Here is a 126,437-nt window from a genome sequence, read left to right on the forward strand (position 1 = left end):
CATGACCCCCAGAGATACATCGCTCCATCCTGCGTGATCACACATGCTGCTGTATTTCTTGGTTGATGAACACAGGCTCAAGCAGCGGCACGCATGTTGCATGACCCGTGATGCACCCAAGCACCGGCGTGGAGCAGCGTGGCCGGGGAGGCAAAAACCAACTGGGGGCGCAGGAGACGTATCTAAGCAGGCGGCGAGACGAGATTTGCAGAAAAGCTCCGAGATACATGATTGATCTGTTTGATGAAATCAGTAATGTCACCTAAAAAGGAGGGGGGTGTGGCCAGATGGAACACGGGAGGACCAATACAGACTGGCGGTGTCGCCAGACTGATGGCCTTGGTGAGCTGGCCATGCGTGCCAATCCTCGACGACAGGTGCTTTGCTATAGGTCACGGTCGACGTTGTAACAGCTGTGGGCGCGATGTCGAGGAGAGTTCGTCGCCATCAGCCTTCCGAAATGACGGACGGCGGTGACAGGTGAGCAAGCATATGGCTTGTTTGCTCAGAACCAGTCGACATCAACAACGGACGCGGAAAATACCGCGGAAGCGCCGTCACCGGTGGCCTTCGTCAAACCGCATGCCGCCAATCTCGGTCGAATTGTGGTGACAAGGTGTTGGGCACATAGGCCAGCATGAGCAACGGCGACTTGACACCGCACGTCATTCTCGACAGAATACCTTAGCAGGACGGAGTAAGGTCGAGAAAGGTGCATAGGGCCACCGGCATCGACGTGGTCTTCCTGCTCGACTTGGTCGATGCTCTGGATCGCAATCACTGCGTCCCAGTAGCTGCGAAGCGCGGTCGGGCATCCAGGGTCTAAGCAACATGGCGCAGACGGCGCAAGAGAAAGCCGCATCAGCAACTCGTCATCGCGAGCAGGCGTGAAAACAAAACAGATATCCAGACATCAACCTCGTCAGGGGCGGAAGGAGGGATGGGCGGATTAACAAGCTGGCGTTAAGACGGTCTCAAGCACGGAGGGTGGGTATGAAACCGGAGGAGCTCTAGGGTGTATCCCAGCGAATTTTGCCTCCTCCAGGCCTGACGAAGTTGAAAAGTGTGTCGATCTTGAGCGTTGTTCGGTCGCAGACTAGGTCGATTGCGCTCCAGCTTTCATCCGAAGTCGTGCTTTTTCTCGAAGGGGTTTAAGAATCAAGTCAAAATAAGTGTTCGCGGCGTGTCAACAGTTCCCACCCCTTTTGATTGACAGTTGACAATGACCAGCATCAAGCAAAATGTGATAGTGGTGCTCTCTCGCTCGTGTCGATTCGCGACTTCTTCCAAGTGCTCAGGGGGGCAATTCGACGGCTAAGGTCGTTATCGAAAGGACGGCTCGTACGAGCACGAAAAGACGCACCCAGAGCGAAGATAAGGTAGAAGCATGGACACGAAGCAACAGGCGCGCAGACGGTAGCGGCGATGTTGGGCTGGGCAGGGTTGTAGTGTAAGGTGAAGCTACCCAGTCAGGCAGGAAGATCATCGCGACTGTCGCATTCACGGGCTTGCGTTTTTTGAGGACGGTGGGGGGGAAGGTTGTTTCCCCATCATGGTGTGACTCTAGTCTAGTGAGGACAGAGAATGTGGACCGAACCTGTGTTGGGGAAGACACACACAAACGACACCGAGTTCTCTCACTCACTGCGGTGGTTGCTTCCAAACTAGCAAGACGTGAGTGTCACAAGCGCTGGAGTGTGGACACGCACCGGCATGAAAGACACACACACACGACAGGCAGGGGGAGGCATGGAAGCCACGACTTATTTGCCCCGTGTTGTCGGATTCCTCGATGTCAGACATGAGTGTTAAACTCTCTTGTCTTCGTCGAGGCGTGGTGTTTTGGACGCCGAAATTGAGACATACTACTAGAATCCGTAGCGAGAATTCCAGCTGATTGATGCAGGTCGCCCGTCATACTTCAGCAACGCCGCGCTTTACCCTAGACGGGAGCTCGTACATGACTACATGGTGTGGAAGGTATTCTTGGAGTACCGTACATGACGGGCACCACGGGAAACCTTCAAGGACTGCAGGTAAGTCCCTGTTTCCCCAAAGCTTTGTAAGCTGTGCAGATGCATGCAACCTTGGTTGCGGTAAACTACGCGGTACGTCTGCTTTCAACCGAGGTCCATCGCCGTATAGTTGCTCCAAATATCGCGTTGAAGACTTTTCATTGACTGATACAACATATTTGGCCGACATGAGGTGAACTGTTACGACAGAACTGTTACGAGTACGAGCATGGCGGATAAGCAAACAAAGGACCGGAAATACCATGCAAATGTCAGTTAGCCACGATGGCTGAGCACGAACGACGTACTAGACTGAGCCCAATTGACGGGCACAGGCAGAGACACGGACAAGACAGTTCGGTCATCTCCCCATCTTTCTTTCTTGCAGCAAGACCGTTCCTGGCATAGGCACGGTTCTAGGCTTGGGGTTCCTGAGGTCGTGTCTCGTGGGTGACGGAACGCTCGAACGCGTCCGGGCTGGTCTCATTGTCAAGATTGTCAGGTCTGGTGGCTGGAGTGTGGAGTCGCAGGTGTCCCCGCCAGAGCTCTCCAACACAGACAAGTGCCAGTCCTCGTCTCCACGTCGTCTAGATGCTGCCCCGCCGGATGGACGGCGCCAGGTTCAGGGTCAGGGCTCAGGCACCAGGCAAGGCTCTTGATGTTGTTGATCATTCACTGATCGTGTGGCTCATGGATGCCTTCATACTAGATGTAGCTATTAGCTGCTTAGTGATCCTCAGGTGTCGGTCTGGACGGATAGCACTCCGTAGAGGAACGTTACTCTTGATATGGACAAAGTTGCCTGCACATAGTTTCTGCGGCTATCCAGTCTCCGAGCACGAGCCAAGCTGAAATCGTGATCAATGAGGCTACGAGCTACGGTGAAGCTAACGCAGTTGCGGCTCTGGCCCTAGGGTATGTTTTGAACATCAATCGCCCTCAAAGCTCAGGTGAGATGCTTGTGACTCGGTGCAAAACTTTGACGACGGCAATCTTCAGAATCAACTCCAAACGCAAGTCACGGGCTAAATGGGAGGACCTCTGCAGTTCGTGCTTGTGTTCGATCTTGTCCTCAGCTTCTTCACCAAGCGCTTTGCAGCAGTGCAGCAGCACCGAGTGCACCGGTGCGTGAGCTCCACTTCCAGGACCCACGTCCTTCACCACGCCCCACTTGGCGTCTTTACATAATCACTAATAATCTCCAAACCGCCAAACCTTAACACCGATGCTGGTCCTGGAAACCCGCCTCCTCCACACTGCACATCGCCGCCCTCGCGCAGCTTGCAGCACCCTCCACATCACGCTCATCCTATCATCGCTCAGACATATCGCGATCTGCCATCCCCTCCTTCTTATTTCCCCTACCTACAGCTCGTCAACCCCGAACTTCGACCGCTCGAGACGGTCCGCCACTCGTCATGGAACCGGCACCCTCGTTCCCCGGCCGCCGCGGCACCGACGTCCACTCTATTCGTTCTTCACTGGTCCAAGACACCGCTACTGAATCGTCAATAAGGACCAAGCCATCTCTACGGCAAGCAACCTGATCCCTGGCCGAACCCAATGACGTCCACCACAGCGAGCTAGCCTCACCTCTCTACCCTCCGAAAGATCGACCTGCGTTCCCACCTGGAGCAAAGCAATCCAACCCAACATTGCGCGCAGTGCACCAGGTTTATCGACGAAAAAAAAGAACCAGCAGCCAAGGCACGGATACGTTCCTAGATTGCAATATGCCATTTTGCCTTGGCTCCCACAGTCCAGCTTCGGTCAAATAAAGCGCCAAGCCTACATATACACCCCGTCTCATTGGCGCCGCTGAAACCTGAGCTAGCATCAACTTCGACAAACTTCATCTGCTATACTCAAAGCTTGCCCGTCTTCAAAAGTTTTAGTCTATACATCGGACACGTTCTGCATGGGTCACAGTCGGGGCGCCATCCCGTACAGATCCGGTCGGCGTCGATGTGCTCGAGAACCCACCACACCGAACAACCAGTCTGCAGTAACGACGGCATCCGGACAGCAAGGTGGTCTGGGCCAGCCCGGGCAAACACGGATCATGCCCAAACCGACGCGAACCTGCAGCTCTCCCTCCTGGCCATGCCCCGGGGTCCCTTGGCCGCTGCCGCCCCGTTGCGACCGTCTCAGTGGAAGTTGCCGCCGCCCGGTGGCATGGCGGGTTCAATGGCACGTCGTTCAGAAATGTCGCTGTGCAGTCACTTGCTGGCATCGCGTATTTGGGCCCCAAACTTGAGCGGTAAAGAAGCCAGGGGTCATGCACTGGGCTCCAGCCAACCAGCTTGTTGGATCCCGCATGGCCAGCGCCATTCCCGTGGATGCACATGGCCGACAGGTCACCTGCGAGGCTTGATCAAGTTGGTTCCCGTCGTGATGGACGATAATAGCACGGCGAAGCTGTTTCCGCTCATTGCGCGAATGAATATCTGCCATAGCGGACTGCAAGAGAGACTCAAAACAATCGCGGCGGCACCATGGTTCGCGAGGTCTCTGAATAGCGACGGCAAAGATGAGAATGCAACGACAATGATCTCTCCGTCCCGTCTGTTTGGACATTCACAGCGGTCAGAGTCTGAATACTGGCTGTCCCCAGCTTCGTCCTCCGTATGCTATCTGCACCTCACACACAGATTATCCGCACCACGCCGTACCGCACTCAACCGCACGGCTGGGCTCTCTTGGAAGCCAATTCCAAGCTCGGAGGTATACGTGAAGTTCTGCAGGATTATCACGAGCTCGTCAGGAATATACCATCGTTTCCGCTGACCGCATGGCACCTCATCTGCAAGCGGCGGCGCATATACCCACCCGCACCGGGACAGTCTCGGAAGTCACCTCTGGCTGGGGGGTCCACCAGACTTCCGGCCCTCCCACTTCCTTTCCCCCCGATCCATCCCTGATTTGGCGCGCCGACCTGAGGCCCCTCAGCCCCCTGTTCCCTATCATGCCCACTTTCGCGTCTCCACATCTGTTCGCACTGCCATCGCATCGTGGGTCTTGGGCCGGGACGCCTGGAGAATATCTCATCTGCATCGACCTCCAGATTCAAGGGGGGTTGACGTTTGCGAGAAGGAGGATGCAACATGGTCTGCGTCGCAAACTTTCAGGAACGACCATGCAGACCCTATCAAGAGGTGCACATTTCCAACGCATGTTCAATTCTCGTGTGTACTGGTACACTTTCAGAACCTTTCCAGGTCATGCCGATTGCTATTGATGTTCCACAGCCAGAAGAACTTGCGTTGGTTGCAAAGTGGAATACGCAGACGCATGAGCTGCAGACCCCTGTTCTCGGGCATCTAAATGTCACGCTCAGATCGACGTCTGTAGGGAGAGAGGCCTCATCATTTCCTCCGCCTTGCTCTGTAGATGTACTTGGGCGTCTGTGCGAGGAGCTGGGTTGTGCCTTTCTTTTTCTCACCACGTCACTTACTTCATATCAGATACTCAGCATGCCAATGAAGCGCTTTTTTATTGCATTTCTTCGTCGGTCCTGGATTGCCTTGGCGGGCCACCTCCGGCCTGTGGGATGGGCGGTACTCTGCCCGGGCTTATCTTATTAGGACGTCTGTATTTACAGACATGTACGCAACGTGAACGGCAGGGACCAGGCGACATGTCGTTCGTTGCGGCTTAGGGGTTGCACTTGAAGAGATGTGCAAGCCCCCCCTAAAGGTACAGGAGAAGGTCGTTGTCGTCGCCATGGTTGGGCATTATGATTGATGCCCCCCTTTCTGTCCCGATCATCCCCATCCATCTTGTCTATTCTTATAAAACCCCACGCCCCTCTCTCGTGCTTCTGCGCCTCGAGGGGAAAGCTTGGCAGATCTTCGATGCATCAGCTGCAAGTGTCGTCCCGGACGTCACAATTCTAGGCCATTGTTGTTCGCTACCACTAGCTCCCTCTTCAAGTCTTCCCAAACCAGCATAGAGTCTCGGCCTGAAAGGGAAGGGGCCTAAGAGGGTCTCGCGCCGCGTCAAATCTACCACCAGCGCTAGCAGTTCCGACTGCGTACAGCACAGCACAGCACACACGTCCACGTCGTCGAAAGCCTTTCAGCCCACCACCTACACCTGGGGTCCTTCATTTTGCGGTGTTTATATTGCCGGTGGGAGAGGGCCCTCCACCACCCATTCAGTATCGGGTCCCCGTCACTTTGAGCCACAGAGCCGTGCAGCCAGCCAACAAGCCAACAAGCCGCTACACCACAAGCACGAGAGCCACGAGCGCAGCATCTTTACCCCGCGGTGAAACCACCTGTCAGGTGGTGGTGGTGGTGTTTTGGTGGTTTCTGTTGCTGTTCCTCTGCAGCCAAGCGGGATATATAAGGTTCTTCCCCAGTTTCCGTCTCCGTCCGAAAGAGCCCGCGGGGAGGACGACTTCGAGACCTTTTCTGGAGAAACAAGGCCCACTAAGACGGGCGAGGCACAGCCATAAACGCAGCAAAGACAAGACGACGCCAGGTTTCTGCCTTCAGCGCCAGCGCCTGCGCCAGCCTCATTCACATAGGTTGCCAGTGCTGAGGAGGTGCTGAGCTGCGTTGCCTGCCCTACCTTACCCGTACCAAGTACCTTGCCCAGGTACTCCCCCTTGGCGACCTGACGTTCCAGCAGCCAGCAGCAGTACCCCACAATTGGACCGCCGAAAACGCCTTTTGGCCCTGCCCGGGCTTCTGGAGTCCCTTGGTGCTAGCAGTCTCTCTCACCTGCAACTGCACCTGGGGCCTGCACACTCACGCTGCAAGCCTGCACCTGGCACACACCCGCTCTTGGAGCAAGAGAGGTGCAGCGCCCACTTCTTTTTTGTCCACTCAGAGGGCCAGGCCAGGAATCCACGCAATCAGAGCCATCATATTACCACACGCCCCCCTCACTCCTCACGCTCCCCACGCTCCTCGTCCTCATCCTCCCGCGACTCCTCACTCACAGCACGAACACCACCTACCTTACCTAGGTACTGCGTAGAAGGTACCTAGCACCGATACCAGCATCAGTAGCAGCCAGCACCAGCAAAACACAGCACCAGGGCTGCCAGCACTGCGAGGCGTGAGGTGTGAGGTGTGTGGTGTGGACCCCCCTCCCCCTCCCCGGCCGTCGACAGTGACCAGCCAGTGCGGTGTCTTCTACCCAACCCCAGTTTTTACTCCAAGCCGGCGACGTTCCCCATCTCCTCCCAAAATCGCAAATCTGCTCCGCTGCTCTGGTTTCCTCTGCTTTGCTTTGCTTTACTTTTGACCTGGGTCCTGTCTCTGAGAGTCTTAGTCTCTCTCGCTCCTCTTTTTTCGTCCTTCTCGCTCCTCGAGGACGCCGAGTCAGAATTTCTTCTCCCCGACAATTCTCGACACTGCGTCTTTCTCCTCTCCGTCTCTTCCCCGCCCCCAGACACAAGAGAGTGAGAGAAATAGAGACTTTGTGTGTGTGAGTAAGAGCTTTGTTCCAGCTCTTTCACACAATTCCAGTTCCTTTTTTTTGTTTTTTGTTCCCAATTCAAACCAGCCAACCAACAACCTCTCAATTCCCCGACTCAACAACACCACAGCCGCAGACACGGGCACGCGACTCGGATTGCCCCGGGCCAAGACGAGTCTTTTCCCGCCGTATCATGGTCCATCTTGCGACCGCTGTGACCCCCACAACTCACACTTACACCCGCGGTCTGAAGGCATAAACAGGGACAGGGACGAACGCCGTTCTCTGCGCCGGCGCGTGCGGGGACTTAGAACCAGAGCCAGAGCCAGAGCCAGTGCCCCGAGTAGGATTACCAGCAGAGGTGCAGCTGCAGGTGCCAGAGCAAGACCCAGCTCGCTCGGAACCGCCTTCTTCCACCGTCGCCTCCTCGTTGATCTTTCCTTGTTCCCCCCAGATGACAAAGGACAATGTCATCTAGTCTGCAGCAGCTCCAAAGTCACCAACTCAGAGCTGTCAGTCTCGAATACTCGCAGCACGGTCTAGACTCTCCCGGCGCCCATTCGCACCATTCCCATATAACAACTTCCTCGGCTTCCCACCAACCCTTTTCCTCAGGAACCCCAAATGACGGAATGCGGTCCAACAGCGCCTCTCAAAGCTTGGTCGATGCCTCCCGTTTTGCCGAGGACTTTTCCTTCCCGACTCACGACCTTCAGGACCAGAATGCAATCATGTTTCTCGGCGACCCGGACCACGCTACCGACATGTTCTCGACCTCGCACCGCCATTCCGTCTCTTCTGTGAGCGGCGGCGGTCGTCAAAACTCCATCACCGTCATGTCCGTCCCCTACGGCAGGGCCGTCGACCAGCGCAGGCACAGCGTCATCACCTCGGAAGACGGCAGCCAGGACGACCAGGCGGAACCCAATCCTCTCGAGGACAACGGTGCCGACGAATTCGGCTTGCCTACCCAGGCCGGCAATGCATCTGACTTGTCAAAATCCAAGGACGACAAATCCGACCAGACGCCCGCCTGGAGTGAGCTGAAGACGAAGGCCGGCAAGGAGAGGAAACGGCTCCCATTGGCGTGCATTGCCTGCCGCCGCAAGAAGATTCGATGTTCGGGAGAGAAACCTGCGTGCAAGCACTGCCTGCGATCGCGCATCCCCTGTGTTTACAAAGTCACGACGAGAAAAGCCGCCCCCCGTACCGACTACATGGCCATGCTGGACAAGCGACTGAAGCGCATGGAGGAGCGCATCATCAAGATTGTTCCAAAGAGCGAGCAAGACGCGAGCGTCGCCTCTCTGACCCGGGCTGTTGTCAAGCCGGCGATCCCAGGCTCACTTTCGGCTTCAAAAGCCAACGCAAAGAAGCGACCCGCAGACGAAGCCTTTGGCCAGGACCTTGACCACTGGGCAAAAGCTCCAGCCAAGACAAGAATCGAACCGCCAAACAAATCCAACACCCTCCAGGCCCAGGAAGCGGAAGAAAACAAGCTATTCCTCGAAGGCCTCGACGCGCTTCCGCCCAAGGAGCTCCAGGAACATCTAGCCGAAGTCTTTTTCGAGAATATCTACGGCCAAGCGTACCATCTCCTCCACAAGCCAAGCTACATGAGGAAGCTCAGGTATGCCCATCGTGGTCATTGAGAAGCTGAGTTTGCTAAACTGTTCTGCAGAGCCGGCACGTTGCCACCCGTACTTGTCCTATCTGTCTGCGCCATTGCAGCCCGTTTCTCCAGCCACCCGAAACTCAACAGCTCGTCGCCAAACTTCTTGCGTGGCGAAGAGTGGGCTTCGCACGCACGAGACATCTGCACCAGGCGGTATGAGTGGCCCAACATCACGATATTGACATGCCTTTTGATTCTAGGCCTGCACGAGTTTGGCACCTGCCACGGCGGTAGGAGCTGGGCCCTCGGCGGGCAAGCGATCCGCATGGCTTTTGCCTTGCAACTCCACAGGGATCTGGATCACGACCCCTTGAACCGAAATGGGGCGTCGCAACTAAGCTTTATCGACCGGGAGATTCGACGGAGAACAATGTGGGCCTGCTTCCTTATGGACCGTTTCAACTCGTCTGGAACAGAACGACCGACTTTTGTAAGGGAGGAGACGATTGAGATCCCGTTGCCCATCAAGGAAAAGTACTTTCAGCTCGACATGCCAGCCCCGACCGAAACTCTGCGAGGCAAGGTTCCTCATCCGGTATCCGCAGAAGACGGACAGCTCGCCGACGTGAAGGAGAACATGGGCGTCGCTGCCCACATGATCAAGACGATCGCCATCTGGGGTAAGATCATCACGTACCTGAACCAGGGGGGAAAGGAACTCGACCCTCATCCGATTTGGAGCCCCGAGTCTCAGTACGCGACCCTGATGCGGGAGGCGGAGGAGCAGCTGAACAGCATCCCCGACTTCCTGAAGTACTCTCCCGAAAACCTGCAGCTGCACGACACGGAAAGGATGGCGAATCAGTATCTGTTCCTTCACATAGCCATGCAGCAGAACATCCTGTTTCTTAACAGGGTGGCCGTCGCGTCGCCAAACAGCCCGGTTGCTCAAGACGTTCCCCGAGAATTTGTCACAAAGGCCGGGGACAATACATTTGCCGCCGCGAATCGCATTTCAGAAGTCCTCAAAGACGCCGAGTCGTACATGGTCACCGCGCCATTTGTTGGTTACTGTGCCTTCTCGTCGGGCACCGTCCACATCCTGGGAATCTTCTCTGGCAATCCTGCCGTGGAGGCGGCGTCCAAGCGGAACTTGGCAACCAACGTCAAGTTCCTGTCTAAGATGAAGAGGTACTGGGGCATGTTCCACTACATGTCGGAGAACCTGCGCGAGCAGTACCGGACCTGTGCAGACGCTGCCAGAGGAGGATCCCAGACCAAGGAGAGTTCGACGGCGTCGCCTATCTTCCAGTATGGCGACTGGTTCGATCGTTACCCCCATGGCGTCTCCCAGTCTGACTTTTCAGACCCAGCGACGGCCAAGAAGAAGGAGAAGGGCGACGATGCAGTGTTAGAACAGAAGCCGGAGTTACACACCGTCGAGGAGTTCTTCACGACCTTGTCCCCACCGCGCAGCACCGAAGGCAACACATCGAGACCCAACCCTCTAAAGCGAAAGTCGTTCGCCGGGAAGAAGCTGGGAACGTCGGGCATGCGCTCAGACGGAAGTCAATTGGAACCACTGTCCACTGAAAACATCGCTGCATCGGCTCAGGAGCAACTGAGTGCTCGCATGCAACAGCAGCGGGGCATGTCTGGCGCTCTTGGCGGGCAGACCAGCGGCCCCACCAGCTTCAACCCCCTCACCGTGCCACATTCCCAGGGCTCAAACTACCACGCCTTGTCCCCGATCAGCCCCATTGCTGTCAGTCAGTTCGGGCATCATCACCAAGGGCCCGCACCGTTCTACCCGCCTGATCTGCTCAGCATGTCTCTGAACCAGCAGAACGGGATACTGCAACCCCTCGATCGACAACTCGTGTTTGGTGCGTACTCGATGGAACCGGGCAACATGGGCCACTTTGACGGCCTCGACTGGGATGGCATGCCATCCAGTGCGCACGGCACTTCCGGGACACACCGGGAGGGTTCCCGCCCACGTCCGAAACGAAACGCCAGCGGTATGGGCGGACACGGCCACCAGACAGACGGCATGGGCTTTGTCGGCCAAGAGGCGTCGTCCGCTTGGTTCATGCCGTTCAACATGGAGCCACCCGAGATTGGGCAGGACATGGGCATGAACCTCGATGGCTTCGGCAACATGTTCAGCAACGGCTTGCACCACGGCGCGAGATGAGCTGGGGAGCGCACATTCAATCATATTGTCTTGTTTAATATCGTGATACGACGGCTTCCGCAAGGAAATATCTAGGGCGCCGGGTGTGCCTTTGGGCTCTGTATTATCTGTATATGTCTTGGACTTTTCATGTTTCCCTTGCTTATGACTATATGACGGAAAAGACGGGACGGAGCAGGACTGGGGACTTCATTGGGCGGGTCACAAAAAATCTACTTGGGTAGCGTAGCGATTCCGATATACTTGTGTGTGAGATACCAACCCACGATAATGCAGCATGAAGACCACTACGTTACCATTCGAATGTTCGTGATTATATGGAGAGAGAACCTTTGCATGGTATCGTTGTGTCTAAAAAAGAATATGACTACTTTTCTAACCCCGTTCCCCAAAAGAGTTATTTACGCAATAGACAAATAAGAACAGCTGACAGTTTTGTCAGAACACGCAGTTTTACACTACTCCGCAGCTGCACCTGCCTCCTCCGCCTTCTTCTTTCCCCTGGACCTCTTGCGCTTCTTGCTCAAGCTGGCGCCTCCGTCCTCGACATTCTCCTGCGTCGTCGTCGTCGTCTCGTCGGAAGCTTTCTTGTCGCTCTTCCTCTTCTTCTTGCTGTCCTTGAACGTCGCGCCCTCAAAGTCGAACGTCGGCCCCGTGCGCTCGTACTCGTTGCCAAAGTGCTCGCGGCGCCACTGCCTGAGGCGCGCCTTCTTGCCAAACTTCTTCTTGTCCTTGCGCTTCTTGTCGTCGTCGCGGTAGGGGGCCAGCTTCTTCAGGCCGGCGAACTGATTCAGCGCGGCGTCGGAGGGCGCGAGGAGGATGTCGCGTGCCGTCATGCCGAAGGAGGTCGGGGACGTCTCGCGGTAGCGGAAGCCGAACATCTCTGGCGTCTTGGAGGACGACGATGACGCCTCGGGGATGTCGAGGTCCATCTTGGCGTCGACGAGGGCCTCGAGCTTGGCGCGCTCGGCCTTGGCCGCCTTCTTGGAGGCCAGACGCTCCTTCTTGATGTCCTTGGAGGTCTTGCGCTTCTTTGACGGACGGCCGTCCTCGTCTTCCTCCTCCTCCTCATCGCCCTCTGCCTCCGCCTCGTCATCTGTGAGTGTGATTTGCGGGTGCTGCGTGTCGTCCTTGAAGTCGGGCACAATGTCCTTGATGTCAATGTCGTCGTCCCACGTGGGCTTCTTTGGCCTCTTCTTCTTGCTCTTCTTCTCTCCGTCCTCCTCCTCCTCGTCTCCCGAGCTCGCGCCGCCCTCGATCTGGGCGTAGTACTCCTCGCCGAACTGGCGCTTCATCTCGTCCTCCCACTTGTCGTCCTCCCACGCGTCGTTGAGGAAGCGCAGCCACTCGTCCTCGCTGAGCTGCTTGCCACTCAGGCCCGCCGCCTGCTTGATCTTCTTGAGCTTCTCCTCGGCCTCCTCGAGCTTGAGCTTGCGCAGACGCGCCTTCTCCGCCTTGCGCTCCGCCTTCTCCGCCTCCTTGCGCTCCTTCTCCAGCTCACGCGCCCGCTTGCGCGAGCTCGCGGCCTCCTTGCGCACGGTGCGCGCGTTGGTGATCTCACGCGAGTACGTCTTCAGGGCCTGGTTTGACTTTTCCGGGTCCTCGAAGCGGAGGTTGTACGCCTCCTCGAACTTGTCGGCCAGCTCGCCGTCGTCGCCCTCGCCGTCGTCCGACTCGAACGCCTTCCAGTTGTGCTCCCCGCCCTCGGTCCACGCGCGCGCGGCCATGAAGTTGGACAGGAAGAGCTCCGGGTCCTTGTCGGCGTTGGCGATGTCGTCCTCCGTGATCGCCTTCTTCTGCTTCTTAGACACCTTGCGGGCGCGGGAGGGGTGGACGCCGTCTTCGGTGGCGGCGGGCAGCTCGACTTCTTGTCCAGGCTTCCGCGTGACAAAGTCCCCGCCCTCCTCCTCCTCTTCTGACTCCTCAGCCGCCTTGTTGATCTCGGAGATGATGGACTTCTTGAGGGCGTCCTGCTCCTGCGCATAGGTCTGGGGAGGCGGCGCGTCGTCCTCGTCGTCGGACTCGCCGACGCCGCCGGCCAAGATCTTTTCACGGTGATAGTCTTTGAGGAAGAGCGGCTTCTCCTTCTTCTTGGAGGGCGTGGGCTCGGCGTTAGGGGTGTCCTTGAAGAAGGTGAAGTTCTTGTCCTTGAAGCGGGGGTCCTTGTTCTTGATGGCGGAGAGGGTGGCAGAGATTTGGGCGTCGAGATCTTCGGTGGCCAGGAAGCCTTCCTCGTCTTCGGTCTCGTCCGAGGATGAAGAGTCGTCGTCTTCGTCGTCGTCGTTGTCGTCATCCCGCTTGCCCGTCTTTTTGTACTTTTCCTCCACTGGTCATGGTTAGAGAAGCGTCAGAAACCAGTTCAATTCAAGGTGAACTTACGCCTGTGCAACTCCTCGCGCTTCTTGTTGTGCTCGAACCGCTTCGCGTACTCCTCGTTGACCTTCAACTGCGGCGCCGCGATGTCTGCCCCTCCATCTTCGTCGTCTGAGTCGCTGTCGTCCAATAGGTTGACCTTCTTGGGCACCGACTCTTTTGTCGGTGCAGGCGCCATGTTTTCGGTAGTCTCCCTGCTGAGGCTCGGCCGCGTCGTTGCAGAATCCCAATGGGCGGACGTTTTGGTGGGAACTCCAAGGAACAATGCAAAAAGCCTTTGGAAGGTCCTCAGAATCAATGTCCCGGAAGGTGGTCAAGCAACTTTTTTTTTTTCTGCCGCCCAGCGACGCCTGGAGCTGCACTGCGACCCTGTTCGGCAGCACTGGGTACGGAGGTACGTGCCTGGGATGGAATTTTTGGCGGGGCCCGGCCTCCATCAGTTCATCGGGGTCCGCAGCGGAATCGCGGCAGATTGATTCTCCGCTGCCCCTCTAAGGATTGGAGCTCCGAGCAAGAGCATTGGCCAACCTTGGTCGCTGCCTTCCGCCGGCTGGGGCCCCTTTGGCCCTTTGGGGGCGGTGCTTCGTCATTGTTGCGCCTCACCACCCTCGTCGTTTCAGTGGCCGAGCTGTGGTCCTACGTATCACCTCTACCACCAACCCATTTACCTACCACCTATCAACCCATCGCGCAAAAGGCAGCAAACCCATCCCAAAAATCCGCTGTCTGATTCCATCCGAACCGATCCTAATCCCGCATCCCCCGCAATCAAAGAGACCCTCCGAATCAAGGGCATTCGTTTGTCGACTTTCAATAACCGATAAAAAAGATGGACGGATCCGGCGGTGCCCCGAAGCCGAGCAGCAGCGTCAAGCTGGTCCTGCTCGGTGAAGCTGCTGTTGGAAAGGTACGCCCACCACGCCTACGGCAGGCACCACGATGAGACATGCTAAGGAATCAATCTTCGCAGTCATCCCTCGTCTTGCGCTTCGTCAACAACGACTTTCAAGAGAACAAGGAGCCCACCATCGGAGGTACGTAGAGAAAAGTCGCCGCCCGCCGCCTGTCGTTCGGGCCCTCGTCGCGAGACATGAACCTGTATGGCTAATCCGCAACCACTTGGTCTGCAGCCGCCTTCCTGACACAAAAGTGCAACCTGCCGACCCGGACGATCAAGTTCGAGATCTGGGATACCGCCGGCCAGGAGCGCTTCGCTTCGCTGGCGCCCATGTACTACCGCAACGCCCAAGCCGCCCTCGTCGTCTACGACCTCACGAAGCCCACCTCACTCATCAAGGCCAAGCACTGGGTCGCCGAGCTGCAGAGACAAGCGTCGCCAGGCATCGTTATCGCCCTCGTCGGCAACAAGCTCGATCTCACCAACGGCGCAGGAGAGAGCGCCGGGTCTGCCGGTGGCGACGCCGGCGATGATGCCGACGGGGAGGACGGCTCCGGCGACGCCCGCAAGGTGTCCACCGAGGAGGCCAAGACGTACGCCGAGGAGGAGAGCCTGCTCTTCTTCGAGACGAGTGCCAAGACGGGCCACAACGTCACCGAGGTCTTTACGGCGATCGCCAATGCCATCCCCGAGACGTCGCTGAAGAGCGCGAGAGGAGCCGGCGCGTCGCATGCCGTGAGCCGGGGCGGAGAGGAGCAACGGGTCAACCTCACCGGACCGAGAGATGCGGCGGCGAAGGAGGGATGTGCTTGCTGATTATGACGACAAACCGAGGACCTTGGCGAAGAAGGGAATTGCTGAACTTTTCACGTTTATTTTTTGGAGTCTCTAGTCTTTATGCGCTGCATTTCTGCTATAGGGTTCATGTTCTTTTTTTTTATGGGAAGCGTCCATCCGGCAGCAACTGGGAAAGCTCGTCGTGGGGAGAGCCACTTTGGGCGCGTGGACGATAATGGTGGTCACGTTTTGCTCCAGATAGTGCACACTATCCTTCCCGCTCCCAACCCTCGCATGCTTGCTATCCGTTCGGTGTGTAACATTGGTGGTTTTGTGTGTTTGCAACGGCGGCGGGAAGAAGACGGACATTGGGATGGATCTTGCAGGTCAGCTTGGAACTGATAGCAGTCGTCAGTGCATTAGGTAGACGGAAGTATCATACACTCAAAGACAAGTTTGATAGCCTTTTGTCTTTGGTCGCACTCCATTTGATGTCACTGCCGCCTGTGGGACGACGTCGTTGAGCGAGTAATTGCACCATGGTCTGTCCTGACCGGTGCCTGTGGCAGTGGTCGGTGGTCGGCGGTTGGTTAAAAAAAAAAACCCAAACGGGTGACAGGGTGGCCGAGGCATGCGCACAGGGCCACACGTGCGACTTCCAGTGGGTGGCCGTACGAATACAGACGGCGGCCTGTCAAAATCAGCCAAGTCTGAAGCAAGCACTGTAAAACAGGCAGGTCGGGGTGGTGAAGGAGATGCCTGGTTGGTCAGTCACCGCCCACGCGTCCCACCTTTTTTTCTTAGTCTTCCCGCGCCTTCGTCCACCTCACCTCGTCACCACAGAATCTTTTATTACGACGGGTTCTGCGCAAGAGGGTACGGGAGAAAAAAAAACTGTCCGCCAACAACACGCTCGTCGACATGACCGTGTCCCGCGCGACACGCTGAGCCGTCAATTCTCTTTCCATAATAGTACCTTGCTGGTGCGAAGACCCCGGCAGTCGGCCTATTATTCTACTGTACTTTTTCGGCCCCTCCACGTTACCCATGTATCCCTCGTCCTGATTTTACTTCTCGACCGACGACAATATGGCTTCGTCAATTACACCTGCTCAGGCTGAGCTCATCAGGTGCGTTTATTGACTGCGCAGGACGACGGTGCCGCGTGCTGACAGCAGTGATTCGGCAGCTCTCTCGCGCCTGAAGACATTCCCGTTAAGCTGCGATGCGCCATATGTAGCGAATTGGCTGTGAATGCCTTCCGCCTGCCTTGCTGCGAGCAGGCCATTTGCGAGACATGTCAGTACCACGCTCTTCCCCATCACGACGTCGACGTCGGTTTTAATCCCCCGTTAGGCCAGTCTTCACTACCAGCGTCATGCCCCGTCTGCGAGCACTCGCCAGTCTCCGCCGACGACTGTACGCCTCACAAGTCTCTGCGAACGACGATCAAGGTCTTTCTTCGAACTCAAGAAAAGAAGCGTGAGGAGGCGCGCGCCAAGGAGAAGGAATCTGCGCCTCCGACGCCCGTCGATGCGAAGCCGAGCGCGTCGCTACCTGCCCCGAACGAATCCCCGGCTGTGCACGCAGAGGCGTCTCCGCGACCTGCTGAAAAGGCGCATGCCGACGAGAAGACGGACGCGGAAGCCGCGCCAGCTTCGGCGACAGAGGCGAACGCTCAGAACGAAGCCGATGCGGCTGATGCCCCAAATAATGTTTGTGCTCTCCGCCTGACACGGGATGCTGAGCTCCGCTTACACGTTCACCAGGACGCGCAGGACCACGACGAGGAGCCCGGCCTCTCCAAGGGAGATGATGATGATAACGAGACCGTCATCATTACCGGCGACGAAGACGCGGCGACCGCACCCAGGCGAGGGTCTCAACAGGACGATGACACCGCAGAGAACGGCGACGACCAAGGCGACGACGCGAGCACGAACCCGAATATGAGCTTTAACTCGATGAACGGCGGAAGCTTCCCGAACATGAGCTTCAATGGGTCTGGCGACTTTAGCCAGATGCAGATGATGATGGCTATGCAGAACGGCATGGGCGCCAACTCTTTTGGCAACTTTCCTATGATGGGTACGTTTCCACTCACATTTTGCCTGCCGACTGCAGCGGCTAACACATCACCAGGTATGCCAGGTATGGGTATGGACCCAATGGCGATGCAGAACATGTACATGAACGGCGGCTATGGTCCTCAAGGCATGGGCATGGGAGGCTTCGGCGGTGGTTTCGGCTCAGGCTCCAATAACTGGAACGGGCAACAATCATGGAATTTCGGCCAAGATAATTTCAATTCTGCTAATGCTGCTGGCATGGGATCTGGTGACTTTGGCAACTATAACTCAGGATTCCAGTCAGGGTACAATCAAGGTAATTTCGGTCACCAATTCAATGATTACCGCCGCAACAACTACGGCAACCGTGGACGTGGAAGGGGACGCGGCTACTACGGCGGAGGCTACGGTCGGGGCGGATACCAACAGTATGGCGGCTACGGGGACCACGGTCAGATGCAACAGCAGTACAGTTCCAACTACGGCCAGGGCGCCGGTGACGCGAGCCACACCGACAGCAATGTGGACGAGTTTGGCCGCGAACGAAACACTGATCAGGACGAGAAATCAAACGCGGGGGGAGACAATGCAGATGGCGGAGACGGCTCTAAACCCGTGAACGAGGGCGGGAACGAGTCTGGCCCTATTGATGCATCCGCGCAAGACGCAGACAACGCAAACATGGCACAGGATGGTGACTATTCTGCCTACAGTGGTAACAACATGAATGGAGGTTATGGGCCGCCAGGATTCTCAAACCAGAACCAGGGATTTGCACAACCCGATGTTCCTTTGAATGCTCCCACGGGACCCAAGGCCATGCGTCAAGGCCTACCGAACACTAGCCTGCATACCCTACGGGCTCGAGGATACGTCGTCGCCGATGAACAGGCCCAAGAGTCGCCAGTAGATGGCCCTGACCAACAACAACAACAACCACAACAAGAGCCCAACGTGGAGCAGCCCCGATCTAGGAGTAACTCTTCAACGCGCACCAAAGATAAGGACAGGAGCCGTCGTCGTGACGCTAGCAGAGATCGTGAGAGGGAGCCCGACAGCCGGTCTGAAAGGGAATACAGCGCCCGAGACCGCGAGTACTCTAGATCACGCTCACGCACCAGGGAACCTAGCAGAGAACGCAAGAGCGATCGCAGTGATCGTGATCGCGACCGCGACCGCCACAGGCGTAGACGCAGACGCTCCGAGTCTAGATCTGTAGCCGGAGATCGTGACCGAGGTGACCGGGACGATGAGTACCGTCGCAAGAAGCACAAGAGCAGAAAGCACAACGCGTACGGCGATGAGGACGACACCAAGTCCCGTTCTAGAGATGATGGGTACGAGGAGAGATCAAGGTCTGCTTCCCCTAGCGACTCAAAGAGATCCAGTCACCGAAGCCACAGGGACCGTGACGAGAAGCGGCGAGACCGCGAGAAGGACAAGAATCGGGACGACGACTATGACCGCCATCGCAAGTCGAGTCACCGCTCCCACCGGGACAGAGACCGCGACAGGGACCGTGACTATGACCGGGACCGCAAGAACCGGGATCGCGATAGGGACCGCGAGAAGGACCGCAAGCGTGACAAGCACAGGGATCGCGACCACCGGCACCGCGGCAGCCGCAAGCACTCGCCGGAGCCGTCGCCTTTAGGGAAGGATTTCAACCCGCCCGCCGGGCCACGCGGCAACGCTTCGGGACTCGAAATCAGAGGGGCAAGCTCGAAGCCTGGCAAGTCGTCGGAACGACAAGACTCTGGCAGACGGGGTTCACAAGCCTCGGTCAACAGCAAGTCTGCGCCTGCAGCCACCAAAGACCCGCACGCCCTCGAGCGCGAAGCGAGAGACCGTGAGCGTCTGCTCAAAGAGACGCAACGTATGGCAGGCCTTGCCGGTCTTGCGGGCATCAAGCGCAGCAGAGACGACGGGGGCGGCGATGACGGGAAGCGAAGTCGCCGGAAGGGACGGCGTAGTGAGGCCATCAGTATGGACGACGAGGAAGAGCGTATGCAGAGGATGGAGGCCGAGAGGGAAGGCTCCCGCTTCCGTTAGCAGCAGAACCAAGCCGCGACGGGGGAGAAGGGTCGGAAGCAAGCGGACGATGCGGTCAAGAGGATCCTCAGTAGCTTGCGCAGTCACATGGCGTGCAATAGCAAGAGGAGCAGAGAGAACAACCGTGCCGACCACTAGTAGGTGAAGTCCGGCTTACTGTGGCTTGGTGGGATGCATTCCAGCTGTCCGGCTCCCTCCCCGTCAGTTATCTCTCGTGCCGCAGGCCCCCGGGACGGGACGAGAGCGAGCGACAGCGAGAAAATACTTGTATGTTTAGGGGCTGGCACGTTACATTATCCAAAAACCCCTGACGAGAGCGACTGCAAACGTTATTCAGCGGGTGCGGGCGGCTTGTGGGATTATAGTAGACTTACAAAGCTTCAGTGGCCGGTACGGGCTATATAGAGTTTATTTAATTGGACTCTTTGAGATCAGATTTGGTTATCATGACGTATTTTCGCGCTTGTCTGGCTTTGGTCTTTCGCTACTGTGCTCGTCTTGTCACAATCAGATTGCGTAAGACAGGTAGAAGTGGATGGGCAAACTGACGTGTGTCCCACATTGATGAGGAATTCCCTTGCCGCGGCTATGTCTCAATGAACATGAGAGGAAACATGCTCGTTGTCTGTGTTTTAAGCCTCACAGGATTAAGCCATGGTGTGGCCTTGGTGGCTCCGGAGAATCTCTCCTGTCAATGGTCCTCATGGCAACAGGTCAGAACCCCAACGCGATGTCGACGAATTCATACCAAATTGGTCGGGGTCGGGGTGCTTGCGTCACGAGCAAGCAGTAGTTTAAATCCAATACACTTGATTGACCGTCCACGGCTCTGTTCTCTCAATTCCAAGCGGGCTGGGATTCTTCAAGCACAAGCTTTTGAAGCTCTGAACTATAGAGAATTCTTCTGCGTCCGACCCGTCACAGATGTGTCTACTAAGCACTGAGACATCACCCAAATGGGCGCTTCATGTGATTTACGTGAATGACGGGAACCCAGTCCAGGCCATCATGCAAGATGAGGTTTTGTTAAAGTTGTCAACCGGATTAAACTTAACTTGGCAGTGATTGGGAGTTTGTTGCTGAGCATCTGCCGAAGAATGAGCTGATCAGATAGCGCCTCGCAGGTCGATTTGATGAGCTCTCAATGCCACTAGGAACTTCTTCGGAAATGCCCCTAGACGTCAAAATTCGTCCAATGTGCCCTCGCCGAAAGAGGACAAATGTGCGAAGTCGTCCACTTTGAAGAGTACTAGCTTGTCGATGATGGCGTAGATCACACCGAGTCTGTCCTGTTTCGCACGGTTCTCAGGGCCGGCTTCCAGTGTTGGGCCGAAGCCGGACCTGGGCCGCCGCCTCCTATGCCTGGTACGGGCCAATGTATTGTCTCCCTCGGGAAACCGTAGTGATTAGTAGATACGTCGAGATCCCGTTTGAGCTACTCGACGGCTGGTCCAGCCGCACGGCAATGCTTTTCTAGCTCTGCCGGCAGGCAAATGTCTCCGGGGGCACGTTGCCAAGTTTGCCTTTTAGGGCTGACTTGGGCCGATGATGTTAGGTTGGCCAAACAAGAGACTTACTCACGCTTAGAAGAGACCTTGCTGCCTTTAATCTCAGACCCCTATCATCGGCCTAGACAGCAGCTGGCGGTTCTGCTCCAACGAAGCTCCTCGAGGTCAAAGTAAACGGCGGGTCTAGACCCATCATCAAAAAGACCGTACCGCCAAGCGATCACCACCGATGAGACCCTGGCCAACATCATGCCAGTCTGAACCAGCCAACGGCGCAACATTGTCGACTCGAAAAGCGCCACCTCTTGCGGCGGCTGGGACGGCTCACTGCTGACACGCATGGCTTTCCAGCGCCACCGCACGACAGAGTCAAGTCAAGCTCACAACCCAAGCCCCAAGCCAACCGCCCATCCATGGTTCAGAGCCACACCAGACACCTCATTGGTCAAATGGAGCACTCCCTTGCATCCTGGGAAGGTCGCTGGGCTTTCGGGAACCTCTTCTTCAACTTATCGCCGTCCTCGCTAGGATGCAGCTCTCCACTACCGTCGCAACGCTGACCTGTCTAATCTGGGAAGGGGCATGGAAGAAGGAGAAGCTTCTCACGACTCCACAGGACACGAAGGCGTATGAAGTTGGCATGTTTCCTGCCTTTGCTGTCGACGACTGAATTGTCTTTCCTGCGGCCTCCCCCAGCATCGGTGGTCCTCAGGCTAATTAACCCCCCTGCCGCTATCTGGTCCGTGGGGGAACCTTACAAGGTTTGGGGCCATGGATGCTAGCTCAGTAAGGCAGACAGGAAAGAAGATGAACAGCACTTTCGACCACGGGCTGCGTAAATTTAGCAGCGGAGGAGCCCTCTCTAATGAGCGAATGAAGACACAAGCATTCTCACTTGCTCGGCGTCCCGGGTAGTCTGCAAGGTGGGTGCTTCAATGAAACCCCTCGCCCAGTGTTCCAGAAGAAGCAAGATACGAGAGACGGAAACATGCACATCTGCGGCACAACCTCACTCATTCTCAAGGCAAAAAGTCATATAATGGTGGCGATCACTGCCCCCCCGTGTTTTAAGAGGGGATACCCTTTTACAGTATCATTGCCTAATAGCGCTGGCTGGTGCTTTTTCCCTCCCCCCGACGCCAAGCTATCCCGAATGAGGCGCGACCCCCCTGGGAGCTGACAGACTGAACACACCAAAATGTCGTATTAACAAACACTAGCTTGCTCGCTCCTCCGTCGTGTTTCTTCGCTTCTTAACTTTTCTCTTCTGCCCCCCCTCCCCTACAAGCTCAATTTCAATATCCGTCCTGCAGGTGCTCATAAGCTCCGTCCCCCTGTCAAAAACTCTTTCGTTTACTGTTTAGTGGCTTCTCTTGTTCCACTGCCGTACCCGTCCCCTCCCCAGATTTGAGGGGTGTTGTTGTCTGCTTCAACACTAAAAAAAAGGAAGAACAGAGTACTAGCCGACACCCACTTACCTCACATTTCGGCTCCTTTTCTACATTTGTGTCGCTTGGCAGGAAGTGAAGTCTGGCCCCATTTCCGTTTCCCCGTCTCTCGCATCTGCCGGACCAACCTTACCCAGGAAGGCGATTAGAACGAGGAGGACTGATTCTTATCTGATCTGGGGCGGATCCTTCGTGAGAGAAAGTGTCTGTTAGGAGACCAAAAGAGTCCTTTGGGACCAAGAAATCATGGAAAATGGAGAGGAGAACCTAAAGTCCCGCCCCTCGGTGAAAGAGAAGGTCCTGGGCATCTTCAGACCGAAACCCGAAGACTCGAATTCGCTTCAGGATCAACAGCAACAACAACAGCAACAGCAGCAGCAACGTCTGCCCCCGCAAGAATACGAATCAGGGCTGGAAGTCGTCCAGCCTCTCCCGTGGAACCCCAACGACGTCCCCTTGCCGGAGGTCGCGCCGTACAACCACCTAGACGCCAAGACGTTGTCGACACCGCAGGTCGCCAACGACCCGGCGTCATGGCATCACTACCACTTGAAGAAGAATCCAGGTCTCGAGGTGGCGGCGGCGCCGGCATCTTCGCCGGACGCGTCCTCGGTGATGAGCCCCGGCGGGTACAGCAGCACGCTCTACGGCGGCAGCCAGGACTCGACGCACGCATACTACCAGCAACATCCGCCGGGGTACCACCGGCCGTCGTCCAAGAAGGGATCCTCCGTCGACGGGCTCGGTATGGGGCCGAGGGTGTGCGGGATGCGGCGCAAGGTGTTTTACATCGCGATGGCGGTCGCGATCGTCTTCGTCATCGCGGCCATCGCCATCGGTCTCGGGGCAGGCTTGGCGTTCGGGCGGAAGTCGAGCGGCCAATCCGGCGGCTCCGGTTCAGGGTGAGTTTGACGGTGCTTCCCTCACACCGTCATAATACTGATATTAGCTTGTAGCAACCTCCCGACAGGCGTGGAATCGACAAAAGCGGCCAACATCACCTGTCCGGCGTCGGACAACTCGACCTTTTCCGCGCAGGATGAGCCGGACCGCCTGTTCAGGCTAGTATGTGGCCACGACTACAACAGCGCAGACGGCGCCATCGACCTGACAGCGGAGAACGCGACGACCATGGCCAACTGCATCGACAGGTGTGCCAACCGGACGGAGTGTGTCGGGGCCGGTTGGGGCGACTACTACGGTAATCACGTATGCTGGATGAAAAGTCGCCTGGGGAAGCCCAATGTTTCCGGGAACTGGTTATTTGCGGTCGATCTCAACGGCACTGACGCGTCTTCATTACCGTGAGGAGACAATGACGACAAGCAAAAGGCGGCATGAGCTGCGGCACGGAACCACCCTACGTGTCCACGAGTGGTGGGTGGCACGGCAGGAGAGGCGAGACTGTTTCTCAACAATGCAATGTGGGCTTGACGGCAAACCTTGGCCGTCGGGACGAGGGCATCGAGATGGAGTTCAGGCGTTTTGGGATACGACCATATTGGCGATGTCAGGGGCATGTGTGATACCACTTCCATTTGGGCGCTCATAAAATATCATCAGACGTAAATTTTCATTCGCTGTCATAAAGCCGTCCTTTTTATCCTCCTCCTCACTTGCAGCTCTTCGTCACACGCCATGCGACGAGGCCACGCCGACCAATCACTCTCGCGAGTGTGTTCCATACACCGTCATCGCCGAAATCGAGGTCGTCCAAGTTCAGGTGTTGTCTGTACCGCCACACCTCGCGGAATCGTAAGCCCTTCAGGCCCTTGTTGGTCAGATAGGGGTCTATCCACGTTGCTGAAGCAGGTGCAATGAGGTAGGTGCCGTTCTTCTCCTTCAGATACTCCGAATTGCGTCTGTCTGCGGGCGTGTCGCACGTCGCAAGGCTATCCAGCTCCTCCAACAAGGCCTCGCCCTTCATGCCCATGACATCGCGGGTAGTGAGGACTTCGTTCTTGCCGTTGAGAAGCCAGATTGGCGGGGTGTACGTCTTCCACCAAACGGCCTGGGTCGCGTCGGGCTGCTTGCTAAGAAACACCTGTCCAGGCACGATTCCTCCTTGGTGGTAAACGCCCATGAGGATGCCAAAGACCAGGTTGAAGCCAATCCAGGTAGCAATCCAGGCTCGAAGGACGGCGCGGCTCTTCGGCACATTGACCGACGACAGGATCAGTGGTACTGTTGGCAGCAGGAAACGGGCTTCCTGGTGCTGGAAAATAGACAGCACAAAGACGCCGGAAATGGCCGAGTAGAGTCGCAATGAGACATGCGGCTGCGTGAACAAAAGCAAAGCAGCTGGTCCGATCAACATGGGGATATTGACCAGCAGGTGTTGGTACCAGGGGTGCAGTCCATGCTGAGCCAGGTTGTCGGGGTTGATGTTGTACATGAGGTTGTTGAGTGGCGTGATGACGGGGCGAGAAATTAGATCTGCCCACTTGATGGGCTCGGGAAGGTAAAATGCCGTATCTAGAGTGATGGCAACGAGGGTGGTGGTGAGCGCAGCCAACACCATGACGGTAAGGGAGAGAGGTCTATGAGGTTGTCAGTGTCGCTCACTGTGGCGCATATCAAATCTTCTTACCTATTGACAAAATGGGGTATCAAACGAAGTCCCGGAATCAGCAAAAAGGCCGGGAAAGTAATCCTATTAAACAATCCAAAGACAGCCACGATTCCAAGGATCGTGGAAGCAAGGAGCGACGATTGTTGCTGTCACAAACGTCAATATCCCGTTGGCCTCAAAGGTTGAGGGCAGCTCACTGGGCTTTCAACAATGCGCTGAATCAAAACCAAGCACCATGCGACCACCAAACACTCCACCGAGTTCGAAAAGGTGTGGGTTTGGTAAGTCCATGTCACATATGACGAGGCAACGAGAAGCACAGCGACGCGCCGGTGGCGCGGGGAGCTGATGAGCTCGTGGATGGCCCAGTCCTCCAAGACGAAGCTGGTGACGAACATGAGGACGCGCAGGGTCCAGAAGACGGCGATCGGAGGGATCTCTCCGTCGTGGCCGTTACCGATCCATAGCCATCGTAGGAGCAGCATGGGCAAGCCGTAAACGGGCCATAACGGGAAAACGCTCCGGATCGGGTGTTCGTTTGTGAACTCCCATGTGTGTCGAACGGGGTAGCTAAAGATTTGGCCTGCGCCACGCGTTAGCTCAGGTACTCCAAAAAGCGAGAACGAGCGCGAAAGTCAATGCGAGCTCCCGGAAGCTCAGGGGGAGCTCCAAGGCGCAGCAAAGAACTGCGCGCGCCTGGCGCAAACGACGCGGGTTGTGGCAGCGACCAAGCCGATCCACATACCAGCGATGACCTCTGGGCCTTGGAAGTTCTCGTCCGGGTGTAGATAGCTGGGGGACAGCGCAAACCACAGCCGGACCAGGACGAGGAACAGGTATAACCGCCGCCACATGGCTTAGGCTCTTGATTATCTGGTCGTCGCAGGGCGGCCTGCAGCTGGGGATTCGGTTCGTGGTCTGAAGCAAAAGCTTGCAAGTAGGGCACAGTATTAGCCCGGGCAAGGTCGAGGGATCGTTTGGGTGGAACAGGAGTGGTCGCAAAGTCGCATTATCGAGGGGGAGGGGGCATGTATTGAACAAGTATGCGACTGTTCGCCCGGAGCCAGGAGGATTCGAGAATGAGCAAGAAGTAGGATGGAGAAAGACAAGCAAGAAGAGAAGCTTGGAAGATTAAGGCGAGATAGGTAAGGTGAAGCAAGCCAGGTGAAGGTGAGGGAGGGAAGAGAGGAAAGAAAAGAAGAACCGGGTAAGGTAGAGCAAGGCACAGGCTATTGCGTAGGGTGATGGTCAGGATATTTTGGAGCAGCTCTCAGTCGCAGCTGCACGGAGGGCCCTCCTTAGGCGCTCCTTGGGTGCGGTGCGAATAGGTGGTGGGTGGATGCTAAGGGCAAGGTTCGGACGGGACGGGATGACTGATAGGTGGCCCACGCCGGGATGGTGATTTTGTTCTATTGCAAGGGATCCGCAATCTCTGATTAAGGTGGGAGGCACATGGCCCTGGCTCCTGCTGTTTGATGATGCTTCTCGAATCACCAGAGCTAGTGACGGACCACCTGGCAGTCGACAGGTCGGGTGAGGTTGACTTAGGTAGAGAAAGTGGGTGTCGAGGTCGCGGATTGTCATTTTAGCAAGGACGGCTTCGCTGCGTGTCCTGTATCCAAGCTGGCAGTTGGCTGCTCAAGGAAATGCTTATTCGACGGCTCACAGGGGTCGCCAGCCCAGCGAACCCAGCGAACCCAGCAGTGCCGTCCCACGGTGCAGCGTGACGCGACGTGGTTGCTGCCAAAGAGTGAGACTTTGGGAAGTGTGCCCTCCGATGGCCCCTGTTGCAATGCAGAACCCTGCCAATGTTGCCTCGCCGGGGCCTCCTTCTGGAAGCACTAATCCCCGAACGGGTAAGGCGGAGCCTGGAATGCCACCAGCGAGCAACTGCAGCTGGGAGTCTGGGACGTGGACTCACTGCTGGCTGTGGATGCCGGTGGCTCCTTCTTCTTCTTCCCGGTCTTCCAGTCCAGTCGTTGTTGATGCTCTCCCTCCTCTCCCAACGTCAAGGAACCCCCTTTCCCTTGCGAGGCCAACCAAATACTTTCGATCCAGTCAGCAGCTTTTTCGAACCATTGCCATCTCATTGTCTTGCTGTCATTATGCATTGCGCATCATGGTTGCTCCCCATCAGCCAGGGACTCGCTTTGTTTCTTGGGGTCGCTTGTCTCTCGAGCAACACGCGCACCAGACCAAGACCAGCCTTGTCCGATTGTCCCAGAGAGTCTGATATCAGACGAACAGACATAATAACATCCTTTAGCCTCTGCGGGTATCAATTCCGGCTCCTCGGGCCTTGTCATAGTCCGAAGCGCCATGTGTTATCACCTCGGTGCCACGGACAGAGGCGCGCCGCCTACGTCTATTTGCGCGACTCTCGAAATGGGCCTCCTATCGGGACACTATTGGACAGGATTTGAGGATCGGTAATGATGCAACAAGCAGCACACAATGTCTCGCCGTCGGAATGTGGTTTGCAGGGCCAGCGCCTCCCTGCCCACGCTGTGGCGTCGTGGAGTTGACAGGCTTCTTAAGTGCCTGCAGCTCGCTTTCGCCTTCAAACCCCGCCAGCCTGGAATTATCGTTCTTGTATAGATCTCCGTCTGATTCTTGCATCAGCACCGAATCATGTATGTTCAACCTGCAGGTGATGATCTGCCTTTACACAGACTCTGCGCTTATTCGGGCGGTGAGTTTGACGCGGGCCTGGCGGTGAGGCTTGCATTCACCGCTCAGGGTTAAGTATTGAATAATTCATGATCAACTCGGGCGCAAGAAAGACCTCTGCTGATACTCTGTTGGGGCGGAGCTTTACTACTACGGCCCGAACGCAGCTCCGGACCCGCCGTCCCGATCCCGTCTCTCCGTCCGAGAGTGCAACGCTGTTTGACCACATTTCCTATTTCCAGAACTCGGAAATGGGGGGCACGCAGGTTTACAGCAAGGTATGGAGGTTTGTTCTTACGTCAAGCCAACATCTTTACACTTTCTGAGTCACACTTGGCTGAAGGCGTCCAGGTCCCCCCATCAACCACAAACCTAACGGAACATTCGTAGACTGGAGATGGCACCGAGTTCAAGCCCCACGACTAGAAGAAATTATTGAACGCTGAGAAATGTAGCACCATCTCCAATCTGCAGAATCAGCACCATGGGTGGTCCAGATGCATTTTCTCCGAGCCCTCTCTCAATGCAAGTCTTCAGTGGAGATCGTGGCTGGTGGTAACATCAGATGTGGCTGACATTTGATGTGGCTTAACCTTTGGAGCATTTGCACCTGGGAGACTCAGGTGAGATGCATGACATAGTGTAGCCATACCGCTTCCACGCCGGTATATTGAACCCCATTTCCCAAGAAGACCCAAGCAGAACTTAAACAGGAAAGGCCTGCTACAGTGTACCCTTCGAACCTGATGATGATAGAGACCAGGAAAGATACCCATGACAACCCCGCCGTTCTGTGGCCGCCAGGCTGCCATGGCTGGACAATGCAGTGTGTGTAGAGGCATCTGCGATCGGGGAGGACTCACAAAAACTGCCAGCAATACTTCTGCCTGAAAACCCTTGCTTGAGGTGAAGTCAAAGACACAGCGACCGTCTCCCCTCAGGGATTCCTGCTTCCAGATGCTGCGGCGTAGCGGGCTCCTTTGAGGCCTCAGTGCTGAGCCGAATAAAGGTTCGTCGTGGACAAGGCGCCATTCACCTTGCTGCTCCAGGCATCAGAGCGGTTCCGGCCCGCAAATATGTTACCCCAGCCAATGGAAAGCCGAGCAGCCTCCTTTCTTGCTCGGGTACCCTACGATTCTGAAGGCAACCACGCGCCCCTCCGACCCTTCCTGTGTGCTGTCCCCACAAAGAGAAGGTACCTACCTACCGTACCAACCGCTTTGCCCCCCAATACCTTGCCGACCAACGTCAGACTGTGAATCAGCACAAAAGCATCTCCATCCGCAACCCGTAGCCGCCATTGTTTGCTACCAACACCACTTCGTCCAAACCACCTCTCTGTCGCGCCCACTCCAGTTTCCGTTTCCATTCTCCGATTAGCTTTCTGTAGGTATATCTACTGCGCTGATTTCCCTCTTCGTCGATCAATCCAAATCCTCACACTTCCCTCATCAACCCCACCTCGCTACAATACAGCTGCACGCATTCCGCTGCTTCAACCAACTAACATCGTCGAGATTACTCGCAGACACACATACATCAATCAAGATGGCCACCGAAAAGAAGGAGCAGAAGATCTGGGTGCAGTCCAACGACAGCATCACCCTCCCAGTCGGTACGTCACATCTTTTCCTCTCCAAGGCCTGCTCCTTCCTCCGTTGTCGCATCCTGCTAACCGTTGGGTTCTAGACCGCGTTGTTGCTGAGCGCTCCATGCTCATCAAGAACATGCTTGAGGACGTCGGTGATGATGCCATCAGCCAGGAGAACCCCATTCCCATTCCCAACGTCAACGAGGCCGTCCTCAGAAAGGTCATCGAGTGGTGTGAGCACCACCGCAACGACCCCCCCGTTAACGCCGACGAGGAGAACGACGCTCGCAAGAAGACTACCGAGATCGAGGAGTGGGACCAAAAGTTCATGCAGGTTGACCAGGAGATGCTCTTTGAGATCATCCTCGTATGTGACACCCTTTTCTTGTTTCTTCTTCCAGCTCATGCTAACCTTTTCCCAGGCCTCCAACTACCTCGACATCAAGCCCCTCCTTGACGTTGGCTGCAAGACCGTCGCCAACATGATCAAGGGCAAGTCCCCCGAGGAGATCCGCAAGACCTTCAACATCACCAACGACTTCACCCCCGAGGAGGAGGAGCAGATCCGTCGCGAGAACGAGTGGGCCGAGGACCGTTAAGCAAATCCTGGGAGCGGTGGGATCATCTAGATAGGATATCCCGTGCCCGCCATTTATGTGTTATGCATCGTTTTCTGGCGTTTTCGACGATTCCATGGGCACCCAAGGGTCACGGTTTGCTTAGGGCGGGAATTGGTGAAGGAAGGGCTCACCGCAGTGCGCATTCGAAGACCGCAAGGTAGTGTGGGTTGTCTTTTTAGTTTGCTTCACCGGTAGCATTTCAAGGCAGACCGTCTCTTCACCATTGCTATTGACTCATCTCGTGCAGTGATGTATGTACCCTTGTGGGAAAGTGTGGCTTTTCCATGGACCACTATGTCTGGATCGTTGTTCGTGCGTGCCTCAACATTTCAAGAGTTTTCGCAAGGAGATGGGCATTGTAGAACAGCCGACACATGTTGTTGCTCAGCGGTCACTAAATCCTGCAGAGGCCCAGACTGAGGAGCGAACCTGGCTGCTGGATTTCACGGCAGTAGGGAGATTCATCACATTGTAACGCATCTATATTGGCATCGGCACATGAAGAAACGGGTAAGTGGATAGCGGGTCGCCGTTGAGAATACCATCCGGCCATCTACATATAACGAGGCTCACACGTTCATGTGACACCGTTGTGGCCTACGACACAGCCAAGATAGAGAGGCACAATTGAGATCTGCAGAATCTAGACAAGCTTGGATCTAGGGATCTTAATTGGGCCAGTCTACCCAGTGTTGCTTGGTCGCTCACGGTAGATGTACGCTCGTGTAGGACCAAGCCCATCCATAGCTGATAGCCAAGCAAACCCATCAAGGCGTGGGACCTAAAGGACTCGACGGCCAATTCGCCCCAGCCCACATCACACGACTGACACCATGAAGCGGGAGAAGCAGGCGTGGGACCTCGTTATCTTCATTCAGAGGCATCAAATGATTTGGCATTCCTTTCCCTATGACCGTAACATGCAATGCGTGGTGTCTAGCCGGAGCCGGGCATCCATTTTCCCTCCATAATTTTCCACCCCGAAGACTCCCACGATCAGACTCTTGCCGATGAAATTTAGAGTCCGTCTTAACTCCTCCCAGAAATTCCAAGTAGAAGTTCCATGTCGGTCGGCGGTGCCATCGAGATGAGACACACTGGTTCGGATTTTTGGGAAATCGAGATTTGGTGCGAGGTGTTTAGATGCCGAGGCGGGTCTTGCGCCAGTGGCGTCTCTTCGCGTTGTAGCTGTAGGAATCAGTGTCAGTAAAGATCGTTTCCGTCGTATCGTGGGAGCGGGCGCGCCCTGGGATCTCGTCGTGTCGACTCCAGAGACGGCGGCAGAGGGTGTATCGTACCGAATGGTGTTACCAGTGCGGAGACGGATCCATTGGGGGATAGGGCGGTTCTGCTTCTGCGCCTTGGCGAGCTTCTGCTTCGTGCGGAAAGACTTGTGGCTCTGTAATGGTTCCCAACTGTCAGCGCTCTGCTTCCCTTCGTGGTGTTTGAGGACCCCCGGGTCGTGGTGATGATATTTGCCCCTCCTCGATCCGTCCGCCAGCGCCGCGCGCCCGCGACCTGCGCGAACCACGCATTTCTCCGGTGAAATCGATCGGGCACAATATCATCATCGTCGTCGTCGCGGGGAGGGAGTAGGCGTCATCACGTACCGGCATTTTGACGGCTGTTGGCTGATCAAGGTAGTCGAGTCCTTTGGGTGCAGTTGGTTCTCCGATGGGTTTGATGGTTCGAAAAATCATAAATTCTGTGTGAGAAGGCACACTAGGTTAGGCGAGCCCGCAAATACCCTGATTGGCGGGGAGGGCAGTGGGTGGAGACGGTCACGCTTTTTCGGAAGGAGTCACTGCACGACGTGAGGCTTGCGCGCGCAGCTCAGCCTCAGCGGCTGCAGCTTGATTAGATAAGGATTGCTTGCAGTGACGCCTTCTCGACAGGTGCAAGGTCGTTCTGCTTGCCTCAGGCAGCATCAGCAGAATTCGGCTTATGTGATAATCCCTGACGTGCCGATAGGCTCGAGCGGCCGACGATCCCAGAAGTGGCAGGCCCGCGGACCCGTTGGAACGCCCAGAATTAACCATCCATGCAGGGCATGTCTTAAAAACTGTCAATTAGGGGGCCCTTTCCGTACCTTCAGGGGCCATCGAGATTCTTTTGCAACGGTCCTTTGTCTCCCATCTCTCAAAGCCGCGGAGTTGCGAAGAAACCAGAACCAAGTTTTTGCCTTTTACTTGACGAGACGACGAAACGGACGACGGACGCCGAAACCAAACCGGAAGAGGGAGTGTGTGTGCCTGAGTTGTCCTTTCAGGTTGTCGTTGTTTCCTGCTTCTTTGTACATAACCCGGACGACCGTCTTGTTACCTGTCGCCCCCCTGGATCGGAAGAAACAAGCCACCTTTTAGCTTGTCAAGCCTCGCCTTGCCTACCTACCTGCCTCTCCTACCACGACCCGAGGCCAACCGCGCACCTTTTTGAAGACTGCGACATTCTGCAGTCGCAGCGGCGAAACGCAACATCAACCCTAGCAACCGACGAAGTAACGACACTTACACATCCAACAAACCGTCAAGATGGGCGCGAGCATGTCATGGCTGTCCGGCCTCTTGTGGTCGAAGAAGGAGATCCGGATATTGATCCTGGGTTTGGTATGCATGCACCGCACCCGCGCCGCTGCTGCTGATGCTGCTGTTGGCCGGCACCCCTGGAGCCAGCGACCTCCGAAACGCAAGAGATGCAAGGCTGACAAACCGCGGGCGACTTGCACAGGATAACGCAGGAAAGACGACACTGTTGTACAGGCTGAAGGTGAGCTCCTGTCAGCCCATCCACATGCGCGCGCGCAAGGGGAAAGAAGCTCGGCACTAACTTTATGCTTGTTTAGATTGGCGAGGTGGTCACCACGATCCCCACGATAGGATTCAACGTCGAGTCCGTCACATATAAGAACCTCAATTTCAACGTCTGGGTATGCGAGAGGAACCCTCTGATTTCCTGGCATAGACCGAACGTCGAGGCTGACATGGTATGCGTGCGCCTGTAGGATCTAGGCGGTCAGACTAGCATCCGTCCGTACTGGCGGTGTTACTACGCCAACACGGCCGCAGTCATATTCGTCGTCGACTCGACCGATATCGAGCGTCTGCAGACCGCCGCCGAGGAGTTGGGCGCCATGCTCAATGAGGAGGAGCTCAAGGACGCGGCCCTGCTCGTGTTTGCCAACAAGCAGGACCAGCCCGGCGCCAAGGGTGCGGGTGAGATCTCGGAGGCCCTGCGACTGGGCGAGCTGCGCGACCGCAACTGGAGCATCATGGCATGCTCTGCCGTCGACGGCAGCGGTGTGACAGAGGGCATGGATTGGCTTGTCGTACGTTGTCACCCCTCAGCGCCGCGTTGGTTCAGATGACCACGGGTGCTCTTTCGCCCGACATGGACTAACTCCTCGTAGCAAACCGTCAACCAAGAGTCATAGAGGTCTGGCCTCGACCCTTGGACGCTGTTGAACAAGCCCTCCAACCCCTCATACATAACGCCCCCTCATGATTTATAATACACGCCCCGCTGGGTTGGGTAGACCTACGCATTGTAGTATGTTGTACGTTTGCGAGCAATGAACGCACAAGGTGTGACTTCAAAGCATCACGCTCGCCTTGAACTTTCGGCGTTCCTGTTTTTTTGGGACAGCGTAGGCGGAGCGAGAGGGCACACTCAACGGCCGTTTCCACTCGTCACAGGCGTCTTGGACGGACTGTCGTATGAAGGTGCCGCGCAGATAAATTTGACGAGGCGATCAGAGGGCCAGAGGCGGGGCAGATGTGAAGACAATTCCGAGTCGGTTCGTTGTTTTATTTATACGTTCTAATACCAGCACGGGGACGTCGTACTGCGTCCCTGGTTCTGTTCTGATCCTGCCAGTCCTACCGAAGCGTTCTGTCTGATATCTATGCCATGCCGTGCAGACGACTGCAACGGCTCCCTCTCAACAGCACCCACTACCCATCAAGCCCAAAGAGATGATTCCGTCATAGTTTTCTCATCATGGTGGTGGGTACGGACTGACCGCCGTCAAACATGCTGAAATCCGGTTGGTCAGACAACAGCGCGTTCTGAATTATCTGGTCCAAATCCTGCGTATCCATCGTTGGCACGGAGCTGCCTCTCAAGACATTTGCCGATTTTGGTGGGTTGCCTTTTGACAGCCTAGGAAGAAAATTGACGTCGCTCTCGCTGCTGAAGTGTCCAACAAGCCTCCGCCGTTTGTTGGGCCCCTGGGGGTCGTTTCTGGTGTCGTTTCTGTTGTCGTTTCTGGTGCCGCTTCTGGTGACTCTTTTGGCTGTGGTGCTGCCTTTGGCTTTGGGTGTGGCCTTGGCGTTGGCTTTGCTGCCTCCACCACTGCCTCCGTTGCCTCCGTTGCTTCTATCGTCTCTTTCGTCTCCGGATCCCTCGTCATTGCCTCCATCATTGCCTCCATCGTTGCCCCCGTCGTCACCCCCGTCGTCACCCCCGTCGTTGCCTCCATTACCTCCATCGTTGCCTCCGTTGCCCCCGTCGTTGCCCCCGTCGTTGTCCCCGTCGTTGCCCTCGTCGTTGCCCTCGTCGTTGCCCTCGTCGTTGCCTCCATTGCCCCCATCGTCTCCATCGTCTCCAGGGTTTTCATCGGTTCCGCCCCCAAGACCTGTGGGGCTCTCGGGGCCTTTGCCTGGGCGTCCTCTGCGGCCTCTGCGTCCTTTGGGGCCTGGGGGGCCTGGGGGGCCTTGGGGACCTTGGGGACCTGTATTGACGATGACTCCGGGACCTCCCCCATTCGAAGCAAGGTAAGCCTGGTCCGCCTGAATGACTCGATGAAGATAGTTGATTTCTATCTTTGCTTTGTGCGTCGGGCTCATTGTCATATAGGCGTTTGGCATGCCAGTGTTGCTGAAACCATCAGTACGTATAAAATCCACGGCTGAGGGCAATGCTCACGTAGCTTGCTGCCTCTCTTGCGCCATCCATCCTTCGTTGCGATTCAGTCGTCGCAAGAATTCGTTGGCTTTGACTTGCATTGCTTGGGAGCGAGCTCGGCTCATGTTCTCGGACCTGTCGCGCAGCAAAACATCTGTGCAGGCTTGGAAAAGATCAACGGCCAAGTTTTTCGCTTCTTCTCGAAGCATGGAGTTGTGGAAATGCAACGCGGCCGCCCCTGCATACCTAGTAAGCATCATTTGACGACTCGGAATGTGGACTCTAAACTCACACTGTTGGATGTCCTCCGAACTGTACTCAGCTGTCCCGTAATTCGTCGTCGGGATTTGGTTAGGGTGGACTCTGTACATGATACCACTTCGGACTCTAGGAGGTTGGTTGGCCATGCTTTCTGCGTTTGCTGTGCCTGCAATGTCGGTGTGGAGGGACGTTATATCTTGTACTGGAATTGATGTAGCCAAGAAGTTGTTGGGATGAAGATGGGAAGATTGTGTACTTGAATTGGATGAAGCCAAGAAGTTGTCGGGATGAAGATGGGAAGATGAGCAGATGACTGACGTTGCCATGGGCTTATAAGGAAGACCTTCGGGGAGCTTCAGGCGGTGGAAGGTGAACACAACGACTGGTCACTCCTGCATGATTGAGGTTGAGACCAAAGCACCTGCCCGTTGGCTGGCTTTGAGTCGTGGCCGAGGGCAAGTACCTCTCGAAATGCCCGAGGTAGAGGGATCAGCTTGGCCAAACAGGGAGGCGATTCCTACTTCAACCTAACCTTCACTGTCGATCCCGTCACCCGCCTGCCCCGTTGCTATCTTCAATGCCCTCTTCTTTTCGCTTTCGGCGAGGCAATAACCTCGAGCTGCACTTTACCTAGCGTCTTCTCCTCCGGCCAAACTCTCATAACAGAAGGACCGCGGCGGATGCAGTGGCTACGCCATGGAACGAAGGCAACTTGGAAGGTAGTGGGAGGGATGCTGATAACGGCGATAGACGACGACGATAGTGAGGACCAGAGTAGGTATACAGGAAACGTAGTCGCTTTAGTATAGGGAAACTAGGGGGTCTCAATAGGATATACGGATTGCACGCGTGTGGTAGACACTGCCTGGATAGCCAACTGGCACTGTCCGGCTAGCGAGACTCTCCCTATTCCCAAATTCATAACCCGTCATGTCTTTCTTCTCATCCTCCACTCTGCCGCGGACCGTCCCTACGACACTATGCAACTCAAGCCAAACCCCCCACCAACGCGACCACTGCAGCTCCCATCGCCGCCATAATGAACAAGGACTCGACTCTGACAGCTGCCCCTGAGGCGCCGTAGTCGGCAGCAGATGTAAGAGCACCTGGGCAGCCCTCCTCCGGCGTGTGGGTACTAGAGCTGGCGTACAGTCCGACCGCCATCTCAAAGGAGCACGTCTGGCGTGTTGGTGACGAGGCTACAGAGGTCGATCCCGGCATCTTGTTTCTCCCGTTTGATGTCGTCTGCGGCGGGTAGAACGGGATTGAGACAGTGAGAGACGGGTTTAGGTCCGGATCTCCGGGGCTCAAGGCGGAGGTCGCAGTGGCTGAAAGGGTCAAAGACGCCGTGGTTGTTCTGGGTTTTGAGCAACCGAATTTAGGAGAGGTGCCGCAAATCTCGCCGACTTTGCAGCTCCAAGGCTCGTCTCTCTCAGGATCGGCGCAACATATCTCGGTCTTGGTGATGCATCCTCTCATGCACGGTTTGAGCCCGTCCTCACATTTCTCGTCGTCCTGGCGTTTGGCGATCTGGGAAGCGGGCAGAACCTCGGCACCTGGTGCTGCCGCTGCCGCTAGGAAGAATGAAGCGCTGATAAGAGCTGTGATGAGGAGCATTTTAGAATTGCAGAGCTTCACAAAGCTGAAGGCGCCGTGGTAGTAACCGAAGTGTACAAAACACTTCAAGAAACCCTGGGAGTAGTCTTCAACATGGCCTCTTATATTCTCGGTCAGCCTTTGCAGTGATTCACCCCTTTAGCCAAATGCGATGAACTCATGTTTGCTCGGGTATCCTCCCTTCAACGTACACATCGAAGCCGGGTCGGATGCGGGTGTCACGTTTCTTCTCGGGCGCGGAGAGTTTGCCATGTTTGCCAAATCCCACCTGCCCACCTCGTGTCAACTCAAGCTTGTCCTTCTTTTGGTATCATGCTCAGCATCTGGGGTAGTGCCGTTGGACAGTTGTTCCCGACAAGCATGATCTTGAAGGACAAAGCCTGCCCGTGGCACCTCAGAGCCAAGTTTGCCAAGAGGGGAGGCAGGTCGGGACTTGTCTGAAGTAACCGATAGGCTTGATTAATTGCCTAATGTTGAAAATGCAAAACCAACTACTGCAATCGACCTTCCGGGGCCGTGGGCTGCGTCGTTCCCAGGACCCATGGATTGCCAAATCCAGTATCGACTGTCCACTCAAGGGACGCAATGCGGATCTGTCACCGGTTGTCTGCAGAGTGTTGCGCGGCATTTCCTATCATTCCATGGGTAAGTATGTTCGAGCTCCTGCCTGTATTGTCTGCGGCAAAAAACGGTGTATGCGTCCTTTGGGGTGACGTTGGGGCTCAACGACAGCATCTCCCATTTTCAGGCCATTTTGACTGACTGATTGACTGACGCATGGTCGGTGGAATATCACTGATCACTCTCAGTTCGAGGGCCAGTCCGACCAGAATGACACATGTACGAAAGATAGAGGAGATGCCCTCACGATAGAATGCGGAGGCAATAACAACCTTTTTAGAACGTCTAAGAGACCGCCTGTTGCATGAGTTACAAGCCTTAGGGTATTCGTCATTTGGAGTAACTACTGGGGACGTGTCAGCCTTTTGAGTCACCGTGGAAGGGTATACGGGCATCTCTGAACTCGTTCGTCTCTTGAAGCCTAGTCTGTGATAAAACAAACCACTTAGTCGTTTGTGGCTGTCAAATGAGATTATGTGACGTTCAGGCCCGGCGATTCGCTATGGGATCGCTTGTGGAATAATGTAAAATTCTCTGGACTTCACCTGCGCAGCGAAGCGTATCCCTCCTACCAAGCTCTGACGTAGCAGGAGCGGCTTCCGCGTATGTAATGGAAAAGCACCTTCCATCTTGTCCAATACAAACTCTCGAACAACATAATCTTGTGAAGGCCACCATTGGCAACTCTCCACTTGCCGCCATCTTCTTCACTTTTCACAATGGCAGCTCCAAGGGTTTCCGACGCGGACTACGAGGAGATCTCGGAAAACTGAGCAACCTCAGCCGTGAGTCGCATATTCCGCAGTAACAAGTCGCATGAACATATTGTTGACCGAACCAACAGGAGTCTTCGAGATGCGCTACAGAGAAGCCTGGACTCTGGCTAGCAAGGGCAAGCGGGAGGAAGCCGAAAAGCTCGCTACAGAGCTCCTCATAAAGCCGCGCCTTGGTCCCATCCACAAGGCCGGCATGCACATGCTGATGGCGACGTCATCTCAGGATGACTTCTTGGACCACGCGCGAAAGTCTGCGGAGATTTACGAGGCTATCCTCACCAACGATCTCACGGCTGTACAGCGAGCTCAGATGGAAGAGGTTCTTCCCGACGCCAAGGTTGTTCTGGAGCGAGCGCACGGCGACCAGAGTGCCATCGATCGTGAGATCAGCAAGAAATTGTGTGTACACATGACCTCGACTTTGCGTGTCACTCAACTAATGCTCTGTAGGACAACCATGACGATGAGCCAGAAGCTGAACAGACGAATGTGAGGTTCCTAGCCCGCCTGACTCTGACTGATCTCTTTGGCGAATCTCGGTCTTGGGCCACGGCCGTCGCTGCGCGGTGTCGAGATAAACACCAACCTCGGAAGCCAGCTTCTGCCTGACAATGTCTCAGGAGTCTGGCAGAAGCAGACTTGACGCAGAGAACGAGGTGCAAGATGGGCGGATAGAGACAGACGGAGGAAATGGTAGTCATCGACGGTAGATACCAGTCGATCTGCCAACTCCTATGCTCCATTTGAAGAGGAAGACTTCCGCAAAGGAGTGAAAACACGGTGACTTTGACAAATGCAAAACTCATCTTTGGTAAGAAATGCTGCATCCCCAGGCCCTCTATCTGTGATTGCTTCGCCGCGGAAGGCTCTCATATGCGATGGAGACGAAGCTGGCGCTCCCCGAGTCAACAAGAAAGAGGGACAACAGACAGCGATTGACAATTGTTACAGATTCTAATGTGCTGAGTTTCTTCATGTTGACATCCCTTGACTGACTGGCAGCTTCGGAACGCCACACATACAGGGCTCGGCATCTTTCCGCGTTCGACCGACCCCATTCCGTAGCTTCTCCGCCAACGATGGTGGAGTGCCCCCGGAACAAGCCATCTCTCCATCAAAAGTCGGGTTCTCCCGAAATGCTCTGACTAGATAACTTGATTCCTTGGGCTCTTTAATATTTTAACTTTGGTTTAGTTTTACGATTCGCATGTGAGGCTTTCAATCCAAAAGTCGCACATCAAAGGTTATGCCAAAGTCCGGATACCTCCGGGATATCACCGAGATGCGAGCCAAAATCTCGGCGGTCTCGGCGCAGCAGCGGTCGGAACGCCAGCCGGCCGTAGCGGAATGCGAACCGAAGGCCGATCATGTGAGGACGCGAGCTGCCACTTTCTCCCTTTCCGGCAATGGAAAAACGTCGAGGCTGGACGCGACTCTGTTGCGTGGTAAGCCATCCAGACATGTCGCGAGCTCGGCGGTGTGCGCAGGATTGCCGTCTCCCGCTCCACTCCGGGGACAGGGAAGGCCATCGCGATAGGACGCTTCCCGGCGAGGCCTGCCTGTCTTTGACCAATGATGTCATTTGCTCTCCTGCATTTTTCCCGATTTAGGTAAAATACACGATGTGGGAATCCCGCTGTCTCTGGCTCGCGTCTGGAACAGAAACAGAAATTCGCACATAGCATGAACGACGGTCGACTTGTCGGGCAATGGAGAGATTCACTCGCATTGGATGTCGTCCGCGTGGTTCATCCAAAGGCCGATGGTGTTTGAATGTCGAGTGTAGTCTGGAGGCATACAGGCATGAACCTCGTCGCGCACAGCCGATTGGCGCGCTGCTCGACTTGCAACATCTTTTCCTCTTCAGACGTCTACTGGCCGGGAATTCTGGACAGTCGCAAAGCTAGCCTAACCGTCGAGGTGCATAGGGGTGGTCTGATGGATCCATAGGACCAGAGTCGTTGGTCACAGGCGACATGCTGTACCGGCCAAATCCATGTTGGCTGTCATCCGTCTCAGCGAGTTTTCTCCGCATCGCTCAAGAGGCTGGAACCTCTCCAACTTGACGACAACCGTCCCGGCGCAGAGCGTCTCCCCCGCAACATCTGGGGAGGTCAGTAGCACCGGGACATGACTGGTGTACCCGGCAGCAGAAGACAACTTGGCAGAGGTTGCTGTGGGACCATGCCGTTGTCGGAGGGGCCAGGCGACGTGTGTGAGCCGAGGATGAGCGCATGTCCCGTCTCACAAGCATACATCACTGCTGACCCTTGCCGGATGTGCTGGTGTCTCCCGACGGCACAGCGTTGCCTGTGAGCTCTTTAACGCAACAGACGCGGCTACGTGCGTCTAAAGACGTTGCCCGGCGGGCAAGAGGTGAGCCGAGGTTGAGTTCTACCTTAAGTTGGGCAACAGACAGAAGGATAGCCGATCGTCTTGCTGCTGAATCGTTTAGACACAACTCAGTGAAAAGCCACGGGTGGAGCGACAAGGGGGCTGAAGAGCGCTAGGAAACCTCGAAATGGAGCTTCGTGTGGATCTCAACACCCCAAGCTTGCATTTATGTGACATTCCATTGGCCGTGTCGTGCCGGAGCTTCTCAAATCTGATGGCATCCCTGCCGGTCGACGCATGTCGTGCCCTGGCTTCTGCTTCGTAACTTGAGCGCCCTGAGTGGGAGAAGGTCCCCAAAACCCGAAAGAAATGGGGGGAGAGAAGGAGAGAAACTGGAGCACGATGGGGAGGGGCCGAGGTGAGGGCCCCATCGCAAGCTGGATGGATTGCCCGGGGGCATTTCTTTTTCTCTGCGCGCAGCTTTGCAAGTATTTATGTTTCCCCTTCCCTCCCGCTGGACCCCTGGAGATCCTCTTTGATCTTCTTTTGATCTGAATTGCCAATTGCCGCTTCTGTTTCTTGATATCCAACTTGGACTCAAGCAGCTAAGCAACAACACTCTAGCAGTGTAACCCTCCAACCCGCCCTCCCACATCCGAACCCCCGTAGTCTCATCCTCGACTCGAGAGACAGCCGACACGATGGGATCCGACGAGAAGCCCCCTTCCACCTACCGGTACAACGAGAAGCCGACTTACACCACCTCCAATGGCGCGCCGGTCCAGAACCCCCAGCACTGGCAGCGTCCCGGGCCCAACGGACCTCTCCTGCTCCAGGACTTCCACCTGATCGATCTGCTTGCTCACTTTGACCGCGAGCGCATTCCCGAGCGTGTCGTGCACGCCAAGGGTGCCGGTGCTTATGGCGAGGTATGGCGGAACAGCGGGCGGTCTCTGAAGGCGAGACACTGACATGCGACAACAGTTCGAGGTCACCCACGACATCAGCGACATCACCTCGATCAACATGCTCAACCAGGTCGGCAAGAAGACCAAGGCCGTCGTTCGTTTCTCTACCGTCGGCGGAGAGAAGGGTTCCGCCGACTCTGCGCGCGACCCCCGCGGTTTCGCCATCAAGTTCTACACCGAGGAGGGCAACTGGGACTGGGTCTACAACAACACTCCCGTCTTTTTCATTAGAGATCCCAGTCTTTTCCCGGTACGTTCCTTTCGATAGTACAAGTTGCTGTTCCGAGCTTAGACTGACGTGGTGTTGCAGGTCTTCATCCACACCCAAAAGCGTCACCCCCAAACCAACCTTACAGATGCCAACATGGTTCGTAAACCTCAATTCCAGTTCACAAGATTAATTCTAAATGATTCAGGCTTTCGATTACTGGTCGACTCACCATGAATGCGTTCATCAATTGATGCATTTGTTCTCTGATCGTGGAACTCCTTACTCTTACAGACACATGAACGGTTATTCCGGCCACACGCACAAGTGGACCAAGCCCGACGGCTCTTTCCTCTACGTTCAGATCCACTTGAAGACCGATCAGGGAAACAAGACTTTCACTGCTGAAGAGGCTGGCAAGATGGCTTCTGAGAACCCCGACTGGCACACCAAGGACCTGTTCGACTCTATCCAGAAGGGCGACCACCCCAGCTGGACCGTCTACGTCCAGACCCTGACTCCTGAGCAGGCTGAGAAGTTCAAGTGGAACGTCTTTGACTTGACGAAGGTCTGGCCTCAGAGCGAGGTGCCTCTGAGGCCCTTCGGCAAGCTCACTCTCAACAAAAACCCTGAGAACTACTTCGCCGAGATCGAGCAGGTTGCCTTCTCGCCCTCCCACTTGGTTCCCGGTGTTGAGCCCTCAGCCGACCCCGTCCTCCAGGGCCGTCTGTTCTCTTACCCTGATACCCATCGTCACCGTCTGGGTGTCAACTACCAGCAGATCCCCGTCAACCAGCCCCTCAATGCCTTCAACCCCTTCCAAAGAGATGGTGCCATGGCCGTCAACGGCAACTACGGTGCTAACCCCGTGAGTTGAAATTCTGTCAGCGTTGTTCATGCCAGTTTTGTTGACCTCCTTCAGAACTACCCTTCAAGTTTCCGCCCTATCAACTACGTCCCTGTCAAGGCTGCCAGCTCTCACGAGCAGTGGACTGGCAAGGTCGTCGAGGATCTCTTCGGACCCATCACCGCAGATGACTACGAGCAGGCCAACGGTCTGTGGAAGGTCCTCGGTCGCACGCCCGGCCAACAGGAGAACTTTGTCAAGAACATCTCTGGCGCTCTCTCCGGCGCTGTCCCCGAGGTCCGCTCGCGCACCTACGAGATGTTCTCCAAGGTCAACACCGAGCTTGGCGGTGCCATCATGAAGGCTACCGAGAAGCTTGCTGCGTAAGTCTTCTTCTTAAAGGTTTCCAACGATACACTAACACAGGTGACAGTCCTGAGGAGCCTCGCGCCAAGTTGTAAAAAGCTACGAAGTCAAGATGCAAACAAAAGATGACGATAGACAAACGACCTAAACGAGAGTCTCATTACCTAGAGTCAAGCATGCGTTTGACAGGATAGACGCCGTGTACAACCACCACCTCCGCGCCGAGGTTCGAGAAGACACAAGAAGCCGAGCGGGCAGCCGTGGATGATGCGCGCGCCGCGAAGAAAGCTTGAAATACCCAAATACAATTGTTTAGAAACTGTTCTAAAGATTTATACATGATCTTGGTGGCGCATGAAAAATCTCATGGCCTTGGTATATGTGCAAATGCGCCCGTCCCTTTCCGTCCGTGAAATTCATAAGTCCTCATACAAGTCGCCCGCCGCTTGCGCGGATTGGGGTTCAGAGCGGTCGCTTCGTATTCGTCGACGCCGACTCGGGAATTCGATCTACAAGAATGAAGAATGAGGAGCAACCGGTCGGTGCCTCGTTGTGACATCTGATCGGGCCGCCGCCGAGATCGACTAACAGCAGCAGCAGCAACATTCGAGGCATTCGAAGCAGCAGAGGCCAGCGCAGATACCGCAGCAGATGGCCTGCAGCAGGTGAGAGTTGTTTGTTAGCTGTTTGAAATTCCAATGGTGAGTCTCGAGCATCAACCTCCCCGAACCTACGTGCGACTTGAGCGCGTCGATGTGGTTTGCGAAAACGACAGGACTTTTACAAGACGTGGTCAAGTTTGGGGAAGTTGACGAGGAGAATCATGGGTTGGGAGCTGGAGGGCTTTGCTTACTCCGCCGTCTGCTTTACCTCCTCGAAGGGACGTTGACTGTTCCATCTTCATGGGCTCTACCGCGCGCTGGTGAAAACTGTCAGCGTGAGATCACGCGTGTCATCTCGATTATGGGGCGAAGAGCTGCTGTTCGAGTCCAGAGACCGAAAATCGTGGGTGACGGCGGAACTCACGGGTTGTTCGGAATGATTCGGCTCCACAATCATCGCCGGCGCAGGCTCCCTTGGCATCTGGTTGTATTCGACCGGACCCGACATTTTGAATATTACGTATTACAGGGGGTGAGACTAATTCGTCCTCGAATAGCCAAGTTCTTCGATGGATGGGAGCCGCCGGGTATTGTATGTCGTCGCGTCGACTCGGACAGAAGAGGGCCGGTGATTCTTTCAGCTTCGAAACCAAAGGTGTCGATGTAACGTTGGAAACACGGGTCGAAGGTTCAGGCACAACAAGGAAAAAAGGGAAGAGAAAGCCACAGACCAAACACGAGGACGTGCGGGAAATCCTTTTTATTAATGAGCAGAAGATTCGAAGACCAGCCCGTAGAACAATCAGAAACCGTGGACCGCGCGCCGCCCTCGCCAGGTCCGGGGGTCTCTCTGGGCCCCCATCTGCATAACGGAAGGCAGACTGGCTGCAGCTGGAAGAAAGCCTTGGCCTGGAAAAAGAGAATTAAAGCTCAGGGCAACTTAATCCGAGCCAGACGAGTGGTCCGAAAAAGAGTGCCAGACCGGGGTGTTGGTACGACGTCCGTTGTGTGAATACACGGATTTCAAAGGAAAAGCTGCAAGGATGGACCGGGCTTGCATCAGGCGGCACTTGCAGGTCGTGCTGCGCGTTCCGGTGTTTGCTGCGGGTTTGAGGATTACCACAGAAGCTGTTCGGCCGCCAGCCGAGGGCTGTTCACCTTGGGATAGGAAGGTGAAGCGGCTGGCAGCGTGACGCGAGCTCGGGATATCCCTTCATCGAGTCGCGGGCGGCGGTGCGAGACAAGGCTCCTTCGCCTGACCTCGTGGTGTGCCTGCTGTCGTGGATGGTGGGGGATCCTTGAGGTGGTGTTCGTGGTGGGGGGGAATGACCTCAGCGAGGGGTGACGCCAAACGCGGGCATGCGGTCGGCACTGAGGAGCGACAGACTGTGGGAAGGTTGCGTCGGAAGGAAAGTCTGTTCCTGCCTTGACATTACCTCTTGGGACGAAGATGCCTTTCAGTGCCTGTCCTGAATGGATTCATGCGAGAGTGAGGGATGACGGAGAGCGGAAGATGAGACGGCGGATGTTGGCTGCAGGAGGGGTTTGTGAGAATGCGACTACGGGCTATTTTGAGGCTTGCTAGTTTACGTTCATTGGCATGCTAATATGTGACGCGGCATTTTTAGTTGACGGATATGCTAAGAAAGGGTGCTGTTCGGTGGCAGTTAAAGTAAAGAGATCCCGGGAACCCGCCATGGGCTGACTCGGGCTGCCAACCAATGATCGGGTTATTGATGGGTTCTTTTTTCCTTCTTCTGGGCCCGAATCCGAGCGATCGCCGCTTACAATGGTGGGCGATCTGACGTGGTACTACGGGCTGCAGGGTTGCGGCGCCCAGAATATTCTTCAGCCCTTGGTGGACGATTCAAGAGAGACAATCTGTTGCTTGACTTGGAAGCGGCGTGTTTGGAGTTCGAGCGGGTTTCGTCGGGGTTAAGGGAAGGATTCATTGCGAAACCGCCGACTTCAGATGGAGGATCCAATGGAGTCGAGGTTGGAAATGATGCGGTTTGATGTAGCGGTTTGATGTAGTTCAAGCCAGAATAGTATCGAGATTGTAAGACATCACTTTTCCAAAATTGCTTGCCAGATGTCGTATGTAGATTGCCGGGACTTGCAAAGTTGAGCGAGCAAGCCGGGTCTAATCAAGACTGGCGGATCGCCCACGTGAAGAGACATACGAAATGCAGCATCCTAACTGATTGATGCATGCACAAGACTCCATCTCGGCCACCAGCGTTCCCTGCGTGCTGCAGTGTCATGAGCCAGTGCCGTATAACACGGACTGAGTGGGCCCGAAACCGGAGTCGGACCCGGTGGACTCGGTGATATCTCCGGTCAGGTGCACCGGCAGGACACTGCTTACATGCAATTCGAACAAACCTCCCCGAGAGAGCACAGAGTGACCAGAGAAAGACCTGAAAATGTTGGCCCCATCTAACCTTAGCACCAACAAGACCCCTAAAATCTGATGCAGTGCGATTAGCGCGCGCCCTCGGTTGGCCGAACCCCAGTCAAGGGATCAACAGCCGTCAAGCGGAGGGCGCAGTGTGGGCACTCAATCCGAGCCGATCCCCGCTACCTCTGCAACCCTTCAGACTTTAAAGCTCCCACCGGAACGGCTCCCGATCAACTCTGCAGCACTTTTTCACATCGTCGATTGACAACAAAGTGTTTGCAATTGACGCCGCCAGAAGAGTCGGAAGCAATGTCAACCTCAGAAACCGAGCTGAGACACCTCCGCGCCGGGGCTGGCCCGGCCCCAATGGCACCTCCCCCCGCGGCGACCCCGCCTCTTCGGGATCCGTACGCCACAGAGACCCCCGAGTCTGCCTCCGGCGTCGACGACAACGTCCAGGACAACCATCACTCCAGCCAGGAATTCGATTCGCTCCCTCCCGTCGACGGCGGCAAGCAGGCATGGCTCTACCTCGCCGCGTGCTTCGCCATCGAGGTGCTCGTATGGGGCTTCCCCTTCGCCTTTGGTGTCTTCCAAAACTACTATTCCACCAACGCCCCCTTCGCCGGGCAACCAAACATCGCAGTCATCGGTACCTGCGCCATGGTATGAATCCGACGAGCCCCAGATGCCCCGGATACTAACCTCCTCAGGGAATCATGTACCTCTCGGGCTTCCTCGTAATCGGCCTCCTCCGCCTCTTCCCCCACCAGAGCCGCCACGCACCCATCTTGGGCCTCTTCATCATGTGCATCGCCCTCGCCATGTCCTCCTTCTCCCAGACCGTGCCCCACCTCATCGTGACCCAGGGCATCTTCTACGCCGTCGGCGGCTCCATCGCCTACCTGCCCTGCATCCTCTACATGGACCAGTGGTTCGTCCGCCGCAAGGGCTTCGCCTACGGCGTCATGTGGTCTGGCACCGGCCTCGGCGGCGTCATCATCCCCCTCCTGCTGGAGTACCTCCTCGGCACCGTGGGCTTCCGCACGACGCTGCGCATCTGGTCCGGCGTCCTCTTCGGCCTCACCGCGCCCCTCGCCTTCTTCATCAAGCCGCGCCTGCCCGTCTCGCAGATGTCGCTCTCGCCCATCCACGCCGCGCCCTTCAAAAACCTCAAGTTCATGCTGAGCCGCCCCTTTGTGCTGCACCAGCTCGCCAACATCGTCGAGGCGCTGGGCTTCTTCCTCCCGGGCATCTACCTGCCCATGTACGCCCAGAGCTCGCTCGGCGCCTCGGCCTTCCCATCCGCGCTGACGCTCCTCCTTGTCAACGTCGCCTCCGTGTTCGGCTGCATCGGCATGGGCTCGCTCGTCGACCGCTTCTCGGCCCCGTCGTGCATCATGCTCGCCAGCGTCGGCGCCGCGCTCGGCACGTTCCTCATCTGGGGCTTCTCGTCCAGCCTGGGCGTGCTGTACCTCTTCTGCGTCGTGTACGGGCTCTTTGCTGGCGCGTATACTTCGGCGTGGCCCGGTATCATGAAGCAGGTCACCGACCACGAGCGTGAAAAGGAGCGCGGCGTCGACTCGAGCATGGTCTTTGGCATGTTGGCTGCCGGGCGTGGCATCGGCAACGTTATCTCGGGACCGCTGAGCGAGGCCTTGATCAGCGGTTCCCCGTGGAAGGGCGAGTTGGCACATGGGTACGGCAGCGGGTATGGCACCTTGATCATCTTCACGGGCGTGACTGCTCTCATGGGCGGAGCGAGCTTCTTCTGGAAGAGGATTGGGTGGTTGTAGAAGAAATGGATGAGTATGCAAGCTGAATTCAATTCTTTTCTAGAGCAGTCATCAGATGATCTATGTCAAATGATCTACCTCTGCGGACCTGTCCCGTTTTATTTTCCAGATGTGATGACCGTTTTTATTGCGCCGACTGTAACCCCACAATGCAAGATTTCTTTTGTAAAATGATTGCCCCCTTTTCCTTTTCAAAATGCGCCAAAATTACTTCCGTATATGCAGTACTTTAACAACAATTAAACATCAGGCATGTGCCTCGTCTAGGGGTATGACGAGTCACCACGCGCGAGGAGCGGTCGCTGATCCCAGCGATCCTCGTCGATGCTCTCGTCATCTTCCTCCTCAATGTCGCTGAGCTCGCCGTCGGTGCGGTACATGAAGTACTGCGCGAAGATGCCCATGTCGAGGAACAGAGTACCCAAGCTGCCGGCCAACCAGCTGAGGTTGACCAGCATGTAGCGGCCGTAGATGCGGTTCGCCTCGGACGGGGAGCACTCATTCTTGCAGCGGGGCTCAAAGGCAAAGATGCTCAGCACGTAGGTCAAGTTGCCGAGGCAGGCGAACAGGAAGAAGAGCATGCTGACGCCCTCGGTGGACTTGCGGCGGTAGTTTAGAAGGAGCTGAGGCAAACGGGAGCCGAGGTACAGGACGGCGCAGAGCCAGCCAAAGATCTGGCCGAGGGTGTTGAACTCCAGGGAGTCTTCGTCGCTGTTGCTGTGGTCGGGCTCCTTGTCGGAGTACCCGCGGCTGAGGAACCAGCCGAGGACACCGGCAGCGCAAACCATGATGATGGCGGTGGTGTTCCAGGCAATCGCCTGCAGGACGGTCGAGGGCCTCGGCGGGGGAGCGGGCGCGGATTCGGGGCGCATTGGCACGGCAGGGGAGAGATGGGACCAGTCGGAGCCTCGGCGCTCACGCTCGATCGCCGACGCGGGCAGGAGGCCGGTCCGCTCGTTCGGCTCGCCGGTGCGGTTGCGCGGCTTCGGGGTCGGGGGAACCACCTCGTCCTTCCAGGTGAAGCCGCGGTAGTAGAAGCATTGTCCCAGCAGAACCATGTCGGCAATCGTGTAGTAGATGGCGAGGATGATCTGGGCAAGAAGTCATAGCGTTAGCCAGGGTCATCGATGCTTGGGGCATGCATGGGTCGTGACTCACCATGGTCGGGAGAACGCCCTGAAGGACGGCGCCCAAGATATTGAAGACATCGCCAGCCAGCCAGACAATGATGAACTGCAGTGACAGACCGTCGGCACTGCCGCGACGGAAGTTTTCGAGTATCTGGGGGGAGAAGACCACAACCCAGCAAGCAATTGAGATGGAGCTAGACGCAATTAGGTCAGAGGCTGTAGATTTTGCAGGTGGGCGTGGTCAAACTTACCCGCAAATGCCAGAAATGGCCTCAACGTCGAGGTTGAGTGGCTCGGTAGGGGGAGCCATGATGATGCGCAGGTCGGAGGCGTGATGCGACAAAGTGGTACCACAAAGGAGACAACGATACGAGGAAACAAAGGAGAAGAAGAAAAGATCCTGGAGAAGGAAGGGAAACGATCAATTAGTCTAGTGAAGGAATTGCCGACTCGATATTAGCAACGGCAATAGCAAAAAAGGGGTGTCCTACAAATCCTGGCGATGTCGAGAGGAAAGACTTTTCCATGGACAAGACATTTGCGAAAATGAGTCGAAAAATTGGAAAGCTGCTCCCTCCCACTTCCGCTTCGGCGCTCGCTCGCGCCATCGGCGGACACGTGCGCCAGCAGGTATTTCGCCAGCTGCAGCTTACCTTAGCGAGGTGCCACGACGTCACCGCTATTGCCCGCTGTCGCCGGAAAGGGTCGCCAAAATGCGGGGGAAGAGACGCTAAGACGCGCTGAAACGCCCACTTTTACCAGGTGCTGCTGTGCAGGATTAGTGCACTCAGCTCGTCCTCCAGTGCTGGACTGGGAACGCCCTGGGCAGTGGGTGGTGGGCGATGACTAAGAAATCGGAATTTTCGCCTCGGCAAGATCCCCCAATCCACTGGACCTCGATGTTCTGGGCGATTTCGGGGGCCAAGTCGGAGTGGAGATAAGCTTAAGCACCTCATCTCACTTGACATCTGACTTGTCGCGGGCTGCCATTGGAGTACCGTCCCTCTGTCACCAGCTCATCCCGGGGTCTCCTTCGCTGGAAAAAGGCTCGCAATCTGTCTGGCTTCTTGCAACAGAGCTGTACCTGATGCGTCGGGCAGTGTTGGCGTCTGTCGCTGGCGGGTGTCAGGCCGAATGCCGCGACAACTCCGGGTACCTACCTACCTACCTAGGGCGGGCAGGTAATGACCAGTCGATGGCCTGCTCCCGCACGGCTGCTCTGCTCCCACAGGGGATCTCCGGAAGCTCCATTTATCGGAGCTCAGGCGGCGAGTCGTGATTCACCGTCACGGCTCCATCGCATTGCGTCCCCGCCATCCGTGTCTCTTACATCTGATTAATCAGCCGGGACAGCCCGCCGCCACTACACGTCTTGAATATTTGCATCTCCAGGAACACTCCAAGTGATTGCTTGACAGACTCCAGCCATAATCATTGTCTTGGTCCTGAGAGCTCAAGCCACCCACCTCGTCTCCTGCATCGGCGACAACTGTCACACTCACGCACCCGGAAATCCCGCGATAGCTTCACCGCTGCCCAACCAAACTCGGCATGGGTTCTCAGATCCCCAATCTCCCTGCACCCGTCGACCACCCCGACTCGATGCTGTCCCGGAAGTTCGGACGGGAGACCGTCAACTACTTCGCCGGCAGCGCCCTCAATCGTGTTGGCTGGCTGCGGACCGACCACACCTTTATCAGATCCGCTTTCCAGGCCAAGGAGACCAACTTCATGCTCCTCAAGGACCTCAGCCCTTTGACCAGCGCCCCCTCAAAACTCGCATTCGTGTCTTTCGACGATGTCAAGTCTGTGACCTCGGAGGACCCCTTTGGGCCTTCCGAGGAGGACCTTATCAAGAACTACGACTCCTCCGTCTCCCGCCCGCTCATCATCTTCCTCGGCTTGGAGGAGGGCGCCAAGGTCCCGTTTGAGTACAAGGGTCTCCAGGGCCGTCCTTGGTTTGCCGTCGACGTGACCCCCAAGGGCCCGTACGCAGAGGCTGCCAACCAGCTCATCGAGGCCCAGTCTGCCAAGGGCAACACCTTCCTCCAGGGCACCAGGCACATCACCCTCGAGCCGGATGCTGGTAAGTCACCGTGAGAACCAACACAGTCTCCATACGCTAACGCACACCAGCCGGCATCTACGCCCAGGCCAGGTCACTTGCTGACTGGAACTCCCGCAACAAATTCTGCGCAGGCTGCGGGCAAACCACCCTGTCAGGGAACACTGGCTACAAGCGCCTGTGTCCTCCCACGGATCTTGCCGGAACCAAGGCTGCGCTTGACAGGCCCGAATGCCCCACGCGCGGCGGTGTCTCCAATATCAGCTTCCCCAGGACAGACCCGACCATGATCGCCGCCGTCGTCTCTGCCGACGGCCAGAAGGTTCTCCTTGGTCGCCAGAAGAGGTGGCCTCCCCACTGGTACAGCACCCTCGCGGGCTTCATCGAGCCCGGCGAGTCCATCGAGGAGTCTGTCCGCCGCGAGGTTTTGGAGGAGAGTGGTGTAAGAGTTGGCAGAGTCGTCATCCACTCGAGCCAGCCGTGGCCGTACCCTGCCAGCTTGATGATCGGTGCCATCGCCCAGGCCCTTCCTGATGGCGAGACCATTGACCTCGGAAACGACCCCGAGCTCGAGGACGCCCAATGGTTCCCTTTCGAGACTGTGAGGGAAGCGCTCAAGACCGGCGTGAGCGGCCTGGGAGAGGCGGCACCCGAGGGATACAAGGAGGGCAGCCTCCGTCTGCCTCCCCCCACGGCCATTGCCAACCGTTTGATGACTGCGGTGATTGAGGGATACGCAACCACCATCCCCAAGATGTGAGGGTGTGATGCGGGCGCCGGCGGGGTTATAGCGAGCATAGACGATGGATAGAACTGGATGAATAGACGTGAAAGTGTATGTGTGACGCAATGACATCTACATGATGAGGTGCACCGTGAATGTTGTGTTTTACGGTGACATTTTGAGACAGGTCGGGTTCAGAAGACGGGCGTAGACGGCTAAGACGACGGACGGGTCGGACAAGAAAGTTGGCTGATGTGAAGAGCAATCAACGATGGCTATCCGGCATGCAGAAATCAACCGCTCGAGAAACATGACCTGATCTACGAGCCAAAGCTTCAACAACAGGGCGGAGAACTGTAGTTGAAGCTTTGAACAAGCACCCGACGATGAGAACATGCGGAGATTTAAATCAGTCGACTCTCCGGGTTCTCACGCATGACGGCGGCATAGGGCTGAAGAGCCGCCAACGCAAAGTCCCCTGAAACCCCTGCACTGCCCCCACCGATGGCGCTACGGACAGCGTGTCAGCGCCGGAGGACAGCACCAAGCTCCAGCGCCAGCTCCCGTTCCAAGCTCCATCCACCTCACCTCCATCGTCCCCATCCCGCCCTGCGCCGCCAACGAAGCCTCCGTCGCCGATAACCTGCCACGCCGCCCCGCCCGCCCTCGACCGCGCGACGAGCTTGTCCGCAAGCCACCGCTGCCCATCATGTATCACCTCGCAAAGGGCCTCTACCTCTTGGCCACCAGTAAAGAAGGTTCGCGCACATGAAACGACACGTCGTCTGGCCGGCTCTCGCTAACCTGCTCCTTTTGCGCAGAGTACTCCGTCATCCTTCTCGGCCTCGACAACGCCGGCAAGACCACCTTCCACGAGCAGGTCAAGTCGTTCTTCCTGCCCTCGCACCCGGACCCGAAGCTCAAGACCGTCCCGACCGTCGGCCAGAATGTCTCAACCATCACCCTGCCGGACATGTACCTGAAGATCTGGGACGTCGGCGGCCAGCACTCGCTGCGCCGGCTGTGGCAGAGCTACTACGCCTCCGCGCACGCCATCGTGTTCATCATCGACTCGACCGATATCGGCGACGGGAATCTGGAGCACGACAGCTCGGGGCGTCTGGAGGAGTGCCGCCTGGTGCTGGAGGACGTCCTGCAACACTCCGAGACGGAGGGCGTGCCCGTGCTGGTGCTGGCCAACAAACAGGACCGGGAGGATTGTGTCGAGGTTGTCAGGATCAAGGAGGGGCTGGTGAAGAAGGTGTTTGAGGGCGAGAAGGCGAGCAGCATCCGCGACTCGAGGGTGCTGCCCGTGAGTGCGCTGACGGGGACGGGCGTGAAGGAGGCGGTGGAGTGGGTGAGGTCGCGAGTGAAGTGGAACAAGGAGTCAAGGCCACCGGTGATGCGGTGATGCTGCGTACGAGGAATGTTCGTTTCGGTTTACGAGGCAATGATGTTTCACAAATCATTAGAGCGGCGTTTCTGGAGTTTGGCCCCAAGAGGAGGACGAGTACCCACGGGAGAAGATGTTCACTACCAAAGTTTGACGATTTCAGAGGGAGCGTATGTGGCTGGGTATCATTTTACAATTTTCCTTCTACGTCAGGCATGAAAAATCTATGCGTCCACTACTCTGTCATTCTCCGCAGACAACAGCTCCGAGATAAGACCGCCCTTGTCCCTCCGCTTGGCGTCGTCCGCGAGCTTCTCGTCCACCAGCGTCGAGAAATCCTTGGCCTTTTGCAGCGCCACGTTGCCGCAGTGCAGCAGCGTCACCGCCTCCACGGGCGTCCCTCCGAGTTTGGAAATCTGGCTAATCTCTCCGTGCTTGTTTAAGCTGACCGTCAGGCTGCTCGTCCGCAGCTGCTCCTCGAGCCAGTTGGCGTCGATGAGGGTGATTTCGCCCTCGTCGCCGTAGAAGCTGAATGTGACGCAGAAGGGGCTGTGCAGCCAGCTCAGGGGCACCGGCTCGCGCTCTGCCGGGGTGAATATGGTGAGGGCCTCGCCCTCGTTGCTGGTGTCTGGCTTGCGGAAGTGGCGCAGGGCGGCGATGACGCCGAGGCAGGCCGCGTCGGTGAGGTTGCCGTCGTGGGAGAGGACGTGGACGTCGGCGCGGACAGACCAGACCTTTTGGCCGGCGACAAGGCACAGCGACTCGGTGTCGAGGGCGCCGGACCGGCGGATCGTCTTCTCGAGCAGGCGTGAGAGCAGCACCTCGGCTTCGGTTGGGCGGTTGACCTCAAAGGCCGGCGACGCCATGGGGCTCAGCTCAGTGACGATTTGGAAGATGCCCTCAAATGGGCGGTCTGCATAGGGGACTGTGACTTCTGCTGAGACTTTGACAAGGATTCTGTAAGATCGGTTAGCACATGACGTCCTTTGCTTCTCAAGATGTGACCATCTCCGTACGTTGTCTTGCCCAGCTCTACATTGGCCACTCCATACTCATCACCGAAAGTGAGTTGAACTTTTCGGTATTGGTCGAATTCACGGCTGTCAAGCCTCAAGTTCTCCTTGAGAGCTTGTGTGACGAATGCCTTCTCATTTGCTGATGGCTCGGCTTCTCTGGGCATTTTGGCGGTTGGACTCTTGCTGTAAGGGCCGATTCTCACGGTTCAGACCGAGAGCCACTCTTGAATTACTGGAAGTGTTTACTGAGGTCAATCGTATTGGTGGGGCGCCTGCAAAAATTCTGCCGGGCGGTGGGTGCCTTAGCTCGCAGCACCCCTGCAGCTAAACTTGGGCCTGTCAACCACCTGCGCGTGCAGCAGTGCATCTGGAGAAGGTCCCTTTTGCGACCGAGTTTAGCCACCTGCAATCATCAACACGACTACTACATCTCGACACAGCATTCCAAGATGACTACCGCTCACCGTCCCACCTTCGATCCGGTACGCTCATCTATACATTCGTTCTTTCTTTTAAATACTGACAAATGAATGCAGGCACGAGGCAAAGAAGCCCTGCGCGGCCCGGCCTACCATCAACGCCTCCTTCCGGCGCACACGCAGCTCAAGTTCCGCCAGGCCGGTCAGGGCGGCGAAGCTGACGACGAACCCCGCGATCTCAGAGCTGAGCTCCTCGCCGCCGAGGCCGCTCACTTCGCCAAGAAGAACGGCGGTGCTCCTCCCCCATCCGCTGCCGACGACGACGCGCCTGCCGGTGGCGTGAAGCGCGCGCTGGAGGCGGCATCACAAGCAGATGGCCAGGAAGACTTTGAAGCGAAGAGGCGGAGGATATTGGAAGAGTCGCGAGATGTAGACGCCTCCTCGGAAGATGACGAAGAGGAGGACGATGACAGCGATAGCGACGAGGACAGCGATGACGAGGAGGCGGAGCTGCAGCGAGAGATGGAAAAGATCAGGCGCGAGAGGGCGGAGAAGAGGGAGCGCGAGGAGCGAGAGAGGGCCAAGGCGGAGGAGGAGGAGAGGGAGCGGGACATTGCGCTAGGGAACCCGCTGCTGAACAAGCCTGACTTCGCCATGAAGCGACGATGGGACGACGATGTCGTCTTCAAGAACCAGGCGAGAGGCACCGAGGAGAAGAAGGGCAAGGAGTTCATCAACGTAAGTTTGTTGTGTGGATTGACACTTATGCGGCTTTGCTAACTCGAGTACAGGATCTCCTCCGCTCAGATTTCCACAAGCGATTCATGAGCAAGTACGTTAGATAGATACCCACCACCGACTTAAGTGGAATTCAGTTTCGTTTCGCATCGCATATGTTCAAATGCGGCTTCGTGTCGTGTCCACCTTGGCGCACTCAATTACTACACCACCAGAACCTGACACTACAGGATCTTCCTCATGTCGCCCCTGGACCTCATTACACCGGCCTTCTTGTCAATAAAGTTCTTCTCGTCGGGTTCAATTACGTTGAGGTAGTAGTCGTCCTTGAAAGCGGCTGCAAACACCTCGAAGCTGGGCAGTTCGAAGACGGCGCATCCGTCGAAGCCCTCCAAAGAGTTGGCATCGCCAGACTCGGGTCCTATAGGTGTTGCTCCTTTGTTCATCGCCTGCGCGGCATGGACCTATGATGGGGAACGTTCTTAGTCGAGGAATTCAACGGGAGTGTGGCGTGTTTACCTGCGTGTAGGAGATGAAGCCATGCTTCTCGGCCCAGGGTCTGACAAGAGGCCCGTGAACATTCTCCCAGTGATGGTAGAACTCCTCCTGCGTCAAGTCTGCCTTGCGCTTGAGAAAGGCTATGCTGCAGACTGTGTTTTGTGGCGTCTCTGCGGCAGTTTGGTCGCTCATGTTTGGGGATGCACGTCGACGACTGACGCTGGATTTATCTATAGACTAGTTGTGCAGTTCAAAACACGATAAACACATTCTGATCGAGAACCCGTGAGTCTTAGCACGTTGGGGTTTATTGGAAATATGCGGGAACGCTCCAGGGTGCTGGCCCGGATAATATCAACCGGCAGCGGCTTGGTGCAGGTTACTGTTTGCGCTCCAATGTTGTCGACACGCTCACACACACACAAGAGTACCTCAGTCTTCAGGTCCCTGCAGCTCACAATTGGATTGGGCCCAAAGTACCAGGTCTTCGGAGTAAACTCCGCCAGTGCTACCCAAGTTATTTCTTGCATACATATCACGATGTGATCAATTTCGCGTGGGTTGGACGGGGGAAGCCTGGCCGTTCGACGTGTCCGTTTGCAGCAGCAGTTTGCGGAAGCTTGGGACTGATCAAGTGCTACTTCAATCGGAGAGGACACAGAATGATAACGTGGACATGTTGCTCTTCTGCCTAGCTTCAGCATCGGGCGTTACTGCCACAGCCCTCTTCCTTCTCCTGCCTTTCCTTCTTCCCGGTCGGGGTGTCTTTCCCTGCCTACGGTAGGTTGGTACGAAAGGACGCCACTTCCACCTCCTTGCGCCTGCCTGACCTGACCCTAAATCATTCCTTCCTTTTTTTTTCTTCCACCCCTCCTTGCAACATCACTTACACTTTCAGCTTGACTCTTCAGGTAATTTGCGAAATATATCCTCCCTGTCAACTTCAATGTTCTCCCTTAGCTGATTGAGTTCAAGCACGAAACTTCCTGACAGCTTTATTTCCCCCTCTGGTCCAAAGAGAAAATTCTACCCCACCGTTTACATCTTTGTGCCTACCACAACCTTCTCAACGCCAAGCGGGGTAAAGCCATGTTTTCACCACCGGACATCGACTATCTCGACCTGCCCAATGGGCGGACCATCACCGTCTGCGCGCTTCACCACCAAGTCGTTTGCGGTCGCTGCTGCCTTGATTTCAGCTATGAGGTAGAAGACGGCTACGACGAAGACGAGGAAGAGGGCGTACTTGAGCGTCTGGAACGCAAGTTCCGCCAGGGCCGCTTGATGGACGAATCATCAGACGAAGAGCTCTTCAGCACTGGTATCAACGCCTTGCCCCGTGATGTCACTTTCGACGATGTCGCCAACAGCAAGTACGGACGTAAGCGCGACTTCGCCGCGGAGGACATTATTGAATCCAAGCCCATCCGGGACGACGACATCAACAAGAAACCACTGGGCAACGTCATTCCTATCGTGTTTGAACCAGATAACGACGCTCTATCCCCAGTGGAACACTTCCCTCCCGGGGTCAGTATAAAGGCAATGCCAAATGTAGTGCGCTTCATAAATCGCTACGACAAGTCAGAGGCCCTCATCTACACCGACGGAGCCTGCCTCGACAACGGCGCCGCGAAGGCTCGCGGCGGCTGTGCATTCGTCTTCAAGCCCACTTATTCGGAGAAGGAGTCCGGCGTGATCTCTTTGCGCCTCGAGAACCAGGGCCCGGGTGGCGAGGTTTACCAACACACCAGCAATCGCGCCGAACTGCGTGCCGTCATCGCCGCACTGCGGTTCCGCGAATGGTACGGCGAGGGCTTCAAAAGTATTGTCATCGCTACGGACTCGACCTACGTCGTCAATGGCGCCACGGACTGGGTGCGGGCATGGATGCGCAAGGACTGGCATCTGAGCACTGGCGGCCGCGTCAAAAATCGTGACCTGTGGGAGACGCTTCTGCTCAGGATTGAGCAGCTGAAGGTCAAGGGTACTCTGGTTCAGTTCTGGAGAATTCCGCGCCAGTGGAACGGCAAGGCCGACCGGGCGGCCAAGGACGCTGCCGCCAATCTCTCAGTATCTGAGAAATTTGTCGACGTCATTGGACAGCTCTGTTAAGAAGCCTCTGGCTGATTGATGCACCTTGCTAACTCGGAGTGGACAAAACAATATTCCTTAAATCTTGCGTTTAGCGCAGAGACGAATGTTAGATCGGTTTTGTGGTGTGAGCGCTGTGAGCTGTTGACGGATATCTTCGTTTATGAACTGCTCTGAGCAGCCAAGCCCAAAATAGGGCTTGGCAAACCTGTAACATCAAACATGATTCACATAATCACGGTCACGCATTGTCCCACAACTGGTGATTCGGAAAAGGATGTGGTATTGGCCGGCTCCTAATCCGAGCGCAGAGCTTCCTATGATTGCCCGTAGTCCTTTCCCATTCCTAGGCTAGCGTGCCTCATGCACTCATCACAAGCGCGCGAGGACGCAGCCCCAACGGTACTCTAGCACAGACGCCGTAGAAAACCAACGACGCGCTTAGTAGAGGCGCTTGGGGGGAGACATGGTAGCCTTGATGGTAAGGCTACCGACGTTCTGCCAGCCCTTCTTCAGAAGGGAGACGAGGTAGTTGATGGCCAACATGATGTTACCAACGAGCTCCTCCTGGGTCATGCCAACGTTGCCGACGGCGACACCCATGCAGAGAACCTTCTTCAGCTGGAACTTGATGGTGGACTTGACCTCGTTGATGCGGCCAGTAAGGTCGTCGGAGTGGGAGACGGGGGTGGGGAACTTGCCGGCTGCGAGGAGTTGTTAGCTGCTGTTCGATTGTGGCAAGAGAGGAGACGCGACATACCCTTGGACAGACCAGGACCCAAGAGACGGGGGATCTGCTTGATCAGAGTCTCGGAAGCAACGAAGGCGTCGTACTTGCGAGCGAGCTTCTTGATCAGCTTCTTGTTCTTGTTGAGCTTCTTGAGATCGTCGGCGGACATGGCGTCAACGCCACCGTGCTTGGCACGGTCGATATCGTGCTGGTCACCAAGAATGCAGATGCTCATGTTGGGACGGGGAACGATGGGCAGGCGGACGGTTCCGGAGAAACGCTTGTCACGCTGGGGGTCATAGTTCTTGAGGCCGATCTGGAGCTCGACAGTCTCCTATGAGGGGGTTAGCGGTTGTGGTGACAATTGACGTCGCGCAAGTCTCTGGATTTTCTCGATTCGCAGTGTTGCGACGCCGCCCGGGGAGGGAATACTGACAAGGAAGTTGCGCTTCTTGGTCTCGAGGGAGTACTCGAGGAGCTCACCGACCTGAGCGCGGACGTTGGCGACCGTAATTTTCGACATCTTGGCGATATCTCCCAGTAATCTGGTGCTTACGGTAGATGTTGATGGGTTGTTGGGTGATGGATCGAAAAAAAGAAGGAAAAGCTCGAAAAAAGTTTGGGCGGGGCGGCCTCGTTTTAATTAGGGCAGAGGGGATGGCCACTTGTGGGTGCGGCCCGTGCGCGTGTCGTTCCAGAAGGCGCAGGCGATTGGCTGAGGGGCCCGCCTCCCGCCTGCCGAATGAGTCTTCGCCGGCCGCTGCAGTGAGTCGACTGCCCCTCCATGTACCTTGCTGGTAGTGCCCCTCGGTGAAAATTCATTGCATGTCACCCGGCGCGCGGTACGGCATACCATCGCTCTGACGAACTCGTTTTGCGCCGGGCATTTTTATGTAAGACTTCGGTGCGAAAGTCAAGTACGAGATCAGTGCATCGCCGTCATACGCCACAGAGACCCTGAGGATCGCGCCAACCCCTGTCACTCATTCGGCCAGTACTTCGCTTCTGTGCCCCTCAGTTCTACTCCATCTCGCCGTGCCCCTCCATGATGAGATCGCAATGAAGCAAGACGCCCCCAAGTACGAGAGTTTCGTCAACCCGAGCGACCTGCTCAAATGGGTCGAGGAGCAGCCGGAGGAGTCATGGACGCCGTAAGAATATTCCAAATAAAGAAATTCCAAAACTTCGTTCTGAGGGTGTAGTTGGTTGACTTTTGCACCCCCTAGTCTCGCCCAAGATGTGTTTGATCACCTACTGTCTCTTGCCGCCCAGCCAAAAGGCATCTCTGGGAACTCATGCGTGAAGCTGTGTGGATTCGTCGAGCAAAGCTCCAAGTCCAGCAAGCCCGCCCTGAGAGAATGGGCCTTCTCCAAGGAGCCCAGCTTGGGCCTGTTCAACTTCTTCATCAAGTGGAACGAGACGGAGCAGCACCGGTCCATGAAGCTGGTTCTGGAACTACTGCCTTCTCTGATCAGGCGCAACCCCGACTCGGCTGTTGCTGAGGTGGTCAAGACGACCGTTCTCGACACTCTCATCTCCATCATCGGGCCGCAGTCCACCAAGCCTTTGTTGAAGTCATCACTAAAGGCCATGGACTACTTCGCTACCAAGGTCTTTACCGTCGAGGATATCGCTGCCAGCTATAGACGTACGCAGCCGTCTTGCAGTTGGGACTCTGAAATGGCGCTGTGGCAAGACTTTTTCAGCCAGATGCTCGGCTGGATGACGATGCACTACGTTTGCCCCACTGCCGGCAAGTTTATCGTGACCATCTTCCGTGCTTTGCGCCAGAGTTCTCTGAAGAACCCCCAAGCAACGGGCATCGATGGCTTCAGCGTCGTGGCTTGGCTCCGTTGGGTTCAAGCCGCCATTGACGCGACGCCCTCTCTTTTGGAGGGTGTCAAGACATACGTTTTCCTCCCCCTGTTCAAGGATGACCACAAGGATTCGGTCCAGATTCTGCAGCAGATTAACAGCTCATGGTCTGCGTCTGATTCTAGCGCCGAGTTGGACACCCTTGCTCAGCTGAACCTCGCAGTGCTGGAAGTTGGCAAGAAGGTCGGCATGGTTGAGGAGCCTGGTGAGTCGTTCGGCCCCTATATCTACACGGTTGCTTATTATCATGTCCAGGTGCCATCGTCCAAGAAGATTCCTCGTCAGTAGTGCTGGAAGAGGAGGTTCTCCAGAAAGTCCTCTCGCATCCCTCTCATGAACTGCGCTCACTCGCCCTGTCGCTCATCATTGCGTCTCCTTCCACCACCAGGCCCTACTCCCCCGTAGCTCTGCGTCTGCTGCAAGTTCACTTGCAAACGTACTTTTCAGAGTCGGACGCAAAGTTCCGCATGGAAGTTCTGAGCAAGCTGAAGGACATGTTCAAGCGGAGTCGCGGCGCCATCTTCATCCTGAAGAAGAGTCTCGATCGCGTCAAGGCCATCAAGGCGTTGCCCCCTCCTGCTGACGGGAAGCCCAAGCCCGCCCCCAAACCTGCAAAACAGGCCAACCACCGCACCAACATCCTATTCTGGCCCGAGGACAAGCTCACCGAGAGCTTGCACCAGCATGAAGAGTTCCTGGCTTGGTATCTGCGGTTCCTTCGCTCAGAGTTGATTCCTACTGCGTCCTTTCAACGGCACTTCACCTCGCTGAGGGCAGTCATCTTCATCCTCAAGCTCGAGTTTGACCAGTCCAAGACCTGGGAGACCGAGGACGACGAAAGTCTCTTCTTCAACCACTTTGATGGGAGATGGACCCGCACGCTCCTCGACCTCATCATGGACCCCTTTGACGACGTGCGTGAAGCCAGCACTTCTGTCTTGAAGAGCCTATTCTCCGACAGCCGCTTCAAGTGCCTCACCGGGACGCGAGGAGTCTCGCCAACTTTAGAGGAGTTCCTGGCCAGGGCTGGAGACATTGCCAGAAGAACGGCTCGCGCCGACCACGCTGACGGTGTAGCCCGAACCAACGAGCTCCTCTTCAGGTTCTACAGCGGCCGAGACGCCCAAATCGCCCACATCGCCAGACTGGTTGACCTCCTCGAGACCAAGCTCTCCTTCGCCGAGGGCGACCTTGGCAATGCCGTCCTCGAGGCCCCCGTCCACGGCTACTTCGCCTCCCTCCGCTACATCTGGCAAGCCGCTGTCGAAATGAAGTTCTCCGAGTCGGAAATCGCAACCATGACAGCCCTACAGACCCGCATCGTCAAGTGCTGCGGACGCATCTGGGCCGCCGTCCGAGACATCCTCTGCGACGATTCCCCTGAAGGCCACCTCCCCCAAGAGCTCGAAGACCTCGAGGGCCTCGACACGAAGGACCTTCTTAGCTACAGCTTCCGCGCAATTCACGAGTCAAGCAGCTTGATGCGCGTCATGGTCCTGCCACTCAAATCAAAGCCCCAGCCAGAGACCCTCCGCCCGTCGACCTCTCTGTTCACGACGGTCGGCTCCCTGACCTTCACCCAACTGTCCAGCCTCCGCCACCGTGGCGCCTTCAACACAGTCTCGCTCTCCTTTGCGACCTGCTGTCAACTGGTCAAGCACCTTGATGCCTCGGACGACGGATCCCAAAACCTCCTCGATGTCTGGTACGCCGGCACGAAGGAATGCATCTTTGCCCAGGCCTCTACAACTCGTCGCTCGGCAGGCATCCCCGCAATGATCACAGGCATCGTTTCGGCCAACGCAACGCAGCCCTCCTTTGACGACGTAATTTCAGAACTCGTGGCCATCGCCCAGAGGCCGGCTTTTGTGTCCGAGATAGACGACACCAAGCTCCCGCAGGTCCACGCCCTCAACTGTCTCAAGGACATGTTCAAATCCTCCTTCATCACCCAGCTCGGCAAATCCGCCCCGCACATCCCGCAGTGCCTCGAGCTCGCAGCGGGCAGTCTCAAGTCGGAAGTCTGGGCGATTCGCAACTGCGGTCTGCTCTTCCTCCGCAGTCTCCTGGACAACCTCTTCGGCACGAACGAGAGCAAGGCAACGCTGGAGGCAGGCTGGGACGGGCGTACAACGCGCCTGCAGTACCACAAGTATCCCATCCTCCCCGACGTCCTCCTCAACCTCCTCCGCTCAGGCCGCGAGGTCATGAAGCCCAGCACGAGCACCATTGCCGCCGAATCCGTCTTCCCCGCCCTAGACATCATCCGCCGCGCCGGGCCTCCCGATACCTCACGAGACGAGCTCTACGATCTCGTCACTGGCTACCTCGGCAGCCCTGTCTGGCATGTCCGTGAAATGGCAGCCCGCGCTCTTTGCTCGTTCCTCCTCCGCGATGACGACTGGGTGACCGCGGCAGAGAAGATCATCACCGACTCTGTGGCCTCCGACGTCTCGAATCGCAACAACCGCCTTCACGGCAGCCTCCTCACCCTCAAGGCCGTCTTCGAGCGCCTCTCCGATGTCTCCCCTCAAACGTTCTCCCTCGCAATCCCGCGGCTGACTTCGATCCTCCAAGACCTCGACGCAAACGCTCCTGCATGCTTCTTGTCTACGCCAGACATCCGCGCGGCTTACCTCGAGGTCCAGAACCTCATCTCCAACTTCACCCTTACGATCCCTATGACACCCGTCTCGATCCCTCAGCCGCCGCAAAGCGCCCTCCTCCGCACACAACTCGCCGTCAACGCGGTGCACACCTACCCCTCCGCCGCCTCCCTCCGCGATACCCTCTTGTCCACAAGCACGACCTCCGTCGAGGCGACAATCACTATCCTGGAAACCCTCTCCAGTGTGCGCCACCCCCGTCTCAACCCGGAGGATGCGGCATCCTACGCAGCCCTCTACACCGACCTCGCCCTCTCGACAACCCACCCCGATCTCCGCGCGGCAGCCCTCACAAACCTCGCCTCAAACATCGACGTCGTCCTGTCCGCAAACCAGTCCACCCTCCTCCCTGCCTCCTCAACCCTCGTCACACTGTGGCAGGACGCAAACACAAAGACGATAAACCCCAACCTCTCCAACGCCGTGATCCGCACCAGCGGGCCCTTGCTGGCGACCCTCCTCCTCCGCGGCGATGCCACCCCGCAATCACTCCTCGGCTGGGGTACAATGATGTCCTCCGCCGGCCACGACTCCTCCCCCTTCGACACCCGCATCGCGGCGGCCGCCTCCCTCGCCTCCTTCTTCTCCGTCGTCTCCGCCCCAGACGCAGACGCATCCCGCCTGCCCGCCCTGGTCGCCCTCTACGACGCGCTCAACGACGACGACGACGAGGTCCGCGACAAGGCGTGCCTCTCAGCAAAGCACATCCTCTCTCAGTCCCTGGCACCCCTCGACGCAGCGGACAGGCTGCTCAGCCACATGTCGGCAAATTATGCCTCCGCGCCGTCTTTCCACGCATTGGTGGGCTCCCGCATGACGGGCCAGACGACCGCCGCGTCGCAACTGACAGAGGCTCTCCGCTTCGACGACTCTCTCTTTGCAATCGAAGAGCAGAACCTCTTCGTCGACGAGGTCCGCGAGTCGCGCCGCTGGGCAGCCGTCTTCGAGACCGTCGCCGGTGGCACGGACAACAAGCAGCTGGCGCAATGGACCTCAGACGGTCTCGCTGCCCTTCTGAAGCTTGCCAGGGAGGAGCACACCGACGACGGGCCCCTGGGCTGGGCTTCTGTGCCCGACGTCTATGCCGTTTGCGCGAGAATCATCACCTGTGCGGCAGCGCTTGTCAAGACGGGTGTGCAGGTCGAGGGGTTGAGAGAGAAGTTGGTCGAGCTCAAGACCGTGGGTGAGAAGGGACGACTTCACGGTCTCCTACTAGAGATGGCTACGTTGTAGAGAAGCAGATATATACCAACAACTTGGATGTAGATTTGATGACAAAAGTTTGCTTAGACTTCGTGTACAATGTTTTCGAAATTCCAGTTAAAGGAGAGGCTTGAAAAAATGAAGGCTAAGACGCCCCGACGCCATCCCGATGCTTGTGAATATGAACAACAAAAGTCATGTATCGTCCCCCTTTTGCGTGGCATGCGGGATATCCAGTCCTCACGGCTCACGTATGTCTTGCGTCTCCTAGCTCGAGACACTCTGGGTGGTCAACTTCTCTCCCGATGTGCTCCACGCCGCCGAATCCTCCCTCTTCAGCCCACCCAGGCGGCCCATCTTGGCCACAAGCATGGTGTTCTGGCTCTGCAGGTCTCCAATCTGCCCTTTGAGCACCTCAATCTGCTTCAGCGCGAGGTCACGCTCCGTCTTGACCCGCTCGAGCTCCATGGCCATGTTGCCCTTCTCCTCCTTCTCGGCTTGCTTGCGCCTCCTCTCTTCCGCTTTGCGTTCCTCATTCTCCCGTCGCTCCTCGAGCCTCTTCAGCTCGCGGCGGTACTTTTCTTCCTGTTTGGCAACCTCCTTGTCGTGCTTCTCCCGCAACTTGGCCTGCTGGGCGGCATCGCGTTGCGTGTCTTCTGCGCGCTTACTGGACATGCGCTCCTGCATCTTGTTGATCTTCTCCTGCATCTTCTTTCGGCGTTCCTGGAGCTTCTTGAGCTCCCTGTCGTGATGCGACGTCGTCGACTTGTGCAGGGAGTTCGCACCAGAGCCGGACGAGTGTAGAGACATGGTGTCTTGGTGGGTAACGTCCGGAGGCGTAAGGGCCTCGCCCTCGTCTGTCTTCTCAACGGCCGACGCGAAACTGCGGATGGACGAGGTGTCGCTCTCGTTGGTCTCTTCGTCGCGCTCGTCTTCCTCGGCTATCGAGCCGTTGGTGCTTGGCGCCTGGAACATGCCCGGCAGACCGTTAGGGAGCCGACTTGCCACAGCAGACCCTGCCAGTCCGAAGGCCCCTGAGATAATACCATAAAGGCCGTTGCTACTTGGCGGGACAGTCTCATCCTGTGCCGACGGATCTGGTACGAGATTGGACGTGGGCTCCTTGGCGACCTCCATTGGTGATGCGACCTTTTCAGCCTCGGCTTGCTTAGCATTCTCCTTCGTCTCCTCCTGCTCCGTGTCTGACGCTGTGAAATCGTCTGCGGCCTTGGCGGTCATCCACTTGATGAACTTGCCCGCATCGCCGATGATGCCACCAGGCGTGCCGCGATCGATCAAGAACCTGGGCACGTTTCCGCCGGGGTCACTGCGAGTCACCATCAACCACTCAACCGTCGTTGTAGCTTCCTCGTCAAGGCCTTCCGCATTGTGACCGGCGTCATCTCTCGCCGGTGCACTGTCGACAGAAGTCCCGCGCTGTCGTCCGCCTTCGGGGTCAGCGGCCTTCTTGGCCGCCCGCAGAACCGCCTCTCTGCCCATGGACTCGGCGACTGCTTGCCTTTCCTTCGGACCGTCGTGGCTCAGATCGATCGATGACTTTGCGCGGGTGATTGAGGGCTTGTCGGAAGGGATCTCGCGGATGATCTCCACGGACTCGTACTGCCCTCGAATGTAGCCCGGCCGTTCGGCGCACTCGGGATGTATGCACGGCTTCGAGACAATCATGAAGGTCCTAAGCGGTCGCCTCCCGCCTTCTTGTGCAGGAGGGTTGCCGGAAAAGTCGGAAGTCAGGAGCAGAGTAACAAAGTCTCTCGGAGCGGTCGGACCCGGGAACTGCGCCGACAATTGGAAAACTGCAAGCATCATGGTCAGCAAATTTGACGGCCACCATCATTTGCGGCCCGCTCACCTTCCATCTTCCCGGCGCCCTCGACAACCTGGTGGACGACCCGTTTCTCGGCGCCGATTCCTCGGATAGCGCCGGCTCCAGGACCCGTCTGTACCTTCATTGACTCGGCAAACTCCTTTTCGAGACCCAGCTTCCACTTCTCAAAGGTGAGGCCATCATGAACACTGCGCCGCGCGAACCAACTACCCTTGCCGTCCTTGGAGGCGAGCTTATAGACGTTGATGGCGAGCGGGTTGTCTCTGGGGTTCACCTTGACCTCCTTCCACTCCTTTGCCAGGTCACGCGACAGGCTGAGAGAGGCGGCAGACTGGCGCTGCTGGGAAAGACTGCGGTTGATGTCGGCGACGGGTTGAGGCGGATCGGTGTGTGAGCGAGCGCGGCCCGTCGTGGCCTGCTTGACGGCGGCGGGGACGGGGATTGAGTCGACTATCGTTTGGGCATCAGAGAAGACGCTGGCGAGGAATTCTTTGGGGTCCTCCTCTTCGACAGAAGACCATTTTATAGGCGCGAGGCCCTTGAAGGGCTCGTGATGCGGTGCCATTTCGATTGAGGTTGGGGTGACACGTTGGAGGGAAAGTGGGAGAGGCGAATCAAACGCTGGTTGAGGTCGATGTCATAGCCCTGGTCGAGCGACCGAGCGACCGAACAGACCGGAAATTGTCTCGTAGACGGGTTTTCGGAGCAGATGGGAATGCTTCGCGGAATTGCAGATGCTGATGGGAACGCGAAGCAGGTTTGCGTCGGAGTCCGCGAGGTGCCGAGGTGTAGCCGCAAGAGGATGTGGAGTGTTCGCGGAGAAACAAGGTAGATGCTGTACGGTAGCTGCGATGCTTAATTTCTTGAATTCTGTTGATTACTGGGCAAATTGGAGATGATACGTCCAGGACCAAAGAAAGATGCAGACGGGGGGAGAGGCAAAGGTAAGCATGTGGCTTAAAAGACGAAGCGAGTACGGGAGCGAGGGAGTCGCGCGGTGCTGGTGCAGTGGCTTGGAAGATCCGTTCGGTTCCCTGCACACGACCACGACACTGACACTGCACGACGTTTTCAAGGGCCGTAAAAGGGATGATACGCAGCAAGGTGGATGGGTTGGATATTTTCGCGGGGGGCTTTGACGTCTGCAGTACCCCGAGCGGACCTAATGCTCCATGCCTGTGCTTTTCTGGGTCACGTACTTGGTAGATAGATGGGCGTTGCACCATCTGTCCTGCGGTCGATTTATCTCGATGCTGTCCGTTTCCTGGCTGTTGCAACTTTCACCCCAATCAGTGACCACGGCCGGCGAGTTGGTAGGTCCTTCCCGTTTTCCCGTCTGCCTTGCCTGCCTGCCCTACGCTCTTTCACCGATTGACTTCCCCCAGCGCTGACGTCACCCCTTGTCCCATGTTACAGCGCCGCCCAAGAGGGCATCCGAGAGGGGTGAAGAGGGGTTGCCCCTGCACCGCCCGACGTCACAATTGGTGGTCGCGGGGCCTCCCAAGAGTTCCAGCCCTCAGGGGATCGTAGAAAAATGGAGAAATGGCGCTGGATCGTCTAAAATCCCGCCCAATCCGCGTATTGCACCCGCGGACTCGGCTTCGTTAATTGGGCGCCGCCTCCAACGATGAAGTCAACTGCGGCTCACTCTCCTTCTCCTGCACCACCGTTAGGGAGGGCATCTACGTCGCCCAAGGCCTGTCATCCGACCGACTGGCCTCTCACAGCCCTGCCTTTCTGCTATCCTTGGACACCATGCGGCATGACTGCACTGGCGGAACGTGGGATGTGGCATTCCTGCTTTTGCTCTTTTGCTTTAGTTACGTCGTCGGGCCCGTCCGCTTGGGTCGGGGAGGCAATCGTTCGGGCGGATTGTCCCTGGCAAAGGCACGTGAGGTTATATTCAGCTTGAGGTTTCACCCTCTGCCCTTTTTTGATGTCACGTAGCCTGCTTCTTGGGTGATGCGGGGATCGCATCATGATGAGATAGATTGCAAAGTACCGAGTCCAAGGAGGTGACCGACATATCCGAGACAAGCTTTCTCTACTGCTAGTCTTGCCATCTACCACCCTAGCCTCCATTCGGCCTCTACGGGTGTAAGCGCGACCGCGCCAAATCGGTTCGTGCTCGTCAACTTGACGCAACGTAAGCCTCGTCTTCCCAGATGCCGTTCCAGAGAAGGCATCACGGATGAAACGGACAGACCTCCTTGGTTGAGAGAATGGTTTACCGTCGGGTGCCTCGCTCTAACAGCATGTACAGAAATTAAAACGTGTATTTGTATATGTAGCAACGAACGACTGTCCAACAGACACCGAAACAAGAGACTGTGTGTACTTCGAGGTATCAACCCACTTCAACCATGACCGCAATGCATCTACAGACCTGCCAAAGAATTTCTCTCGCTCATCAATGCCGCGTGATCTAACTTGCAGCTGCCACAATATGTATCGTACCACTCCCGCAACGTCTCCCTCTTGCCCTCGTCGATCTTCGGCGCCATGACCTTCTGGTCGCCGCTCCGTTTGGTCTTGGTCGACTTGTCTGCTTCGAGCACCGTCTTGAGCTTATCGCAACGAACGTTTTCATCAGCTAGCCAGTTCTCCCACTCCGACTGCACCATCTCCCGCTCGATGCTGTTGACGATGCGCATCGCAACCAGGAGGTCGTGTCTGTAAGAGCCGAGACGTTGGCGTGTCCGACGCAGCCGGCGCGCCGTCGCTCGGCTCGTTGCCGTCGAGAGAGTTGACCCGGCGTCTTCGAACGGAGCGTCCAAATCGGTGGAGTTTGCAACTAATTGGAATGTGGTGAAGCTGTGACTAGTTAGCAATTGTAATCGATTTCAGAGGCCCAAAGCTTACCATGCACTATCAGCGGGCCAGGAACTGTTGTGGCCTACTGCGCCCGTTGCCTCGCCCAAATCCGCCATGTAGATGGCCTTGCTCATCATCACATTTGGCCCAACACCGACGCGGTTCATAAACTTGGCTGCCCGCCTCTCCATCCACCAGTTTGAACTGTCCTTTGACGTCAGGAAGACGTTCGTAAACGTACTTCCTGCCAGTAGAAGAAGGATGAGTCGGTGTGCCGTCACTACGCTGAAGAACTTTTGCACTCCAGCAATCGCCCACATGATGAGCGACGTGACCGCGCTCTCTCCAAAGGAGCGGAGCGTCTCTAGAAGCATGGCCGTCAGGGTGCGCGGCTTGATAAGCTGCTTCTTCGCTGCGTCAGCATCAGCTGGCGAGAACAGCACGACCTGAGTCTGCTGCCCAATGTTTCCGTAAACTTGGATTGCTCTCTTGGTGCGACTGTGAGGGCCCAGTTTGCGGACCTGGTCCGTTGCTACGTCCGCCAGCTCTTCGGCGTCGCCCTCGGCATCATTCAGCGCTTGCCGTTCGACCAGATTCTTCGAAAATGCCGGCATCTTAGACCAGTCCACCTTTGTGTAGATCGCGAGCTTGCACTTGGATTTGGCCACATGCGTAATTACCACCTTCGTCACCAACTTGAAGTACTGCGAATGGGGCAGATGCCATGCTGTCTTGACGTGGGTGACAACGTACGTAACGTGGTCTTGAAACACGTCCATCGTCTGATGGTCGACGACGTTGACAGTCTTTGGCCGACCAAGCATGTCTTTGTAGTCGAATTTGAACTGGAACTCTCGTCTCATTCGACCGTGGTCTGCGAGAGTCCAAGGACCCTGAGCAATCTGCTGCGCTCTACGCTCAAAATAGAGCTTCGGGAACACAAAGCTCTTGTCTCCAAACAGCACATGGAAGCATGCCTTGGCGCTGATCTCGAAATGACGCTCAGCGACCTTTCTCTGCATGTCCTCGGGCTCGAAGACGACAGGATGTGCGGGCAACTGAAGCTTTGGCGTCTGCTTGCTTTGGCCTGATATACGAAGCTTGGGGCCGAATTGACTCTGGCGTCGTGGAGGACGGCCAGAGTGGGTGCCATCGTCAAACGGGGTGTTAGACGAGATTTCTTCCCAGCTCTCAACGCTTGGGCTTCGCTTGCTATAGTCCTCAAACTCAAGGTTGATGAGAGCAGTTATAAGTTCTGACAGCTCCATGGGTTCCTCTGACTGAAGATCATCGATGAGGAGGTTCAGTCTAGCATGCAGAAGCTGAAGGTTGTCGAGGAAAACCTTGATTGTGACTCTGGTGTAACCAGTCTCGTTACCATCTTCTCCCAGGTGGAGGAAGATGAAATCGCACTCCTTTCCGGGCGCCGCTGTAACTTCAGCAATGATGTCGAGACTGACGGCGTATGCCACAACAAGACCCATCTGCTGGCCGTAGAAGTACATGTTGTCAGGCGTGATGTAGATGCGGCCGTTGCCTGCGAGTCCGTGTCCGTTTGATGGCGAGTCTTTGCCAGAGGAGCTCGACCACGCGGCTCGGAACACGAGGACCAACTTCTCGTCGAGAGGCACGGTTGGGAACAGGATTCGGAACTGGTGGTGTTGGATTCTCAGCTCGGGAGGATAGCCAGGGGGGAACGTCTCGACAGGTTGTTTGATCTGAGGATGGGGCTGATTGAACTTGGCGTCGACGCTGACCGTCTTCCTGTGTCCGGTTGTAGGCGTCGAAGGCTTTTCTTCGCCGGGTTTCCCAACTTCCCGAACAATGATTCCAAACGGATTTTCCTCCATCTGCCCAGGCGTCCGGGGACGCCCAGGTCCCGAGCCGTAGACGGTGCTCCATTGACTGCTTCCCCAGTAGTTTGCGAGGACCGCAGTGGGCATATGGCTTGTGTTGTCGCCACCCATGCTCCTGTCGACAGAGAACATGACTGCGGTCCGACTGAGGTTGGTCGCAGCTGGTGGCCTCGCCAGCGTGAGTGGAGCCAGAGTACCCTGGGCAGGATCGAAAGAAGCCAGTCTTTGAATAGGTGGTTTCTTGGGCGTGCTCTGAGGAGGCGAGGGGTATCCGGGCAAATGACCGTGGCTGGCGATCATGCCTGCAATGCCACCAGTGCTTGGGGATGCAGCAGCGGCAACAGCAGCTTCGGCGCCAGCCCCAAAGGTCGCCTTGCGGTGAAGATCTAGCTTCTGGATGATCCTCGCGGCATGTTCGCGATTGCTCTCGCCATCCTCCCGGACCATTTCCCGCCCAAGGTCCCGACCGAGGGCAGTGATGGAACGACGCGGTGCGCCTCCTACATCGAAGCTGGCACGGCCCGCCATATTGTTGTCGGACCCAGGGACCGGTAGAGTGCCAGCTCTGTCGAAACTGGCTGATGGTTCTTCGCCAGCAACCAACGCATCAAGAGACCTCGCAGAGAACTCGGGCAATGGGGGTGGAGTGATGGAAAATGCTGGATCAGATCCCGCAGGAGAGAGGTTGCTGTCTCTATCCATGCTGGCCTCGAAGGCTCGCTTCTTGGCTACCTCGAAGACTTCGAGCCACTCGGTCAGCTGGTTCTGAGTCTCGGCCTGGAGAACCAGTGTCTGACTCTTGGTCTTGACTTCGAAGCAGAAACGGCGATCTTCTGCCACTGCCGGCTTTGCGTTGCACAGCAGGACACCAATTTCGTCGCCTTGCAAAACGCCTTGAGAGCCATTGATCAGCCAGCCAAAGATGCCATCCCGGCAGTAATACCAGCGGCGGACCCAATTGGACCGAGCGGGCTTGCCGTATAGAGTCTTCAAGAAAAGCCAGCCCTGCTTTTCCGAGATAACGGCAGAGTTCTCCTGGGGCTGAACGTTAACCGGGCCCCTGGATCCAAGGAACGGCACAGTGGATGCGCTATAATCCTCCAGCTCGCGGGATGGCTTGAAAGCCTGCAGAGTGCTCTCCCCGATATCTCGCCTAGCAATCTGAAGCTCGCGTTTGAAGACGAACTCGGACGTCTCCATCTCCCTAGACCAGCCGCGGATGCGTTCCATTTCGGAACCCCATTTTGTCGACACAGAGGCAGCGTCCCGTGACCGTTTCATCTCCTTCCAAAAATCGGCACTTACCCGGACGAGCAACTTGTCGAGGCTGAAGCGTACTTGGGGCGCAAGCTGGCAGAAGTCCATCGAGACCTTGAGATACGCTTTGCGGGTTTCGTACACGGCGAAGGCTTCCTCCCGAATGGCAGACGGTTCCTTCGTTTTGGACTGACTCATATAGCGAGCCATGGCCTGGTCGAAATTCCTTTGCGTGTGTTCCAGCACCCTCCGCACCTCCTTGAAGGACCGCAGGTCAGCGGCCACGAACGAGCGGATGGGGTCGACCGAGATGGTGTCAATCTTCCGCACGGTCGACATGATCTGTGTCCACCATTCCTTTGATCCATCGCTAATCCTGCGCAATGCAAGAAGTGTATAATCGTGGTCGATGATGGCGTCGGCGGTCGCAGCGGGCGGGAAGATTTTGGAGAGGTAGGTGTTGACCCCTTCTTCGAGGGCCAGGAGGTCGCGTGTCACTTTCGAGGTGGCCTTGACGTAGTCGTCGAGCCATCTTTCCACATTATCAATGTGCTCCCCAAAGTGCTGAGAGGTCGACCGGAAGGTTGGAGAGTCGAGGGAGGCTTCGTTCAGACCGACGGGGATGGCAGGGCTCGATTGCTTCTTGGCCACCGGGGCGGCCGGGGCGGCGGGATCCGCCATCGTCAAGCGGTGGTTACGACGTGCGTTTCGTCGCCTGTAACAATATTATCGGTTTCTATGCTGTAGAAAAGGCATGCTCGGTATATCGAAATCGTGGAAAATGCTGCGCGGAAGGGCAAAGGTGCTTGCGAAGTTGTAATGACGTCGGCTGAAGCCGCATGCACTCTGGAGGTGTGCTGTCAACGTCAAGCCTCATCTGAGGTCTCAGGACGGGGACGAGCCAATGAAACCGCGTATTCATCGTATCCGGGGGACAACTGGGGGCTAATCTGCCCAGCCTTGCCGCTGTGATTTACTGGCCGGTCCACTGTAATCTCGGCCGAGTTGCCCCGCGACACGCTGAAGCCACAGCTCATTTGGCGCTCGACTTTAGCTCAGGCCCGGTGAAGACAAATGGCCCAAGCTCCTCGTTAGTGCCATTGCCGTTGACAGCAACGCCGGCTGTCTCCTGCCCCAGATCTTCAACTCACACCATCCCCGTCGTCCTCCAAGTGTCATCGACATGGAACCTCTCAACAGCTCACCATCCATCCCACCGTGCTGTTTTGCTCGTCTGTCTTGTCCCAGAATAACAAACTTCCAACATACTTTCGAACTCCCCAAAGTCTCAATGCGCTGCTCTTCCCGTTGACCGAAGCCTTACGGAGTTCGGCAAATGCACAGATGAGCCTGGCTTTTTGGCTTGTTCGGATTTTTCCATTGGGCTACCACAGCTTGGAGGACCTTATTTGGATTACACCTCGATCTTGAAGCCGGTGCCAGCTGACTGCAGACTTGGCTCGAATTACGCCTCGAGGAGAAAAAATTTACTCGGTCTCGACTGCAACCGCCTTCTCCAACGATCGCGATCGCTTTGCTCGTCGACAGGCTCTGCTTGTCCTGCTCTCAACTGAGCATCCCGCTTGGAGTCTGCCATGCATGTATCCACTGGTTGGCCAGCGCGAGATGCAAACGGACGCAAATGTAGACACGCGGACAGAAACGAAGACAAACTCATTTGCGGAGACGGAGACAAAGCTGTGGCAGCATTGAGTCATTGATGCAGCTTCGCGCTCTATAAGTGATGTCGCATATTGAAGCTCAACAACGACTCGAGCTCCTCAACCATCAGTTCGAAACACGGGGCTATCTTGACTGGCTGGGACGTCGTTACCACGACACACGCACACGCAAGAACACACAATCGCAATACGCATCCTAACCCAGACGCCAGGCTTGTTTCTGCACCAAGCTTGGTCTGGGGGGCATCTCTGGTGAAACAAATGCCATCATCGACGTTGGGAAACACAACCATGGTGATGGCATCATGCTGGCCACAACTGGTATCGATTGTCGCCAAAAGTGCTTCTGGATCCCTTCGAAGCCGCGTGGCTGTCGCCAACGGCCCGTATGGTGTCCTGTGCCAACGAGGAGGGTCGAATCAATGCCAAAATGCCGACCATCAACGAGTCAACGGCGTTTGTTTTGCGGGCAGCACAGCCCCTCAGCCCCTCCCGTGTGTGGCCTCCCTTATGCAGAATCAAGACCCGGGAGGTCCTTGTGCTCAACCACTGACAAGCAATCGGTTCGAAGCGATCAGCGGGCCCTATGCATCGGTAGCAGCACATTTCAGCTGCTCAAGGGCCGAAAACCACCCAACCACGGGCCTCCCGTATTCGGCCCATGTCCCCTGACTTGTGCATCTGCTAGCACGACGGTTGTTCTCGGGAGACATTCGATACACTCGCACTTTGCGAATCGTCTTCTCGGGCTGCCCCCCATCACCAGCCTCCCGGCTCTGCGCCACACGGGGATCTTCGCTGGTGGGGTTTTCGCCGCACCGTTTCTCCCCCAGACCGGCAGTCCCTGTTCTTTTTTTGGATACTCTTCGGAGCTGCGAGATCTGGGGAAACCCTACGAACATCGGTTTTCGGTGTCACCATTCTCGCCGGAGGAGCAGACACGCAATCGCCTTCGACTCGGAGAAAGGACCGCCCTGCTTGTCTACATGCTTGTTCCTCCGGGAGCTGTCACTACATCCAGTCCGTGCCATGGCATCTGTGAAAGGCGTTGCAATCTGGCTCAGACGTAGCAGGAGCTTAGTTGGTGGCGAGTATCGATACAAGATGCTATCGAGACAAGGAATGCCTTTCTTTCGAATACCCGTCCAAAACGAACCGTCCCGCTCGCATGCTTGGCTCAAGCCCGCCATGCTATTTTGAACACCAGCATGAATCGGCTAGGCACGCGCTCTCGAATCGTCGAGTCGTCGCCGTCGCTCTCGCTTACGATGGCAATGCTCTGGCCTCGACCTGCATGCGACGCATAGAAAGCAGTCCTGGACGGGGCTCGCTGCGAGACGGAGACGAATGAAGCGATGAAGATGCCGTCCTGCAGGAGGTAGTTTCGAATGAGAAGAATTCCTATGGACGCCTTTCAAATCGGCGCCCGCTGCCAAAAACCAAGGGATCTGCTCCCGCACAACCGTGCGGCCAGTCAAGGTTTGCGGGTCGCGCACCCAGCCACTAGGGCAAGGATCTGCCTTGATATGCGGCGACACCGGAAACGACACTGTCTGTGAAGCTTGGCGTGGTGCAATCCGAACTGATGCCGTTGGCCTTCCTATTTCTTCACCGGCTTGATGCCAGGGGGCGGGACACTCTGAGCGGTGACAGAATGGACGCAGGCCGGCGGCTGTCCTCATGTGACCCGACTGTACCAGAGTCAAGTGACAGCACCTGTGGTCACGAGCCTCGGGAGGCTGGAGGACAGTGGCTGTTGTCAATTGCGGATGCGGCAAACGGCGGTCTTGCTCAGGCGACAGGCGATGCCGCGGGGGCCAAAAATAGGGCAGACAGTCAGCAGACCTGCCGCCACGGCGCAAGACCGGCACTGAAAGCGAGACTCCACTGCACTGGCTTGTCCGACTCCACGACGTTCCGTTTGTCGCCCTCCCGCGTCTAAGGCCGAACAACCGCCGCTCGCCCAGGGGAGCACTCACCTCCGTCCAAGGTGATATCGAAAGTCCACCCTCCCACCGCAATGCCGACACCGGTACCAGAAGCGCCAGCTACCGGTTTGATGGTATCCTGGATGCGCAAGGGTTTGGATTGTTCAACCCACTCACGGAAAAGAGTCGTCGTTCGCCACCGCAGGACGGAGCAATATGTCGGGATGTAATTACCACCTCGACAGCGACGATGTGGTCCCTGCTTGCTTTCCGGATCTGTTTCTGAGCCGTGTCCCCTTGTTTAGTCAACCGGAACTGGGCCAGCAACTCAATGACTCGATTGGACCGCGGATTAATTGGTGAAAGGTCTCAATCCGCTTCTGAAGAGGTTCGAGAACGGTTGTTTCTGCAGCCGGACCCGCGAACGGGACAGGCCCGTCCCCAATGTGGCAATCTGGGTATGTAACCATGTCGAGATGCCCTTGACCATGCTGCGTTTCTGACCCCTTATCCCGGGGCAATGTTGCTCCTCTTTGCGCCATTAACGCGGTTGCTATTGCTCAACGGTCATTCCTCATAGGGATCCCTTGGGTCTTTGGACTCTACTTGTCTTTGCTCATCGTGGGCTCTCGCGGACTCTGAGCCATGATTGGTCAAATATCAATGAGGAATTTCAGCATTTCTTGCCAATCATCATCAGGCGCTCGGCCGTTTTCCGCCCAGACCCACGTAGCCCGAATCTGGCCCTCAGCTCAGCAACCAATGAGACTCCAAGGACCAGGTTTTTCGCAGACACACCTCAGCTCACCTTCCGCCGCTAGCAAGGGCCTCGATCTTGTCACAAGCCGTCTACAGGCTGTCGTTGCTCGACGCCTTCACCCTCAACCGACCACCCTCACTCCACAGTGCCTTTGCAGCCCGTTCCATTTTGACGGGCCAACCCCCTTTGGCTCAGCGTCCATGCGAAGTTTGAAGGAATAAGGGGAGTCCACGCTTTCGGAAACGCTCTCGACGCCAGTTCTCAGATGGAATGCCAATGCTGCCGCTGCCGTACGCCGCGCCATCTGGTCTGATGTTCTATCCCAGGCGGAGTCCCGGCCGGGACTTCAGCAAAGGAAGTTTAGTGTTGGTTCTTCTGGCGGTTATCTCTACGGGCTCGTGGCCCGCTCCAATCACCATGTTGCCCTGAGTCTCGAGAAACTCGAGCCGGTCCATGGACTACGACTCTACGCTCCAAAAGAGTCCAAGCTGCAGATGGGCATGCCATTCAAGTACAGATATGGGCAGTGTAGATTACTGGGGCTACCCGCCGTCACGGCCGCGCCTGCGTCGTTTCAAGACGATCTCCTGTTGGAACCGACATGATGCAGGGAGACGAGCAGAAGTGTCCTGTACGCACATGCAAGTCATACGGCTCTAACGTGCCAGAGACTCTTGACTTCAACTACATGACTGGATAGGAAGACGAGTCGGCGAGATGAAGATGGCCGAATTCCAAGTCCCTCATCTCCGGGACAGTCACAGCTACGCCAAAGACTCAGCCGTTAGTCGACTAACGCAACACGATGACGGATCGCAACGACGGCCTACAGGACAGGTTGATGGTGGCAAAAGTTTCACTGGCAGAAGACAAGCCGTCAGACCAGATCATCAAGGCTGGACGGATATGGCCAGCTGCATAAGCGCAACTATCTTGCGGTACTCTTGGATGGTTTCCTAGCGGCGGACAAGTCTAGAGGCTTTTGGTCTCTTATGCACACCCGCCTGCATGCGACGGCACAACATGCGGAGCCATTTTGGGTCGCAGCGAGCCAAGCAGGACCTGCGTGAGACTGTGTGATGGATCACGATTTGACGGGGCGAGCCAATCATGGTCGTCTTTTTGCGAAAAATCTACGAAGAAGGCCATGCACGTTGACCAGATCTGATGCTGGGCGACAGGACTGTGGCGCACTCCCAAGGAACAAGCGAGTAAATGATCACGACGCTGTGTAATATTTGGGATATGATATATCGCAAAAGACGTTGGAAAGTACTCTTGGCCGGAACAATTTGCAATCCCGCGGAAGGCTATTGAAGGCCCCCGAAGAAGGCCCAGTGGGCAGTTGTGGTCGCAGGGTCGTAGTAGTAATGTCAGACGAAGCGCCAGGCGCTGCGTCAATGTCGTCGTCGCAAAGTCGCCTCTTCTTTCCCCCGCTTCGACACACCCTGGAGCTTTTGCTCTTTGGAAGGGTGGACTGGCAGCTGGTGCCCTGGGGCACACCCTGTGGCTTGCTTGCAAGGGTCTGCCTCTTCTTTTGAGAAATACATGTGAAAGGAGACGTTGGTGGGTTACCGACGAGCAGGGGTAGACCTACTTTGGGGAAGAAACGTTCCTCTTACAGCAGTGACAAGTCTCGGTTTGTTTCTTTTTGCAACCCCAGGCCGGCCGGGCTTGAGATGGTGCGACTGCAACAACGACGCCGTCGTTGGGCCGGGAGGTTGTCTCTGTCCGGGCCTGTCTCTAGCCGGAGAGACACAGGTTCAGACTCAGACTTTGGGGCGAGGAGTTTCTCGTCGAATTTATCAAATCAGGGCAATTGGCCGTGGATTCTTGATGCAACAGCGCACACGGAGAGACCACGAAAGTATGGCAAAGGGTGTATACGGAGATGCGCACCCTATATCGTCAATATTACAGCGCCTTCAAGCGGCGGCAATCAAGATGCGATGACGGCAACTTGTAAGCGAACGGAATCCGAGGGGGCGGGCCAGGTCAGCACGATAAGGCAAGGCAACTTTACATGGAGTCGGCGAGAAACCAAGAGGAGCAAGGCATTCGTCGAGCTTGCTACTACACGGCTCCGTGATACGACTACGACTGCGACTTACTTTCCTTGAACAGAAATTGCCATTGAGCGCGCAGCTGTGCCCCAACTCTCTAGTGGCTGTTTTCCGCACAGGCCGTGGGGCATTGCAGATAGAGACGAGTTCAACTTGCAACGACATTCCCTCTAAGAGTGAGGCGCACAGCTGGCCGAGGTTTGGGCCGCCTGAGCCTCTCTTCAGCTTGGGAGACCGCATCGACAGCACATCACATTCGCGCATGACGTTGAATTCCCTAGGCCCGAAGAAAAAAAAATTGCCATGCCTCGGAGGGCTTGACAGGTCTCCAAATGGGCCACAGACCACGCCCCAAAGCCAGCAGGACAGGAAAACCACAGACTCTAGAGTCAAGGCTGCGCAGACGAAATAAACACGGACTCTAAAAAAGTACAGACCAAAAAGATACGTACTTGGTCTGGCGACGGCGGCGACGGCAAGCCTGCGCTTGCATCTGCAGTGGCATCGGTCGTTCAGCTGGGATTCTGCGGGCTCCGACGGCTCCCATTCGCCTGACCTCTCGGATTCTGTCATTCAGCATATGCAGGTCGCAGCACAGCCCTCGCCTTCGCATCCGTCTGTTTTTATTTTTTCTCTTGCTCGTCAACCAACGCGCACTATCTGCTGGGTACTCTGTAGTCATCTCTCGCTGACGCCGGAAGTACATTTTTAGGCTCTTTTTTAAGGTGTGGTGTACGGTACTTTCTGATCCCAGAAAGACGGGACAAGTTCCAAAGTTCGCCTGTTTGGAGCATCTCGCCGCGCGCGCCCGTCTGCCGAAACTGCCGCGGGGTCGCTTCGCTTGAGGCCGGGGTCGGGGCCGAGGGCAGCAATACGGACGGCAAAAAAGTAAGGCGAAGGAGGGCGACCGCAACATACCTTGCAACACAACACAGGCTCTACTGAGTACGTTCCGCACAGGGGACACGGTTTCTCGGTCTATGATGCAGAACCCAAGTCTGTTCAAGCCCAAAGACCGATCTACCGGAGCGCTGCGGCAGCCCGCGTACTCAGATCCATACAGATGCCGTCGTTTATCTCTCGCTAGACTAGACCTCACCTAGCAATTGCTAGTTTCTCCCGGGGTCGCCTTGGATGACGGCGCACCTCTGTCATGTTGGTTTTTCTCCCAGTCGTCCATCTCTCTTGATTTACCCCTTCTGTCGCTTGCTGGCTTCCGGACAGGCTTACCCTTAGCCACTGCTAGCAGGTAGTTCTGACTTCCAAGGCTCTTCCCGTCACTCCTGTCTCTCTCTGGGACTTGGAACGTGTTGTGGCGCGCGCCGCACGAAGCAAGCCAGCCCACCACGCACACACCTCACACAACGCATGCCAGACAGACGCTCGCTTTTGCCTAGTGCAGACGGGCTAGACCGTTGCGGGACACATTTTCTACAAACTTACGTTGGTTGGAAAGAAACGAATGAAAGAAGAAATAAAGGTAACCGTCGGGCGTCGCTGAGATGGTTCCGGCTCAACGGGCGACTACAGCCAACGGCGGTTTGCCTCAGTCAGCACCTCGACCTGACCATCAAGTGAACCTAGCTGTACGAGTACACCAACTCGCGATTAAGCTCACTGCAGGAAGGGCAGTCAACGAGACTCGGGAAGTATGGGGTACAGTAAGATAAGGGGCCTCAGCTTGGCCGTCGACCTACCTAGTTCAAGCTGCTGCTTACTCTGGGTGCTGAACCTTGCCTGAGGTTGAAGCTGTCCAAGTCGATGTCGATGTACTTCGTTAGCCGGGAGAGGGATCTGCTGCGTATGGCGTGTATGCAAGCGCCAAGGGGCCTGGGGTGTTTGCCTGGGTTGGTTAATGCAGCCGAAAGACAGGCAATCCCGAAAGGCAGGGAGTCGGAGGAGGAAGGAGAAGAGGCGCTGCTGAGCCGAGGTGGGCTCGCTGGCGTTTGGCGTGAGCTATGAGACGATGGCGACTGAGAGTCGACGCGGTCGCATGGAGAATGTCAGGAATCAAGGCGACGGCGAATTTTTTTTCGGTTCTGGTTCTCGACGGACTCAGGGCTGGCTCAGGTCAATGCCTGTTGGAGTCCTCCAAGCCGCAGATACAGGACGGTGCCTGACTGGATGTTTTGCTGCATGTTAGTCATGGGCCGTTGGGCCCTGGGGACTGGACATGGAAAGTGGCCATGGACAGCACCAGGGACACGACGCTGGACCGGCGCAAGAGACCAGCGCCAGCACCAGCAGACGAGGCCAGCTTCCAGCTCGCAACCCGGACAGCATGGAGCCGGGACTATCAAGATCCAGTCTGGGTGCAGTATTCTCTCCATGGATGGAGTAGCCTGGCGGATAGTGTGCAATGCCGGGTGAGGCGAGAGGCGTAGAACGGAGACTTGACCTGGCAGGCGGCCCAGTCCAGGACGCAGGACGCATGCACTGCGCAAGATGGCAATGGGACGCCGTCCTCAGGCTAAAGTCCCTATGGAAAGTGACGGCACAGATAGGACCTAGGAGAGAGAAATCTGCCTTCCACCGCACCTTGGGTTGCCAGTTGGTGTGCCGGGTCCAGTACGCAGCAAGGTAACGACGAGAAAATACCTCCCGTCCCCTCCCCTCCCATGGTGGGCAGGTAGGTACCTAACCTATAGCAGGCCAACCCTAGCGGCTTAGGGAGATCCGATGCTACTGCACAGAGCAGTGCGCTGCCCCCGCCGGCGTGCATCATCCATGGATCCTCGTCGTTCCCGCGTCCAGTTCAGTGTGCAGTGAGGGAGGTTCAGGTCTTCCGCTTCTGAGAGGGACGACCGGGAGACTCCACTTGCTCCTCTAGGCCCCCTCCACCTTTTTTTTCTCCCTCTCTTTTTTTTTTTTTTTTTTTTTTTTCCCTTTCNTTTTTTTTTTTTTTTTTTTTTTGCACCTTGCTCCTTGCGCCGCCTGTACCGCAGTACCTGCCACACCCCCCTCACTCCCCTCCCTCCCCCCCTCTTCCCTACCTTGGTACCCTCCTCTCTCTTGCGCCTTCCTCGCTGTGACATGTCCCTAGGTTCCTACCTAGTAAGGTAGGCAGGTACCGCAGTACCTCCAACCGCAGCAGCTGCAGGTGCAGGTGCAGCCACCAACACCTGCTTCCACTGACAGCGACGTACAGCGACAGGCCCCCAGATCCAAAGCCCCAGGTCTGCCCTGGAGTCGAGGGAAACGACAGCTCGGCCGATTACTATAACACCCCACCACCCTCGCACCACCACTTTCACCTCTCACCCTCCTCTTCCCTCCTCACGAGCTCTTCGTCCACCGTTCTCTTCTTCTTATTCGCGGCAGCAGGCGTGCAAGCCAAAATATCCCACACGACGTCAAATTCCGAGGGACCGCCCAGCTCCGTCATATCCTCTTGTTTCCTTTATTATTCCTTTTCCCCCTCCCCGAATATCCCCAGATTTCACAAGGGCACCTAGCACACATCAAGACATCCCACACAAAGATCGATACCCTCCAATATCAAGACAAAGAACCACCGGATACCACCTAGGGCCCGCCATATCTACGACACATCTTGCCGCCCCGCTTCCTCGATTGGAATATCCTCACACTCCCACCGCCAACATGCCCGTCCAACTGCTGCCAGCCTCTGCGGCGGCTTTTGCCCCCAGAGCCTCATCAGTCAACGTCGTACTTGGCTCCAAGGTTGAGCCGTGGTTGACCCAGACCCTCAAGCGCATCAACAGGATCAAGCGTCCCCTCAACAGCGTCCCCCAACACCAAAGGTGTCTGACCGAGACCCTCTCATCCCCGAACGCCATCTGGACCCTCACCTCCATCATGCTTCCCAAGGCCCCGGAATCCGAGCTGCGCCAGGACTCCAACCCCCTGGTTGAGGCCGTCTTCAACTACCAGCTCCTTCACATCGAGGCTTACATCGTCCACGTCGACATGGTCCTGCGCAACGAGGTCGCCTTCAAGTTGACCACCGACTCAATAGAGGCTCTCGTCGAGTACCACAAGGAAATCCACTGCGTCGACAGCAAGGCCAAGACATACGACTGGTCTGAGAAGGACCAGCAGTGCAAAAAGATGCACGACGACTTCGTTCAGGCCATCAACAAGTTTGTCTTTAGGACGCATGTCTCCGCCTTGGAGGGTCTCGAGGAGGATGGTGCTGGCGAACTGCTCTCCGGTAAGAGCGAGGAGGTCAAGAACAACATCATGGGCCTGATGAAGCCCCTGCTTCCCCCTCCGCCCCGTGTTGTCGATGTCATCAGACAGCCTCCCCTGCTGCCCAGCTCGCCCGCCAACGCCAGCATGTGGTCGCAGCCCACCACCCCGGCCAGCCTTGCCGCCGTCGACGCTTGGAGGGTGCTGCCCTCAAGCCCGAGTGTCACCTCTCAGGACTCAACACCCATCTGGGCCAACATCGGCATGAGTGAGGTCCAAATACCATCGCCCACACCGTCCTACAGCCAGCCCTTCTCCACTGCCGGCTTCTTCTACAGCTCGCCAGGCATCACCGCGCCCATCCCTGCGTTGCCCCTCCCCAGCATGTTCACCCCGCAATGCGGCGTGAGCATCGGCTACGGCGGCTTCGGCTGGGATCGCTACCAGGAGTACACGACGACGATGTGACAACCAGCGCCCCCCGTCACTGCTGATAGCTACCCCGTCGTCACGACCTCATAGCATTGCCTGGCACGTTTGTCCATGTTTCCCGGCGAAAAGTTGAAGTCCTCTCGATCTGCTCGGCATAGAACCAACACTCAAGGCATCTCGGCGTTTTGCATCAACAGGAAGGGGGAGCGAACGGTGTTACGGAAACTCGCGTGCAAGATCAACCAACTCAACAAAAAGATATAATCTCGGTTTTCCTTTGTCGGCAGCAAGCGAGCGTTTGATTTTTTACTACTGTGTCTTTTCGATATCCGGGGAACAACAACCACCACTCACTACGCCGCAAGCTCGGTCACCTTTCATTCAAAAACCATCTCACATCATGGCTGGGTCCGGGGCGGGCATTTGAGTGCATTTACATTTGGGGGGGTTCTCGAAATACGGCGGCTTGTGTCCCTTTTCCCTTTTTCTCATTTTCCTTTGGGTCTTCTCCAACTAAATAAGAGGAACACGCAGCAATGCAACCCCCCACCGCTCGGCTCCAGGCCTGGAGCCGAGACAGAAGAAACCGACACACACAAACCTTGGATTCTCGATTCCCCCGTTCTGGATTTTCCGTTTGTTTCTATTTTCATTGGTTCAAGAGGCTTTCTTAGAGATACCCCCATCGGCATTACACTGGATCGGAAGATACCATTACCGCTGCGCATCTGCTTTCTTTCATTTCCTTGGCTTGGGTTTCCTGTCTTACGGATGATTTACGACGACTCTTTCACGACCAATGACGAATACTCACGACTGCGCGACTAACGATACGAATCAAGACGACGTTGCTTACCCGGGCTAGATGCCACGACATGCGGCTCTCTTGTTTTTCTTCGATTCGCAGAGACTATTCGGTTTTTTCGGTTTTGACGGCGAAGACTTGCAATCCGGACTGGATCCAATAATGGCAACGTTTCTCGCGCGGAAGGGTCGATTTCGCAACACAATCATCGCGTAGCCGAGACTTGGCTGTATCTGAGATACAGCCGTCGAAGCGGACACTGGCTTGTCGACAGGGCCCTCGCTGCTGCCTACCCCGCATTCGGGGTTGGCTGACACGGAAGTGGAGGGGAGATGGGACACATCAACAAAAAACCAAAGAAGCTGGGCATCACACACGAGAGTTTCCTGCCGGACAGGAACACATGGTGCAAAGACCTCTTGTGCCATAGCCTCGGAATCTGCTCTTCACGGCAGCACTCTCCCCTGCCCGATGTGGCGCGGAGCCGACGAACCCGACTACCCAGACCATACTGATTACCCCACGCGGACGCCAAGTACGGCATGGCGGATTCCCGCTAGACGGGACCGACGATGAACGGAAAGGATGCACCGGGATGGGGGTCAAAGTGTGCAAGTCTGGGGTCAAGGGGGGTCGCGCCCTGTGAGCAGCTTCGGGGTAGGGGGGTTTGTGGTCGGGGGACGGTGAGAACAGGCGACATGCTGCTCGCCCTCACGCATGGCCTCCCCGCCAACCGATGGGTAGACACTACTCGGGAGAGAGCATAAGAGTGCTCAAGGCAGGGATGGGAAAGCCGCATGGGAGACTCTTTGGGTGTGTGCGGTCCGCTGCGCGGGTCTCGACATGCTCAAGCTCCCCCAGGAACAAGATTCTGCGGCAGAGGTGCGCTGGGAAACTTTTTTGAGAGGAAGGGGAACATAGGCGACGAGGCGGACCCTGGAGGTTTTCGGCCCGGGCCTGGATAACACTGCTCAATGGGTTTATTTGATTGCATTTTCACGTTATTAGTTAATTCGAACAAGATTTTGTTCACCAACTTGCCGGTGTCTCGTATGCGCGCTTATGTGAGGGTGACTGATGGGAGACGCATGGAGAGGACAGGACCCTGAACCTGACTTGGGCGAAGAGAAACAAAAGTTGGGATGCTTGCATGTTCACGCATTGTTGGGAAATCGGGACAAGATCTGCCCCTCCAAATGCATTGCATCTTCAGCTTTCTCAGCTTTTGGGGGAGACCTAGGGGGGGCACGGGTTAGGTTGGCCAAGGTGGTGTTCTACCCCAAAGGGCCCGCCCCTCTATTTTGGGCATCAACGGAAAGAAGGAGGGTTCTGACAAGCACAGCTGGGGTAAGGCAAAGGTTCAGACTTTTGTGAAAAGTTTGTCGTCGTCGAGATGCATGCATGCAGACGGGCACGCACGATGAGAGGGCAGAAAAAAAAAAGAGGAAAAAGAAAATCAAGGGTCCCGGAGACCGGTCTGTCGGTCGGTCGGTCGAGTCGGGTGGCGAAGGTTGCGATGGGTAGTAGTCAGGAGAGCATCAGCATTTTCAAGTCAGCACTCTGCATGCAAGGCATGACGGTGGAAAAGCAAAATATGCGGTTAGGAGCTTGGCTTGGGCTGGGCGAGACGGTGGTCAAGGACTGAAGACGAAGGAGAGAGTGCCAAGTATGCCATCGCAACGACTGCTACCTGTCAGGCAGCAAGCTGGAAAAGAGAAACAAACGAATGCCATCCTTGGCGCTGCGTTGAAGCTATATCGACCGCTGCCAATTTCCTAAATAGGTATCTGGCCGTCACGATTCCAAGACAGATCGTGTAAGTGGTCTAGATGGAGGGCTGTAGAGCTAGATTCCTGCTGCCCACCACACACCCCTTGGCCTCCTAGCCTTAAAAACTGTGAGGAAAACGAAGAACACAAAAGAGGTGGGCGGGCTGTAACAGAGACGGCCGACCGACACCAGACATTGCTCACACACGGACAAGACACGCGAACGCTGGCGCGAGAACTCAAGAAGGGGGGTTTTAACATGAGGCGGACGTTCTAGAAGGCCGGGTTCATGGATCGATGCGTCCGTCCGTCGGGTACTGCGCGGTCGGGTGGTGGTGGCACTGACCAAGAAGAGTCTGAGCGGGCCTTGTGCTGATGGTCTGCCAACTGCCTGCTGCCCGCCCCGGGAGGCGGTGCGTTTGCTGCATCGTCGGTGTGGTGGTAGGAACAACCCAAGGACGAGGCAGGGCAGAGCCGGCTTACACGTTGCGCGAGGAGTGACGGCTCCGTGTGTAACATGCACACCACATTTCCATCCCACAGTCCCCCACCATGGCCCAGAACACGGACCAACTGCTACTTTGCCAAAAAGTCGGCCCTTCGCCCGTGAGGGGTGCTGGTTTGGCTGCCGCTCCTCGCACGGACGGGAACGTCTGAACGCCGGGGCAATTCTGGTCCTGTCGACAGGCAAGACAGATGTAACGGCGGCCAGATGGGTTCAACCGGTCCCCGAGTCCAGGCCAGAGGTTTCCGGATATCGTTTCGCGAGACGCGAGAGGCACCATGGGAAACGACCCCAAGGGTAGCGAGCTACAAGCGCCTCGGGCTCGGTAACCATGATTTACCTATCTGCAAGGCAGCGGCTGTTGAACAAAAAAGAAGCAAAAATCCTAAAAGCCAGGCTTCCCTTATTTGATATATAGAATTTGGGTTGGCAGCTATCACGTTTGATGGAGGGAAAGGGTCGGGCGGAGGGAGGGTGGTTGGTGCTCCATGGTTACTGGGCATGGCACCATCTGGCGCTGGACTGTTTGAGGCTTCGCGGAAGTGTGAGTTACGCGTCCTGGGGTAGAGCGCGTTGGGAGTAACGTCGCATGGGCGTTTGTAGGGGTCGTGTTGGAGGCCAAAGTTTGAGCTGAAGAGCTTTTTTTTTTTCCTTCTCCAGAAGGGCTAAATAGCACAACAGGCTTCCAAGGGTTTGGGCATTTTGACTTTGCTCCTGAGAGTTGTAGTAGTAAGAACCCAGCTCGAGCGTTTTGCAGCTTTGCATCTAGCCTTGCGCGGCGCATGAAGCGTTACATGAGGGATACGGGCTCGCTGTGCGCATAATCAGCAGGGGGAAGTTTGCTCTGCGTGTGGATTCAACTTTTCTGTTTCTCGTATTTGGGCGTGGCAGACCGATGCCGGCCAGCAAGAACTTTGCAAATGGGCAGAAATGCGATTGTGAGCCTAACTTTGCAATGCCCACATCTAGATCTTCGTGCCAACAGACACTCGCCTCCCGTGTCGGCATTCGGAGACGGACAAAAACGATGTCACAGACGCAAAGAAGCGTGTGCCAGATGCTCGATCCCTGCCTTGCAAGGAGACACTGAGAGACAGGGAGGGTGTGGCTTGCCACTCCAGCTGGCAGGGATGAGAGCCTGAAATGCGGCTGAGCATCCCAAAGAGGATGGTGGGGATCGCCTCTGCCGTCTGTGGCCCCCGGCTCAAGTACGTACCCATCCCGGGTTGGCGCTCGGTGGCTGCCGCGGAGCCGGGGGTCGAGGGGCTCTGAGGCGGTGCAGCTGCTCCGGTACCGTCGCACTTTGAAACGAAACATTTTGTGGGGAGAGAAGATCGTGGTGCGGAGACGCTTCGCGCCCGTATTGGTCCAGATACGAAACCGGGGCCTCTCTCCGGAAGGAGCTCCGGAGGGGACAGCCGTTGGCACCGCTGCCACTTCTGCCACTCCCGAAAAGGGGGGGAGGAGACCCGCGGATGTGACCGAGACTCAATTCCGCCCTGATGCTTTCTGTACTCTGATTGGTCTGCGGGAACGAGCGACGAGATCTGACGTGGTTTGGCGAGGGGATCGTGTGGGAAAAGGGATTGGACACCCGTTGGAGGGGATCAGCGGCGTCGAGTTTGGGGTCCGTTGAAGATGAGTCGGTTCAGCGGCCACGTCCCAGAGGGGTTTGACAGGTCAGATGGGAACTCTGGCCTGGTGTTTGTGGGAAAAAGACACACGCTGCATATCCCAAGTAGCAGCTACTTCGACGCACGATACGCGTCTAGCCACTATGGGAGGATATCGCCCGACCTGCACTGTGGCTGCTTAGTTAACATTTGGCACCAAATATGCGATCCCAACGGTGCAGTCGGACGTGTTGGTGCTTGCAGTACACAAGTTGGACTCACCGTCGAACCCTTGGACCTGCGTCCGCCCGAGGCAACTGCTCAAGGATGACGAGGCTCGGTCTCCTGTACCATAGAGTCGCCGCGTCTCGATATCCGCTTCTCGCATTCCGACAAATAGAATTCACGTCGATCGCCCGGCTCCGCGGTCGCCTACGCGGAGATTCGATGGGCCGCTGTCAGACGCCATTGGCTTGCAGGGGACTAGCGGCCCGGATGACGAACAATGTTGGTGGTGGTGGCGTGGCTCGATCCAAATGCTGATTGCGGGAGGCATCCAGGTGCCTGGTAACAGGGACGCAAATATCGTGGGGGCTGCTCTGGTTGAATCCATGTGCCTTGCATGGTGCTTCGTGCCTGGAACAATCATTAGCGTACGATCCGAACGTTGTCTAGCTTGACAAATACTCGTGTAAGATGATGTTTCCGAAGAACACGATGTCTTCACGTCGAAAACTTCGCAAAGTCTGATATCCGGATGCTCGATCCGCGGCGGAAGCCGCCTTGGATCGCACAATAACACTGGGCTTGCCGAGAAAGGCAATGCAAACGTATCTTAGATTCGTATTCGTGATTTGTTGGCCATACGCTCTGCCCCGACAAAAGAGCAGCTTCGCTTGGTTGAGCATCTGCGAAGACTCGCTGGTGTCGGGTCAACTCAGTGAGGCAGAGTTGTTTCGGTTAGGCCAGAGTAGATCGCTGCTTCGGAGGTAAAGTGGTAGATGGCTACAGACATATCTGGCACTTAGTGGAAGGCAGGTACTTCTGGGCCGGAAAGTTAGCCGAGGAAGGAGGACGACCGTGAGTGCTGTGCGCCTCCCTTTGAAGTGGATCGACAGCTGCCCATGCGTGTTTGGGTAGCAGAACTGAAGTTGAGCTCAGCGAGACACCTGCTGGCTTAACAAAGAGCTTAATGGAAGGAATGAGGCAGGCAAGAACCCACCTGCCCATACCTTGAGACCCTGAAGCTCAGTGTCCAACGTATCCGAATAACTTGCAAGATACCTAGACGCGTGGCAACTTCCCCCAGACGCAATATTTCAGTCGCTCCAAATGTTGATTGTGGGTCATGTCCTGACTGGCTGATTTCACAGACGCCGATATTAAGGGAGCTGCATGATTGCGTTGAACGCCCAAATTATAGATGCTGGCGGATTACTTGATGTTGCGAGACTAGCTTGGCATTTCACTGAGGCCTCTATAAGTCGCCAGTGTACCCCGTGCAAACAACAGTAGATTGTAAAAGGTACCACAAACCCGAATTGCGAATCGTACTAGATGCTGTTCTGTACAGATAATAGTAGGCGTATGTATTCCTAACAGTTTAATATGGGGGGCCGGAATCTCACCTTCGCTCTCGCGTCGTTTATGTTATACTCAGCAACACTGGGCTCTTAAATAGGCACAAATGCTAGTATTAATCAGATGGCTGACGATTGCATTACTTCTATTAAATTAAGAGTCCAGTATGTCAAAATTTCCTTGTAGTTATAATCCTTATTCACTACCTGAAAGTACGGGCTTGTATTTGGGAGAAGATGACCTTGGCCGGACCAAGCTCACTTCACTCTCACCTGACTTTCGCTCAGACTTTCAAGAATGTCCTCGCCTTCTTGTCCAGGTGCTTGTCCTGATCTTAGTCTCACTTCAGCCGCTTTTTGAACATGTAGAGTGTGAAGTTGGGTCAAAGAGAATACGACAAAACTGAAATACCCTGAAGGGGAAAAGTCCACAGAAAAAAAGTAAACAAAGAATTTGTTCAACGCGTAAGACATGCAGCGACTTTGCAAGACCCTTTTCGGTCGGCCAGTGGCCAAACTGAAGCACGGAGTAGCAACGCCAAGCGAGAATCTGACTTCTAATACAGACCTACCACGTCAACGTCCTTTTCGCAACTTCCTATTCACGACACCACACAACACACTGCCACGGTACCTACACCACGAAAATCCTCGCGATGAGTATGATACCGATTCAGCAGAGCCTCGCGGCTTGGGGTGGTGGCCACAACGGAGATGTCCGCGATGCGGAAAAGACCGCTTACCTCCACCGAACTCGACACTACCTCCACGCCTTTTGGCCGAAAGAGTGCAAGGAGGCGGGAGACACCTCAGGTATTGCTTGCATGATGGTGCTGGCAAGACACATGAACAACGGCATCACCGACTACAAGGAGGCTATCCCAACTCTGGAGGGCCCCGGATCGAGTAGACTGCGGGAGGAAAAGAGCAACCCGCTGCTGCGACTGTCATGGAAGGCGGTGCCCCTGCAGACAAGCCAACAGTACGAGATGCTCAAGAAGGAGATGGTCCAGGCGGATGGTAACTACAAGAACCAATACTCCTTTGACTTTTGGAACCACTCGGAGTTGATGAGCAAGACCCTCTGGGACCGAGAAACGTATCGCCTTTTTGGTTCGATGATGGCGAAGAGCGAAAACGCCGAATGGAAAGCTGCAGAGTCACCCCGATCCCAAGTCATCGAGATTGACAACGCCAGGACCGAAAAGACCGGTTTTGACGTGTCCGCAGCCATCAAAGAATATTGTGGTTCCTTCCCGCTCGAGGGTACGGAGACTGAAGAGCGATTCCACTTCGCCTGGTGCCCGGAGGTCATTAGAGTCCGATACACCCCCTCAGCCCTCGACTACAAGCATCTGGACGCTCTCCATTCCTTCAACGTCGAGCTGCCCTATGGCGTAGATTTTCCGGAGAAACAGAAGTATGAGCAGTACAACCTCACGGCAGCGGTCCGACTCAGAGGAGCCGGCATCTACGAGGAGGACAAGAGGGACCGCATCCGACTCTTCGCGGCAAGCGGCTACGACATCTACCCAGAGGCTCCCTCCCCCTACGCCGACATGAAGTGGGACATTGCCGAGTACGGCCATACGTACTGCCTCTACTACAGCCGAACGCGGGCGCACCGGTTGCCTCCTCTCACCGACCTTGAACAAGAGAGCCGAGATGCCTGCGACGAGGGACGAAGAAGCGCCGAATACCGGAAGATCTGTGAGATTATGTCACGCAAGGAAGAGGGCGACGGAACCATCTGCGTCTACGAGATGGTCAATCCCGAGTTGCGGAAGAACTATCCTCAAGAGAGGAGGGTCATCGATATGAGCGGCTTCCGTCCCTGGCCCAGATCGCGCAGGCGCCCCCCCGTCGCCGTCGCCCCCACCCCCTTGAATATCAACAAAGAAGATGTCGAGATGAAGGATGCGTCTGCTCCCACCAGCTCCGTGCCGGCCGTCTCACAGAACCTGTCGCAGTTGTCGTAGGTGAACGATGACGACGTCGACATGATGTGACTTGGATTTCCTCGAGAACCCCGAGTCAAACATCCCGCAAAAACGGCCGTTACCCTCCTCGACAACGAGACCGCCAAAAAGATGTGAATGGAGAAGGTTGCCCCTTGGAATACCCCAAATATTGAGCTTTTCGGTCTCAGACTCGATTCCCTCGCCCTGTCGCGACTTCAGCCAGCAGAGAAGTTTGCTGCTTCTGCAGCTGAGAGACATTACAGACAAATAGCAGTACATAGTTAGAGAATACACATTGCCATTGAAATTGACCCTTCCCTCCACGCGGATACCAAAGAGCCGCCCTAATAAGTCGCCCCGATAGACCTCTGGCGCTTATCGGAGCGCCTGGGAAGGTGATTTTCTATAACCCACTCCTTCCTTCCTTCCATACCTATGCATGAGTTTGTATAATTCTAAGTACTTTGAATATTTTTGCGTCTTTTCTTAACGAGACGTCGTCTTTGTTGCCGCCGCGGTTTGTACTATCGTGTTCACTTGCCGCCGTCTTACACCGAAGTGAAACTTGAAATTTATTCAGTACACACGAATGCACACATGGAGATATTAGCGATCTCTCTCTTTCTCCCTTAGAAGGCATTTCGAGGGCCCACAAGCCCTAGAATCATAAAGCTTCTGTAATTCGGTGAACAGCAGCAAGAAAGACGTGGTGACTGCGCTTGAGCGGCATGTTGTTCTCGTTAAAGGTCACTCCTGTCTTCTGATTGGTCAGAACGCCGGACGGGCCACCCCTGTCCCCTTGCCAAGCACCGGTTTTGTGGGGCCGGCGACCGAGAAGCAGCAAACGCAGGTGAGTCTCGAAAATACTGACCACGCTCTCACCTGGGACTTTTTTTTTTTTTTTTTTTTGGGGGGGGGGNTTTTTTTTTTTTTTTTTTTTTTTGGGGGGGGGGTCTTGATTCTTGTCAACAACACGGAGTTTTGTGAATTCGATGAAAAAGCAAGGACGACAAAATGTCATCATCGCAGCCAAACCCCGACTCGGGCGAGAAGCCCACCAAGAGCGATCACCGCGCCGAGAACTGGACGCCCAAGGATGCCGCAGACGGCTGTGTCACCAGAGAAATCTGGGTCGCAATCTACACCAAGACCTTTGAGGAGTTCTCGAGCCCTGAGATCCAGAAGATGTGGAAGCGCGGTATCAACGAGGTGTACGGCTGGGCCCGCAGCACCGAGCATCTCGCCTGGATGCCCCGGCGATACGTTGTCCACCAGGTCCTGAAGTTCTGCGCATTTTCGCTGAGTAAGTTCATTACATCATCAATGGTTTATCTCGCTGACACTGTGACAGACTTGTACGACAACAACACCTGGCCGAAGGACTTTGGCCCTGTCATCATCCAGGATGCAGAGAAGGCAGATCTCGACGATGGCTACCGCGAGTGGCTTGAGATTGCGGCCAACATCGAGAACGAGAACGCTGCCATCTTCAATCACGACCCAGAGACTGAATTGAAGAAGAAGAACCTGACGGAGGATGAGAACCCGAAGGAGAGCCAGGACGTTGAGAAGGAGGATGGTTCCGACCCAAAGCAGGAGAATGACTTGAAGCGCAAGTACCAGGCCGATTCTAAGCAAGAAGAGCATGCATCCGCCAACAAAAAGAGGAAGTCAGACACCGAGCAAAACTCCCAGATGAACAAGAACTCCCATGTTGAGAACACTGCCGAACTCGAGCCAAATGCAAGCAATGCCCCGTCGGCCCCTGAGGCGACCAACACCCAGCAGCCAATCGTCTGGAGTGTACTCAACAGAAAGAAGGATCTTCAGACCTTCAATATCCCCAACTGGATTGCTGAGGCCATCGACGGAGGTAGGAAGGAGCGAGAGGATTTCTTCCAGAAGGCCTTCCTCCCTCGGGATGAGCAAAGCCTGCCCGGAGAGGGCTTTGCCGTGAAAGTTCCGTCCAATGTTCAACAGACGAGTCTCTTTCGGAGCGCTGGCCATATCCAGCTTGCAAACAGAAAGATAAACCCGGCGCTGCAGATTGCCTGGCTCGACTATGAGGGAGAGACGTATCTCTTATGCTTCCATAGGAACCCGAACGACAATTTCAAGGACCTTCTAGATGACTACGTCATGATCTGGGTGGGACTGAAGGAGTACTGCCGCCATCTACGAGTGCGGCCCGCGAACAAACACGTCCAGCTAGCTGACTGGCTTGCTGAAAGCTTTCGCACATACGGCATGAGGACCATAGCACTCATGGGCCTTCATTTCAACAAGCTGGAGAAGGATGACGAGGACAGGCTTGCTCGGTCTCTGGAAACTGAATGCAAGGTCTCGGATGTTCCGCATGAGTGCAGCCCGGAACAACACGATCACAACCTCTGGTTTGACGGACTGACCGGCCCAAAGAATGACAGCTCTTAGAGTGGCGTGAGTCTATGAGCCACGAAAGTTAGAGTTGTTGGGCGTGGGCTGAGAACATGGTGTACCGTGTGTGTTGTTCACCAGGCTAGGAAGCACTAAGACAGATTGGGCTGCAGAGTATGTCAGATTGAGTATGAAGAATAGATATTCCGCCAGACGCTCCGTTCGATGCAACGTGGCTCGTGCAAATTGATTACGAATGGTAAATATGTAATAGATAACCAAGAGGTAACACCTAAGACGACAGGCAGGCATTAGGCCCGCTACCTACGATCACCTCATGTTGTGCTTCGGTCAGCAAGGGATCATAAATGCTGTGATCATAGGTGTCATTTAGGATGGTGACAGCAAGAGAGTACGACTGTCATGATCAACTCTCATTCCAATTCGAGATATTTTATTAATCTTAAATATCTGCCCGTTAAATTTTATAGCGCATGTGAGCGAGTTAGGAAGCCGTTGCACTCACTAGCTGTTCGCTATCGCTAACTACTTTCCATCTTTGTTGACGGAACAGGCATGGCAGCAGGTATGGTAATAGGTATAGCAATAGGCGTGGTGATGGATGCAAAGATAGACATGATAGCAGTCTTAATGTGACGATGGGGCTGAACATAAACGCAAGAGTTTAGAGGGCTAGATGGATAAGTGTTATATGAGAAGTCCTTTTCCCCTGAGTAAAGGCAAAGATAGTAGAAGCAAATGAGAAAATTCTGAGGAGCGTATGAAAAGCGTGAATTTAATTACAACCAAGGGTTCAAGGCGATCATTTGCCAGGCTGAGTGTGCTGTTTAACTATTAGGCAAAACGGTACAAAGCGTAATTTACCTGCACTGAGGTGCAGAACAGTAGAGCAGAAAATATAAGGCGAAAACGGAAGGGGAGTATGCATACTTCTTCTTTCTATCAGACAGAAGCTGCCCACAAAAGGTTTGCAGAGGCACCAGGCAGGTCCGCAAAGAAACGGAAACTTCAGTCACTCGGCAGCTTTGTTTTCCCATCGACACACACCCACTCATCACCGGCACCGCCGGCACAACAGTCAAAATGGCGACGTACCGCAGAAAACGACAAAACAGTCTTGAGCCTCACGATGAAGAAGTCGTCCAGAAAAAAAGCAGAGTTGCCGACGCCTACCGCGATGGAATGGCTGAAGATACTCACATGCCAAGATTCATTCTCCGGGAAGGCGCCAGCGACACTTTTCCCGGTTCCATTCTCAGCGAGGATTTCACCAATCAAGCCAGCACTTTCTGCACGCCTCCAAACGATCCAAACGTCACCATGCTCTCCTCTATCCTTCGTCGAGGCCCGAGGATTCGCCCTCCTAAGGTTGGTGATTACCGAAGCAGCGTATTTGACATGGAGCAATTGGAAGAGGAAGATGAGCGTGAATTCGGACGATACCGCGAGCCAACCGCCGGATCGTCAAGCAACGCCCCAGCTTCTGGCCAATCTTCTGGCCAATCTCAGCAGGCCAGCGCTGGAACCTTTCAAAGGGCTCGAGACCCTTTGCCAAGTCTCAACCCGCGCGTCGTGGAAGTGGACGACTTGGATGAGGAGACTGAAGCTTCTTCATTTGAGTCACTGCATTTTCCCAGTTCGCCCAGAGCTCGTTCAGCATCTGGTGATGAGCCACTGGCGGTTTCCGACGCCAGGACACCTTCCTCTGTCACGGTCACGGCAGGAGCGGTCTCGGATAGACGCAAGCGCTCGAAAGACGAGTTGCAGAGAGCTGTTTCCTTGGAAGAAGACGACATCGTGAGTCACGAAACGTTTGCGTCCTCAAAAGCGGCCGACGAGACCAACTTTCTTGGCCAACTCGCTGAACGGCTGGGTGTCACCCATGTTGTTGCCTCGAGCCCACAAGTTATTGAATTCGCCGGCGAGCACATCTTGCTGAGCATCAGGAACTCGGGAGGCCCCGTCAAACTCAAGATTGAGAACGGCCAAAAGAAGGCTGAAACCCGTCGAACTCACGAGGGTCTGGCTTGCACAAGCTCTCTTGCGTCCTCATCCTCGAACACGGGTGAGTGTGCCACAGAAGCGGAGTCAGTTCATGAGTATCCAGCTGGTGCAGCTGACTCTGCGCTCTCCTCTCAACCTAGCGCTCTGCATCAAAGCCCAGCTTTCGATGTCGGGCCTAATGTTTCTCTAAGCGGCCAACAGGTTTCAGCCCCCAAGCAAGTAGTTGGCGAGCAGCGCACTTGGACCAACTACGGCCAAGGTTACCGCAACTCGTCGACATACACCGACCAGCGCCCTCGAAGCTTCAGGTATCACAGAAAAAAGGGTGGATACCTTGGCGGCAGCCGTGGCAGCCACAGAGGCAGCTACGGCTCTGCCCGAGAAGCTACGCACGTGGGTTTCGGAGGTAGCTATGGAGGCGGCAATGGCAATGACTATAAGGTCACTTACGAAGATGGCTACCACACAGAGGGTCACTATGGAGGTGGCCGCCAAGGTAGCTATCTTCGTGGTTTTGGCAGATGGTCGCAATAAAGGCCAGGGCACTAGGCACGCCAGTGGCTACATTGAGAGAGGCTGACTTAAAGGTCATCATCTCGAACGATGACACTGGGCATGTCGATTTGAAGGACACTGGCTCGGATTTCGCCGACGCCAGGGAGGCCATCGCGAAGGAGGTCGAATCGATAGACACCGAGTCGGAGTTACCGACGTCGCGGAGGTTATCGTGAAGGGAAAAGAGTAGATGGACACCGGGTCGGACGTTACCAACGCCGTGGCCATCAGAAAAGAGAAGAGGTGCTGGACATATTTCAGTAGTCAGGCTGGTCGTCATGAATGTGAAAGAGTGCGCCCATGTATAGAGTCCTATTGAAGGCTTGTCGAAAGTTGGAACGAACCCGAGCGATTCATCGTCTCCTGCTAGTAGTCTCAAGCCTTCTGGCCGTTCCCGAACCATTCCTTCAGAAGCGTAATTTCCTCATTTGTGAGCGCGGCTTTCTCAGTGCCGTGAAGGGAGATAACGTAGGCCACCAAGCTACCAGAACTGGTGGGATCCTCTGCCGGGCCGCGGGCCTCGAGGAGGGCGCCAGCTTTGGAGGGGTCGGCGACGAACTGGGAGAGGAGAGCCAGCTCGTCTTCGTCGAGAATCGGGCAAGGGTCGTTGTTGCGGTTGATGATCTCCTGAGCGAGAGTGTGGGTGTCGATCATGTGGCGCGGTGAGGGGCCGGTGTAGGGGGCGGACTCAACGGCAGCGGCCATGATCAATGTGAGCGGTTTGGGTAGATTTGTGGGTTGGAGATGGTTGCAAAGATGCGTGTCATGTAGTTGCTTGTTGATTGTTTGATCGGTCTGAATAGGGGTGAGATTTTGGAGACAAAGAGCTCGGACGTCGTTGCTTTATGTACTCCTCCCCTCGTCGTCTTTCAAGGAGGTAGATCATAATCGAAGCAGCTGGCTTGCTAGATTAAACAGTAGGTAGTTGGAAAGTGCGGTACAGATAGATGTCACACTTGGAGGTATTCGCGCAAAGTGAGAAAAATAACCACCCCAAACGCGTCTGTCTCGACTTATGTGAGTGCCTGGGGCAGGCAACAACGAAAGTCCTCTGAAGCTGACCAGCGATGCATATGTGATGAGAAGCCCAGGCCACCCCTCATTGGCCGGGTTCCCCAGCTTCACGACCAATGCATGAACAACCTCCCTGGAGAACTAGGCAGACGTTTTTGTAGCCCCGGTACCCAACACAAGCTGCTTCAAAAAGCAGCCAACTTGATAACGGGGAAGATAAGAACGGAAGCGATGGCCCGACAGATCGAAAGCGAGGGATGAGATGACTAGGCGCGAACTTTGTGCACTGCTGTCGCGATTGAAAGAGTCGTTGTTTGGATAGACTTGCGTGCACTCTTGCGGCCAGGGTTTATGATGTTGTTGTTTGACGAGAGAGATTGATGATTGCTGGACACGTTCAACTGGCGTGACTCTTGTACGCAAGGATTTGGCAGCAATGTTTCCGAGATTGGGTCACCTTTATCCGTCAAATTGAGTTCGTCAACTGCACTTATGATACGGTATGGTCTATCTCCATGAGTTTGGCCAAAAGGTTGCGCGTTCCGAGTCTCCCACGCGGCAGGGAACATGTTCGTCACATGAACACGAGACGAACCTGGGTTGATGGCGGACTCGCGATCGAACCAACACCCTCTCAATTCCGGCTCGCCTCCGATATAGATTCCGACGGAATATCTGTTCTGCAACCGAGAAGTTTCGCAGCATTCCCTCATCACCGTTGCTGCCGGTGTAAAGTTCGGGGCCCAGAGGTGGGTGGGTCGGCCCGTCGGTGTGGCTCGGGACCCGACTCCCAATTCTGGCAATCCCCACTCCGAACGATGCGGCCGGGGCTCTCGCTTTCGAAGTATGTTCATTATCCGAGAAGGCTATGTTTAACGGATATCGAGTATAAAGACACATGCTGAAGCCCACGATCGGGAGGTTTGTTCTGCAATCCAGTATTAGCTCGACTCGCCAGTAAAACCACACAATGGCAACCCAAAGCATCAGTTCCGTCTTCCAGGAGTTTCTGGACAGAGTCAATCTCAAGAAGTGGGATGCCGCAAAAAAGTTCCTCCAAGACGCAATCACATTCAATGAACACCATGGAAGCAGCGACGAGTTCATTGGTTTCCTCAGTGCAGACATTGAGCAGCGCAACGTCACCCAACTCAGAATCGACGCCGTCGCTGTTCACTCGGACGGGAAATCACTTGGTGCTCGCCAGATTATAAAGACTGTCGGGGCCGATGGGACACAACTCGAGACATGGGCGCTCGTCCTCGCCTTCTTCAACGACGATCACAAGATCTCGCGCTTCTACAAGATCGACACCCGCCCGAACCCGCATGCCCCTGTCTTGGCCAAAGTTCCGCCCACCGCGCCTCCCGTCTCGGAGAAACAGTTGTCGGCGGACGAGTTGAAAAGCGCATACCACACTTACATCCAGAGCTACAACGATGGAGCGATGGCGGTTGTCGTGCCGCAGATGATGGCTCCGGAGCTGTTGATGAACGGAAACCCGCTCCCGCGCGAGGTCGTTGTCGGATTCTTTGGGAAGTTCCTTCTGCCTGCGACAGCTGGGCTGAAGTATCACGTCCAGGACATGGTGACGGACGTCGAGAAGCAGCAGGTGTTTGTGAGGCTCACGCTTGAGGGGGTCCCAGAGAATAAGAATCTCCAAAAAGGGGGAGATGGAAAGGAGCCGGTCAAGATCAACGAGATCGCGACGTATTCATTTCAGGACGGCAAAATTGCTTGGTGTTGGGCCGCTCCGGACTTCGACTTGACACCGTCTGCTTAGGTTCAAGGGCGAGAGAAGGCGTTGTGATTGAAAGCTGGGTGAAGCGTTTGGTAGACTAGACCTAGATTATAAATGCATTCGCGCTTTGAAACCGAAGGATCCACGCTTTGCCTCATTTTACTGTTTAAAACCGCTGGATCAAGGCATCTGACACGATGATGCGGTCGTGTGGTGGTTGAACGGTCCACAATCTCACCGTCCGACCCTCCGACGGCCGATCCACCGACCCTCCGACACCGCGCTCCGTCGGTCCACACATCCGACTCGGTGGATGACATGCGGATGGTAACGGAGCGGCCCGGTATGGGTGAGACGAATTCCCAGCTTTGTGTATTTAACTTGGCCGTCTTGGCTCGGGTAAGTGACACTACCTCTCACTGCATCCAGCTCATCACCACACATCTACGACCCAAAACTTGAGCATCGAATTGTTCACGCCATTGAATTTACTGACGATACATTGACGAGATCAATACGTCCCTCGAAATGGAGACTCCGGTAGCCTTGGTGGTTTCGAATGCAGAGAAAAAAGCAGCCGATCTCGAGGCTGGTTCCAATGCCCCGACCATCACCACCACTGATGAGAATATTGTCGACTGGGAAGGCCCAGAAGACCCTCAAAACCCGCTCAAATGGTCGACAAGATTGAGGTACGGACATGTGGTTATTGTATCTCTGCTGTCACTTGTCGTGTAAGTCACACTGCATCGTCCTGCAGTCCAGCCGGTAACTAACACGGACCTCAGCAATCTTGCCGCCACGATGATAGCGCCTGGCATGGAATACGTCGTCCGAGACATCCAAATCACCAGCCAAACCATCGGCACACTATCCGTCACGATCTATCTTCTGGGCTTCGCGTTGGGCCCACTCATCATATCTTCCGCCTCCGAGATGCACGGCCGCCTCATCGTATACCACATTTGCAATGTCTTGTTCATTGCCTTCATCGTCGGTACAGCTTTGAGCAAGACGGTGGCCCAGCTTCTCATCTTTCGCGTGCTTTCTGGCATTGCAGGGTCTGCTCCGATGACCATTGGAGGCGGTACGATCGCGGACGTGATTCCCTCAGAGCACCGGGGTCCTGCTGGAGCGCTGTTTGCTCTTGGACCCCTGATGGGGCCGGTATGTTGACCACTCAAAGGGCCACAGATACCGAAGCTAACCTTTACGATAAAAGGTCCTCGGTCCAGTCATAGGAGGCTTCCTGTCAACTCGTGAGGGTTGGCGCTGGACGTTTTGGCTCATGGCCATCATGGTGAGCAGCCCCTGGCTGACGGGTCCATCGTCACAATACTAACATCTCGACAAGAGCAGCGTCATTTCACTCGTAGCTTTGGCATTCCTCCGAGAAACCCACCCCAACATCCTTCTTTCCCGCAAAGCCGACCGTCTCCGCCGCGAAACCGGCAACCAGGAGCTGCGTTCGAAGCTGGACCGCCGCCTGACCTCGTCCCAGATTCTCATCGGTGCCTTTGTCCGAACCGGAAAACTCTTGATCTTCTCTCCCATAGTCCTCATCATGTCCCTCTACGTCGGTCTCGTCTTCGGCCTGCTGTACCTCCTCTTCACAACCATCACTCCAATCTTCCAGGGGGTCTACGGTTTCAAAGCCGAACTCGTCGGTCTGGCCTACTTGGGCATCGGCATTGGCGAGTTGACAAGTCTCGTCGTCTTTGGCACACTGAGTGACCGAGTATCGGCATGGCGCACAAAGTCAGAGGGGCAGTCGGTTCCGGAGCATCGGCTCATTTTGATGATTTGGTTCGCTCCCGTCATGACCATCGGGTTCTTCATCTATGGCTGGACCGCGCATTACCAGGTGCACTGGGTTGCCCCCATCATCGGTACCTTTTTCATCGGTTTTGGAGCATTCTTCGTCATTGTAAGTTCAGGGAATTGTTGCCGAACATTGAAAATCGGCTTGCTAACGAAGTGAGTAGCTACCTGCGCAAATCTACCTCGTCGACGTATTCGGGTCTGAGGCTGCCGCGTCAGCCCTCGGCGCAAACATCCTCTTGCGCTGCCTATTCGGTGCTTTTCTTCCTCTGGCAGGCACAGAGATGTATGAGACGCTCAACTACGGTTGGGGCAACACTCTCCTTGGCTTCTTGTCCCTGGCTTTCATACCCGCCCCGATGTTCTTCTACAGGTACGGAGGGTGGCTGCGTAGCAAGACAACCACGAGTTTGTGAGCTTCTCGCCAATGAAGCAGACTATATGACATGATTTCTTTGAATTCAACGGCATAGACAAAAAGGAGCATCAATAGATAGGTCTTGGACTAAGAGATCTGTTTTACAAACAGGACTTTCGGGTCACTGATAATTCTAATGGAATATTCTTTCTCTTGCTTGCGATGGAAATCAGAACTATCGAGCAAACCAATGGCGTGTTCACGATTAATCTGCAGGTGACTTCATGCCGGTCTTGAACCCACCGGGAATCATCAATGGCCTCGTCATCAGCAGGCTCCGGAAATTTGGTCTCATTGGCTGCCTCTAGGCCCCTTTTTCGCGTAGGCAGTCAGATTCCTATGCACAAAGGCGGCATGGCGCTCCAATCTACCCGCTTATGTAGGTACTTTAGTGCGCTGACAGGAAGGAGGCTGGGATTGACGACCTTCCCATCTCCTTCCCCAAAAGATGTCTCGGAGCGAAAACTGCCCAGAGATCTTCCAAATACCATCCCAACTGTCTCAACGTCGTTGCAATCATGTCATCCATCCAGGACGCCTCTGCCGGACCTGAGAGGCCGCGCCCCCCGCCAAACCGCCGACGAGACAAACCCACGCTGGTATGCGAGACTTGTCGCAAACGCAAGTGAGTATCCGAAGGACTTTCGAGAATTGAGTGCATGGTTGCTCATTGCTTGGCTTCCCCAGACAGAAATGTGACCGACAGCAACCTTGCCAGAGGTGCGTCCAGCATGGCATTCAGTGCACTTATGCCAATAGTGGCCCTCTCTCTGCCGGGATTTCCCAGCATGCTTCAAGTGCCCGACCACGGGCAAATCTTCAAGCTCGATTGGCCCAGCTTGAGAGCTTGGTTGTGACGATGATGGAAGACCCTGGGCCGTCACGCGAAACTCCTGTGTCGACGGCGCTCACAGGAAACAGCGCAACCGCCCATGTGCCAGCGGGCAATAGCACACCAATAGAAGCCCGCGATGAATCATCAAAGACGTCTGAGAGTGGCAGTATCCGGCTGAACGCTTCTGAAGCTCGGTATGTTGGGAGCAGTCACTGGGCCTCGATTCTGGACGGGATCGCCGAGTTGAAGGACCACTTGGAGGCGGAAGAGGAGATCCAGACCAACAGTGCGACTCCCGGCTCGATCCCCGCCCCAGAATACGACATGGAGATGCCACTGCTGTACAGCGTACGATCTGCCTCGAGGGCACAGATCCTAGACTCGATCCCTCCGAAACAAGTCTTGGACCGCTACATCTCGCACTATTTCAACTCTCTGGACTTGGCATCAGGTTTGTGACGCCCTATGTTTCGCTGTGTCGCCTGCTTATTCAATCAACAGGCGCATTCCATACCGGCAAGTTCATGAGGGAGGTAAGTTGTGCAGGCACCATGCTCAGCTTGCCCAGAGACTGACTCTCTTTAGTATGCCGAGTTTTGTCAAAATCCATCCGAAACCCCCATCATGTGGCTGGGCTTACTGTATTCAATCATGTGCATGGCAGTCATATCCTACGACCTCGTCGGTAAATCTGAAGTAGAAGATCCAAAGGCATTGATCGATCAGTACCGCGAGAAGACGGCACAGTGTCTGCTACTGGGAAAGTACGCTAACGGAGGCCAATACACCTGGGAAACCATTTATCAGTATGTCATCATCGAGTTGTCGTCGCGAAGAGATATCACGCAGACCATCGGCATCCTCCACGGCGTATCCATGAATCTGCTCCTCCAGATGGGCTATCACAGAGATCCGTCCCACTTCCCGAGCATTTCTCCCTTCGCCGGGGAGATTCGACGCCGAAACTGGGTCAAGTGTTTGGAGGGCGACCTCCAGATGTCCATGCGGACAGGCATACCTCGCAGGATTAGTGCGGGCCACTGGGATACAGAGGAGCCGCGGAACCTGCACGACTCGGACTTTGACGAAGACACGAAGGAAATCCCACCCAGCAGGCCGGAAACCGAGGTTACGGCTGTCACTCAATTGATCGCGAGGAGGCGCATGCTGGTGGCGGTTGGGGCTGCCGTCGACCTTTCTTCGTCAATCAAGCCGCCTGCTTACACCGAGGTACTGGCAGTGGATCGGCAGGTGAGGGAGGCAGAGGAAAGCCTCCCGCCGCCATTGAAGATGAAGCCTTTGCAGGCGTCAGTAACTGATCAGCCGCTGTTGATCATGCACAGGCTGTACTTGGCGCTCATGTTCCGTATAGGTGAGGTTATGATTCACCGCAAGTATCTCAACGAAGCAAGCGATAGCTTCGGTTACTCTCGAAAGAAGTGCTTGGACTCTTGTCTCTCTGTTCTGCAGCTACAACACACTCTCAACGAGGAAAACATGGTCGGGGGCTTGCTGCACTTTGCGGGAGCCAAGCTGTTGCTTATAGGGAACCATGCATTCCTGACTGCCTGCATCACCCTCTGCGGCGCGATGTACAAGGGACTGCATGCGGCTGGAAACGAATATGCCTCAGCCAGGGAAGAGGACATCAAAACAGTGCTGTGGAACTCCCTCGGCGCTTGGATGAAGAATGAGTCTTCGTCTAGGGAGGCTCGCATTGCGGCCGAGTCCATCAGGCTTGTACTCAAGAAGAACGGCTGGTTCAGCGAGTTGTTGCCGAGCCCAGATCTAGGTTCCGCTCCAGTCAACGCTATGGGCCTCGATTCTCTGGGCGGGTTCTTTGGGCACGGGATCGACAGTTTTGGCGAGGCGCCTCTGACAATGTTCAACAACGAGTGGGACCCAGAGGGGTTTCCCTGGTTTCTGGATCCGTTGAATAGTGGGATGGCGAATAATGACGGCCAGTCGTTTCCGAATAATTGACGATTGAGAAAGGTGAGATCACTATCATCGCTCAATCTGGGGTCATTGATGTAAGTGGATGATGCAGATTGTAATGAGAGGCTCTCCGGTATGCTGTTCACTTCAGTCGTCAGATTACGTCTGAACTATTTCCCATCTCTGACGACGGGTGGTCTTCACCATTCCAATGTATCTGGTAGATGAGAATAGGCAACAAGTCGAGATCTAAGACAGCCTGATTTACCAACGCAGGCCGTTGGGAGCTGAAAGCTTGCGGGTCTGACTTGTGCTCACCTGACGATGACAGGAACCGCCGCACGCGGAGCCAGAGCCCGGCTCCGAAGTCTGAGGGACTCGAATTGTCTGCATTGTGGGCTCGAGCCGACAGATGCGTGGTCACGTTTCACCAGAACCCTCTGGTTGGGGTTTGGACAGCCCAAGTTGTCGCGCGTATTTCGGTAAAGCCTACGTGTTCCTCAAGGGTAGAAGATCATCGCCTGCGGTTTCCCTACTTCGACTTCTGCACCCACAAGATGCGGAACAGTTGCCTGTATCCATCATCTGGCCGGGGAAAGCGAAGCGGGTCGCCCGATCACGATGATTGGCTTCATATGCGACAGATGCAACAGATGCAGATTGTGCCGCCGAGGACCCCCGCCGTTAGAACGATGACAGGTTGTTGATTAGCTCTAGACCCCGGACGAACGCGAATTTTCTCCAACGAATTGGGAAAATGGGACGTTCGCATGCACGTCTGTATGTTACCTTGCACCAACAAGACCAAACAATGAATCGGCAAGATGAAGGGAACCGCTCGACTTTTACGATGCCTGCAGATTCGGCGACTGGCCTGCTCCGCCTCGACCCCTCACCCTTAAGGACGTCGATTCACGGTACAAATAGTACCAACTCTCGCAGACTTACTTTATCACGCCAAGATCTTGACTCTCTCTTTACAACGGACTGATATTCGATATCGAGAATGGCTGATTCATCGGCTAACCCAGCGGCCACGGCCTCTCCCCCCAACGTGACGGCTCCGTCTAACGTCGAAGCGCCTGACGAACCTGTCACACCCGCCAATCTTGAAGCTGACGATACTGAAAACGTCAGTAAATCTCGATCCTCGGGTCTTCACTTTGTCTAGACTATTGACGAAAGCATCAGCTCGCCGAGACGGCGTCCAATATCGATGATCGGATGTAGGCGCTCCTGGGGTATGTTTCATTAATGGAGGCTGATAAAACAGTTCGTCGTACACTGCTTCCCTGTCCTCAAGCGTGCTTGACTACCCCACGGAAAACGGCCGGCGTTACCATGCCTTTCGAGCAGGCTGTGCGTAGCTAAGTCTTCATGATATTCTCAATGCATGATTTTGTGCGCCACTGACACTAAATTAGCATACCTTGGACCAAATGATGAGGTACTGGGGACTGGGAATTCTCTGTGAGAAGGCTCGTTCATTAATCAGTTCACAGACCGAAATGGATCGACTTGACTTCAACCACATGCTCATCATGAAGGCAATCGGCGGAAAACACTTCTTGGCCCCAGTCCCGCAGGAAACGACGCAGAGGATCCTTGACATTGGCACGGGAACTGGTATCTGTACGCATTCAGATTTTCTCTGACGCTAAGATCATGCGACTGACCTCTACTATAGGGGCTGTTGAGGTGTCTGACCTGTTTCCCAACGCTGAGGTACGGTCTTCTTGGTATTTTCGTTCTAGCTGTGGCAAACACTGATTAAATGCAGGTTTTGGGAAATGATTTTAGTGCTATTCAACCACCTTGGTAAGACAACCGCGCCTTAGAAGGACCAAGTCAAGCCAGTGCTAACACGCAGAAAGGGTTCCGCCCAATGTCAAGTTCGAAATCGATGATGTCGAGAGTGAGTGGGTATACGACCACAAATTTGACTTCATCTTCTCCCGATACATGGCTGCATCCATCAAAGACTGGCCGAAGCTGGTGAGAAACATTCACGAGTACGCCAAATGACTCTCATTGTTACGGTTCAAGGGACTGATCAACACCATCCTAGACACCTCAACCCCAATGGCTGGGCTGAGTTTCAGGACTACGACATCGCTTTCCGAAGCGATGATGGTACTCTGACAGAAGAGCACCAGACAACCAAGTGGTGCAACACATTGATTGATGCCTGTAACAAGATCGGTCACGACCCGAACCCTGGACCCAAGTTGGAGCGCTGGGTTAAGGATGTCGGCTTCACCAACGTCGTTCACCAAAGCTTCCCCATACCCTTGGGACCGTGGCCCAAGGACCCTCACTACAAGGATGTTGGTATGACGAACCTGGTCCATTACGTAGATGGCCTCGAGGCCTTCAGTTTGAGAGCCTTCTGTGCCATCATGGGATGGACGAAAGAGGAGACCCTGGTGCATCTTGCCCAGGTGCGCAGAGAGATGAAGAAGGGGGACTTCCATGCTTACATTACAATGTAAGTTCTCTCAATGCCTTTCGAGATGTTTGGCTAACAGCTGCCACCTGCAGCCACGTTGTGTATGGTCAGAAGGCAGAAGCCAGCACTGATGAGGAGGAGGATTGACGTTGTTGATCTCTCACGAAATAGTGGTCAGGATAGAGATTGGCAAAGGGAAACTTCTCTTCGATTGCAAGAGAACCATGAAGGTTACCTTCCCTGCTTGAGCGCAAGTCACCGATTTTCGACTTCTTTGATACCTTGTTGTGTGTTGACAAATCTGGCACCTTAACTGGTGTCAAATTCATTTCGATTCCGTTGCGTTCGCGATTCCATTCAAGTCAATGACCAGCCGGCAGATTTTCAGAGATGCGTTGAGTCATCAGATCTCATACCAATTGATGTGACTGAAGATGTTATCACATCTCCATCTGACAGAAAGCGTCAGAACACGTACTCCTTTCCCCTCCCGGCAATACGAAATGTTTATTACTGAGCTGGTTCATGCATCCATGTCGCCCTCGGAACTCTGCCTGCAGGCCGGGGAAGGAAGCGGGCAGTCGCGATTGGCCTCGATGCATCAAAGCGTCGGGGCCTGCCCGGCCGCCCCGCTGTTGCAGCCGTTGATTAGCTCCCGACCCCGGACGTCACATCACTTGGTGGGCGCGTGAATCTGGGAAAAAGGAATGCCTCTCTGATTCTGCATCTGACCTGCATCAAGAAATGGGTCGCCCAGCCCTCGATGAGCGGCAGACAGGCTGAGCAAGGCGGCCGATGCCGTACAAAGTCTGTCGTCGCTCGCCTTTCAAGTTTCCCCGCCGAAGCTTCTCTTGCAGCATTGGTGAAGCCGACTTTGACCTGTTTGTTGCTTGAGTTTCAAGATGTGCGAAGACACGGATGACCCTCGCACGTCGCCAGGCTCTGCTGAAGGGGAGCGACCGCTCGAGGTTGACCATGATGTAGGCCGTGCGAATCTCTAGGCGTACGTACCATGCTGACTTGCACCAGAATGCGGATGCCGACTCAACCATTGACGAACGCATGTGAGTGTCCTGCCAGGTTCGCGAAACATGCTGACGAGGGAGATCGTCGTACACGGCGACGTTGACCTCGAGCGTCCTCAATTATCCCGAGGAACATGGTCGGCGGTACCACGCTTATCGACCGGGATGTGAGTATATCGGCTCGTTCAATCCCTTGCCGCAGCTGACAGCGGCCATCAGCTTACTTTGCCCCCAACGACGAGGTATGACGATGCCATCGATTCGAGCCAAACCTGACAGCTTTGAAGGATGAGAGCGACCGCCTCGACTTTACCCACGCGTTGATTCGAAAGACTCTCGATGGGGAGCTCTACCTGGCCCCGCTACAGAAGGAGAAGGTCCACAGGATTCTCGACATTGGGACCGGCACAGGGATTTGTGAGGTCTCCTTTGCGCAAGTCTGGAGTCATGCTAATGGCAACTACTCAGGGGCGATTGAGATGGGCGATGAATTCGATCATGCAGAGGTCCGTCCTTTCCCTCTACCAGCCGGTGCTAGTCCTTTGCTGAGGCCAGCAGGTCATCGGCAACGACTTGAGTGCGATTCAGCCAGAGTGGTGCGCACATCACACCGCTCGCTTGTTAAGCCACCCACTAACACTGACAGGACCCCACCAAACGTCAAATTCGAGATTGACGACGTCGAAAGCCCATGGCTGCACCCTTCCAAGTTTGACTTCATTTTCAGTCGTTACTTGGCTGGATCAATCGGCGATTGGCCCAAGCTGGTGGGAAACGTGTATGAGTAAGGCGCCCTCCTCTAACAGCAATCCTTGTCGCTAACAAGTGGCAGCAACTTGAACCCCGGAGGATGGGCCGAATTTCAAGACTACGACTTTCTATTCAAGTCCGACGACGGCTCTTACAAGGAAGAACACCACACCTGGCAATGGAACAACCAGTTCATCGACGCGACCGTGAGCATAGGACGCGAGTCTCGCCCAGGGCCCAAACTCGAGCAATGGGTCAGGGATGCCGGATTCGTAAACGTCCGCCATTTCGTGCACAAGTGGCCGATTGGCCCCTGGCCCAAGGATGCCTACTACAAAGACATTGGCATGTGCAACCTGATTCAGCTGCTAGGTGGGCTTGAAGCGTTCACCCTGCGCGTCTTTTGCGGCGTGCTCCGGTGGCCCGAGGCGAAGGTGCTCGTCATGCTGGCCAAGGTGCGCGCAGAACTGAAAGCTGGCACCTTCCACTCCTATGGCAACTTGTAAGTGATGTCCCTGATTGGTGGTGAGAGTAGCAACTGAACTTCGCAGCCATGTGGTATACGGCCAGAAGGCGTAGTCGCGATGGGTTTGTAGTAATGGTAATGATACGACTACCTAGTCTGCAATCATTTGTCCAGTCTCATTTGAATGCCGATGCTAGCGGGACTGATCGGGTACGCTAACAGTGCCAGCGGGCCGCCGTCCTAGCATACCGGCCCCACCCGGCGTCGCTTCCGGGGCGGGGCACCGACACGTCCTGGCAGTTCGTCCGATGCACCAATCCACTCGCCGCAGCCAACCATGCAGCAGCCCCGGCTGGTTGCGCCCGTCTCACCTATTCTAGGTAATTCACTCGGCGCATATCCCGTGCTTACCACCAACGCAGGGTAGCATCGAGAGCCCAAGCTGGTTTCTCCATAGGCGTCCAGCAACCGTCACCATCACTCGAATGATGCGGTCACTATTAATAATCGCAGCTGCTCCATCCGCGTTTGATCCCTCCCTCATTATGTGCCAGCACCTCTGCTCGTTGCGCCTCACGTACACCAAGCCATGGCTGTGGACTCGACTCTGGCCGTCCTGGTCGCTGTCGCTCTACTGACGGGCCTGTTTCTCACGTCGAGATGGGCCAAAAATGACAAATCACCGAAGCCTCTCAAGTTGCCCATCATCGGTGACCTCCACAGCTCACCCATAGACAGGCCAATGCTGAACTGGGATGCATGGACTAGAGCCCAGGGACCCGTCGGGACGCCGAAGCTCTTTGGCATCATGCCGTTCGTGGTGCTCAACACGGCCGAGGCGGCGACGGAGCTGTTTGGCAAGCGCAGTGCCCTCTATAGCAACCGGCCGAGCTCTGTGAGCATGGAGATGATTACCGATTCGGCGCCAAGCAAGTCGAGGATGACGTTGATGCATGACTACGACGCACACTTGAAGTTACATCACCGCATGCTGTCGCCGAGCCTGGGAGCCGTGGCTGCGCCGAGAGTCCAGCCACTCATGGAGCTGGAGTCGAGGCAGCTTCTCAGAGATGCTGTCAATGCTGTGCAAGGAAGTGGACGGACGGTGATGAGCAGCACGGAGCTCTACACGCTGCTGGAGCGGACCCAGGCCAGCGTCATCCTCGGACTACACTACGGCATACGGGTGCCATCTCACAGCGATCCTCTGTTCACAGAGATCCTCCGCGTCCAGCACAAAGTAACCTACGTTGCCGCCAACCCCAGTCTCGTCGACTTCATCCCGCCCCTGAGGCATCTCCCAGCACTCATCTCCCCTTGGCACCGTGCTGCGAACAAGCTCTTCGTCGAGCAACGAGATCTCTACCTTCGTCTTGTGGAAACTGCAATGAACGAGCCTGGCTGGAACGCCACGAAGCAGGCACGCGCTATCGCCGCCAAGAGTCCTGATACTGAGGCTGTGCCGGATCTGGACCTCGCCTTCACGCTGGCGACCAGTATCTCGGGCGGAATGGAGACGAGCCCGAGACAGACGCTGTGGCTTTTGGTCGCTGCGCATGCCAACCCGGGCTTTGTGGCGAAGGCACACGCTGCCTTGGATCAGTCTGTTGGTCGAGACCGCCTACCGCAGTTCACAGACAGATCCAATCTGGTGTACATTGAGGCAATCGTTTCGGAAATGATACGTTGGAGGCCAATCGCGCCGGGCAGCATTCCCAGGAGAGCGGATCGGGAAGACGAGATTTTTGGCACGCCAATCGCAAAGGGAGCGACTCTGTTTGCTAATGCCTGGGCCATTGGCCGAGACGAGAAGGTCTTTGACGAGTCACTTGGCGGTCTGGACTCTTTCGTTCCAGAGAGGTGGCTTGATGAAGAGGGAAAGCTTCGTACGGACCTTCCGTTGGCGGGTTTTGGGCATGGAAGACGAAGCTGCTTGGGGAAGAGGGTGGCTCTCGACAACACCTTCATGATTGTTGCGAGTCTGCTGTGGGCCTTTGAGGTTGCACCCGTCGGCCAGGTCGATTCGATGGCCATGGAGGTGGCGGGATTCATGACGGCGCCCTCAGAGTTCAAATTTAGTCTGAAACCTCGAGGCAAGTGGGTTCAGGAGGTCATTCAGAGAGAGTGGGATGTCTCGGAGACGGACCTGAACAAGCTCATGGGGCCTTGGGTGGATGTTGAGACTTCCTAGGTCAATTCAAGCAGACTTAATCCAGTCATCTTGCCATTGGATTCAATTAACGTGAGTGAATGGTGGTTAACGAATGCCGATGAGATGTCCAAGATGTGCTCGACTCGTCAAGGCAGTCCTGGCAAGTGAGTGTCTTGGCTCGTGTCATCGCATCTCACATCGTCACTTCTCCGCATCTTCTCGCCGGGTTTGGCCTCACTGAAGCCCGTGAGACAAGCTCAAAGCCGTGTTGGCCTGGTCCAGGCTCGGCATGATGTCCGCTGGAGAAAGCCAAGATTCGGCACAAGCATCAAATGACTCGTCGATCGTGGGAACTTGCATTTGCGCGAATCGCGAGCTTTCAGTGGAAGAAAGCCTCTCTCGAGATTGAGTCCGTCTGGAATGAGGCCTGGGGCGGGGTTTAATTTGAAAATAGTCTGGCGCCGAACAATACCGGCTATCCATTCTTAGTCTGCGCTAAGTATTTTGTAAACTAAATAGATGATGCTCAAAGAAACGCTTCGCTCTGCCAAATCCAAATCAAAGCCAGCCCGAGTCCTGATCCCGTGATTTCAGGATGCATGTATTCTGCTGGCGGCCGGAAAACCTGGGAGGATGATGAGATGACAGGTTTGAGGCCGAATGATCAGACATCACTTACACTTTTGAAACTCCAGCGTCGGATATGCCCTAACCAGAACCACAGACGCAGCCCTCGCGGAGCGCGGGGTTGACGTTGGGAAAGGGGAAGCACTGGCGGCCCTCGGCTTCGCAGTTTTCGCCAGAGGCACCGCAGTTGCTGTCTGTGCAAGGGCCGGTGAACTGGGCGGCGGAGGCCGCGACGAGAGCGAGAACTGTGATGAAGATGCCGCGCATGTTGACTGATGTGTGTGGTGATGGTGTGTGTGAAGAAGGTGAGATTGACAGTTTTGGCTGAAGGCTGTTCGGATGAAGACTAAGCTTGATGATGGTGGTGGTTGATGATGGATAAGATGAGATTGAAGCTGAGCGCCTGTGTTGATTATATACTTTGGCCTGCTTGTCCGACAAGTCCATGAAATTGAAGTGTGTGATATTTATGGGAACTTCATTGCTTGGCTCTTGACCAGTCAACATTGGCATGCGAAAGCCCAGCCCTCTAGCATCTTGGGCAATTGTAAAGTGCGACTTCAAGATAGGCCAGGCCCAGGGGCTTCAATGCAACTGTTGCTCCCGCTTGCCAAGCGTTTCTATGGGTTCTGGATGTCCTGGTGAGGCCTGTACGAAATTGCCTTTAGGATGTGATTGGGACGATACTCTACGCTCAGTGCTGAGACCAGCTACGGGCCACATTGCTGCGTCAAAGAGCCATAGGAATGCGTCTAACCCATGGCTCTTCTGTCGAATTCTCTGCAAGTTGATTTGATAGCCTCACAGAGAATTGCCTAACCTCTCTGCTCGATAACCTCGTATGGTTCATCTTTGCCCCTTACCCATCCCGCCTCTCACCCCTTTGCTATGAATACACTCAGGAGCGTCTTGTCTATTTTGGAGGTCTACGTTGAGGCTCGGCCTCGGACGTCGGGCGGTGCAATCGGCTGGTGGCCCGAGGACTTGGCAGCAGCTTGGCGGGTTTTGGGTATTATCAGTTTCTTGGGGGGGCCATCGCGGCGGCAATTGGGGGACTATCCGTCTGGCGATGAAAGAGAACAAAAAAAAAGCTTTCAGACTGCGGTCTCGCCGTGTGCTTGGCGATGAACGTTTCAATTATCTCTTGGCTTCTCGCTGTGGGCGGGACGTTGTCCGCGTCTCAGACGAAGAAGGGGAGGTGAGGTGCCTTTATTTAGACGAAGGTCGCTCTCCCGGACGGCCCACGGGGTTGGCATTCGATGAGTTGTCTCTCGATGAACCCCCACGCTCGAAAAATAGGTTCCAATCGTGAGAGTTGATCGTCAAAATAGCACAAAAGGGGGCTCGACCCTTGCCTGGATGTCTTGGGCGCTGCAGTTGCTCCGCATCTTGTGTGTGGTCCAGCGAGTCAGCGATCGCCCTGGCAGCCAATGCAACCAAAGGCTCATTCTTGAAACGCCCCGACGGGAATGGAATGAAACGGGCCTGGGGTCGGGAATCTCTCCCATGGGCGCGCTGCCGTACGAATGTCCTCACGTCGATCCCGCCCCCACAGCATCCTGGGGTTGCTGGCAATGACATGCTGGTCTGGTTCAATGGCTGTCAAGGGCGGAGCAATACGGAGGACTGGGGTTTGAGTCGTCGGGACTTTTCGGACTGGACGTCGTGCACTCATCGAGGGCCATGGCGCACTCCACCTGGGTGAGTGGACTGCGGACTTCGACAGCACGGATCGGACGCACAGCGGGCAATGACCGGGACGCACAGTCCGGAGCAGAACGGCGGTGTGGGTCTCGGCGCCGAAGCTCCTGTGGGGTATGTGCCGGCACTGCGGGGCTTATTGTCGGGTGGAGCATCTCATCGATCTCGACATTCACAGGAGTGGCTTCTTTCTGGCGCACTGGCAAGCCGACATGGGTCTTGCTAACGAGGTCTGCATGAGGCACACCGATGACACTTCTCGTTGCTACCGACATGGGTTTTCCAAGTGATACATACACCTTCGCAGAACCCACCCAGAGTCGCGAATAACAGCGGCAACGGCTGCAGCCATTCTAAGGCACGCGATGCCTTCATATGGACGCCGCCATGAGCCTATCATAGCTGTAGTCGCATCGGCATAGTGCTCGGTGAGCAATAAATACCAACTCCATGTCTCAGGCACCAAACGGGATCGCGGCACCGCGCAGGGATGGATCCATATCCGCCTTCCCCATCGGGACAACAGGAACACCTCCCCTGACACTGATACGCTAGACTGATCTAACCAAATAAACCAAAGTCCCTTCACAATCTACTGCCGGCGGATGATTACAGCTTCATCCTCAGTCGCTGCTGCGCCGCACGACTCGCTACTTATGCTTATGCGAGTAGCTCTGGTGCTGTCCAGTCAGGCGCGTCCGACCTCGCTCACTTTTGTTTTCAGATTGGCCTCAATTCGTACTACAGCGCCGAATGCTCCTCACCGATTGAGTTTCGTCCAGCTTCACCGAACAGAGTATCGGCCCAGGCTGCCATACGCGGCTTCTCCTTCCTCATCACGCCGCGATGAAGTCTTCCTGCATCAATGACGACACATTCGGACCTGTCGTTCACGGCTGTCGTGATGACTTCGACCTGACAGTCAAGTTCGAGCAGGTGATCCTGACAATCGTCCCTGCGGCCGTCTTCATTGTGGCTGCCCTGCCGCGCTTATTCGTCCTCCTTCGCAGGCCCAGAGTCGCAGCCGGTCCCAAATTTCAATGGCTGAAAATTGCAAGTCCTGCTCACCTTCATTTCTGCGCCTTGTTTAACCGCCAACCAGTTCTTTATCGCCGCATACGCCGGTCTCCGGCTTCATGAACTGGTTTTGACCAGCCGCAGCACGTCATGGACAACGAGTACGTCAGTCGCATCGGATGCGATGGTGTTCGTGGTCGGTCTTGCGATGATGCCGTTGTCGTTTTTGGAGCATGCCCGCTCTCCCCGGCCATCAACTCTGCTCAGCATCTTCCTTCTGGTGACGTTCGTTCTCGATGTTCCGCTTTCACGAACGATGTGGCTTTCGGCAGGCTCAGATGCCGGCCGTCAGCAAGCCTACACCTCCCTCGCATCACTCGTCTTGAAGGCTGCAATTTTGGTCGTGGAGTCTCACCAAAAGCCCCTGGCATGGTACGTCGATCAGAAACCGCAGGGTCCCGAAGCGTACGGCGGCATCATCAAGCTGGCTTCGTTCTTCTGGCTGAACGGCCTCTTCATCAAGGGATACCGTAAAATTCTCACAATTAGCGACCTCTACCTCCTCGACGATGCTATGACGGCCGAGGTCCTGCACGCAAAGTTTGAGCCTCACTATGCGAGAAACAACAGCGTCGGCAAGTCGCATCCCCTCGCCAGAAGCTTGTTTCGTACCCTCGCGATTCCCTTGATCCTGCCCGTCGTCCCTCGGGCCCTTCGAATTGGATTCATGTTTGGGCAGCCCCTTTTGATTCAAGGTCTCCTGAGCTATCTAGTAGAGCCCGCAGACTCTTCGTCAGCGAAAAAAGGTTACGCATTCATCGGCGCGGCGTTCTTCATCTACGTTGGCATGGCAGCCTGTCAGGCACTGCACTTTTACCTGCACGAACGGTCTCTCTTCATGGTCAGGGGAGTGTTGGCGTCCGCTGTGTACCGCAAGACAACAGTCTTGAAGCTGTCCGCCGCAGACGACTCCGCGGCCTTGACGCTCATGAACGCCGATGTGGAGCGCTTCAAGGGTGGCATCCAGCATTTCCACGAATACTGGGCGAATCCCATCGAGATAGCAATCGCATGCTGGCTACTCGAGCGCCAGATCGGTGCTGCCTTTGTGTCACCCATCATTCTTGTCATCATCTGCTTCGCAGTCGCCGCAGTCATTGCCGGCGCGTCAGCGTCTCGTCAGGCAGTGTGGATGAAGGCTATCCAGAAGCGGGTGGGCGTGACGTCCAAGTCCATCTCCAGTATGAAGGCGCTGAAGATTTCTGCCATGACTGGCCCGGTCGAGAAGTTGATCCTCAGACTGCGGCTCCAGGATCTTCATGACGGCGGACGATGGCGCTCCATGATCATCTGCGCTGTCGCTGCTTCTTTCACGCCAACCCTACTAGGGCCGACGGCGGCATTTGCGACAACTTCGTCGACTCTGGATGTTACTCGCATCTTTACGTCCATCGCTTACTTGATGCTCATCGCTGGCCCCTTGGGACTGCTGCTGCAAACGTTTCCGATGATGACTGGAGCATTCGCCTGCTTAGGCCGTATCCAAGCTTATCTCAACAAGGAAGCGCGAGTGGATTTCCGCAAGACCCCTGAATCGATACCCCCAGCTAAGCAGAATGGGAGTGCTCCGGCGGACTCTGAGGCCACCGCGATTGCAGTCACGCAGGGCTCCTTTGGCTGGGAACAGGGAAAGAACGTCTTGGAGAAGATCGACATCAAGATTCCCGCCTCTTCCCTCACCATCATTGTGGGACCCATTGCCTCTGGGAAGTCGACTTTGTTGAAAGCCTTTCTAGGCGAGACACCGCACAATTGCGGTGAAGTCGCTTTTGGGGTCAGCTGCCGCAATGTGGGCTACTGCGACCAGTCCCCCTTCCTCTACAACGACACAGTCAAGGCCAACATCATTGGACACTCTCCCCTGAACCCGGAGCGCTACAAACAGGTCATTGACGCCACCATGTTGTCCGCAGACCTGGCAACGTTGCCCAAAGGTGACCGCACCAAGATTGGCAGCAACGGCGTCACATTGAGCGGAGGCCAAAGACAACGAGTTGCCCTTGCACGCGCCCTCTACCTGGAGACCGAGATTCTCATCCTCGACGACATTCTAAGCGGCCTCGATGCCAACACAGAGGAGCACGTTTTTCGCCGCGTGTTTGGTCCTGATGGCATCGTTCGCCGCAGAGGGGTCACGGCAGTGCTCTGCACTCACTCAGTCCGACACCTTCCTTCAGCAAACCACATCATTGCCCTTGGTACAGATTGCACCGTGGTCGAACAAGGCTCTTTCGCCGACTTGAAGAACAACGGAAAATACATTGAGAGCCTCAAGGTTTCGGAGGAAAAGGCTGCTTCCAAGGGTGCCGACAACGACGACGTAGATGAGCCTGAGCCTATCGCTCTGACGAAGACAAAAACTGCCGAGTCCGTCTTGAAGAAGGAGGCGGATAAAGCACGCCAGGTGGGGGACACGTCGGTCTACGGACACTGGTTCGGCACAATGTCGCCGCTGGTACTTGCTGGATACTTCTTCTGGTGCACCGCCTACGGCTTCAACCAGGCCTTTCCCAATATCTGGCTCAAGGTCTGGTCTGAGGACATTGTGTCACCGGATCCGAAGCATGGGAAAGCATACTACTTGGGCGTATACGCCCTTCTCGAAGTGCTGTGTCTCGTCTCCTTGATCATGGTAATATTCATCTGCTTGAGGATCATGATCTACCAGTCAGGGGCCAAGCTTCACCAGCAGAGCCTGCGGACCCTCATCGGCGCGCCCTTGAGGTATCTGACAGTGACTGACGCCGGCACCATCACCGGGCTTTTTGCCCAAGACATCAACCTGATTGATGGAGAGCTTCCCATGGCGTTCATCAACTTTTCCTTTGGGCTGTTCACTGCGATCGGGATGCTGTTCATCATTGCAACCACGTCCCCCTGGCTGGTGATCACCTACCCGTTCCTCATCGGGGTCGTAGTCGCGGTGCAGAGGTTCTACCTGCGGACGTCGAGGCAGTTACGACTATTGGATCTCGAGGCAAAGGGCCCTCTCTAGTAAGTTCCGTGCCTCTTGAACCCACTCGCCTCAGCTAACCATCAACCCAGCTCCCACTTCATCGACACTCTCAAGGGTCTGGCCACTGTGCGAGCATTGGGCTTTATACCCACCGACATCTCGGTCAACAACCGTCTACTCGACACCAGCCAAAGGCCAGCGTATCAGCTTGCGCTTATCCAGCGTTGGCTGGCGCTCGTTTTGAGGCTCATTGTCGCCGCCATCGCAATTCTTGTCGTCACCCTGTCGACACAGTTGCGGGCAAACTCGGGATACACAGGGGCAACTCTCGTGACGATCATGCGATTGAGTGACACGCTCACCATGCTCGCGTCCTCGTTTACTTCGGTAGAAACCAGTATTGGCGCCGTAGCACGTATCAAGACTTTCCATGAGACAGTCAAGCCCGAGACTGGGCCGGAAGAAGTCACTATACCCGAGGAAAGTTGGCCTCAGAAGGGCGCAGTCGAAATCAAGGGCATCTCAGCTTCGTACGGCGACCCCGAGGACCCAAAGTCCGTGGATGAACTCGCCATCCGTGATCTCGATCTTACCATCAACGCCGGGGAGACGGTGGCCGTCTGCGGACGCACAGGAAGTGGGAAATCCTCTCTCGTGCTCCTGCTCCTTCGCCTCCTCAACCCTCTTCCAGACTCTGACGGCGACATCACGATCGATTCCGTCCCCGCCAGTAAAATAGATAGAGACGTCCTCCGCCGCCGCATCATCGCCGTCTCCCAAGACCCCATCTTCCTTCCTGACGGCTCAACCATCCAGGACAACCTTGACCCGTTCGGTGAGGCAGATGAAGCAGAATGCAGGAGCGTGCTCGAACAAGTTGGGCTTTCTGCAGCAATCGAGGATCGCGGTGGCCTGTCTGCCGACCTTCCCTCAGAGGCTCTCAGCGCAGGTCAGAAGCAGCTCTTCTGCCTCGCGCGGGCCGTTCTCCGCCGCCGTGTCAGGGGGCGCAACGGTGCCGAGGGTGGCATCCTCCTTCTCGACGAAGTCTCGTCAAGCGTCGACAAGGCCACCGAGGTGGAGATGCAAAACGTCATCCAGCGCGAGTTCAAGGGGTACACCGTCATCATGGTGTCTCACCGGCTGGACACTGTAATGGACTGCGATACCATCGTGGTCATGGACAAGGGGCGCGTGGTAGAGAAGGGTGAGCCAGCCGTGTTGAAGGATCAGGAGGGCGGTGTGTTTAGGGAGCTTTGGAACGCCAGTAGGACATCCGACGACTGATTGACGTTTTGGAACGTAGGATATGGATTGTAACGTTGACCTTGGCTTCTCAGATTGAGAGGCTGTGATACCCTCAACTCAATGACTTGAGAGGCGGTGTAAACTGGCTGTATCATTGATGAGACTATTTACAACTTTGAGTCCAGAACTTCCTCGCCGTATTGCTATTTTGAAGTGGGATTAATGCGCGTAGCCATTACCGTGGCTCGCTGAACATTGCCAAGTCATCAGTGGCCACCCTGCAGAGGTCCATCTCCGTAGTCGCAACCGAAAGCACCTTCTCTATTTCGAGATTGAACGGCCACTCCTTCCTCATCTCGAGACTCTGGAAAGGGACAGAGCTGCCAATGCTCCTTTCGCTCCAACACACCCAAAGCTCTGACCGACAGTTGTCTGCGTCGAAACCTTCTCACTTCCATCTTGGGGGCCGTCCTGGCTTGGCGGAAACAAACTCAGGAACCCCCGGCCTCGATGGCACAGCATCGACGTCATGCCTGCCCTGGTAAGGCTTCGGAGTCTCCTATCATCATCATCATCTAAACTGTCAATCTGAGGGAAAAAGTCAATCACTCCAGCCAAAGGGACGAACATCGCAAAGGACCTGACTCTTGCACAGTTGCAAAAGTCCATTGTTTAATCTCGATTCATCGAGCGATCCCGTGTCAACCTGCCCAGAGCGGAAGAAGAGCAGCTGCCGGTAACGTCATGGCATTCCAATGATGTGCAGTAACACCACACTGACGGGAAGAGAAAAAAGGGGTCTGCCAGGCCCCAGTGCGACCGTGCAACCGATGTCAGACGGCCGCCGGGCTTTTCGCTCGGCCAGGGGTTTGGGAGATCATGTTCATGGTGGTGTTGGGCAAACGGGCTGGCTGGCGGCGAATAGCTGGGAGCGCAAGCGCGGAAGCTTGCTCTCGAACCGTTTCCGCGGGGAAGACAGGCCGTCTCACACACACACACACACACACACACACACACACACACACACCAACGCACCAATACACCAACACCGGCACACTCGCGTTCCTTTCGCTTCGGGTGCGGGCGATCACTGGCAAATCCCCCTTAAACGTCACGGAACGTTTGGGACAGAGGAATGGGAAAGGGATCGTCCAAAGGATGCGCAATTTACGCGAGGGGGAGACTGAACCGACCGGCGCGCCGTTCTTGGTTGCACGGATCGGCAGCCGGGCAGGACATCCCAACGTCGTCCGTCCGTTATCCGTAACAACCTGCCATCTCGAGCAATTTCTCCTGTCTTTGAATCTCTGGCTGGGAACGAGTTTTTGCTTTTCCTGAACGCTCAGACCGGACGATGGGAAGGCGTTCCCGGGAGGGCATCCGTCGTCTTGGTTAGCTGGTCGGACAGCATACCCGGCCAGGATAAGGTGGCCATTGCAGATTGGCCACTTGGAATGAAGCGCACGGCTGAGCTGGAATGGGTGGTATGTCACTAGGCGGTGAGCAGCGGTCACGGACTGCGCCGACGAGGGATGCCGGTGCAGCGACGTCACATGCTGAGCGCCCTGCAGACGTGCAGAGTGCAGACGCCAGTTCACCTCTCTCTCGCTCCCATCCTCAGCGATTGGGAGCCGGCGAGTCAGCTCAGCCAGTGGCCGTCGAGCAGTTGCGCCCAACCAACTCGGCTGGGAACCCCGGGATCGGAGAAGGAGCTGTTTGCTCGGCGGAAGCTGGGAGCTCTCGCTGACCAGTGTCAGCCAAGGCACGCACTCCGACGATGGGCTGCCTGAGGCAATTTTGCATTCACATCCAAGTGACAAAGCGACCAATCAAAAGACGGCGATAACGGCGCAAAAGCGACAGCCAATGGGCGAGGAGGACCCTGCATCGATTGATTAAGCGCAGGGATGCTGAAGCATGGCATGCAGCAAGGATACCCTTTGGGGACAAGCGCGTCTATGCTCGTCGAAAAGTGGTCCGTTATCTCGATTCGCGGCGCCCGATTGTCCACTCCCAGCAAGACGGATCGCTGGGGACGGGACTGGCTGGCAAGACTGGAATTCGGGCATGGCGCTGTCTCGTCTTCGTTTGCTGCTGCTGCGAGGCACCGAGCCAGAAATCCCCTCACTCACTGCCGATGCGACCCCAATCCAAAACTCACCGACTTTAACCCACAAGGCGGACGGGACGGCATGCGGCCACCAGTGCACCACCAACCACCAACGCGGCACATCTTGCTCGCCTGGCCTGATTCTGATTCTCCCTCTGTGATCATCGCTGAAACCAAAACTCGATAACACCCCGTCGCCACCAGCCCCTTCCCCATTCCCAGCCCTGGCTCTCTCTCGCAGATGAGGCTCGTTTAACGACGACATGTCTCATTTGGGATCATCTGGGGAAGACCACGTCCCTCGCACGTGAGAGATATCCGCTGTAGGGATGATGGCGGCAACTTGGCAGACCACGACCTAGGGATCCCGGACATGTCTTGCCTCCAACCGTACCGCTGGCAGCGAGGCGCGAAGCTGGGCAAAAGGAGCGACTGGCCGTTTTGGGAGAGACGATGCAAATGGATTTTCTTTTTCCTCGCTCTGCCGCCATCCAGACAGAGTCTTGCACCCACGGTACCCGCCGGTTTTCTGCGGAAAGCCTGTTGGAAACTGGCCTGCCACCTGCCCGGCCGTGGGCTTCTCTCGGCCGGCAACACCCACGAACGCACTGAACTCTGAACCGACGATCAAGCGCCCAATCATCTTACAGGGATAACGGGGCGGAATGTCGGTGTCCCATTCGGAAACCTGTCCATGCCAGTCGTGTCAGTGTGCAGCATCTGCTTGACCAATTCTCAGTCTTTGTCGCATCCATTCCGTGGCTCTGTCAGCGGCGCAGCCGCGGTCTACAGAACGTCCTTTGTGTGTTTCGCCTCCTCGTCAAAGCCTCGTCGGGGCTGTCTGTGGCCGCCGGCGGTTTGACGGACCTCGGCCGGACGTTGCTGTCGAAAGAGGATGAGGACCGAAGCCAGAGCCGCCGAGGGGGACGGGATGGCGCGGTGGGGTCGGCCAGATTCCGGGGACACTCCAGTCTTTTTTCTGCTGCGTGAAATCGCGCTCTGCAAACCCATGGATGCTGTTAATGCCTAGCGCTTCGGCGACAGCGAAAGAGACCACTGGCCACCTGCAGCAACGAACAGACCGTCGTCGCGAGGCTGTGGCAAAAGAAGGGGAACAACCGCGCACTGCACTCTTCCACTCAAACCCCATCAATGCTGCGCAGCGGTCTTGCTTGCTGGGATCCCCGCCACTGAATTCTGTGCGTTCGGGCGAGGCGGCAGGGCCATGAGCGGCCAGCCTGTCGTCTTGGTCGCAACTTCACGCTGGTGCCACCAAAAACCACGACGACGCGCCGTCGTTGGCGGGGCCTCCCAGCAACCTATTTGCAAATGCCAAGTCAAAGCGAACCCACAAACGGCCCTCATCTCCAGGCTTCTGGAGGCGTTCTGGAGGCAGTGGAGCTTCTCGAGGTCCAGAGGTGGGCTGTCTGTCACTCTGCGGACAAGTTCCACCCCTGGGAGCTGGGCGGCTGGCGAGCTGTTGTCTCTGTTGAAGGTTTTGGGTCCTGCACGATCTTCTTCATTCGGGTCCAGCTCCATCCCCATCTCCATCTCCAGCTGGCCTCTGCTTTCGCTTCGCTTCGCCTTCAGAGGCTTGATGGGCTCGGCTCCGCCAAATCTCCATCGGACGCAGGAAGCTCCCTGCGCAGGCACAATCTCCCTCACCAACCGACGGCTGAGGACGGTGGGGTATCGACGTCGATATCTGTTCAGCTTCGCTCAGTTGTCAGGTTTCGACAGCAGATCCCTCGTCCGTGGCTGGATTGGCTCTTGCTGTTCCAGGAATTTGATGGACGCGGAACGAGATTTCTGAGCGTCAACGTTGCACGACCTGCGTCATATTCACTGCTTGACCTGACTCGGGCCCTTCTCCACGGACCCTGACTACTGAGAGTTTGTTTGGTTCGGTACTTTGCGTGCGGTACTCGTTCGGAGTCTCTGCGAACGCAGACAACGGCGAATGAGCTAGCGAGCAAAACTCCCGTCCTTCTGGCCGACGCCTCAGATCTCAGCCGCCTCAGTGGCCGGGAACCAAATCTCAATTGGCGTTCTTGAGCATGAGATCAGTGTGGATAGTGTCACCGAAGAAGCAGCGGCTGCTCAGGAGATTTTGCCCACGAACTACATAGTACGCTGCCGCTAGAGCAAGTCATGCCGAAGCCATCAGGTTCCGTTATGTGGGCAAGAACCGGCACTCGACGGCTGTCGGCTGCCAGCTGCAGTGCGTCCCGTCTAGTCGTTGCAATCCGCAGCAGCGCAGCTCAGCGGCCACCGCAGGCGTTGTGCAGCGCAAATGCCCTCAGACATTGCCATGTGGTTATCGCCCGCCGTAAATAGCACGCGAGGATGCTGTGCCACCCACCCCGCCATTTGCCCCCGTTGACAACTGACGCTTACGGCGTGTGATGGGTGCAGCTAATTGCACTGACAGGACAGACCGCCTGGCAACCACATCCAAAAGTCAACAATAACGGGCATCAAGCCTCATGGCTGGAGAGGAGGAGGCCAACCAGGCAAAACCCACTGAAGCTGCCCAGCCAGTCCCTACCAGCGACCAGACGAACAACGGGCAGCCAACTGGGGAGGCTGGAGATCGGAGGAAAGCGAGTCGCGGCGATTGGAAATGAACAGCGTTCGTCTGGTCCAGCGAGCCAGTGTCAGTGGAGGACGGGTCCCCACATTATGGGGAGAAGAGGCCCCCGGCTGGATGGCCCAATGCAGCAATTGAGCAGATGGGCGGTGGGTTTGGAGGGGAGAGACACTGAGGCTTGTGTTGTGGACGTTGGCCGCGCTCCCTCACGTCACGGACTGTGGACGCCCAGCGCCCTCCACGTCTCCAGGCCCTGCCGCCTCGCGGTTGGCGGTCTGGCAGTTTGACAGGGGACAGTGGACAACGTCTCGATGTATCCTGCAACTGCGACTGGCCTATGCGCGCCTGCTATGCAACTGCTATGCAACAAACATGGCGATGTTGCAGACGACTGGAGTCGAGCGTCGAGAGAGAAAGTCAGAGGCAGAGTTACATGCCCGAGTCTGTCGCCTCTTGTTTCTGGGTCCCGACCAAACTACGTGCAGCAAATCTGACCTGTCTGTCATCACCAAGAGGGGCACTCAGACCAGGTGTTCCGACGTCGCACAGGACGATTGGATCCCGCCTATCGCGGTGCAGACGCATAAGGTATCCTGCAGGAATGGATGCGCGCACACGCATCAACGCATCGGGATGGGGGAGGAGGAGAGGAAGGGAGGGGGCGGGATCACCACCGGTCCATGGGAGGGGGGAGCGAAGCCTGTCGACAGCAGTGGATGGCAACAGTCAGCTATCATAATGGGCCTGCAAGTGCCGTTGAAGAATAAGAGACAAACGACAAAGTGATGGGCAACAACGACGACAAAGACACTGTTTACAAAATCATCAAGACACATACAATTGGCCTCGGAGAAACACTACTCGCAAAGAGGTACGGCTCTAATCCGGACAGCATTTTACACGCAGCACGCGTACCCAGCCTGCCTAGGCTTTAATCTCAGGCCGCGCAGTGTTCCATGTCCTGGTCGAAAAACGTCGGTTCAGGAACCCCTGCTTCTTGCTGCTGCTTCCAATACTAGACGAACCCCATCCATGGGAGAAACTGGAGGATGGATCCCCGAATCCCGATGTGCCCTCTTTTATTTTTTTCGCTTTCTTTCTTCAAAGAGGCGCTGGGCAGTGGGAAAGGGACCCATTTTGATGCACGCGTGCGATACGAGCGGCAGCCGGCAAAAAGAATAACAGTGAGAAGAGAGTCCAGATCGGTCTGTGTCCGATGGGGCACCCCTGTCAAGAGTTGCTGTTATTTCTGTTGGCGACGATGCAGCAACCGCAGTGTTTCTGATGAAGATGTGCATTTGCCCGGCCGCGCCAGCGGTTACGATTACGTTGTTGTTTCCGGCGGCGGCCACGGCGGGAAAGAGGTTGATGTATGTGTAACGGTAGCTTCGGCATCGTGAAGTTGGATCTACCGGGCGTCGTCCTGCCGCTCGCTCCCAAGTGCCTCAGGCAAAACACAGAGCCGCGTGAGAATGGCTGGAGGGAGTTCGTGCTAACGAGGCGGGAGGTTTCCTGGGACGGTGAAGTGGGTTGAAGGGTCTTTGGGGGAGTGTCTGAAAGGTGCATCCCTCCAGCATGTCGTCCACCGCTAATTTGCAGGCTGCAGACGCTACAATGGCATTATTGCTTTTTTTCGTCTTGATCTCGGTCGTCCCAGACTGGCAGAGCCTCGAGGCCTTTTGACAGGCTACCCGCGGGACAAGAAGTCGGGAGCCAAAAGACCCTGACGGGAGTGACCTGGCCTAGACAACGAGACCAACCACTCGGTCGCTAAGCTTTAGGGGAAGGTGATGAAGCGGCAAGGTAGCTCCAAGTAACTTAGCGGCCGTGTGGACTACGGGCCATGGGCGCCAGGAGAAGGAGGAGGTTAGGGAAGTTGAGACGACGACGACGAGGCAGGACAAAAAAAAAAAAAAATGACACGCGAGCAGCCCCATGGACCCAAGGAGGTTCCCAGCGATCTTCATCAACGGAGACAGGACTAGCGTGGGCGAAGGGAACAATCAACACGGCGTTATTACGTAGCAGCTCATTTCAGGGTCTTTTTTGTCCTAGACAGCGCTGGTCCATGTTTCCGGTGTCTAGGCTGCTTGGGCCTCGGTGACGGAGGGGCACGGAAGGTAAGCAAAGACTGAGGGTCGAGATTGTGACGGTTTGGGGCAGTTGGCCGGGGCGGAATGGAGTCCCGCGTCGATTCGATTTCGGAATTGATCAAAAAAAGCAAGCACAAGCAGAGAAAGAAAGGCTTGGATGCTGGTTTGGAGGGTCGAAAAGCCTTGAGCCACTGTGTAATGGTGGAAACGGCGGGCAGCGTTCTTTGTCGATTGCAGTTAGGACGGACGGTACGACTGAGTGAGTCTACGCTCGACGAGGACTAGCCAGCCGGTGTCGAGTCGTCGACGGAGACCTGGCCGGGGGTGATTTTGGGTGGTTCGGCCAACCAGAGGACGGGTAGAAGACCGCCCACAGCGCAGAGGTCGCTAATGCGGTTACGGGATTGGGGGCACTTTGTGTGTGGTGGTGCATCTTGATGATGAGGTGGACCGTGAGGGGGGGAGGCCGCGACTAGGAACTGGGAGTGCACTGACTGGAGCGCCGCTGGGACTGAAGACTGGGACTGGAGACTGGAGACCAACTCCAACTGTGGACGGCCCACGACAACTGACTGACTGCATTGACGGGGGCTTCCCTTGCAGGCGAAAGGGCGGTCGCCGTCGCCTCCGCCGCCGCCGCCGCCATCGACCTTCGTGGGCCGCCGCCTTTGCCTCTCGCTGATACTCTGTGTAGTTTGGCTTCCCGCTGTCGCTGATTGGGCGAGTGCATCTTGGAGATCGCGGTCGCCTTCCGTTGTTGTAGCTGATGTGGCTTTCGGCGGTGTTGTTGCTGCTGTTGCTGCTGCTTCTATGCACCTTGGGAGACGGGTGGCCATACCATCCATCTTCTGTCCAGAGTTTGTTTCTTATCTGGGCAGACGAGTGCATGCAGACAGGTAGGCAGACAGCACAGAGGTATGCTTGCTTCACCGCAATGGGCACGGCGAGAGCGTCTCTGGCGGAGGGGTTGGCTGGCAAAAGGGCATCGTGAGTTATTCGTGCCTGGCTTCACAGGAAATGAAGGTCTGCTTGGTACGGTACGAATACGTTGGGGGGGGTGTAAGTGACTGCAAAGAGACGCAGCACGCAGAGACCCTGGTCCGTAGCGTGTCATGTCCTTGATGGGGGTGTGAATCAACAGGGCACTCCCCCTCCTTCCAGCGGCTGGTCCTTCCTCTGGCTGAGGAGCACCTTGGGCACCTACCTTACCCTACCTACCTACCTACGCGGCATCCGTCCAGAGTACGGCAGACTGACTGGTGCTGCCCTCCTACTCGGGCAACTCCCTCCGCCAATTGCCGCAACATTAAAACTAATAGGGAACCCGCTCCCGCACCTGCACCCCCTTCCACTCGCTCCTGCCCA

General features: G+C 55.9%; 36 protein-coding genes across 36 annotated transcripts; 24 read left to right on the forward strand and 12 right to left on the reverse strand.

Moving 5' to 3' along the window:
* Window positions 1-8,077: 8,077 nt before the first annotated feature.
* GCG54_00006117 (putative transcriptional regulatory protein) lies at window positions 8,078-11,257 on the forward strand (the record flags this gene model as incomplete). Its single annotated transcript, XM_045406131.1, has 2 exons — window positions 8,078-9,075; window positions 9,127-11,257. The coding sequence occupies 2 exons, from the start codon at window positions 8,078-8,080 to the stop codon at window positions 11,255-11,257; spliced, it is 3,129 nt and encodes a 1,042-aa protein (XP_045265514.1).
* A 458-nt stretch (window positions 11,258-11,715) lies between these two features.
* On the reverse strand, window positions 11,716-13,808 carry GCG54_00006118 (Protein kri1; the record flags this gene model as incomplete). Its single annotated transcript, XM_045406132.1, has 2 exons — window positions 11,716-13,583; window positions 13,637-13,808. 2 exons carry the CDS (start codon window positions 13,806-13,808, stop codon window positions 11,716-11,718), a joined length of 2,040 nt encoding a protein of 679 aa, XP_045265515.1.
* Window positions 13,809-14,459: 651 nt separating this feature from the next.
* On the forward strand, window positions 14,460-15,344 carry GCG54_00006119 (Vacuolar protein sorting-associated protein 21; the record flags this gene model as incomplete). Its single annotated transcript, XM_045406133.1, has 3 exons — window positions 14,460-14,537; window positions 14,601-14,664; window positions 14,761-15,344. The coding sequence occupies 3 exons, from the start codon at window positions 14,460-14,462 to the stop codon at window positions 15,342-15,344; spliced, it is 726 nt and encodes a 241-aa protein (XP_045265516.1).
* A 1,050-nt stretch (window positions 15,345-16,394) lies between these two features.
* On the forward strand, window positions 16,395-19,426 carry GCG54_00006120 (uncharacterized protein; the record flags this gene model as incomplete). The annotated part of the gene is made up of 3 exons (XM_045406134.1): window positions 16,395-16,435; window positions 16,495-17,393; window positions 17,457-19,426. The coding sequence occupies 3 exons, from the start codon at window positions 16,395-16,397 to the stop codon at window positions 19,424-19,426; spliced, it is 2,910 nt and encodes a 969-aa protein (XP_045265517.1).
* Window positions 19,427-22,628: 3,202 nt separating this feature from the next.
* Window positions 22,629-23,690, forward strand: GCG54_00006121 (uncharacterized protein; the record flags this gene model as incomplete). Its single annotated transcript, XM_045406135.1, has 2 exons — window positions 22,629-23,284; window positions 23,339-23,690. The coding sequence occupies 2 exons, from the start codon at window positions 22,629-22,631 to the stop codon at window positions 23,688-23,690; spliced, it is 1,008 nt and encodes a 335-aa protein (XP_045265518.1).
* Window positions 23,691-23,994: 304 nt separating this feature from the next.
* Window positions 23,995-25,808, reverse strand: GCG54_00006122 (GPI mannosyltransferase 4; the record flags this gene model as incomplete). The annotated part of the gene is made up of 4 exons (XM_045406136.1): window positions 23,995-24,922; window positions 24,973-25,100; window positions 25,152-25,537; window positions 25,700-25,808. The coding sequence occupies 4 exons, from the start codon at window positions 25,806-25,808 to the stop codon at window positions 23,995-23,997; spliced, it is 1,551 nt and encodes a 516-aa protein (XP_045265519.1).
* Window positions 25,809-29,172: 3,364 nt separating this feature from the next.
* Window positions 29,173-29,814, forward strand: GCG54_00006123 (E3 ubiquitin ligase complex SCF subunit scon-3; the record flags this gene model as incomplete). The annotated part of the gene is made up of 3 exons (XM_045406137.1): window positions 29,173-29,239; window positions 29,314-29,582; window positions 29,638-29,814. The coding sequence occupies 3 exons, from the start codon at window positions 29,173-29,175 to the stop codon at window positions 29,812-29,814; spliced, it is 513 nt and encodes a 170-aa protein (XP_045265520.1).
* A 1,160-nt stretch (window positions 29,815-30,974) lies between these two features.
* On the reverse strand, window positions 30,975-31,451 carry GCG54_00006124 (60S ribosomal protein L39; the record flags this gene model as incomplete). Its single annotated transcript, XM_045406138.1, is given in 3 exon segments — window positions 30,975-31,023; window positions 31,134-31,353; window positions 31,364-31,451. 3 exon segments carry the CDS (start codon window positions 31,449-31,451, stop codon window positions 30,975-30,977), a joined length of 357 nt encoding a protein of 118 aa, XP_045265521.1.
* Window positions 31,452-32,366: 915 nt separating this feature from the next.
* Window positions 32,367-33,265, forward strand: GCG54_00006125 (ADP-ribosylation factor-like protein 1; the record flags this gene model as incomplete). The annotated part of the gene is made up of 4 exons (XM_045406139.1): window positions 32,367-32,441; window positions 32,678-32,761; window positions 32,837-33,160; window positions 33,242-33,265. 4 exons carry the CDS (start codon window positions 32,367-32,369, stop codon window positions 33,263-33,265), a joined length of 507 nt encoding a protein of 168 aa, XP_045265522.1.
* A 550-nt stretch (window positions 33,266-33,815) lies between these two features.
* On the reverse strand, window positions 33,816-34,679 carry GCG54_00006126 (uncharacterized protein; the record flags this gene model as incomplete). Its single annotated transcript, XM_045406140.1, has 1 exon — window positions 33,816-34,679. One exon carries the CDS (start codon window positions 34,677-34,679, stop codon window positions 33,816-33,818), a length of 864 nt encoding a protein of 287 aa, XP_045265523.1.
* Window positions 34,680-35,985: 1,306 nt separating this feature from the next.
* GCG54_00006127 (uncharacterized protein) lies at window positions 35,986-36,615 on the reverse strand (the record flags this gene model as incomplete). The annotated part of the gene is made up of 1 exon (XM_045406141.1): window positions 35,986-36,615. The coding sequence occupies one exon, from the start codon at window positions 36,613-36,615 to the stop codon at window positions 35,986-35,988; it is 630 nt and encodes a 209-aa protein (XP_045265524.1).
* Window positions 36,616-38,091: 1,476 nt separating this feature from the next.
* GCG54_00006128 (uncharacterized protein) lies at window positions 38,092-38,505 on the forward strand (the record flags this gene model as incomplete). The annotated part of the gene is made up of 2 exons (XM_045406142.1): window positions 38,092-38,411; window positions 38,463-38,505. 2 exons carry the CDS (start codon window positions 38,092-38,094, stop codon window positions 38,503-38,505), a joined length of 363 nt encoding a protein of 120 aa, XP_045265525.1.
* Window positions 38,506-41,047: 2,542 nt separating this feature from the next.
* GCG54_00006129 (Peroxisomal catalase) lies at window positions 41,048-42,830 on the forward strand (the record flags this gene model as incomplete). The annotated part of the gene is made up of 6 exons (XM_045406143.1): window positions 41,048-41,275; window positions 41,331-41,564; window positions 41,625-41,681; window positions 41,731-42,390; window positions 42,445-42,752; window positions 42,803-42,830. The coding sequence occupies 6 exons, from the start codon at window positions 41,048-41,050 to the stop codon at window positions 42,828-42,830; spliced, it is 1,515 nt and encodes a 504-aa protein (XP_045265526.1).
* Window positions 42,831-46,047: 3,217 nt separating this feature from the next.
* On the forward strand, window positions 46,048-47,534 carry GCG54_00006130 (uncharacterized protein; the record flags this gene model as incomplete). Its single annotated transcript, XM_045406144.1, has 2 exons — window positions 46,048-46,404; window positions 46,452-47,534. 2 exons carry the CDS (start codon window positions 46,048-46,050, stop codon window positions 47,532-47,534), a joined length of 1,440 nt encoding a protein of 479 aa, XP_045265527.1.
* On the reverse strand, window positions 46,994-49,064 carry GCG54_00006131 (putative vacuolar amino acid transporter YPQ1; the record flags this gene model as incomplete). The annotated part of the gene is made up of 4 exons (XM_045406145.1): window positions 46,994-47,346; window positions 47,818-48,625; window positions 48,693-48,858; window positions 48,916-49,064. Coding segments are annotated over 4 exons (1,476 nt in total), but the record flags the coding sequence as incomplete, so codon positions are not given.
* A 1,151-nt stretch (window positions 49,065-50,215) lies between these two features.
* On the forward strand, window positions 50,216-52,864 carry GCG54_00006132 (putative NADH pyrophosphatase; the record flags this gene model as incomplete). The annotated part of the gene is made up of 4 exons (XM_045406146.1): window positions 50,216-50,750; window positions 50,801-51,485; window positions 51,904-52,211; window positions 52,275-52,864. 4 exons carry the CDS (start codon window positions 50,216-50,218, stop codon window positions 52,862-52,864), a joined length of 2,118 nt encoding a protein of 705 aa, XP_045265529.1.
* Window positions 52,865-53,070: 206 nt separating this feature from the next.
* GCG54_00006133 (Exosome complex component rrp45) lies at window positions 53,071-54,026 on the reverse strand (the record flags this gene model as incomplete). Its single annotated transcript, XM_045406147.1, has 2 exons — window positions 53,071-53,803; window positions 53,863-54,026. 2 exons carry the CDS (start codon window positions 54,024-54,026, stop codon window positions 53,071-53,073), a joined length of 897 nt encoding a protein of 298 aa, XP_045265530.1.
* Window positions 54,027-54,311: 285 nt separating this feature from the next.
* On the forward strand, window positions 54,312-55,126 carry GCG54_00006134 (Pre-mRNA-splicing factor cwc15; the record flags this gene model as incomplete). The annotated part of the gene is made up of 3 exons (XM_045406148.1): window positions 54,312-54,344; window positions 54,399-55,019; window positions 55,073-55,126. The coding sequence occupies 3 exons, from the start codon at window positions 54,312-54,314 to the stop codon at window positions 55,124-55,126; spliced, it is 708 nt and encodes a 235-aa protein (XP_045265531.1).
* A 117-nt stretch (window positions 55,127-55,243) lies between these two features.
* Window positions 55,244-55,709, reverse strand: GCG54_00006135 (uncharacterized protein; the record flags this gene model as incomplete). Its single annotated transcript, XM_045406149.1, has 2 exons — window positions 55,244-55,483; window positions 55,539-55,709. 2 exons carry the CDS (start codon window positions 55,707-55,709, stop codon window positions 55,244-55,246), a joined length of 411 nt encoding a protein of 136 aa, XP_045265532.1.
* Window positions 55,710-56,606: 897 nt separating this feature from the next.
* On the forward strand, window positions 56,607-57,632 carry GCG54_00006136 (Ribonuclease H; the record flags this gene model as incomplete). Its single annotated transcript, XM_045406150.1, has 1 exon — window positions 56,607-57,632. The coding sequence occupies one exon, from the start codon at window positions 56,607-56,609 to the stop codon at window positions 57,630-57,632; it is 1,026 nt and encodes a 341-aa protein (XP_045265533.1).
* Window positions 57,633-58,052: 420 nt separating this feature from the next.
* On the reverse strand, window positions 58,053-58,864 carry GCG54_00006137 (60S ribosomal protein L10a; the record flags this gene model as incomplete). The annotated part of the gene is made up of 3 exons (XM_045406151.1): window positions 58,053-58,315; window positions 58,372-58,675; window positions 58,778-58,864. 3 exons carry the CDS (start codon window positions 58,862-58,864, stop codon window positions 58,053-58,055), a joined length of 654 nt encoding a protein of 217 aa, XP_045265534.1.
* Window positions 58,865-59,400: 536 nt separating this feature from the next.
* GCG54_00006138 (uncharacterized protein) lies at window positions 59,401-64,115 on the forward strand (the record flags this gene model as incomplete). The annotated part of the gene is made up of 3 exons (XM_045406152.1): window positions 59,401-59,492; window positions 59,568-60,421; window positions 60,472-64,115. The coding sequence occupies 3 exons, from the start codon at window positions 59,401-59,403 to the stop codon at window positions 64,113-64,115; spliced, it is 4,590 nt and encodes a 1,529-aa protein (XP_045265535.1).
* A 237-nt stretch (window positions 64,116-64,352) lies between these two features.
* GCG54_00006139 (putative PH domain-containing protein C19A8.02) lies at window positions 64,353-72,539 on the reverse strand (the record flags this gene model as incomplete). The annotated part of the gene is made up of 4 exons (XM_045406153.1): window positions 64,353-65,899; window positions 65,956-66,552; window positions 68,318-68,725; window positions 68,801-72,539. The coding sequence occupies 4 exons, from the start codon at window positions 72,537-72,539 to the stop codon at window positions 64,353-64,355; spliced, it is 6,291 nt and encodes a 2,096-aa protein (XP_045265536.1).
* Window positions 72,540-81,894: 9,355 nt separating this feature from the next.
* On the forward strand, window positions 81,895-82,911 carry GCG54_00006140 (uncharacterized protein; the record flags this gene model as incomplete). The annotated part of the gene is made up of 1 exon (XM_045406154.1): window positions 81,895-82,911. One exon carries the CDS (start codon window positions 81,895-81,897, stop codon window positions 82,909-82,911), a length of 1,017 nt encoding a protein of 338 aa, XP_045265537.1.
* A 6,892-nt stretch (window positions 82,912-89,803) lies between these two features.
* GCG54_00006141 (uncharacterized protein) lies at window positions 89,804-91,126 on the forward strand (the record flags this gene model as incomplete). Its single annotated transcript, XM_045406155.1, has 1 exon — window positions 89,804-91,126. One exon carries the CDS (start codon window positions 89,804-89,806, stop codon window positions 91,124-91,126), a length of 1,323 nt encoding a protein of 440 aa, XP_045265538.1.
* Window positions 91,127-92,122: 996 nt separating this feature from the next.
* On the forward strand, window positions 92,123-93,541 carry GCG54_00006142 (uncharacterized protein; the record flags this gene model as incomplete). Its single annotated transcript, XM_045406156.1, has 2 exons — window positions 92,123-92,411; window positions 92,460-93,541. The coding sequence occupies 2 exons, from the start codon at window positions 92,123-92,125 to the stop codon at window positions 93,539-93,541; spliced, it is 1,371 nt and encodes a 456-aa protein (XP_045265539.1).
* Window positions 93,542-94,588: 1,047 nt separating this feature from the next.
* Window positions 94,589-96,043, forward strand: GCG54_00006143 (uncharacterized protein; the record flags this gene model as incomplete). Its single annotated transcript, XM_045406157.1, has 2 exons — window positions 94,589-95,570; window positions 95,670-96,043. 2 exons carry the CDS (start codon window positions 94,589-94,591, stop codon window positions 96,041-96,043), a joined length of 1,356 nt encoding a protein of 451 aa, XP_045265540.1.
* Window positions 96,044-96,439: 396 nt separating this feature from the next.
* Window positions 96,440-96,769, reverse strand: GCG54_00006144 (uncharacterized protein; the record flags this gene model as incomplete). Its single annotated transcript, XM_045406158.1, has 1 exon — window positions 96,440-96,769. The coding sequence occupies one exon, from the start codon at window positions 96,767-96,769 to the stop codon at window positions 96,440-96,442; it is 330 nt and encodes a 109-aa protein (XP_045265541.1).
* A 1,279-nt stretch (window positions 96,770-98,048) lies between these two features.
* Window positions 98,049-98,861, forward strand: GCG54_00006145 (uncharacterized protein; the record flags this gene model as incomplete). Its single annotated transcript, XM_045406159.1, has 1 exon — window positions 98,049-98,861. The coding sequence occupies one exon, from the start codon at window positions 98,049-98,051 to the stop codon at window positions 98,859-98,861; it is 813 nt and encodes a 270-aa protein (XP_045265542.1).
* A 276-nt stretch (window positions 98,862-99,137) lies between these two features.
* On the forward strand, window positions 99,138-101,056 carry GCG54_00006146 (MFS transporter fsa7; the record flags this gene model as incomplete). Its single annotated transcript, XM_045406160.1, has 6 exons — window positions 99,138-99,146; window positions 99,354-99,553; window positions 99,608-99,986; window positions 100,042-100,119; window positions 100,174-100,746; window positions 100,805-101,056. 6 exons carry the CDS (start codon window positions 99,138-99,140, stop codon window positions 101,054-101,056), a joined length of 1,491 nt encoding a protein of 496 aa, XP_045265543.1.
* Window positions 101,057-101,576: 520 nt separating this feature from the next.
* Window positions 101,577-101,915, forward strand: GCG54_00006147 (uncharacterized protein; the record flags this gene model as incomplete). Its single annotated transcript, XM_045406161.1, has 2 exons — window positions 101,577-101,683; window positions 101,750-101,915. 2 exons carry the CDS (start codon window positions 101,577-101,579, stop codon window positions 101,913-101,915), a joined length of 273 nt encoding a protein of 90 aa, XP_045265544.1.
* A 2-nt stretch (window positions 101,916-101,917) lies between these two features.
* GCG54_00006148 (Pyrrolocin cluster transcription factor fsdR) lies at window positions 101,918-103,876 on the forward strand (the record flags this gene model as incomplete). The annotated part of the gene is made up of 3 exons (XM_045406162.1): window positions 101,918-102,344; window positions 102,395-102,426; window positions 102,479-103,876. 3 exons carry the CDS (start codon window positions 101,918-101,920, stop codon window positions 103,874-103,876), a joined length of 1,857 nt encoding a protein of 618 aa, XP_045265545.1.
* Window positions 103,877-105,002: 1,126 nt separating this feature from the next.
* On the forward strand, window positions 105,003-108,634 carry GCG54_00006149 (N-methyltransferase tcpN; the record flags this gene model as incomplete). Its single annotated transcript, XM_045406163.1, has 16 exons — window positions 105,003-105,072; window positions 105,105-105,190; window positions 105,256-105,463; window positions 105,519-105,556; window positions 105,612-105,649; window positions 105,706-105,843; window positions 105,900-106,319; window positions 107,183-107,260; window positions 107,282-107,344; window positions 107,387-107,472; window positions 107,525-107,547; window positions 107,593-107,811; window positions 107,864-107,901; window positions 107,952-108,089; window positions 108,138-108,557; window positions 108,607-108,634. Coding segments are annotated over 16 exons (2,091 nt in total), but the record flags the coding sequence as incomplete, so codon positions are not given.
* A 476-nt stretch (window positions 108,635-109,110) lies between these two features.
* GCG54_00006150 (Cytochrome P450 monooxygenase yanC) lies at window positions 109,111-110,712 on the forward strand (the record flags this gene model as incomplete). The annotated part of the gene is made up of 1 exon (XM_045406164.1): window positions 109,111-110,712. The coding sequence occupies one exon, from the start codon at window positions 109,111-109,113 to the stop codon at window positions 110,710-110,712; it is 1,602 nt and encodes a 533-aa protein (XP_045265547.1).
* Window positions 110,713-111,381: 669 nt separating this feature from the next.
* GCG54_00006151 (uncharacterized protein) lies at window positions 111,382-111,567 on the reverse strand (the record flags this gene model as incomplete). Its single annotated transcript, XM_045406165.1, has 1 exon — window positions 111,382-111,567. The coding sequence occupies one exon, from the start codon at window positions 111,565-111,567 to the stop codon at window positions 111,382-111,384; it is 186 nt and encodes a 61-aa protein (XP_045265548.1).
* Window positions 111,568-113,847: 2,280 nt separating this feature from the next.
* GCG54_00006152 (ABC transporter FUM19) lies at window positions 113,848-118,318 on the forward strand (the record flags this gene model as incomplete). Its single annotated transcript, XM_045406166.1, has 4 exons — window positions 113,848-114,102; window positions 114,157-114,298; window positions 114,351-117,072; window positions 117,124-118,318. The coding sequence occupies 4 exons, from the start codon at window positions 113,848-113,850 to the stop codon at window positions 118,316-118,318; spliced, it is 4,314 nt and encodes a 1,437-aa protein (XP_045265549.1).
* Between the last annotated feature and the right edge of the window lie 8,119 nt (window positions 118,319-126,437).

Source organism: Colletotrichum gloeosporioides (genome assembly GCF_011800055.1).
Source record: "Colletotrichum gloeosporioides strain Lc1 chromosome Unknown consensus_36, whole genome shotgun sequence".
Taxonomy (NCBI): Eukaryota; Fungi; Ascomycota; class Sordariomycetes; order Glomerellales; family Glomerellaceae; genus Colletotrichum; species Colletotrichum gloeosporioides.